The sequence below is a fragment of the Lampris incognitus genome, chromosome 2, assembly GCF_029633865.1.
Source record: "Lampris incognitus isolate fLamInc1 chromosome 2, fLamInc1.hap2, whole genome shotgun sequence".
In the NCBI taxonomy this organism is placed as follows: Eukaryota; Metazoa; Chordata; class Actinopteri; order Lampriformes; family Lampridae; genus Lampris; species Lampris incognitus.
In genome coordinates this window covers 56,240,090-56,384,268 of record NC_079212.1, presented here as the reverse complement: position 1 = coordinate 56,384,268, position 144,179 = coordinate 56,240,090, and the positions used below count along the sequence as shown (strand labels likewise).

At 46.2% G+C, this 144,179-nt stretch overlaps 2 protein-coding genes across 4 annotated transcripts; one reads left to right on the top strand and one right to left on the bottom strand.

Annotated features, from left to right (window-relative positions):
- The first annotated feature begins 54,639 nt into the window (after positions 1-54,639).
- Positions 54,640-56,136, top strand: rassf11 (Ras association domain family member 11). Its single transcript, XM_056300085.1, has 2 exons — positions 54,640-54,742; positions 54,821-56,136. The coding sequence occupies exons 1-2, from the start codon at positions 54,640-54,642 to the stop codon at positions 56,134-56,136; spliced, it is 1,419 nt and encodes a 472-aa protein (XP_056156060.1).
- A 113-nt stretch (positions 56,137-56,249) lies between these two features.
- Positions 56,250-101,085, bottom strand: csde1 (cold shock domain containing E1, RNA-binding). 3 transcript variants are annotated; one of them, XM_056273475.1, is made up of 21 exons: positions 101,017-101,085; positions 96,558-97,193; positions 94,943-95,190; positions 92,604-92,802; positions 92,212-92,378; positions 91,517-91,603; positions 87,244-87,341; positions 86,693-86,774; positions 86,476-86,604; positions 85,818-85,943; positions 85,517-85,732; positions 70,941-71,081; positions 70,676-70,840; positions 62,630-62,737; positions 61,679-61,857; positions 61,407-61,519; positions 61,138-61,257; positions 60,829-61,007; positions 60,565-60,728; positions 60,191-60,323; positions 56,250-57,685 (listed from the first exon to the last, which is right to left on the bottom strand). In XM_056273475.1, exons 3-21 carry the CDS (start codon positions 95,066-95,068, stop codon positions 57,638-57,640), a joined length of 2,580 nt encoding a protein of 859 aa, XP_056129450.1. In that variant the 5' UTR covers positions 95,069-95,190; positions 96,558-97,193; positions 101,017-101,085; the 3' UTR covers positions 56,250-57,637. The 3 variants fall into 3 exon arrangements, with proteins under 3 accessions (XP_056129450.1, XP_056129451.1, XP_056129452.1); XM_056273476.1 differs by having other exon boundaries at positions 92,269-92,378; XM_056273477.1 differs by lacking the exon at positions 94,943-95,190.
- Between the last annotated feature and the right edge of the window lie 43,094 nt (positions 101,086-144,179).

Sequence of the window (144,179 nt, the reverse complement as noted above, 5' to 3'; positions counted from 1 at the left end):
ACAGATGATGTGGACTCGGTGATGAGCGTGACATGATGTGGACTCAGTGATGAGTGTGATAGATGATGTGGACTCGGTGATGAGTGTGACAGATGATGTGGACTCGGTGATGAGTGTGACAGATGATGTGGACACAGTCATGAGTGTGAGAGATGATGGGGACTCAGTGATGAGTGTGATAGGGGATGTGGACTCGGTGATGAGCGTGACATGATGTGGAGTCAGTGATGAGTGTGGTAGATGATGTGGACTTGGTGATGAGTGTGAGAGATGATGTGGACTCCATGATGAGTGTGACAGATGATGTGGACTCGGTGATGAGTGTGACAGATGATGTGGACTCGGTGATGAGTGTGACAGATGATGTGGACTCGGTGATGAGTGTGAGAGATGATGTGGACTCAGTGATGAGTGTGAGAGATGTGGACTCAGTGATGAGTGTGATAGATGATGTGGACTTGGTGATGAGGTTGACAGATGATGTGTACTCGGTGATGAGCGTGACATGATGTGGACTCGGTGATGAGTGTGATAGATGATGTGGACTCAGTGATGAGTGTGAGAGATGATGTGGACTCAGTGATGAGTGTGAGAGATGATGTGGACTCAGTGATGAGCCTGATAGATGATGTGGACTAAGTGATGACTGTGACAGATGATGTGGACTCGGTGATGAGTGTGAGAGATGATCTGGACTCATTGATGAGTGTGAGAGATGATGTGGACTCAGTGATGAGTGTGACAGATGATGTGGACTCGGTGATGAGTGTGACAGATGATGTGGACTCGATGGCGAGTGTGACAGATGATGTTTTACACAGTCATGAGTGTGAGAGATGATGGGGACTCAGTGATGAGTGTGATAGGGGATGTGGACTCGGTGATGAGCGTGACAGATGATGTGGAATCAGTCATGAATGTGAGAGATGATGTGGACTCAGTGATGAGTGTGAGAGATGTGGACTCAGTGATGAGTGTGATAGGGGATGTGGACTCGGTGATGAGCGTGACATGATGTGGACTCAGTGATGAGTGTGATAGATGATGTGGACTTGGTGATGAGTTTGAGAGATGATGTGGACTCGGTGATGAGTGTGAGAGATGATGTGGACTCAGTGATGATTGTGACAGAGGATGTGGACTCTGTGATGAGCGTGACAGATGATGTGGACTTGGTGATGAGTGTGATAGGGGATGTGGACTCAGTGATGAGTGTGACAGATGATGTGGACTCGATGGTGAGTGTGACAGATGATGTGGACTCAATGATGAGTGTGACAGATGATGTGGACTCGGTGATGAGTGTGACAGATGATGTGGACTCGGTGATGAGTGTGATAGGGGATGTGGACTCGGTGATGAGCGTGACATGATGTGGAGTCGGTGATGAGTGTGGTAGATGATGTGGACTTGGTGATAAGTGTGAGAGATGATGTGGACTCAATGATGAGTGTGACAGATGATGTGGACTCAATGATGAGTGTGACAGATGATGTGGACTCGGTGATGAGTGTGACAGATGATGTGGACTCGGTGATGAGTGTGACAGATGATGTGGACTCGGTGATGAGTGTGAGAGATGATGTGGACTCAGTGATGAGTGTGAGAGATGTGGACTCAGTGATGAGTGTGATAGATGATGTGGACTTGGTGATGAGTGTGACAAATGATGTGGACTCGGTGATGAGTATGAGAGATGATGTGGACTCGGTGATGAGCGTGACAGATGATGTGGACTCAGTGATGAGTGTGAGAGATGATGTGGACTCAGTGATGAGTGTGACAGATGATGTGGACTCAGTGATGAGCGTGACAGATGATGTGGACTCGGTGATGAGTGTGACAGATGATGTGGACTCAGTGATGAGTGTGAGAGGGGATGTGGACTCGGTGATGAGTGTGAGAGATGATGTGGACTCAGTGATGTGTGTGATAGGGGATGTGGACTCGGTGATGAGTTTGACAGATGATGTGGACACGGTGATGAGTGTGACAAATGATGTGGACTCGGTGATGAGTGTGACAGATGATGTGGACTCGGTGATGAGCGTGACAGATGATGTGGACTCAGTGATGAGTGTGAGAGATGATTTGGACTCAGTGATGAATGTGACAGATGATGTGGACTCAGTGATGAGCGTGACAGATGATGTGGACTCGGTGATGAGTGTGACAGATGATGTGGACTTGGTGATGAGTGTGACAGATGATGTGGACTCGATGATGAGTGTGACAGATAATATGGACTCGGTGATGAGTGTGAGAGATTATCTGGACTCAGCGATGAGTGAAAGAGATGATGTGGACTCAGTGATGAGTGTGAGAGATGATGTGGACTGGATGATGAGTGTGATAGGGGATGTGGACTCGGTGATTAGTGTGACAGATGATGTGGACTCGGTGATGAGCGTGACATGATGTGGACTCAGTGATGAGTGTGATAGATGATGTGGACTCGGTGATGAGTGTGACAGATGATGTGGACTCGGTGATGAGTGTGACAGATGATGTGGACACAGTCATGAGTGTGAGAGATGATGGGGACTCAGTGATGAGTGTGATAGGGGATGTGGACTCGGTGATGAGCGTGACATGATGTGGAGTCAGTGATGAGTGTGGTAGATGATGTGGACTTGGTGATGAGTGTGACAGATGATATGGACTCCATGATGAGTGTGACAGATGATGTGGACTCGGTGATGAGTGTGACAGATGATGTGGACTCGGTGATGAGTGTGACAGATGATGTGGACTCGGTGATGAGTGTGAGAGATGATGTGGACTCAGTGATGAGTGTGAGAGATGTGGACTCAGTGATGAGTGTGATAGATGATGTGGACTTGGTGATGAGTGTGACAGATGATGTGTACTCGGTGATGAGCGTGACATGATGTGGACTCGGTGATGAGTGTGATAGGGGATGTGGACTCGGTGATGAGCGTGACATGATGTGGACTCAGTGATGAGTGTGATAGATGATGTGGACTCAGTGATGAGTGTGAGAGATGATGTGGACTCAGTGATGAGTGTGAGAGATGATGTGGACTCAGTGATGAGCCTGATAGATGATGTGGACTAAGTGATGACTGTGACAGATGATGTGGACTCGGTGATGAGTGTGAGAGATGATCTGGACTCATTGATGAGTGTGAGAGATTATGTGGACTCAGTGATATGCCTGATAGATGATGTGGACTAAGTGATGACTGTGACAGATGATGTGGACTCGGTGATGAGTGTGAGAGATGATCTGGACTCATTGATGAGTGTGAGAGATGATGTGGACTCAGTGATGAGTGTGACAGATGATGTGGACTCGGTGATGAGTGTGACAGATGATGTGGACTCGGTGATGAGCGTGACGGATGATGTGGACTCAGTGATGAGCGTGACAGATGATGTGTACTTGGTGATGAGTGTGATAGGGGATGTGGACTCGGTGATGAGTGTGAAGGATGATGTGGATACGGTGATGAGTTTGACAGATGATGTGGACTCAGTCATGAGTGCGATAGGGGATGTGGACTCAGTGATGAGTGTGAGAGATGTGGACTCAGTGATGAGTGTGATAGGGGATGTGGACTCGGTGATGAGCGTGACATGATGTGGACTCAGTGATGAGTGTGATAGATGATGTGGACTTGGTGATGAGTGTGAGAGATGATGTGTACTCGGTGATGAGTGTGAGAGATTATGTGGACTCAGTGATGAGTGTGAGAGATGTGGACTCAGTGATGAGTGTGATAGGGGATGTGGACTCGGTGATGAGCGTGACATGATGTGGACTCAATGATGAGTGTGATAGATGATGTGGACTTGGTGATGAGTGTGAGAGATGATGTGGACTCGGTGATGAGTGTGAGAGATGATGTGGACTCAGTGATGAGTGTGAGAGATGATGTGGACTCAGTGATGAGTGTGACAGAGGATGTGGACTCTGTGATGAGCGTGACAGATGATGTGGACTCGGTGATGAGTGTGAGAGATGATGTGGACTCAGTGATGAGTGTGAGAGATGTGGACTCAGTGATGAGTGTGAGAGATGATGTGGACTTGGTGATGAGTGTGACAGATGATGTGTACTCGGTGATGAGCGTGACATGATGTGGACTCGGTGATGAGTGTGATAGGGGATGTGGACTCGGTGATGAGCGTGACATGATGTGGACTCAGTGATGAGTGTGATAGATGATGTGGACTCAGTGATGAGTGTGAGAGATGATGCGGACTCGGTGATGAGTGTGAGAGATGATGTGGACTCAGTGATAAGCCTGATAGATGATGTGGACTAAGTGATGACTGTGACAGATGATGTGGACTCGGTGATGAGTGTGAGAGATGATCTGGACTCATTGATGAGTGTGAGAGATGATGTGGACTCAGTGATGAGTGTGACAGATGATGTGGACTCGGTGATGAGTGTGACAGATGATGTGGACTCGGTGATGAGCGTGACGGATGATGTGGACTCAGTGATGAGCGTGACAGATGATGTGTACTTGGTGATGAGTGTGATAGGGGATGTGGACTCGGTGATGAGTGTGAAGGATGATGTGGATACGGTGATGAGTGTGACAGATGATGTGGACTCAGTCATGAGTGTGAGAGATGATGTGGACTCAGTGATGAGTGTGAGAGATGTGGACTCAGTGATGAGTGTGATAGGGGATGTGGACTCGGTGATGAGCGTGACATGATGTGGAGTCAGTGATGAGTGTGGTAGATGATGTGGACTTGGTGATGAGTGTGAGAGATGATGTGGACTCCATGATGAGTGTGACAGATGATGTGGACTCGGTGATGAGTGTGACAGATGATGTGGACTCGGTGATGAGTGTGACAGATGATGTGGACTCGGTGATGAGTGTGAGAGATGATGTGGACTCAGTGATGAGTGTGAGAGATGTGGACTCAGTGATGAGTGTGATAGATGATGTGGACTTGGTGATGAGTGTGACAGATGATGTGTACTCGGTGATGAGCGTGACATGATGTGGACTCGGTGATGAGTGTGATAGGGGATGTGGACTCGGTGATGAGCGTGACATGATGTGGACTCAGTGATGAGTGTGATAGATGATGTGGACTCAGTGATGAGTGTGAGAGATGATGTGGACTCAGTGATGAGTGTGAGAGATGATGTGGACTCAGTGATGAGCCTGATAGATGATGTGGACTAAGTGATGACTGTGACAGATGATGTGGACTCGGTGATGAGTGTGAGAGATGATCTGGACTCATTGATGAGTGTGAGAGATGATGTGGACTCAGTGATGAGTGTGACAGATGATGTGGACTCGGTGATGAGTGTGACAGATGATGTGGACTCGATGGTGAGTGTGACAGATGATGTTTTACACAGTCATGAGTGTGAGAGATGATGGGGACTCAGTGATGAGTGTGATAGGGGATGTGGACTCGGTGATGAGCGTGACAGATGATGTGGAATCAGTCATGAATGTGAGAGATGATGTGGACTCAGTGATGAGTGTGAGAGATGTGGACTCAGTGATGAGTGTGATAGGGGATGTGGACTCGGTGATGAGCGTGACATGATGTGGACTCAGTGATGAGTGTGATAGATGATGTGGACTTGGTGATGAGTTTGAGAGATGATGTGGACTCGGTGATGAGTGTGAGAGATGATGTGGACTCAGTGATGATTGTGACAGAGGATGTGGACTCTGTGATGAGCGTGACAGATGATGTGGACTTGGTGATGAGTGTGATAGGGGATGTGGACTCGATGGTGAGTGTGACAGATGATGTGGACTCAATGATGAGTGTGACAGATGATGTGGACTCGGTGATGAGTGTGACAGATGATGTGGACTCGGTGATGAGTGTGATAGGGGATGTGGACTCGGTGATGAGCGTGACATGATGTGGAGTCGGTGATGAGTGTGGTAGATGATGTGGACTTGGTGATAAGTGTGAGAGATGATGTGGACTCAATGATGAGTGTGACAGATGATGTGGACTCAATGATGAGTGTGACAGATGATGTGGACTCGGTGATGAGTGTGACAGATGATGTGGACTCGGTGATGAGTGTGACAGATGATGTGGACTCGGTGATGAGTGTGAGAGATGATGTGGACTCAGTGATGAGTGTGAGAGATGTGGACTCAGTGATGAGTGTGATAGATGATGTGGACTTGGTGATGAGTGTGACAAATGATGTGGACTCGGTGATGAGTATGAGAGATGATGTGGACTCGGTGATGAGCGTGACAGATGATGTGGACTCAGTGATGAGTGTGAGAGATGATGTGGACTCAGTGATGAGTGTGACAGATGATGTGGACTCAGTGATGAGCGTGACAGATGATGTGGACTCGGTGATGAGTGTGACAGATGATGTGGACTCAGTGATGAGTGTGAGAGGGGATGTGGACTCGGTGATGAGTGTGACAGATGATGTGGACTCAGTGATGTGTGTGATAGGGGATGTGGACTCGGTGATGAGTTTGACAGATGATGTGGACACGGTGATGAGTGTGACAAATGATGTGGACTCGGTGATGAGTGTGACAGATGATGTGGACTCAGTGATGAGTGTGAGAGATGATTTGGACTCAGTGATGAATGTGACAGATGATGTGGACTCAGTGATGAGCGTGACAGATGATGTGGACTCGGTGATGAGTGTGACAGATGATGTGGACTCGGTGATGAGTGTGACAGATGATGTGGACTCGGTGATGAGTGTGACAGATAATGTGGACTCGGTGATGAGTGTGAGAGATTATCTGGACTCAGCGATGAGTGAAAGAGATGATGTGGACTCAGTGATGAGTGTGAGAGATGATGTGGACTCGATGATGAGTGTGATAGGGGATGTGGACTCGGTGATTAGTGTGACAGATGATGTGGACTCGGTGATGAGCGTGACATGATGTGGACTCAGTGATGAGTGTGATAGATGATGTGGACTCGGTGATGAGTGTGACAGATGATGTGGACTCGGTGATGAGTGTGACAGATGATGTGGACACAGTCATGAGTGTGAGAGATGATGGGGACTCAGTGATGAGTGTGATAGGGGATGTGGACTCGGTGATGAGCGTGACATGATGTGGAGTCAGTGATGAGTGTGGTAGATGATGTGGACTTGGTGATGAGTGTGACAGATGATGTGGACTCCATGATGAGTGTGACAGATGATGTGGACTCGGTGATGAGTGTTACAGATGATGTGGACTCGGTGATGAGTGTGACAGATGATGTGGACTCGGTGATGAGTGTGAGAGATGATGTGGACTCAGTGATGAGTGTGAGAGATGTGGACTCAGTGATGAGTGTGATAGATGATTTGGACTTGGTGATGAGTGTGACAGATGATGTGTACTCGGTGATGAGCGTGACATGATGTGGACTCGGTGATGAGTGTGATAGGGGATGTGGACTCGGTGATGAGCGTGACATGATGTGGACTCAGTGATGAGTGTGATAGATGATGTGGACTCAGTGATGAGTGTGAGAGATGATGTGGACTCAGTGATGAGTGTGAGAGATGATGTGGACTCAGTGATGAGCCTGATAGATGATGTGGACTAAGTGATGACTGTGACAGATGATGTGGACTCGGTGATGAGTGTGAGAGATGATCTGGACTCATTGATGAGTGTGAGAGATGATGTGGACTCAGTGATAAGCCTGATAGATGATGTGGACTAAGTGATGACTGTGACAGATGATGTGGACTCGGTGATGAGTGTGAGAGATGATCTGGACTCATTGATGAGTGTGAGAGATGATGTGGACTCAGTGATGAGTGTGACAGATGATGTGGACTCGGTGATGAGTGTGACAGATGATGTGGACTCGGTGATGAGCGTGACGGATGATGTGGACTCAGGGATGAGCGTGACAGATGTTGTGTACTTGGTGATGAGTGTGATAGGGGATGTGGACTCGGTGATGAGTGTGAAGGATGATGTGGATACGGTGATGAGTGTGACAGATGATGTGGACTCAGTCATGAGTGTGAGAGATGATGTGGACTCAGTGATGAGTGTGAGAGATGTGGACTCAGTGATGAGTGTGATAGGGGATGTGGACTCGGTGATGAGCGTGACATGATGTGGAGTCAGTGATGAGTGTGGTAGATGATGTGGACTTGGTGATGAGTGTGAGAGATGATGTGGACTCCATGATGAGTGTGACAGATGATGTGGACTCGGTGATGAGTGTGACAGATGATGTGGACTCGGTGATGAGTGTGACAGATGATGTGGACTCGGTGATGAGTGTGAGAGATGATGTGGACTCAGTGATGAGTGTGAGAGATGTGGACTCAGTGATGAGTGTGATAGATGATGTGGACTTGGTGATGAGTGTGACAGATGATGTGTACTCGGTGATGAGCGTGACATGATGTGGACTCGGTGATGAGTGTGATAGGGGATGTGGACTCGGTGATGAGCGTGACATGATGTGGACTCAGTGATGAGTGTGATAGATGATGTGGACTCAGTGATGAGTGTGAGAGATGATGTGGACTCAGTGATGAGTGTGAGAGATGATGTGGACTCAGTGATGAGCCTGATAGATGATGTGGACTAAGTGATGACTGTGACAGATGATGTGGACTCGGTGATGAGTGTGAGAGATGATCTGGACTCATTGATGAGTGTGAGAGATGATGTGGACTCAGTGATGAGTGTGACAGATGATGTGGACTCGGTGATGAGTGTGACAGATGATGTGGACTCGATGGTGAGTGTGACAGATGATGTTTTACACAGTCATGAGTGTGAGAGATGATGGGGACTCAGTGATGAGTGTGATAGGGGATGTGGACTCGGTGATGAGCGTGACAGATGATGTGGAATCAGTCATGAATGTGAGAGATGATGTGGACTCAGTGATGAGTGTGAGAGATGTGGACTCAGTGATGAGTGTGATAGGGGATGTGGACTCGGTGATGAGCGTGACATGATGTGGACTCAGTGATGAGTGTGATAGATGATGTGGACTTGGTGATGAGTTTGAGAGATGATGTGGACTCGGTGATGAGTGTGAGAGATGATGTGGACTCAGTGATGATTGTGACAGAGGATGTGGACTCTGTGATGAGCGTGACAGATGATGTGGACTTGGTGATGAGTGTGATAGGGGATGTGGACTCGATGGTGAGTGTGACAGATGATGTGGACTCAATGATGAGTGTGACAGATGATGTGGACTCGGTGATGAGTGTGACAGATGATGTGGACTCGGTGATGAGTGTGATAGGGGATGTGGACTCGGTGATGAGCGTGACATGATGTGGAGTCGGTGATGAGTGTGGTAGATGATGTGGACTTGGTGATAAGTGTGAGAGATGATGTGGACTCAATGATGAGTGTGACAGATGATGTGGACTCAATGATGAGTGTGACAGATGATGTGGACTCGGTGATGAGTGTGACAGATGATGTGGACTCGGTGATGAGTGTGACAGATGATGTGGACTCGGTGATGAGTGTGAGAGATGATGTGGACTCAGTGATGAGTGTGAGAGATGTGGACTCAGTGATGAGTGTGATAGATGATGTGGACTTGGTGATGAGTGTGACAAATGATGTGGACTCGGTGATGAGTATGAGAGATGATGTGGACTCGGTGATGAGCGTGACAGATGATGTGGACTCAGTGATGAGTGTGAGAGATGATGTGGACTCAGTGATGAGTGTGACAGATGATGTGGACTCAGTGATGAGCGTGACAGATGATGTGGACTCGGTGATGAGTGTGACAGATGATGTGGACTCAGTGATGAGTGTGAGAGGGGATGTGGACTCGGTGATGAGTGTGACAGATGATGTGGACTCAGTGATGTGTGTGATAGGGGATGTGGACTCGGTGATGAGTTTGACAGATGATGTGGACACGGTGATGAGTGTGACAAATGATGTGGACTCGGTGATGAGTGTGACAGATGATGTGGACTCAGTGATGAGTGTGAGAGATGATTTGGACTCAGTGATGAATGTGACAGATGATGTGGACTCAGTGATGAGCGTGACAGATGATGTGGACTCGGTGATGAGTGTGACAGATGATGTGGACTCGGTGATGAGTGTGACAGATGATGTGGACTCGGTGATGAGTGTGACAGATAATGTGGACTCGGTGATGAGTGTGAGAGATTATCTGGACTCAGCGATGAGTGAAAGAGATGATGTGGACTCAGTGATGAGTGTGAGAGATGATGTGGACTCGATGATGAGTGTGATAGGGGATGTGGACTCGGTGATTAGTGTGACAGATGATGTGGACTCGGTGATGAGCGTGACATGATGTGGACTCAGTGATGAGTGTGATAGATGATGTGGACTCGGTGATGAGTGTGACAGATGATGTGGACTCGGTGATGAGTGTGACAGATGATGTGGACACAGTCATGAGTGTGAGAGATGATGGGGACTCAGTGATGAGTGTGATAGGGGATGTGGACTCGGTGATGAGCGTGACATGATGTGGAGTCAGTGATGAGTGTGGTAGATGATGTGGACTTGGTGATGAGTGTGACAGATGATGTGGACTCCATGATGAGTGTGACAGATGATGTGGACTCGGTGATGAGTGTTACAGATGATGTGGACTCGGTGATGAGTGTGACAGATGATGTGGACTCGGTGATGAGTGTGAGAGATGATGTGGACTCAGTGATGAGTGTGAGAGATGTGGACTCAGTGATGAGTGTGATAGATGATTTGGACTTGGTGATGAGTGTGACAGATGATGTGTACTCGGTGATGAGCGTGACATGATGTGGACTCGGTGATGAGTGTGATAGGGGATGTGGACTCGGTGATGAGCGTGACATGATGTGGACTCAGTGATGAGTGTGATAGATGATGTGGACTCAGTGATGAGTGTGAGAGATGATGTGGACTCAGTGATGAGTGTGAGAGATGATGTGGACTCAGTGATGAGCCTGATAGATGATGTGGACTAAGTGATGACTGTGACAGATGATGTGGACTCGGTGATGAGTGTGAGAGATGATCTGGACTCATTGATGAGTGTGAGAGATGATGTGGACTCAGTGATAAGCCTGATAGATGATGTGGACTAAGTGATGACTGTGACAGATGATGTGGACTCGGTGATGAGTGTGAGAGATGATCTGGACTCATTGATGAGTGTGAGAGATGATGTGGACTCAGTGATGAGTGTGACAGATGATGTGGACTCGGTGATGAGTGTGACAGATGATGTGGACTCGGTGATGAGCGTGACGGATGATGTGGACTCAGGGATGAGCGTGACAGATGTTGTGTACTTGGTGATGAGTGTGATAGGGGATGTGGACTCGGTGATGAGTGTGAAGGATGATGTGGATACGGTGATGAGTTTGACAGATGATGTGGACTCAGTCATGAGTGCGATAGGGGATGTGGACTCAGTGATGAGTGTGAGAGATGTGGACTCAGTGATGAGTGTGATAGGGGATGTGGACTCGGTGATGAGCGTGACATGATGTGGACTCAGTGATGAGTGTGATAGATGATGTGGACTTGGTGATGAGTGTGAGAGATGATGTGTACTCGGTGATGAGTGTGAGAGATTATGTGGACTCAGTGATGAGTGTGAGAGATGTGGACTCAGTGATGAGTGTGATAGGGGATGTGGACTCGGTGATGAGCGTGACATGATGTGGACTCAATGATGAGTGTGATAGATGATGTGGACTTGGTGATGAGTGTGAGAGATGATGTGGACTCGGTGATGAGTGTGAGAGATGATGTGGACTCAGTGATGAGTGTGAGAGATGATGTGGACTCAGTGATGAGTGTGACAGAGGATGTGGACTCTGTGATGAGCGTGACAGATGATGTGGACTCGGTGATGAGTGTGAGAGATGATGTGGACTCAGTGATGAGTGTGAGAGATGTGGACTCAGTGATGAGTGTGAGAGATGATGTGGACTTGGTGATGAGTGTGACAGATGATGTGTACTCGGTGATGAGCGTGACATGATGTGGACTCGGTGATGAGTGTGATAGGGGATGTGGACTCGGTGATGAGCGTGACATGATGTGGACTCAGTGATGAGTGTGATAGATGATGTGGACTCAGTGATGAGTGTGAGAGATGATGCGGACTCAGTGATGAGTGTGAGAGATGATGTGGACTCAGTGATAAGCCTGATAGATGATGTGGACTAAGTGATGACTGTGACAGATGATGTGGACTCGGTGATGAGTGTGAGAGATGATCTGGACTCATTGATGAGTGTGAGAGATGATGTGGACTCAGTGATGAGTGTGACAGATGATGTGGACTCGGTGATGAGTGTGACAGATGATGTGGACTCGGTGATGAGCGTGACGGATGATGTGGACTCAGTGATGAGCGTGACAGATGATGTGTACTTGGTGATGAGTGTGATAGGGGATGTGGACTCGGTGATGAGTGTGAAGGATGATGTGGATACGGTGATGAGTGTGACAGATGATGTGGACTCAGTCATGAGTGCGATAGGGGATGTGGACTCAGTGATGAGTGTGAGAGATGTGGACACAGTGATGAGTGTGATAGGGGATGTGGACTCGGTGATGAGCGTGACATGATGTGGACTCAGTGATGAGTGTGATAGATGATGTGGACTTGGTGATGAGTGTGAGAGATGATGTGTACTCGGTGATGAGTGTGAGAGATTATGTGGACTCAGTGATGAGTGTGAGAGATGTGGACTCAGTGATGAGTGTGATAGGGGATGTGGACTCGGTGATGAGCGTGACATGATGTGGACTCAATGATGAGTGTGATAGATGATGTGGACTTGGTGATGAGTGTGAGAGATGATGTGGACTCGGTGATGAGTGTGAGAGATGATGTGGACTCAGTGATGAGTGTGAGAGATGATGTGGACTCAGTGATGAGTGTGACAGAGGATGTAGACTCTGTGATGAGCGTGACAGATGATGTGGACTTGGTGATGAGTGTGATAGGGGATGTGGACTCAGTGATGAGTGTGACAGATGATGTGGACTCGATGGTGAGTGTGACAGATGATGTGGACTCAATGATGAGTGTGACAGATGATGTGGACTCGGTGATGAGTGTGACAGATGATGTGGACTCGGTGATGAGTGTGATAGGGGATGTGGACTCGGTGATGAGCGTGACATGATGTGGAGTCAGTGATTAGTGTGGTAGATGATGTGGACTTGGTGATGAGTGTGAGAGATGATGTGGACTCAATGATGAGTGTGACAGATGATGTGGACTCAATGATGAGTGTGACAGATGATATGGACTCGGTGATGAGTGTGACAGATGATGTGGACTCGGTGATGAGTGTGACAGATGATGTGGACTCGGTGATGAGTGTGAGAGATGATGTGGACTCAGTGATGAGTGGGAGAGATATGGACTCAGTGATGAGTGTGATAGATGATGTGGACTTCGTGATGAGTGTGACAAATGATGTGGACTCGGTGATGAGTGTGACAGATGATGTGGACTCGGTGATGAGCGTGACAGATGATGTGGACTCAGTGATGAGTGTGAGAGATGATGTGGACTCAGTGATGAGTGTGACAGATGATGTGGACTCAGTGATGAGCGTGACAGATGATGTGGACTCGGTGATGAGTGTGACAGATGATGTGGACTCAGTGATGACTGTGAGAGGGGATGTGGACTCGGTGATGAGTGTGACAGATGATGTGGACTCAGTGATGTGTGTGATAGGGGATGTGGACTCGGTGATGAGTTTGACAGATGATGTGGACTCGGTGATGAGTGTGACAAATGATGTGGACTCGGTGATGAGTGTGACAGATGATGTGGACTCGGTGATGAGCGTGACAGATGATGTGGACTCAGTGATGAGTGTGAGAGATGATGTGGACTCAGTGATGAGTGTGACAGATGATGTGGACTCAGTGATGAGCGTGACAGATGACATGGACTCGGTGATGAGTGTGACAGATGATGTGGACTCGGTGATGAGTGTGACAGATGATGTGGACTCGGTGATGAGTGTGACAGATAATGTGGACTCGGTGATGAGTGTGAGAGATGATCTGGACTCAGCGATGAGTGTGAGAGATGATGTAGACTCAGTGATGAGTGTGAGAGATGATGTGGACTCGATGATGAGTGTGATAGGGGATGTGGACTCGGTGATTAGTGTGACAGATGATGTGGACTCGGTGATGAGCGTGACATGATGTGGACTCAGTGATGAGTGTGATAGATGATGTGGACTCGGTGATGAGTGTGACAGATGATGTGGACTCGGTGATGAGTGTGACAGATGATGTGGACACAGTCATGAGTGTGAGAGATGATGGGGACTCAGTGATGAGTGTGATAGGGGATGTGGACTCGGTGATGAGCGTGACATGATGTGGAGTCAGTGATGAGTGTGGTAGATGATGTGGACTTGGTGATGAGTGTGAGAGATGATGTGGACTCCATGATGAGTGTGACAGATGATGTGGACTCGGTGATGAGTGTGACAGATGAAGTGGACTCGGTGATGAGTGTGACAGATGATGTGGACTCGGTGATGAGTGTGAGAGATGATGTGGACTCAGTGATGAGTGTGAGAGATGTGGACTCAGTGATGAGTATGATAGATGATGTGGACTTGGTGATGAGTGTGACAGATGATGTGTACTCGGTGATGAGCGTGACATGATGTGGACTCGGTGATGAGTGTGATAGGGGATGTGGACTCGGTGATGAGCGTGACATGATGTGGACTCAGTGATGAGTGTGATAGATGATGTGGACTCAGTGATGAGTGTGAGAGATGATGTGGACTCAGTGATGAGTGTGAGAGATGATGTGGTCTCAGAGATGAGCCTGATAGATGATGTGGACTAAGTGATGACTGTGACAGATGATGTGGACTCGGTGATAAGTGTGAGAGATGATCTGGACTCATTGATGAGTGTGAGAGATGATGTGGACTCAGTGATGAGTGTGACAGATGATGTGGACTCGGTGATGAGTGTGACAGATGATGTGGACTCGATGGTGAGTGTGACAGATGATGTGGACACAGTCATGAGTGTGAGAGATGATGGGGACTCAGTGATGAGTGTGATAGGGGATGTGGACTCGGTGATGAGCGTGACATGATGTGGAGTCAGTGATGAGTGTGGTAGATGATGTGGACTTGGTGATGAGTGTGAGAGATGATGTGGACTCCATGATGAGTGTGACAGATGATGTGGACTCGGTGATGAGTGTGACAGATGATGTGGACTCGGTGATGAGTGTGACAGATGATGTGGACTCGGTGATGAGTGTGAGAGATGATGTGGACTCAGTGATGAGTGTGAGAGATGTGGACTCAGTGATGAGTGTGAGAGATGATGTGGACTTGGTGATGAGTGTGACAGATGATGTGTACTCGGTGATGAGCGTGACATGATGTGGACTCGGTGATGAGTGTGATAGGGGATGTGGACTCGGTGATGAGCGTGACATGATGTGGACTCAGTGATGAGTGTGATAGATGATGTGGACTCAGTGATGAGTGTGAGAGATGATGCGGACTCAGTGATGAGTGTGAGAGATGATGTGGACTCAGTGATGAGCCTGATAGATGATGTGGACTAAGTGATGACTGTGACAGATGATGTGGACTCGGTGATGAGTGTGAGAGATGATCTGGACTCATTGATGAGTGTGAGAGATGATGTGGACTCAGTGATGAGTGTGACAGATGATGTGGACTCGGTGATGAGTGTGACAGATGATGTGGACTCGGTGATGAGCGTGACAGATAATGTGGACTCAGTCATGAGTGTGAGAGATGATGTGGACACAGTGATGAGTGCGATAGGGGATGTGGACTCAGTGATGAGTGTGAGAGATGTGGACTCAGTGATGAGTGTGATAGGGGATGTGGACTCGGTGATGAGCGTGACATGATGTGGACTCAGTGATGAGTGTGATAGATGATGTGGACTTGGTGATGAGTGTGAGAGATGATGTGTACTCGGTGATGAGTGTGAGAGATTATGTGGACTCAGTGATGAGCGTGACAGATGATGTGGACTCAGTGATGAGCGTGACAGATGATGTGGACTCGGTGATGAGTGTGACAGATGATGTGGTCTCGGTGATGAGAGTGACAGATTATGTGGACTCAGTGATGAGCGTGAGAGATGATGTGGACTCAGTGATGTGTGTGATAGGGGATGTGGACTCGGTGATGAGGGTGACAGATGATTTGGACTCGGTTATGAGTGTGACAGATGATGTGGACTCGGTGATGAGTGTGACAGATGATGTGGACTCGGTGATGAGAGTGACAGATGATGTGGACTCAATGATGATTGTGAGAGATGATGTGGACTCAGTGATGAGTGTGACAGTTGATGTGGACTCAGTGATGAGCGTGACTGATGATGTGGACTCAGTGATGAGTGTGATAGGGTATGTGGACGCGGTGACGAGTGTGACAGATGATGTGGACTCGGTGATGAGAGTGACAGATGATGTGGACTCAGTGATGAGTGTGACAGATGGTGTGGACTCGGTGATGACTGTGATAGGGGATGTGGACTCGGTGATGAGTGTGATAGGGGATGTGGACTCGGTGATGAGTGTGACAGATGATGTGGATTCAGTCATGAGTGTGAGAGATGATATGGACTCAGTGATGAGTGTGAGAGATGTGGACTCAGTGATGAGTGTGATAGGGGATGTGGACTCGGTGATGAGCGTGACATGATGTGGACTCAGTGATGAGTGTGATAGATGATGTGGACTTGGTGATGAGTGTGAGAGATGATGTGGACTCGGTGATGAGTGTGAGAGATGATGTGGACTCAGTGATGAGCGTGGCAGATGATGTGGACTCCGTGATGAGCGTGACAGATGATATGGACTCGGTGATGAGTGTGAGAGATGATGTGGACTCAGTGATGAGTGTGAGAGATGATGTGGACTCAGTGATGAGTGTGACAGATGATGTGGACTCGGTGATGAGTGTGAGAGATGATGTGGACTCGGTGATGAGTGTGAGAGATGATGTGGACTCAGTGATGAGTGTGACAGATGATGTGGACTCGATGATGAGTGTGACAGATGATGTGGACTCAGTGAGGAGCGTGACAGATGACGTGGACTCGGTGATGAGCGTGACAGATGATGTGGACTCAGTGATGAGTGTGACAAATGATGTGGACTCACTGATGAGTGTGACAGATGATGTGGACTCGGTGATGAGTGTGACAGATGATGTGGACTCAGTGATGAGCGTGACAGATGATGTGGACTTGGTGATGAGTGTGATAGGGGATGTGGACTCAGTGATGAGTGTGACAGATGATGTGGACTCGATGATGAGTGTGACAGATGATGTGGACTCAGTGATGAGCGTGATAGATGATGTGGACTCAGTGATGAGCGTGACAGATGATGTGGACTCGGTGATGAGTGTGACAGATGATGTGGACTCGGTGATGAGAGTGACAGATTATGTGGACTCAGTGATGAGCGTGACAGATGATGTGGACTCAGTGATGTGTGTGATAGGGGATGTGGACTCGGTGATGAGCGTGACAGATGATGTGGACTCGGTGATGAGAGTGACAGATGATGTGGACTCGGTGATGAGAGTGACAGATGATGTGGACTCAGCGATGAGCGTGACCGATGATGTGGACTTGGTGATGAGTGTGATAGGGTATGTGGACGCGGTGACGAGATTGACAGATGATGTGGACTCGGTGATGAGAGTGACAGATGATGTGGACTCAGTGATGAGTGTGACAGATGGTGTGGACTCGGTGATGAGTGTGATAGGGGATGTGGACTCGGTGATGAGTGTGATAGGGGATGTGGACTCGGTGATGAGTGTGACATATGATGTGGAATCAGTCATGAGTGTGAGAGATGATGTGGACTCGGTGATGAGTGTGAGAGATGTGGACTCAGTGATGAGTGTGATAGGGGATGTGGACTCGGTGATGAGCGTGACATGATGTGGACTCAGTGATGAGTGTGATAGATGATGTGGACTTGGTGATGAGTGTGAGAGATGATGTGGACTCGGTGATGAGTGTGAGAGATGATGTGGACTCAGTGATGAGTGTGAGAGATGATGTGGACTCAGTGATGAGTGTGACAGAGGATGTGGACTCTGTGATGAGCGTGACAGATGATGTGGACTTGGTGATGAGTGTGATAGGGGATGTGGACTCAGTGATGAGTTTGACAGATGATGTGGACTCGATGATGAGTGTGACAGATGATGTGGACTTGGTGATGAGTGTGATAGGGGATGTGGACTCGGTGATGAGTGTGACAGATAATGTGGACTCGGTGATAAGTGTGAGAGATGATCTGGACTCAGCGATGAGTGTGAGAGATGATGTGGACTCAGTGATGAGCGTGACAGATGATGTGGACTTGGTGATGAGTGTGATAGGGTTTGTGGACTCGGTGATGAGTGTGACAGATGATGTGGACTCGGTGATGAGCGTGACAGATGATGTGGACTCGGTGATGAGTGTGACAGATGGTGTGGACTCGGTGATGAGTGTGATAGGGGATGTGGACTCGGTGATGAGTGTGATAGGTGATGTGGACTCGGTGATGAGTGTGACAGATGATGTGGACTCGGTGATGAGTGTGAGAGATGATGTGGACTCGGTGATGAGTGTGAGAGATGATGTGGACTCAGTGATGAGTGTGACAGATGATGTGGACTCGATGATGAGTGTGACAGATGATGTGGACTCAGTGAGGAGCGTCACAGATGACGTGGACTCGGTGATGAGCGTGACAGATGATGTGGACTCAGTGATGAGTGTGATAAATGATGTGGACTCACTGATGAGTGTGACAGATGATGTGGACTCGGTGATGAGTGTGACAGATGATGTGGACTCAGTGATGAGCGTGACAGATGATGTGGACTTGGTGATGAGTGTGATAGGGGATGTGGACTCAGTGATGAGTGTGACAGATGATGTGGAGTCGATGATGAGTGTGACAGATGATGTGGACTCAGTGATGAGCGTGATAGATGATGTGGACTCAGTGATGAGCGTGACAGATGATGTGGACTCGGTGATGAGTGTGACAGATGATGTGGACTCGGTGATGAGAGTGACAGATTATGTGGACTCAGTGATGAGCGTGACAGATGATGTGGACTCAGTGATGTGTGTGATAGGGGATGTGGACTCGGTGATGAGCGTGACAGATGATGTGGACTCGGTGATGAGTGTGACAGATGATGTGGACTCGGTGATGAGAGTGACAGATGATGTGGACTCAGTGATGAGTGTGACAGATGATGTGGACTCAGTGATGAGCGTGACCGATGATGTGGACTTGGTGATGAGTGTGATAGGGTATGTGGACGCGGTGACGAGATTGACAGATGATGTGGACTCGGTGATGAGAGTGACAGATGATGTGGACTCAGTGATGAGTGTGACAGATGGTGTGGACTCGGTGATGAGTGTGATAGGGGATGTGGACTCGGTGATGAGTGTGATAGGGGATGTGGACTTGGTGATGAGTGTGACATATGATGTGGAATCAGTTATGAGTGTGAGAGATGATGTGGACTCAGTGATGAGTGTGAGAGATGTGGACTCAGTGATGAGTGTGATAGGGGATGTGGACTCGGTGATGAGCGTGACATGATGTGGACTCAGTGATGAGTGTGATAGATGATGTGGACTTGGTGATGAGAGTGAGAGATGATGTGGACTCGGTGATGAGTGTGAGAGATGATGTGGACTCAGTGATGAGTGTGAGAGATGATGTGGACTCAGTGATGAGTGTGACAGAGGATGTGGACTCTGTGATGAGCGTGACAGATGATGTGGACTTGGTGATGAGTGTGATAGGGGATGTGGACTCAGTGATGAGTGTGACAGATGATGTGGACTCGATGATGAGTGTGACAGATGATGTGGACTCAGTGATGAGCGTGACAGATGATGTGGACTCAGTGATGAGCGTGACAGATGATGTGGACTCGGTGATGAGTGTGACAGATGATGTGGACTCGATGGTGAGTGTGACAGATGATGTGGACTCAGTGATGAGTGTGACAGATGATGTGGACTCGGTGATGAGTGTGACAGATGATGTGGACTCGATGGTGAGTGTGACAGATGATGTGGACACAGTCATGAGTGTGAGAGATGATGGGGACTCAGTGATGAGTGTGATAGGGGATGTGGACTCGGTGATGAGCGTGACATGATGTGGAGTCAGTGATGAGTGTGGTAGATGATGTGGACTCCATGATGAGTGTGACAGATGATGTGGACTCGGTGATGAGTGTGACAGATGATGTGGACTCGGTGATGAGTGTGACAGATGATGTGGACTCGGTGATGAGTGTGAGAGATGATGTGGACTCAGTGATGAGTGTGAGAGATGTGGACTCAGTGATGAGTGTGAGAGATGATGTGGACTTGGTGATGAGTGTGACAGATGATGTGTACTCGGTGATGAGCGTGACATGATGTGGACTCGGTGATGAGTGTGATAGGGGATGTGGACTCGGTGATGAGCGTGACATGATGTGGACTCAGTGATGAGTGTGATAGATGATGTGGACTCAGTGATGAGTGTGAGAGATGATGCGGACTCAGTGATGAGTGTGAGAGATGATGTGGACTCAGTGATGAGCCTGATAGATGATGTGGACTAAGTGATGACTGTGACAGATGATGTGGACTCGGTGATGAGTGTGAGAGATGATCTGGACTCATTGATGAGTGTGAGAGATGATGTGGACTCAGTGATGAGTGTGACAGATGATGTGGACTCGGTGATGAGTGTGACAGATGATGTGGACTCGGTGATGAGTGTGAGAGATGATCTGGACTCATTGATGAGTGTGAGAGATGATGTGGACTCAGTGATGAGTGTGACAGATGATGTGGACTCGGTGATGAGTGTGACAGATGATGTGGACTCGGTGATGAGCGTGACAGATAATGTGGACTCAGTCATGAGTGTGAGAGATGATGTGGACACAGTGATGAGTGCGATAGGGGATGTGGACTCAGTGATGAGTGTGAGAGATGTGGACTCAGTGATGAGTGTGATAGGGGATGTGGACTCGGTGATGAGCGTGACATGATGTGGACTCAGTGATGAGTGTGATAGATGATGTGGACTTGGTGATGAGTGTGAGAGATGATGTGTACTCGGTGATGAGTGTGAGAGATTATGTGGACTCAGTGATGAGCGTGACAGATGATGTGGACTCAGTGATGAGCGTGACAGATGATGTGGACTCGGTGATGAGTGTGACAGATGATGTGGTCTCGGTGATGAGAGTGACAGATTATGTGGACTCAGTGATGAGCGTGAGAGATGATGTGGACTCAGTGATGTGTGTGATAGGGGATGTGGACTCGGTGATGAGGGTGACAGATGATTTGGACTCGGTGATGAGTGTGACAGATGATGTGGACTCGGTGATGAGTGTGACAGATGATGTGGACTCGGTGATGAGAGTGACAGATGATGTGGACTCAATGATGATTGTGAGAGATGATGTGGACTCAGTGATGAGTGTGACAGTTGATGTGGACTCAGTGATGAGCGTGACTGATGATGTGGACTCAGTGATGAGTGTGATAGGGTATGTGGACGCGGTGACGAGTGTGACAGATGATGTGGACTCGGTGATGAGAGTGACAGATGATGTGGACTCAGTGATGAGTGTGACAGATGGTGTGGACTCGGTGATGACTGTGATAGGGGATGTGGACTCGGTGATGAGTGTGATAGGGGATGTGGACTCGGTGATGAGTGTGACAGATGATGTGGATTCAGTCATGAGTGTGAGAGATGATATGGACTCAGTGATGAGTGTGAGAGATGTGGACTCAGTGATGAGTGTGATAGGGGATGTGGACTCGGTGATGAGCGTGACATGATGTGGACTCAGTGATGAGTGTGATAGATGATGTGGACTTGGTGATGAGTGTGAGAGATGATGTGGACTCGGTGATGAGTGTGAGAGATGATGTGGACTCAGTGATGAGCGTGGCAGATGATGTGGACTCGGTGATGAGCGTGACAGATGATGTGGACTCGGTGATGAGTGTGAGAGATGATGTGGACTCAGTGATGAGTGTGAGAGATGATGTGGACTCAGTGATGAGTGTGACAGATGATGTGGACTCGGTGATGAGTGTGAGAGATGATGTGGACTCGGTGATGAGTGTGAGAGATGATGTGGACTCAGTGATGAGTGTGACAGATGATGTGGACTCGATGATGAGTGTGACAGATGATGTGGACTCAGTGAGGAGCGTGACAGATGACGTGGACTCGGTGATGAGCGTGACAGATGATGTGGACTCAGTGATGAGTGTGACAAATGATGTGGACTCACTGATGAGTGTGACAGATGATGTGGACTCGGTGATGAGTGTGACAGATGATGTGGACTCAGTGATGAGCGTGACAGATGATGTGGACTTGGTGATGAGTGTGATAGGGGATGTGGACTCAGTGATGAGTGTGACAGATGATGTGGACTCGATGATGAGTGTGACAGATGATGTGGACTCAGTGATGAGCGTGATAGATGATGTGGACTCAGTGATGAGCGTGACAGATGATGTGGACTCGGTGATGAGTGTGACAGATGATGTGGACTCGGTGATGAGAGTGACAGATTATGTGGACTCAGTGATGAGCGTGACAGATGATGTGGACTCAGTGATGTGTGTGATAGGGGATGTGGACTCGGTGATGAGCGTGACAGATGATGTGGACTCGGTGATGAGAGTGACAGATGATGTGGACTCGGTGATGAGAGTGACAGATGATGTGGACTCAGCGATGAGCGTGACCGATGATGTGGACTTGGTGATGAGTGTGATAGGGTATGTGGACGCGGTGACGAGATTGACAGATGATGTGGACTCGGTGATGAGAGTGACAGATGATGTGGACTCAGTGATGAGTGTGACAGATGGTGTGGACTCGGTGATGAGTGTGATAGGGGATGTGGACTCGGTGATGAGTGTGATAGGGGATGTGGACTCGGTGATGAGTGTGACATATGATGTGGAATCAGTCATGAGTGTGAGAGATGATGTGGACTCAGTGATGAGTGTGAGAGATGTGGACTCAGTGATGAGTGTGATAGGGGATGTGGACTCGGTGATGAGCGTGACATGATGTGGACTCAGTGATGAGTGTGATAGATGATGTGGACTTGGTGATGAGTGTGAGAGATGATGTGGACTCGGTGATGAGTGTGAGAGATGATGTGGACTCAGTGATGAGTGTGAGAGATGATGTGGACTCAGTGATGAGTGTGACAGAGGATGTGGACTCTGTGATGAGCGTGACAGATGATGTGGACTTGGTGATGAGTGTGATAGGGGATGTGGACTCAGTGATGAGTTTGACAGATGATGTGGACTCGATGATGAGTGTGACAGATGATGTGGACTCAGTGATGAGCGTGACAGATGATGTGGACTCAGTGATGAGCGTGACAGATGATGTGGACTCGATGGTGAGTGTGACAGATGATGTGGAATCAGTGATGAGTGTGACAGATGATGTGGACTCGGTGATGAGTGTGACAGATGATGTGGACTCGATGGTGAGTGTGACAGATGATGTGGACACAGTCATGAGTGTGAGAGATGATGGGGACTCAGTGATGAGTGTGATAGGGGATGTGGACTCGGTGATGAGCGTGACATGATGTGGAGTCAGTGATGAGTGTGGTAGATGATGTGGACTTGGTGATGAGTGTGAGAGATGATGTGGACTCCATGATGAGTGTGACAGATGATGTGGACTCGGTGATGAGTGTGACAGATGATGTGGACTCGGTGATGAGTGTGACAGATGATGTGGACTCGGTGATGAGTGTGAGAGATGATGTGGACTCAGTGATGAGTGTGAGAGATGTGGACTCAGTGATGAGTGTGAGAGATGATGTGGACTTGGTGATGAGTGTGACAGATGATGTGTACTCGGTGATGAGCGTGACATGATGTGGACTCGGTGATGAGTGTGATAGGGGATGTGGACTCGGTGATGAGCGTGACATGATGTGGACTCAGTGATGAGTGTGATAGATGATGTGGACTCAGTGATGAGTGTGAGAGATGATGCGGACTCAGTGATGAGTGTGAGAGATGATGTGGACTCAGTGATGAGCCTGATAGATGATGTGGACTAAGTGATGACTGTGACAGATGATGTGGACTCGGAGATGAGTGTGAGAGATGATCTGGACTCATTGATGAGTGTGAGAGATGATGTGGACTCAGTGATGAGTGTGACAGATGATGTGGACTCGGTGATGAGTGTGACAGATGATGTGGACTCGGTGATGAGCGTGACAGATGATGTGGACTCAGTCATGAGTGTGAGAGATGATGTGGACACAGTGATGAGTGCGATAGGGGATGTGGACTCAGTGATGAGTGTGAGAGATGTGGACTCAGTGATGAGTGTGATAGGGGATGTGGACTCGGTGATGAGCGTGACATGATGTGGACTCAGTGATGAGTGTGATAGATGATGTGGACTTGGTGATGAGTGTGAGAGATGATGTGTACTCGGTGATGAGTGTGAGAGATTATGTGGACTCAGTGATGAGCGTGACAGATGATGTGGACTCAGTGATGAGCGTGACATATGATGTGGACTCGGTGATGAGTGTGACAGATGATGTGGACTCGGTGATGAGAGTGACAGATTATGTGGACTCAGTGATGAGCGTGAGAGATGATGTGGACTCAGTGATGTGTGTGATAGGGGATGTGGACTCGGTGATGAGGGTGACAGATGATTTGGACTCGGTGATGAGTGTGACAGATGATGTGGACTCGGTGATGAGTGTGACAGATGATGTGGACTCGGTGATGAGAGTGACAGATGATGTGGACTCAGTGATGAGTGTGAGAGATGATGTGGACTCAGTGATGAGTGTGACAGTTGATGTGGACTCAGTGATGAGCGTGACTGATGATGTGGACTCAGTGATGAGTGTGATAGGGTATGTGGACGCGGTGACGAGTGTGACAGATGATGTGGACTCGGTGATGAGAGTGACAGATGATGTGGACTCAGTGATGAGTGTGACAGATGGTGTGGACTCGGTGATGAGTGTGATAGGGGATGTGGACTCGGTGATGAGTGTGATAGGGGATGTGGACTCGGTGATGAGTGTGACAGATGATGTGGATTCAGTCATGAGTGTGAGAGATGATGTGGACTCAGTGATGAGTGTGAGAGATGTGGACTCAGTGATGAGTGTGATAGGGGATGTGGACTCGGTGATGAGCGTGACATGATGTGGACTCAGTGATGAGTGTTATAGATGATGTGGACTTGGTGATGAGTGTGAGAGATGATGTGGACTCGGTGATGAGTGTGAGAGATGATGTGGACTCAGTGATGAGCGTGGCAGATGATGTGGACTCGGTGATGAGCGTGACAGATGATGTGGACTCGGTGATGAGTGTGAGAGATGATGTGGACTCAGTGATGAGTGTGAGAGATGATGTGGACTCAGTGATGAGTGTGACAGATGATGTGGACTCGGTGATGAGTGTGACAGATGATGTGGACTCAGTGATGTGTGTGACAGAGGATGTGGACTCTGTGATGAGTGTGACAGATGATGTGGACTCAGTGATGTGTGTGACAGAGGATGTGGACTCTGTGATGAGCGTGACAGATGATGTGGACTTGGTGATGAGTGTGATAGGGTTTGTGGACTCGGTGATGAGTGTGACAGATGATGTGGACTCGGTGATGAGCGTGACAGATGATGTGGACTCGGTGATGAGTGTGACAGATGGTGTGGACTCGGTGATGAGTGTGATAGGGGATGTGGACTCGGTGATGAGTGTGATAGGTGATGTGGACTCGGTGATGAGTGTGACAGATGATGTGGACTCGGTGATGAGTGTGACAGATGATGTGGACTCGGTGATGAGTGTGACAGATGATGTGGACTCGGTGATGAGTGTGATAGGGGATGTGGACTCGGTGATGAGTGTGACATATGATGTGGAATCAGTCATGAGTGTGAGAGATGATGTGGACTCAGTGATGAGTGTGAGAGATGTGGACTCAGTGATGAGTGTGATAGGGGATGTGGACTCGGTGATGAGCGTGACATGATGTGGACTCAGTGATGAGTGTGATAGATGATGTGGACTTGGTGATGAGTGTGAGAGATGATGTGGACTCAGTGATGAGTGTGTGAGATGATGTGGACTCAGTGATGAGTGTGACAGAGGATGTGGACTCTGTGATGATTGTGACAGATGATGTGGACTTGGTGATGAGTGTGATAGGGGATGTGGACTCGGTGATGAGTGTGACAGATAATGTGGACTCGGTGATAAGTGTGAGAGATGATCTGGACTCAGCGATGAGTGTGAGAGATGATGTGGACTCAGTGATGAGCGTGACAGATGATGTGGACTTGGTGATGAGTGTGATAGGGTTTGTGGACTCGGTGATGAGTGTGACAGATGATGTGGACTCGGTGATGAGCGTGACAGATGATGTGGACTCGGTGATGAGTGTGACAGATGGTGTGGACTCGGTGATGAGTGTGATAGGGGATGTGGACTCGGTGATGAGTGTGATAGGTGATGTGGACTCGGTGATGAGTGTGACAGATGATGTGGACTCGGTGATGAGTGTGAGAGATGATGTGGACTCGGTGATGAGTGTGAGAGATGATGTGGACTCAGTGATGAGTGTGACAGATGATGTGGACTCGATGATGAGTGTGACAGATGATGTGGACTCAGTGAGGAGCGTCACAGATGACGTGGACTCGGTGATGAGCGTGACAGATGATGTGGACTCAGTGATGAGTGTGATAAATGATGTGGACTCACTGATGAGTGTGACAGATGATGTGGACTCGGTGATGAGTGTGACAGATGATGTGGACTCAGTGATGAGCGTGACAGATGATGTGGACTTGGTGATGAGTGTGATAGGGGATGTGGACTCAGTGATGAGTGTGACAGATGATGTGGAGTCGATGATGAGTGTGACAGATGATGTGGACTCAGTGATGAGCGTGATAGATGATGTGGACTCAGTGATGAGCGTGACAGATGATGTGGACTCGGTGATGAGTGTGACAGATGATGTGGACTCGGTGATGAGAGTGACAGATTATGTGGACTCAGTGATGAGCGTGACAGATGATGTGGACTCAGTGATGTGTGTGATAGGGGATGTGGACTCGGTGATGAGCGTGACAGATGATGTGGACTCGGTGATGAGTGTGACAGATGATGTGGACTCGGTGATGAGAGTGACAGATGATGTGGACTCAGTGATGAGTGTGACAGATGATGTGGACTCAGTGATGAGCGTGACCGATGATGTGGACTTGGTGATGAGTGTGATAGGGTATGTGGACGCGGTGACGAGATTGACAGATGATGTGGACTCGGTGATGAGAGTGACAGATGATGTGGACTCAGTGATGAGTGTGACAGATGGTGTGGACTCGGTGATGAGTGTGATAGGGGATGTGGACTCGGTGATGAGTGTGATAGGGGATGTGGACTTGGTGATGAGTGTGACATATGATGTGGAATCAGTTATGAGTGTGAGAGATGATGTGGACTCAGTGATGAGTGTGAGAGATGTGGACTCAGTGATGAGTGTGATAGGGGATGTGGACTCGGTGATGAGCGTGACATGATGTGGACTCAGTGATGAGTGTGATAGATGATGTGGACTTGGTGATGAGAGTGAGAGATGATGTGGACTCGGTGATGAGTGTGAGAGATGATGTGGACTCAGTGATGAGTGTGAGAGATGATGTGGACTCAGTGATGAGTGTGACAGAGGATGTGGACTCTGTGATGAGCGTGACAGATGATGTGGACTTGGTGATGAGTGTGATAGGGGATGTGGACTCAGTGATGAGTGTGACAGATGATGTGGACTCGATGATGAGTGTGACAGATGATGTGGACTCAGTGATGAGCGTGACAGATGATGTGGACTCAGTGATGAGCGTGACAGATGATGTGGACTCGGTGATGAGTGTGACAGATGATGTGGACTCGATGGTGAGTGTGACAGATGATGTGGACTCAGTGATGAGTGTGACAGATGATGTGGACTCGGTGATGAGTGTGACAGATGATGTGGACTCGATGGTGAGTGTGACAGATGATGTGGACACAGTCATGAGTGTGAGAGATGATGGGGACTCAGTGATGAGTGTGATAGGGGATGTGGACTCGGTGATGAGCGTGACATGATGTGGAGTCAGTGATGAGTGTGGTAGATGATGTGGACTCCATGATGAGTGTGACAGATGATGTGGACTCGGTGATGAGTGTGACAGATGATGTGGACTCGGTGATGAGTGTGACAGATGATGTGGACTCGGTGATGAGTGTGAGAGATGATGTGGACTCAGTGATGAGTGTGAGAGATGTGGACTCAGTGATGAGTGTGAGAGATGATGTGGACTTGGTGATGAGTGTGACAGATGATGTGTACTCGGTGATGAGCGTGACATGATGTGGACTCGGTGATGAGTGTGATAGGGGATGTGGACTCGGTGATGAGCGTGACATGATGTGGACTCAGTGATGAGTGTGATAGATGATGTGGACTCAGTGATGAGTGTGAGAGATGATGCGGACTCAGTGATGAGTGTGAGAGATGATGTGGACTCAGTGATGAGCCTGATAGATGATGTGGACTAAGTGATGACTGTGACAGATGATGTGGACTCGGTGATGAGTGTGAGAGATGATCTGGACTCATTGATGAGTGTGAGAGATGATGTGGACTCAGTGATGAGTGTGACAGATGATGTGGACTCGGTGATGAGTGTGACAGATGATGTGGACTCGGTGATGAGCGTGACAGATGATGTGGACTCAGTCATGAGTGTGAGAGATGATGTGGACACAGTGATGAGTGCGATAGGGGATGTGGACTCAGTGATGAGTGTGAGAGATGTGGACTCAGTGATGAGTGTGATAGGGGATGTGGACTCGGTGATGAGCGTGACATGATGTGGACTCAGTGATGAGTGTGATAGATGATGTGGACTTGGTGATGAGTGTGAGAGATGATGTGTACTCGGTGATGAGTGTGAGAGATTATGTGGACTCAGTGATGAGCGTGACAGATGATGTGGACTCAGTGATGAGCGTGACAGATGATGTGGACTCGGTGATGAGTGTGACAGATGATGTGGACTCGGTGATGAGAGTGACAGATTATGTGGACTCAGTGATGAGCGTGAGAGATGATGTGGACTCAGTGATGTGTGTGATAGGGGATGTGGACTCGGTGATGAGGGTGACAGATGATTTGGACTCGGTGATGAGTGTGACAGATGATGTGGACTCGGTGATGAGTGTGACAGATGATGTGGACTCGGTGATGAGAGTGACAGATGATGTGGACTCAGTGATGAGTGTGAGAGATGATGTGGACTCAGTGATGAGTGTGATAGGGTATGTGGACGCGGTGACGAGTGTGACAGATGATGTGGACTCGGTGATGAGAGTGACAGATGATGTGGACTCAGTGATGAGTGTGACAGATGGTGTGGACTCGGTGATGAGTGTGATAGGGGATGTGGACTCGGTGATGAGTGTGATAGGGGATGTGGACTCGGTGATGAGTGTGACAGATGATGTGGATTCAGTCATGAGTGTGAGAGATGATGTGGACTCAGTGATGAGTGTGAGAGATGTGGACTCAGTGATGAGTGTGATAGGGGATGTGGACTCGGTGATGAGCGTGACATGATGTGGACTCAGTGATGAGTGTGATAGATGATGTGGACTTGGTGATGAGTGTGAGAGATGATGTGGACTCGGTGATGAGTGTGAGAGATGATGTGGACTCAGTGATGAGCGTGGCAGATGATGTGGACTCGGTGATGAGCGTGACAGATGATGTGGACTCGGTGATGAGTGTGAGAGATGATGTGGACTCAGTGATGAGTGTGAGAGATGATGTGGACTCAGTGATGAGTGTGACAGATGATGTGGACTCGGTGATGAGTGTGACAGATGATGTGGACTCAGTGATGAGCGTGACAGATGATGTGGACTCAGTGATGAGTGTGAGAGATGATGTGGACTCAGTGATGTGTGTGACAGAGGATGTGGACTCTGTGATGAGCGTGACAGATGATGTGGACTTGGTGATGAGTGTGTTAGGGTTTTTTTGGACTCGGTGATGAGTGTGACAGATGATGTGGACTCGGTGATGAGCGTGACAGATGATGTGGACTCGGTGATGAGTGTGACAGATGGTGTGGACTCGGTGATGAGTGTGACAGGGGATGTGGACTCGGTGATGAGTGTGATAGGGGATGTGGACTCGGTGATGAGTGTGACAGATGATGTGGACTCGGTGATGAGTGTGAGAGATGATGTGGACTCGGTGATGAGTGTGAGAGATGATGTGGACTCAGTGATGAGTGTGACAGATGATGTGGACTCGATGATGAGTGTGACAGATGATGTGGACTCAGTGAGGAGCGTGACAGATGACGTGGACTCGGTGATGAGCGTGACAGATGATGTGGACTCAGTGATGAGTGTGACAAATGATGTGGACTCACTGATGAGTGTGACAGATGATGTGGACTCGGTGATGAGTGTGACAGATGATGTGGACTCAGTGATGAGCGTGACAGATGATGTGGACTTGGTGATGAGTGTGATAGGGGATGTGGACTCAGTGATGAGTGTGACAGATGATGTGGACTCGATGATGAGTGTGACAGATGATGTGGACTCAGTGATGTGTGTGATAGGGGATGTGGACTCGGTGATGAGCGTGACAGATGATGTGGACTCGGTGATGAGAGTGACAGATGATGTGGACTCGGTGATGAGAGTGACAGATGATGTGGACTCAGCGATGAGCGTGACCGATGATGTGGACTTGGTGATGAGTGTGATAGGGTATGTGGACGCGGTGACGAGATTGACAGATGATGTGGACTCGGTGATGAGAGTGACAGATGATGTGGACTCAGTGATGAGTGTGACAGATGGTGTGGACTCGGTGATGAGTGTGATAGGGGATGTGGACTCGGTGATGAGTGTGATAGGGGATGTGGACTCGGTGATGAGTGTGACATATGATGTGGAATCAGTCATGAGTGTGAGAGATGATGTGGACTCAGTGATGAGTGTGAGAGATGTGGACTCAGTGATGAGTGTGATAGGGGATGTGGACTCGGTGATGAGCGTGACATGATGTGGACTCAGTGATGAGTGTGATAGATGATGTGGACTTGGTGATGAGTGTGAGAGATGATGTGGACTCGGTGATGAGTGTGAGAGATGATGTGGACTCGGTGATGAGCGTGACAGATGATGTGGACTCAGTGATGAGTGTGACAGAGGATGTGGACTCTGTGATGAGCGTGACAGATGATGTGGACTTGGTGATGAGTGTGATAGGGGATGTGGACTCAGTGATGAGTTTGACAGATGATGTGGACTCGATGATGAGTGTGACAGATGATGTGGACTCAGTGATGAGCGTGACAGATGATGTGGACTCAGTGATGAGCGTGACAGATGATGTGGACTCGGTGATGAGTGTGACAGATGATGTGGACTCGATGGTGAGTGTGACAGATGATGTGGACTCAGTGATGAGTGTGACAGATGATGTGGACTCGGTGATGAGTGTGACAGATGATGTGGACTCGATGGTGAGTGTGACAGATGATGTGGACACAGTCATGAGTGTGAGAGATGATGGGGACTCAGTGATGAGTGTGATAGGGGATGTGGACTCGGTGATGAGCGTGACATGATGTGGAGTCAGTGATGAGTGTGGTAGATGATGTGGACTTGGTGATGAGTGTGAGAGATGATGTGGACTCCATGATGAGTGTGACAGATGATGTGGACTCGGTGATGAGTGTGACAGATGATGTGGACTCGGTGATGAGTGTGACAGATGATGTGGACTCGGTGATGAGTGTGAGAGATGATGTGGACTCAGTGATGAGTGTGAGAGATGTGGACTCAGTGATGAGTGTGAGAGATGATGTGGACTTGGTGATGAGTGTGACAGATGATGTGTACTCGGTGATGAGCGTGACATGATGTGGACTCGGTGATGAGTGTGATAGGGGATGTGGACTCGGTGATGAGCGTGACATGATGTGGACTCAGTGATGAGTGTGATAGATGATGTGGACTCAGTGATGAGTGTGAGAGATGATGCGGACTCAGTGATGAGTGTGAGAGATGATGTGGACTCAGTGATGAGCCTGATAGATGATGTGGACTAAGTGATGACTGTGACAGATGATGTGGACTCGGTGATGAGTGTGAGAGATGATCTGGACTCATTGATGAGTGTGAGAGATGATGTGGACTCAGTGATGAGTGTGACAGATGATGTGGACTCGGTGATGAGTGTGACAGATGATGTGGACTCGGTGATGAGCGTGACAGATGATGTGGACTCAGTCATGAGTGTGAGAGATGATGTGGACACAGTGATGAGTGCGTTAGGGGATGTGGACTCAGTGATGAGTGTGAGAGATGTGGACTCAGTGATGAGTGTGATAGGGGATGTGGACTCGGTGATGAGCGTGACATGATGTGGACTCAGTGATGAGTGTGATAGATGATGTGGACTTGGTGATGAGTGTGAGAGATGATGTGTACTCGGTGATGAGTGTGAGAGATTATGTGGACTCAGTGATGAGCGTGACAGATGATGTGGACTCAGTGATGAGCGTGACAGATGATGTGGACTCGGTGATGAGTGTGACAGATGATGTGGACTCGGTGATGAGAGTGACAGATTATGTGGACTCAGTGATGAGCGTGAGAGATGATGTGGACTCAGTGATGTGTGTGATAGGGGATGTGGACTCGGTGATGAGGGTGACAGATGATTTGGACTCGGTGATGAGTGTGACAGATGATGTGGACTCGGTGATGAGTGTGACAGATGATGTGGACTCGGTGATGAGAGTGACAGATGATGTGGACTCAGTGATGAGTGTGAGAGATGATGTGGACTCAGTGATGAGTGTGACAGTTGATGTGGACTCAGTGATGAGCGTGACTGATGATGTGGACTCAGTGATGAGTGTGATAGGGTATGTGGACGCGGTGACGAGTGTGACAGATGATGTGGACTCGGTGATGAGAGTGACAGATGATGTGGACTCAGTGATGAGTGTGACAGATGGTGTGGACTCGGTGATGAGTGTGATAGGGGATGTGGACTCGGTGATGAGTGTGATGAGGGATGTGGACTCGGTGATGAGAGTGACAGATGATGTGGAGTCAGTCATGAGTGTGAGAGATGATGTGGACTCAGTGATGAGTGTGAGAGATGTGGACTCAGTGATGAGTGTGATAGGGGATGTGGACTCGGTGATGAGCGTGACATGATGTGGACTCAGTGATGAGTGTTATAGATGATGTGGACTTGGTGATGAGTGTGAGAGATGATGTGGACTCGGTGATGAGTGTGAGAGATGATGTGGACTCAGTGATGAGCGTGGCAGATGATGTGGACTCGGTGATGAGCGTGACAGATGATGTGGACTCGGTGATGAGTGTGAGAGATGATGTGGACTCAGTGATGAGTGTGAGAGATGATGTGGACTCAGTGATGAGTGTGACAGATGATGTGGACTCGGTGATGAGTGTGACAGATGATGTGGACTCAGTGATGTGTGTGACAGAGGATGTGGACTCTGTGATGAGTGTGACAGATGATGTGGACTCAGTGATGTGTGTGACAGAGGATGTGGACTCTGTGATGAGCGTGACAGATGATGTGGACTTGGTGATGAGTGTGATAGGGTTTGTGGACTCGGTGATGAGTGTGACAGATGATGTGGACTCGGTGATGAGCGTGACAGATGATGTGGACTCGGTGATGAGTGTGACAGATGGTGTGGACTCGGTGATGAGTGTGATAGGGGATGTGGACTCGGTGATGAGTGTGATAGGTGATGTGGACTCGGTGATGAGTGTGACAGATGATGTGGACTCGGTGATGAGTGTGACAGATGATGTGGACTCGGTGATGAGTGTGACAGATGATGTGGACTCGGTGATGAGTGTGATAGGGGATGTGGACTCGGTGATGAGTGTGACATATGATGTGGAATCAGTCATGAGTGTGAGAGATGATGTGGACTCAGTGATGAGTGTGAGAGATGTGGACTCAGTGATGAGTGTGATAGGGGATGTGGACTCGGTGATGAGCGTGACATGATGTGGACTCAGTGATGAGTGTGATAGATGATGTGGACTTGGTGATGAGTGTGAGAGATGATGTGGACTCGGTGATGAGTGTGAGAGATGATGTGGACTCAGTGATGAGTGTGTGAGATGATGTGGACTCAGTGATGAGTGTGACAGAGGATGTGGACTCTGTGATGATTGTGACAGATGATGTGGACTTGGTGATGAGTGTGATAGGGGATGTGAACTCGGTGATGAGTGTGACAGATAATGTGGACTCGGTGATAAGTGTGAGAGATGATCTGGACTCAGCGATGAGTGTGAGAGATGATGTGGACTCAGTGATGAGCGTGACAGATGATGTGGACTTGGTGATGAGTGTGATAGGGTTTGTGGACTCGGTGATGAGTGTGACAGATGATGTGGACTCGGTGATGAGCGTGACAGATGATGTGGACTCGGTGATGAGTGTGACAGATGGTGTGGACTCGGTGATGAGTGTGATAGGGGATGTGGACTCGGTGATGAGTGTGATAGGTGATGTGGACTCGGTGATGAGTGTGACAGATGATGTGGACTCGGTGATGAGTGTGAGAGATGATGTGGACTCGGTGATGAGTGTGAGAGATGATGTGGACTCAGTGATGAGTGTGACAGATGATGTGGACTCGATGATGAGTGTGACAGATGATGTGGACTCAGTGAGGAGCGTCACAGATGACGTGGACTCGGTGATGAGCGTGACAGATGATGTGGACTCAGTGATGAGTGTGATAAATGATGTGGACTCACTGATGAGTGTGACAGATGATGTGGACTCGGTGATGAGTGTGACAGATGATGTGGACTCAGTGATGAGCGTGACAGATGATGTGGACTTGGTGATGAGTGTGATAGGGGATGTGGACTCAGTGATGAGTGTGACAGATGATGTGGAGTCGATGATGAGTGTGACAGATGATGTGGACTCAGTGATGAGCGTGATAGATGATGTTGACTCAGTGATGAGCGTGACAGATGATGTGGACTCGGTGATGAGTGTGACAGATGATGTGGACTCGGTGATGAGTGTGAGAGATGATGTGGACTCAGTGATGAGTGTGTGAGATGATGTGGACTCAGTGATGAGTGTGACAGAGGATGTGGACTCTGTGATGATTGTGACAGATGATGTGGACTTGGTGATGAGTGTGATAGGGGATGTGAACTCGGTGATGAGTGTGACAGATAATGTGGACTCGGTGATAAGTGTGAGAGATGATCTGGACTCAGCGATGAGTGTGAGAGATGATGTGGACTCAGTGATGAGCGTGACAGATGATGTGGACTTGGTGATGAGTGTGATAGGGTTTGTGGACTCGGTGACGAGTGTGACAGATGATGTGGACTCGGTGATGAGAGTGACAGATGATGTGGACTCGGTGATGAGTGTGACAGATGATGTGGACTCGGTGATGAGTGTGAGAGATGATGTGGACTCAGTGATGAGTGTGAGAGATGTGGACTCAGTGATGAGTGTGAGAGATGATGTGGACTTGGTGATGAGTGTGACAGATGATGTGTACTCGGTGATGAGCGTGACATGATGTGGACTCGGTGATGAGTGTGATAGGGGATGTGGACTCGGTGATGAGCGTGACATGATGTGGACTCAGTGATGAGTGTGATAGATGATGTGGACTCAGTGATGAGTGTGAGAGATGATGCGGACTCAGTGATGAGTGTGAGAGATGATGTGGACTCAGTGATGAGCCTGATAGATGATGTGGACTAAGTGATGACTGTGACAGATGATGTGGACTCGGTGATGAGTGTGAGAGATGATCTGGACTCATTGATGAGTGTGAGAGATGATGTGGACTCAGTGATGAGTGTGACAGATGATGTGGACTCGGTGATGAGTGTGACAGATGATGTGGACTCGGTGATGAGCGTGACAGATGATGTGGACTCAGTCATGAGTGTGAGAGATGATGTGGACACAGTGATGAGTGCGTTAGGGGATGTGGACTCAGTGATGAGTGTGAGAGATGTGGACTCAGTGATGAGTGTGATAGGGGATGTGGACTCGGTGATGAGCGTGACATGATGTGGACTCAGTGATGAGTGTGATAGATGATGTGGACTTGGTGATGAGTGTGAGAGATGATGTGTACTCGGTGATGAGTGTGAGAGATTATGTGGACTCAGTGATGAGCGTGACAGATGATGTGGACTCAGTGATGAGCGTGACAGATGATGTGGACTCGGTGATGAGTGTGACAGATGATGTGGACTCGGTGATGAGAGTGACAGATTATGTGGACTCAGTGATGAGCGTGAGAGATGATGTGGACTCAGTGATGTGTGTGATAGGGGATGTGGACTCGGTGATGAGGGTGACAGATGATTTGGACTCGGTGATGAGTGTGACAGATGATGTGGACTCGGTGATGAGTGTGACAGATGATGTGGACTCGGTGATGAGAGTGACAGATGATGTGGACTCAGTGATGAGTGTGAGAGATGATGTGGACTCAGTGATGAGTGTGACCGTTGATGTGGACTCAGTGATGAGCGTGACTGATGATGTGGACTCAGTGATGAGTGTGATAGGGTATGTGGACGCGGTGACGAGTGTGACAGATGATGTGGACTCGGTGATGAGAGTGACAGATGATGTGGACTCAGTGATGAGTGTGACAGATGGTGTGGACTCGGTGATGAGTGTGATAGGGGATGTGGACTCGGTGATGAGTGTGATGAGGGATGTGGACTCGGTGATGAGAGTGACAGATGATGTGGAGTCAGTCATGAGTGTGAGAGATGATGTGGACTCAGTGATGAGTGTGAGAGATGTGGACTCAGTGATGAGTGTGATAGGGGATGTGGACTCGGTGATGAGCGTGACATGATGTGGACTCAGTGATGAGTGTTATAGATGATGTGGACTTGGTGATGAGTGTGAGAGATGATGTGGACTCGGTGATGAGTGTGAGAGATGATGTGGACTCAGTGATGAGCGTGGCAGATGATGTGGACTCGGTGATGAGCGTGACAGATGATGTGGACTCGGTGATGAGTGTGAGAGATGATGTGGACTCAGTGATGAGTGTGAGAGATGATGTGGACTCAGTGATGAGTGTGACAGATGATGTGGACTCGGTGATGAGTGTGACAGATGATGTGGACTCAGTGATGTGTGTGACAGAGGATGTGGACTCTGTGATGAGTGTGACAGATGATGTGGACTCAGTGATGTGTGTGACAGAGGATGTGGACTCTGTGATGAGCGTGACAGATGATGTGGACTTGGTGATGAGTGTGATAGGGTTTGTGGACTCGGTGATGAGTGTGACAGATGATGTGGACTCGGTGATGAGCGTGACAGATGATGTGGACTCGGTGATGAGTGTGACAGATGGTGTGGACTCGGTGATGAGTGTGATAGGGGATGTGGACTCGGTGATGAGTGTGATAGGTGATGTGGACTCGGTGATGAGTGTGACAGATGATGTGGACTCGGTGATGAGTGTGACAGATGATGTGGACTCGGTGATGAGTGTGACAGATGATGTGGACTCGGTGATGAGTGTGATAGGGGATGTGGACTCGGTGATGAGTGTGACATATGATGTGGAATCAGTCATGAGTGTGAGAGATGATGTGGACTCAGTGATGAGTGTGAGAGATGTGGACTCAGTGATGAGTGTGATAGGGGATGTGGACTCGGTGATGAGCGTGACATGATGTGGACTCAGTGATGAGTGTGATAGATGATGTGGACTTGGTGATGAGTGTGAGAGATGATGTGGACTCGGTGATGAGTGTGAGAGATGATGTGGACTCAGTGATGAGTGTGTGAGATGATGTGGACTCAGTGATGAGTGTGACAGAGGATGTGGACTCTGTGATGATTGTGACAGATGATGTGGACTTGGTGATGAGTGTGATAGGGGATGTGAACTCGGTGATGAGTGTGACAGATAATGTGGACTCGGTGATAAGTGTGAGAGATGATCTGGACTCAGCGATGAGTGTGAGAGATGATGTGGACTCAGTGATGAGCGTGACAGATGATGTGGACTTGGTGATGAGTGTGATAGGGTTTGTGGACTCGGTGATGAGTGTGACAGATGATGTGGACTCGGTGATGAGCGTGACAGATGATGTGGACTCGGTGATGAGTGTGACAGATGGTGTGGACTCGGTGATGAGTGTGATAGGGGATGTGGACTCGGTGATGAGTGTGATAGGTGATGTGGACTCGGTGATGAGTGTGACAGATGATGTGGACTCGGTGATGAGTGTGAGAGATGATGTGGACTCGGTGATGAGTGTGAGAGATGATGTGGACTCAGTGATGAGTGTGACAGATGATGTGGACTCGATGATGAGTGTGACAGATGATGTGGACTCAGTGAGGAGCGTCACAGATGACGTGGACTCGGTGATGAGCGTGACAGATGATGTGGACTCAGTGATGAGTGTGATAAATGATGTGGACTCACTGATGAGTGTGACAGATGATGTGGACTCGGTGATGAGTGTGACAGATGATGTGGACTCAGTGATGAGCGTGACAGATGATGTGGACTTGGTGATGAGTGTGATAGGGGATGTGGACTCAGTGATGAGTGTGACAGATGATGTGGAGTCGATGATGAGTGTGACAGATGATGTGGACTCAGTGATGAGCGTGATAGATGATGTTGACTCAGTGATGAGCGTGACAGATGATGTGGACTCGGTGATGAGTGTGACAGATGATGTGGACTCGGTGATGAGAGTGACAGATTATGTGGACTCAGTGATGAGCGTGACAGATGATGTGGACTCAGTGATGTGTTTGATAGGGGATGTGGACTCGGTGATGAGCGTGACAGATGATGTGGACTCGGTGATGAGTGTGACAGATGATGTGGACTCGGTGATGAGAGTGACAGATGATGTGGACTCAGTGATGAGTGTGACAGATGATGTGGACTCAGTGATGAGCGTGACCGATGATGTGGACTTGGTGATGAGTGTGATAGGGTATGTGGACGCGGTGACGAGATTGACAGATGATGTGGACTCGGTGATGAGAGTGACAGATGATGTGGACTCAGTGATGAGTGTGACAGATGGTGTGGACTCGGTGATGAGTGTGATAGGGGATGTGGACTCGGTGATGAGTGTGATAGGGGATGTGGACTTGGTGATGAGTGTGACATATGATGTGGAATCAGTTATGAGTGTGAGAGATGATGTGGACTCAGTGATGAGTGTGAGAGATGTGGACTCAGTGATGAGTGTGATAGGGGATGTGGACTCGGTGATGAGCGTGACATGATGTGGACTCAGTGATGAGTGTGATAGATGATGTGGACTTGGTGATGAGAGTGAGAGATGATGTGGACTCGGTGATGAGTGTGAGAGATGATGTGGACTCAGTGATGAGTGTGAGAGATGATGTGGACTCAGTGATGAGTGTGACAGAGGATGTGGACTCTGTGATGAGCGTGACAGATGATGTGGACTTGGTGATGAGTGTGATAGGGGATGTGGACTCAGTGATGAGTGTGACAGATGATGTGGACTCGATGATGAGTGTGACAGATGATGTGGACTCAGTGATGAGCGTGACAGATGATGTGGACTCAGTGATGAGCGTGACAGATGATGTGGACTCGGTGATGAGTGTGACAGATGATGTGGACTCGATGGTGAGTGTGACAGATGATGTGGACTCAGTGATGAGTGTGACAGATGATGTGGACTCGGTGATGAGTGTGACAGATGATGTGGACTCGATGGTGAGTGTGACAGATGATGTGGACACAGTCATGAGTGTGAGAGATGATGGGGACTCAGTGATGAGTGTGATAGGGGATGTGGACTCGGTGATGAGCGTGACATGATGTGGAGTCAGTGATGAGTGTGGTAGATGATGTGGACTCCATGATGAGTGTGACAGATGATGTGGACTCGGTGATGAGTGTGACAGATGATGTGGACTCGGTGATGAGTGTGACAGATGATGTGGACTCGGTGATGAGTGTGAGAGATGATGTGGACTCAGTGATGAGTGTGAGAGATGTGGACTCAGTGATGAGTGTGAGAGATGATGTGGACTTGGTGATGAGTGTGACAGATGATGTGTACTCGGTGATGAGCGTGACATGATGTGGACTCGGTGATGAGTGTGATAGGGGATGTGGACTCGGTGATGAGCGTGACATGATGTGGACTCAGTGATGAGTGTGATAGATGATGTGGACTCAGTGATGAGTGTGAGAGATGATGCGGACTCAGTGATGAGTGTGAGAGATGATGTGGACTCAGTGATGAGCCTGATAGATGATGTGGACTAAGTGATGACTGTGACAGATGATGTGGACTCGGTGATGAGTGTGAGAGATGATCTGGACTCATTGATGAGTGTGAGAGATGATGTGGACTCAGTGATGAGTGTGACAGATGATGTGGACTCGGTGATGAGTGTGACAGATGATGTGGACTCGGTGATGAGCGTGACAGATGATGTGGACTCAGTCATGAGTGTGAGAGATGATGTGGACACAGTGATGAGTGCGTTAGGGGATGTGGACTCAGTGATGAGTGTGAGAGATGTGGACTCAGTGATGAGTGTGATAGGGGATGTGGACTCGGTGATGAGCGTGACATGATGTGGACTCAGTGATGAGTGTGATAGATGATGTGGACTTGGTGATGAGTGTGAGAGATGATGTGTACTCGGTGATGAGTGTGAGAGATTATGTGGACTCAGTGATGAGCGTGACAGATGATGTGGACTCAGTGATGAGCGTGACAGATGATGTGGACTCGGTGATGAGTGTGACAGATGATGTGGACTCGGTGATGAGAGTGACAGATTATGTGGACTCAGTGATGAGCGTGAGAGATGATGTGGACTCAGTGATGTGTGTGATAGGGGATGTGGACTCGGTGATGAGGGTGACAGATGATTTGGACTCGGTGATGAGTGTGACAGATGATGTGGACTCGGTGATGAGTGTGACAGATGATGTGGACTCGGTGATGAGAGTGACAGATGATGTGGACTCAGTGATGAGTGTGAGAGATGATGTGGACTCAGTGATGAGTGTGATAGGGTATGTGGACGCGGTGACGAGTGTGACAGATGATGTGGACTCGGTGATGAGAGTGACAGATGATGTGGACTCAGTGATGAGTGTGACAGATGGTGTGGACTCGGTGATGAGTGTGATAGGGGATGTGGACTCGGTGATGAGTGTGATAGGGGATGTGGACTCGGTGATGAGTGTGACAGATGATGTGGATTCAGTCATGAGTGTGAGAGATGATGTGGACTCAGTGATGAGTGTGAGAGATGTGGACTCAGTGATGAGTGTGATAGGGGATGTGGACTCGGTGATGAGCGTGACATGATGTGGACTCAGTGATGAGTGTGATAGATGATGTGGACTTGGTGATGAGTGTGAGAGATGATGTGGACTCGGTGATGAGTGTGAGAGATGATGTGGACTCAGTGATGAGCGTGGCAGATGATGTGGACTCGGTGATGAGCGTGACAGATGATGTGGACTCGGTGATGAGTGTGAGAGATGATGTGGACTCAGTGATGAGTGTGAGAGATGATGTGGACTCAGTGATGAGTGTGACAGATGATGTGGACTCGGTGATGAGTGTGACAGATGATGTGGACTCAGTGATGAGCGTGACAGATGATGTGGACTCAGTGATGAGTGTGAGAGATGATGTGGACTCAGTGATGTGTGTGACAGAGGATGTGGACTCTGTGATGAGCGTGACAGATGATGTGGACTTGGTGATGAGTGTGTTAGGGTTTTTTTGGACTCGGTGATGAGTGTGACAGATGATGTGGACTCGGTGATGAGCGTGACAGATGATGTGGACTCGGTGATGAGTGTGACAGATGGTGTGGACTCGGTGATGAGTGTGACAGGGGATGTGGACTCGGTGATGAGTGTGATAGGGGATGTGGACTCGGTGATGAGTGTGACAGATGATGTGGACTCGGTGATGAGTGTGAGAGATGATGTGGACTCGGTGATGAGTGTGAGAGATGATGTGGACTCAGTGATGAGTGTGACAGATGATGTGGACTCGATGATGAGTGTGACAGATGATGTGGACTCAGTGAGGAGCGTGACAGATGACGTGGACTCGGTGATGAGCGTGACAGATGATGTGGACTCAGTGATGAGTGTGACAAATGATGTGGACTCACTGATGAGTGTGACAGATGATGTGGACTCGGTGATGAGTGTGACAGATGATGTGGACTCAGTGATGAGCGTGACAGATGATTTGGACTTGGTGATGAGTGTGATAGGGGATGTGGACTCAGTGATGAGTGTGACAGATGATGTGGACTCGATGATGAGTGTGACAGATGATGTGGACTCAGTGATGAGCGTGATAGATGATGTGGACTCAGTGATGAGCGTGACAGATGATGTGGACTCGGTGATGAGTGTGACAGATGATGTGGACTCGGTGATGAGAGTGACAGATTATGTAGACTCAGTGATGAGCGTGACAGATGATGTGGACTCAGTGATGTGTGTGATAGGGGATGTGGACTCGGTGATGAGCGTGACAGATGATGTGGACTCGGTGATGAGTGTGACAGATGATGTGGACTCGGTGATGAGAGTGACAGATGATGTGGACTCAGTGATGAGTGTGACAGATGATGTGGACTCAGTGATGAGCGTGACCGATGATGTGGACTTGGTGATGAGTGTGATAGGGTATGTGGACGCGGTGACGAGATTGACAGATGATGTGGACTCGGTGATGAGTGTGACAGATGATGTGGACTCAGTGAGGAGCGTGACAGATGACGTGGACTCGGTGATGAGCGTGACAGATGATGTGGACTCAGTGATGAGTGTGACAAATGATGTGGACTCACTGATGAGTGTGACAGATGATGTGGACTCGGTGATGAGTGTGACAGATGATGTGGACTCAGTGATGAGCGTGACAGATGATGTGGACTTGGTGATGAGTGTGATAGGGGATGTGGACTCAGTGATGAGTGTGACAGATGATGTGGACTCGATGATGAGTGTGACAGATGATGTGGACTCAGTGATGAGCGTGATAGATGATGTGGACTCAGTGATGAGCGTGACAGATGATGTGGACTCGGTGATGAGTGTGACAGATGATGTGGACTCGGTGATGAGAGTGACAGATTATGTGGACTCAGTGATGAGCGTGACAGATGATGTGGACTCAGTGATGTGTGTGATAGGGGATGTGGACTCGGTGATGAGCGTGACAGATGATGTGGACTCGGTGATGAGTGTGACAGATGATGTGGACTCGGTGATGAGAGTGACAGATGATGTGGACTCAGTGATGAGTGTGACAGATGATGTGGACTCAGTGATGAGCGTGGCAGATGATGTGGACTCGGTGATGAGCGTGACAGATGATGTGGACTCGGTGATGAGTGTGAGAGATGATGTGGACTCAGTGATGAGTGTGAGAGATGATGTGGACTCAGTGATGAGTGTGACAGATGATGTGGACTCGGTGATGAGTGTGACAGATGATGTGGACTCAGTGATGAGCGTGACAGATGATGTGGACTCAGTGATGAGTGTGAGAGATGATGTGGACTCAGTGATGTGTGTGACAGAGGATGTGGACTCTGTGATGAGCGTGACAGATGATGTGGACTTGGTGATGAGTGTGATAGGGTTTGTGGACTCGGTGATGAGTGTGACAGATGATGTGGACTCGGTGATGAGCGTGACAGATGATGTGGACTCGGTGATGAGTGTGACAGATGGTGTGGACTCGGTGATGAGTGTGATAGGGGATGTGGACTCGGTGATGAGTGTGATAGGGGATGTGGACTCGGTGATGAGTGTGACAGATGATGTGGACTCGGTGATGAGTGTGAGAGATGATGTGGACTCGGTGATGAGTGTGAGAGATGATGTGGACTCAGTGATGAGTGTGACAGATGATGTGGACTCGATGATGAGTGTGACAGATGATGTGGACCCAGTGAGGAGCGTGACAGATGACGTGGACTCGGTGATGAGCGTGACAGATGATGTGGACTCAGTGATGCGTGTGACAAATGATGTGGACTCACTGATGAGTGTGACAGATGATGTGGACTCGGTGATGAGTGTGACAGATGATGTGGACTCAGTGATGAGCGTGACAGATGATGTGGACTTGGTGATGAGTGTGATAGGGGATGTGGACTCAGTGATGAGTGTGACAGATGATGTGGACTCGATGATGAGTGTGACAGATGATGTGGACTCAGTGATGAGCGTGATAGATGATGTGGACTCAGTGATGAGCGTGACAGATGATGTGGACTCGGTGATGAGTGTGACAGATGATGTGGACTCGGTGATGAGAGTGACAGATTATGTGGACTCAGTGATGAGCGTGACAGTTGATGTGGACTCAGTGATGTGTGTGATAGGGGATGTGGACTCGGTGATGAGCGTGACAGATGATGTGGACTCGGTGATGAGTGTGACAGATGATGTGGACTCGGTGATGAGAGTGACAGATGATGTGGACTCAGTGATGAGTGTGACAGATGATGTGGACTCAGTGATGAGCGTGACCGATGATGTGGACTTGGTGATGAGTGTGAGAGATGATGTGGACTCAGTGATGAGTGTGACAGATGATGTGGACTCGATGATGAGTGTGACAGATGATGTGGACTCAGTGAGGAGCGTGACAGATGACGTGGACTCGGTGATGAGCGTGACAGATGATGTGGACTCAGTGATGAGTGTGACAAATGATGTGGACTCACTGATGAGTGTGACAGATGATGTGGACTCGATGATGAGTGTGACAGATGATGTGGACTCAGTGATGAGCGTGATAGATGATGTGGACTCAGTGATGAGCGTGACAGATGATGTGGACTCGGTGATGAGTGTGACAGATGATGTGGACTCGGTGATGAGAGTGACAGATTATGTGGACTCAGTGATGAGCGTGACAGATGATGTGGACTCAGTGAGGAGCGTGACAGATGACGTGGACTCAGTGATGAGTGTGACAAATGATGTGGACTCACTGATGAGTGTGACAGATGATGTGGACTCGGTGATGAGTGTGACAGATGATGTGGACTCAGTGATGAGCGTGACAGATGATGTGGACTTGGTGATGAGTGTGATAGGGGATGTGGACTCAGTGATGAGTGTGACAGATGATGTGGACTCGATGATGAGTGTGACAGATGATGTGGACTCAGTGATGAGCGTGATAGATGATGTGGACTCAGTGATGAGCGTGACAGATGATGTGGACTCGGTGATGAGTGTGACAGATGATGTGGACTCGGTGATGAGAGTGACAGATTATGTGGACTCAGTGATGAGCGTGACAGATGATGTGGACTCAGTGATGTGTGTGATAGGGGATGTGGACTCGGTGATGAGCGTGACAGATGATGTGGACTCGGTGATGAGTGTGACAGATGATGTGGACTCGGTGATGAGAGTGACAGATGATGTGGACTCAGTGATGAGTGTGACAGATGATGTGGACTCAGTGATGAGCGTGACCGATGATGTGGACTTGGTGATGAGTGTGATAGGGTATGTGGACGCGGTGACGAGATTGACAGATGATGTGGACTCGGTGATGAGAGTGACAGATGATGTGGACTCAGTGATGAGTGTGACAGATGGTGTGGACTCGGTGATGAGTGTGATAGGGGATGTGGACTCGGTGATGAGTGTGATAGGGGATGTGGACTCGGTGATGAGTGTGACATATGATGTGGAATCAGTCATGAGTGTGAGAGATGATGTGGACTCAGTGATGAGTGTGAGAGATGTGGACTCAGTGATGAGTGTGATAGGGGATGTGGACTCGGTGATGAGCGTGACATGATGTGGACTCAGTGATGAGTGTGATAGATGATGTGGACTTGGTGATGAGTGTGAGAGATGATGTGGACTCGGTGATGAGTGTGAGAGATGATGTGGACTCAGTGATGAGTGTGAGAGATGATGTGGACTCAGTGATGAGTGTGACAGAGGATGTGGACTCTGTGATGAGCGTGACAGATGATGTGGACTTGGTGATGAGTGTGATAGGGGATGTGGACTCAGTGATGAGTGTGACAGATGATGTGGACTCGATGATGAGTGTGACAGATGATGTGGACTCAGTGATGAGCGTGACAGATGATGTGGACTCAGTGATGAGCGTGACAGATGATGTGGACTCGGTGATGAGTGTGACAGATGATGTGGACTCGATGGTGAGTGTGACAGATGATGTGGACTCAGTGATGAGTGTGACAGATGATGTGGACTCGGTGATGAGTGTGACAGATGATGTGGACTCGATGGTGAGTGTGACAGATGATGTGGACACAGTCATGAGTGTGAGAGATGATGGGGACTCAGTGATGAGTGTGATAGGGGATGTGGACTCGGTGATGAGCGTGACATGATGTGGAGTCAGTGATGAGTGTGGTAGATGATGTGGACTTGGTGATGAGTGTGAGAGATGATGTGGACTCCATGATGAGTGTGACAGATGATGTGGACTCGGTGATGAGTGTGACAGATGATGTGGACTCGGTGATGAGTGTGACAGATGATGTGGACTCGGTGATGAGTGTGAGAGATGATGTGGACTCAGTGATGAGTGTGAGAGATGTGGACTCAGTGATGAGTGTGAGAGATGATGTGGACTTGGTGATGAGTGTGACAGATGATGTGTACTCGGTGATGAGCGTGACATGATGTGGACTCGGTGATGAGTGTGATAGGGGATGTGGACTCGGTGATGAGCGTGACATGATGTGGACTCAGTGATGAGTGTGATAGATGATGTGGACTCAGTGATGAGTGTGAGAGATGATGCGGACTCAGTGATGAGTGTGAGAGATGATGTGGACTCAGTGATGAGCCTGATAGATGATGTGGACTAAGTGATGACTGTGACAGATGATGTGGACTCGGTGATGAGTGTGAGAGATGATCTGGACTCATTGATGAGTGTGAGAGATGATGTGGACTCAGTGATGAGTGTGACAGATGATGTGGACTCGGTGATGAGTGTGACAGATGATGTGGACTCGGTGATGAGCGTGACAGATGATGTGGACACAGTGATGAGTGCGATAGGGGATGTGGACTCAGTGATGAGTGTGAGAGATGTGGACTCAGTGATGAGTGTGATAGGGGATGTGGACTCGGTGATGAGCGTGACATGATGTGGACTCAGTGATGAGTGTGATAGATGATGTGGACTTGGTGATGAGTGTGAGAGATGATGTGTACTCGGTGATGAGTGTGAGAGATTATGTGGACTCAGTGATGAGCGTGACAGATGATGTGGACTCAGTGATGAGCGTGACAGATGATGTGGACTCGGTGATGAGTGTGACAGATGATGTGGACTCGGTGATGAGAGTGACAGATTATGTGGACTCAGTGATGAGCGTGAGAGATGATGTGGACTCAGTGATGTGTGTGATAGGGGATGTGGACTCGGTGATGAGGGTGACAGATGATTTGGACTCGGTGATGAGTGTGACAGATGATGTGGACTCGGTGATGAGTGTGACAGATGATGTGGACTCGGTGATGAGAGTGACAGATGATGTGGACTCAGTGATGAGTGTGGGAGATGATGTGGACTCAGTGATGAGTGTGACAGTTGATGTGGACTCAGTGATGAGCGTGACTGATGATGTGGACTCAGTGATGAGTGTGATAGGGTATGTGGACGCGGTGACGAGTGTGACAGATGATGTGGACTCGGTGATGAGAGTGACAGATGATGTGGACTCAGTGATGAGTGTGACAGATGGTGTGGACTCGGTGATGAGTGTGATAGGGGATGTGGACTCGGTGATGAGTGTGATAGGGGATGTGGACTCGGTGATGAGTGTGACAGATGATGTGGATTCAGTCATGAGTGTGAGAGATGATGTGGACTCAGTGATGAGTGTGAGAGATGTGGACTCAGTGATGAGTGTGATAGGGGATGTGGACTCGGTGATGAGCGTGACATGATGTGGACTCAGTGATGAGTGTGATAGATGATGTGGACTTGGTGATGAGTGTGAGAGATGATGTGGACTCGGTGATGAGTGTGAGAGATGATGTGGACTCAGTGATGAGCGTGGCAGATGATGTGGACTCGGTGATGAGCGTGACAGATGATGTGGACTCGGTGATGAGTGTGAGAGATGATGTGGACTCAGTGATGAGTGTGAGAGATGATGTGGACTCAGTGATGAGTGTGACAGATGATGTGGACTCGGTGATGAGTGTGACAGATGATGTGGACTCAGTGATGAGCGTGACAGATGATGTGGACTCAGTGATGAGTGTGAGAGATGATGTGGACTCAGTGATGTGTGTGACAGAGGATGTGGACTCTGTGATGAGCGTGACAGATGATGTGGACTTGGTGATGAGTGTGATAGGGTTTGTGGACTCGGTGATGAGTGTGACAGATGATGTGGACTCGGTGATGAGCGTGACAGATGATGTGGACTCGGTGATGAGTGTGACAGATGGTGTGGACTCGGTGATGAGTGTGATAGGGGATGTGGACTCGGTGATGAGTGTGATAGGGGATGTGGACTCGGTGATGAGTGTGACAGATGATGTGGACTCGGTGATGAGTGTGAGAGATGATGTGGACTCGGTGATGAGTGTGAGAGATGATGTGGACTCAGTGATGAGTGTGACAGATGATGTGGACTCGATGATGAGTGTGACAGATGATGTGGACTCAGTGAGGAGCGTGACAGATGACGTGGACTCGGTGATGAGCGTGACAGATGATGTGGACTCAGTGATGAGTGTGACAAATGATGTGGACTCACTGATGAGTGTGACAGATGATGTGGACTCGGTGATGAGTGTGACAGATGATGTGGACTCAGTGATGAGCGTGACAGATGATGTGGACTTGGTGATGAGTGTGATAGGGGATGTGGACTCAGTGATGAGTGTGACAGATGATGTGGACTCGATGATGAGTGTGACAGATGATGTGGACTCAGTGATGAGCGTGATAGATGATGTGGACTCAGTGATGAGCGTGACAGATGATGTGGACTCGGTGATGAGTGTGACAGATGATGTGGACTCGGTGATGAGAGTGACAGATTATGTGGACTCAGTGATGAGCGTGACAGATGATGTGGACTCAGTGATGTGTGTGATAGGGGATGTGGACTCGGTGATGAGCGTGACAGATAATGTGGACTCGGTGATGAGTGTGACAGATGATGTGGACTCGGTGATGAGAGTGACAGATGATGTGGACTCAGTGATGAGTGTGACAGATGATGTGGACTCAGTGATGAGCGTGACCGATGATGTGGACTTGGTGATGAGTGTGATAGGGTATGTGGACGCGGTGACGAGATTGACAGATGATGTGGACTCGGTGATGAGAGTGACAGATGATGTGGACTCAGTGATGAGTGTGACAGATGGTGTGGACTCGGTGATGAGTGTGATAGGGGATGTGGACTCGGTGATGAGTGTGATAGGGGATGTGGACTCGGTGATGAGTGTGACATATGATGTGGAATCAGTCATGAGTGTGAGAGATGATGTGGACTCAGTGATGAGTGTGAGAGATGTGGACTCAGTGATGAGTGTGATAGGGGATGTGGACTCGGTGATGAGCGTGACATGATGTGGACTCAGTGATGAGTGTGATAGATGATGTGGACTTGGTGATGAGTGTGAGAGATGATGTGGACTCGGTGATGAGTGTGAGAGATGATGTGGACTCAGTGATGAGTGTGAGAGATGATGTGGACTCAGTGATGAGTGTGACAGAGGATGTGGACTCTGTGATGAGCGTGACAGATGATGTGGACTTGGTGATGAGTGTGATAGGGGATGTGGACTCAGTGATGAGTGTGACAGATGATGTGGACTCGATGATGAGTGTGACAGATGATGTGGACTCAGTGATGAGCGTGACAGATGATGTGGACTCAGTGATGAGCGTGACAGATGATGTGGACTCGGTGATGAGTGTGACAGATGATGTGGACTCGGTGATGAGAGTGACAGATGATGTGGACTCGGTGATGAGCGTGACAGATGATGTGGACTCGGTGATGAGTGTGAGAGATGATGTGGACTCGGTGATGAGTGTGACAGATGATGTGGACTCAGTGATGAGTGTGACAGATGATGTGGAGTCGGTGATGAGTGTGACAGATGATGTGGACTCAGTGATGAGCGTGACAGATGATGTGGACTCAGTGATGAGTGTGAGAGATGATGTGGACTCAGTGATGAGTGTGACAGAGGATGTGGACTCTGTGATGAGCGTGACAGATGATGTGGACTTGGTGATGAGTGTGATAGGGTTTGTGGACTCGGTGATGAGTGTGACAGATGATGTGGACTCGGTGATGAGCGTGACAGATGATGTGGACTCGGAGATGAGTGTGACAGATGGTGTGGACTCGGTGATGAGTGTGATAGGGGATGTGGACTCGGTGATGAGTGTGATAGGGGATGTGGACTCGGTGATGAGTGTGACAGATGATGTGGACTCGGCGATGAGTGTGAGAGATGATGTGGACTCGGTGATGAGTGTGACAGATGATGTGGACTCAGTGATGAGTGTGACAGATGATGTGGACTCGATGATGAGTGTGACAGATGATGTGGACTCGGTGATGAGCGTGACAGATGACGTGGACTCGGTGATGAGCGTGACAGATGATGTGGACTCAGTGATGAGTGTGACAGATGATGTGGACTCGGTGATGAGTGTGACAGATGATGTGGACTCGGTGATGAGTGTGACAGATGATGTGGACTCGGTGATGAGTGTGACAGATGATGTGGAATCAGTCATGAGTGTGAGAGATGATGTGGACTCAGTGATGAGTGTGAGAGATGTGGACTCAGTGATGAGTGTGATAGGGGATGTGGACTCGGTGATGAGCGTGACATGATGTGGACTCAGTGATGAGTGTGATAGATGATGTGGACTTGGTGATGAGTGTGAGAGATGATGTGGACTCGGTGATGAGTGTGAGAGATGATGTGGACTCAGTGATGAGTGTGAGAGATGATGTGGACTCAGTGATGAGTGTGACAGAGGATGTGGACTCTGTGATGAGCGTGACAGATGATGTGGACTTGGTGATGAGTGTGACAGATGATGTGGACTCGATGATGAGTGTGACAGATGATGTGGACTCAGTGATGAGCGTGACAGATGATGTGGACTCAGTGATGAGCGTGACAGATGATGTGGACTCGGTGATGAGCGTGACAGATGATGTGGACTCGGTGATGAGAGTGACAAATGATGTGGACTCGGTGATGAGCGTGACAGATGATGTGGACTCGGTGATGAGCGTGAGAGATGATGTGGACTCAGTGATGAGTGTGAGAGATGATGTGGACTCAGTGATGAGTGTGACAGATGATGTGGAGTCGGTGATGAGTGTGACAGATGATGTGGACTCAGTGATGAGCGTGACAGATGATGTGGACTCAGTGATGAGTGTGAGAGATGATGTGGACTCAGTGATGAGTGTGACAGAGGATGTGGACTCTGTGATGAGCGTGACAGATGATGTGGACTTGGTGATGAGTGTGATAGGGTTTGTGGACTCGGTGATGAGTGTGACAGATGATGTGGACTCGGTGATGAGCGTGACAGATGATGTGGACTCGGTGATGAGTGTGACAGATGGTGTGGACTCGGTGATGAGTGTGATAGGGGATGTGGACTCGGTGATGAGTGTGATAGGGGATGTGGACTCGGTGATGAGTGTGACAGATGATGTGGACTCGGTGATGAGTGTGAGAGATGATGTGGACTCAGTGATGAGTGTGACAGATGATGTGGACTCGATGATGGGTGTGACAGATGATGTGGACTCGGTGATGAGCGTGACAGATGACGTGGACTCGGTGATGAGCGTGACAGATGACGTGGACTCGGTGATGAGCGTGACAGATGATGTGGACTCAGTGATGAGTGTGACAGATGATGTGGACTCGGTGATGAGTGTGACAGATGATGTGGACTCGGTGATGAGTGTGACAGATGATGTGGACTCGGTGATGAGCGTGACAGATGATGTGGACTCGGTGATGAGCGTGACAGATGATGTGGACTTGGTGATGAGTGTGATAGGGGATGTGGACTCGGTGATGAGTGTGACAGATGATGTGGACTCGGTGATGAGTGTGACGGATGATGTGGACTCGGTGATGAGTGTGACGGATGATGTGGACTCGGTGATGAGTGTGACAGATGATGTGGACTCAGTGATGAGCGTGACAGATGATGTGGACTTGGTGACGAGTGTGATAGGGGATGTGGACTCGGTGATGAGTGTGACAGATGATGTGGACTCGGTGATGAGTGTGACAGATGATGTGGACTCGGTGATGAGTGTGACAGATGATGTGGACTCGGTGATGAGTGTGACAGATGATGTGGACTCGGTGATGAGTGTGACAGATGATGTGGACTCAGTGATGAGTGTGACAGATGATGTGGACTCAGTGATGAGTATGAGAGATGATGTGGACTCAGTGATGAGTGTGACAGATGATGTGGACTCGGTGATGAGTGTGACAGATGATGTGGACTCAGTGATGAGTGTGACAGATGATGAGGACTCAGTGATGAGTGTGATAGATGATATGGACTCAGTGATGAGTGTGATAGGCCAGTTCTCCTCCAGCCCGTGTTCTTGATGACTCTCAACATGACGGACACGTCACATGAACGCACAAATGGAAGTGGAGTGCCAAGAGGTAGGCCTAGAGTGAGTGTGTATGTGTGTGTGTGTGTGTGTGTGTGTGTGTGTGTGTGTGTGTGTGTGTGTGTGTGTGTAAAAATCTCAATTTGTGTGAAATTCTACTAGGTTTGTCTCTATTGCAATGATGCAGCTGTTGCAGAAAATCCCTTTCAGTCTAAAGAGGTAAACAGTAAGTGGGTTAGTTATAATAAACTATATAATAAACTTTAAATAATAAACTATAAATCACTTTTCAAAACAAAGTGCTTTACAATGAAAACAAAATATTCAAAGTACGATATCAGAATTAACTTAAGCTTAGAAAATAATTGTAAAACACAAATGGACCAAAACACAAGATTAAAAATAAGAAACATGAAATTAAAACAAAATCAGAGGAGTCAGTCAGGCAGCTCAGGTAAAATCAGGATAAAGTGAGGAAGAGTGACTCAGACAGCCTCATCTCCTCGGGCAGGTGGTTCCAGAGCCAGAGGCAACGCCCCCTTCAAGTGTGCCAGAGCCATAGGCCACGCCCCCTTCCGGCTTTAGTCAGGACTCAGCAGAGAGAAGGCCTCTGCCCAAGCAGCTCAAACTACACATAGGTTCATGGGATTAAACGATCTAAAATATAATCTGGAGCCAGGTCATTAATAAGATCTTAAAACCAGTCCTTAAACAGTAAAAGAAGAAAACTTTAATCACTGCAGTTATGCAGTTAGTAAGGAGAAACATAATGAAAACATAGTGTAGGGTTCTGAACATGTACTAATACTTGAGTAGTTTAGGTCCTTGTTTACTTACATTCCTAAACCAACAGTGTCAGTGGAAGTTATACCCACAGCTGTTGCCTCTGAGGTACACTACAGTTAATTCTTATCGGAAAGGAATTTCAGTGAATTTGATTTTTTTATAAAATTATTTAGACACCTGTGCTGATGATTTCTCCACCTGCAGCAGCGGTCGCATGTACAACAATGATATTTCAGCACTCATAACTGAGTTGGAACTACTGAAATGAAGCAGTTTGTTCGGTTACCAATTAATTAAATCCAAATATGTCAGTATGGACTTAAACATCTATGTAGGTCAGCACGCTTGGATCAGTTTGTCCATTCTCTACGAGGGTTATCACTCTGTATCTGGGGTGGGAAGTCCTCAAGAAGTAAATGCCTGTTGGAATTTAAATTGTTCTTAATTGCTCCACTTTAGGCCTGTTGCACTTTTTTTTTTTTTGTTGGAAGGGGTAGGGTGGGGGGACACTTATGACTGACCATTTGAGCAGAGAGACAGCTTCCAGCATTCAGGACATTCTTCATTCAGGACATTAAGGTAGGTCTTTTAAAACATAATTTGTACACACCATTTAGATGTGAAATATTTTTTTGCAGCCATTCTTTGATGGTGACACACAACTGACCTGTTAAAAACATTGTTATACGCAGTGAACTGCCATGTAGAGTTGGCTTCACTGTATTAAAGCGATACTTGTTTGTACGCACTACTAGGACATCAGTTTACTACACCGAAGTCATAATAACAAAGTTGTTTACTTCCAACCAAGAAAGTGAGCAGATTACATCTGATGTTACTTTGAATAATTTGGCTGTCTCAACCACTTTCCGTAGCACAAACGCATATACTCCCAGACAACATTTACAGCACAGCCACACAATGGAAGTGAAGGTATCTGTGGACGGCGTCCCACGCATAGTCTGTGGAGTAACCGAGAAGACAACTTGTCAAGAAGTAGTCATTGCACTGGCTCAAGCGCTTGGTATGTATTACTGCTGTTTGAACGTAGTCGAGAAATGTTTCCACACAACAAAGCTTAACACGAAATTCCCCTTTTCAGGTCGGCCAGGGCGTTACACGCTAAGGGAGAATTTCAAAGACTTTGAACAGTACATGAGGCCAAACGAATGCCTTCTGGAGTCAGTAGAGAAGTACGGCCAGCAGGCCAGGGATGTTGAACTTACTCTTCTTCACAATGGACCCTCTCTGTGGGATGAAATGAGTGCCGCAAAAGGAGGAAGATACCAGTCTCTCACACACATGAGAATTAATGATGCAAAGGCCAGAATGCCAACGGGCAGTCGCTCACGTTTGCATCGGCAGAGCTTGCCACCACTTGCTTGTTTGCAAGAAGCCGAGAAACCAACAGAGGAAATGAAAAGACCCAAAAGAAAATCTCTGACCCTCATGGAGGAAGCATGGGGATGGCTGCAAAGTCTGGGTAAGGGCAGACATCAACATCCAGCTTGTAGTAAACAAAGCAGTAAGACGTTCAATAAAAGGTACAGCAGCTCTATGAATGTTTTAGGGACTCTTCCCGACAATACCTCAGCCCCAGTTAGTTTGTTGAGCAAAATCAGAGGTCGGAAGACTGGAAATTTCAAATTGGATCATCAAACGTCCCACTGTATGGGAAGTCCAGGCAAGGAGAAGGAAAGCAAACAATCCAAGAAAAACCGAAGCGCGGGAACTACTGAGGCCCTGTCAAATTCAAGCAAAACCGAGGAGACCGAAAATGAGCAGAAAAAGCTGAGAGAAACCATCATGTGCCAGATGGTTTATCTGCAAGATCTGCAGACCCGGACAACATTTGTAGATGAACAGATCAAGGAGCTTGAGGAACACCTGAGGTCCAGAAAAGCTGAACGAGAAGGCCAGCAGAAAGTTTTTGATGAGATCGAACAGCTCCAGTTTTGGGAAATGGAACTAAAGGAAGAGGAAGGTTATGAGCAAGATCTGCAGGCTCAGTTCTTGGAGATAAAAGAGAAGGTTGCAGAGTGCAAGGCCAACTTGAAGGGATATAAATCTAAAATGCAGATGTTGAATCTCTCTTGGGCTCAAAATGCTGATAAAGGGAAACCAGAAACGGTTCCAAGAAAAGGTTCCACGAATACTGTAGCGGAAGTGACCATTTCATATAGAGCCCTTAAACCCAGATCTTACCCTGTCAGAGACGCAACTACTGACAGAGAGCTCCTACCCAGGAGGGACCTCAGTCCCCTGCTCGCTCCCAATCTGACGAAGGATCAAGATCCCACTGAGTCCAGGGAACAGTGGGCACAGTGGTCTGAAGTCCATTTCTCTAAAACAGAGACGAAAGAGAAGGTGATGCATCGCTCTGAACTCACAATATATCTGGGTAGTACTAAAGTTTAGATGATGGCAGAGCAAAGAAACGATTCAAGTTGTCACAACATTATCCACGCCTCGATGTAAAACTGCTTTGTGAAGTGACATGTTGATGTTTCCTCCAAAATAAAGACGAGACATTTGTGAGTTTCATAAAATTTTAATTCAATCATTTCATTCAAGACCATTAACAAAATTACATAGAACTTCTGAATGCAGTTCCTCTGAAACCCCATGATCTCAGGAGTTGAAACTGTGACTATAACATGTGCATGGAGGCACGGCAGGTCACCCAGCAGTGTCTCCAAAGCACAATTCATAGATATCCTGATTTTTATGCTTTTTCAAACTTTGTCTAATAATTTTGTCACCTTTCCCCTTCTTAAGTAACATTTGTTTGTTATTTTTAAGTTTTAACTTTCCACTAAGAAAAAAAAGCACACATTACATACAGTATATTTCAACCCACAGGTACTTGGGATGCATACCAGTATTATTTCTACTATAAAAGAAGCCACCCTAAGATTGTTCTGAATATTTTGGCGGTTGACTGGGGACAGAATTATTTCAGTTTTGTTTTGCTTTTATTTTTTTTAATTTTTTTTTAGGCACCTTAAATTTTATCTATCAACAGAACAAGCTTTAATTGAAAAAAGCAAAAATGTGCTAGAAAAAAATATTTAAAATAACTGCTGAATATAAGATGCCAAAAAGGAATTCTGCACCTGGGAAAATTTCTTAATGGAGCATGTGAATACACACAAAAAAAAAAAAAAAGAAAAAAAAAAAAGTAAAGGCTCCAAACTGGTGGAAGTAATCCCCTTCGATTCACTACTTTGACATTCATACATACTACACTTTAACTTCAGCTCTTGAATAAAGCATTTTAAAACTGCTCAAAAAACCGAGCAGAGAAGTAGCCTCAGTTTAAGCTTGCACATATGAGAAATATGATCCTCCTTATGGAGGGAACTTAGCTTTGCTTTGTGCACGTTGTAGGAAAGCATACGCTAGTGGAAACCGGACAGTGAAACCATTAAGTTTCCAGATAAAAAGGAGCAAAACTATCATGAGGGGGAGTTGCTCAGTACTTGCCAACAATCACGGTCATACACCCACGCAAACTACGACAGTCTGCAGGTGCAGAATTCCAGACAGAGCAGAGTGAAAAAAGACAGACAGCCACACAACAGTCACTCAGATTTAGAGGTGCAAATACCTCAATTATTCACTAACCAAACAGACACAAATTTCTGGAGATTCCCATGTTTACTGCAGTGCACCCTGGATCAAGTACATCATACACAGGAGGTAGGGAACTATGGAATGAGAAGGCTCCCTTACAGATGTACAGAGGAACAATTAGTTACACATGCCGGTTACTGTATGTGTGCACATGTTAATATGAATGACTGTGTGCAAGCATGTGTCAAAACAAAAATTCCATCTCCCCTGATGTTACAGACGTTAGGACTGCGTTCCTTAATCTAGGCCCACCTACAGCGGACGGGGTGGAGGAGTCTGTAACTCAGTCAATGACACCAGGCTGACGAGTCTTTCGCTCCACATTGAAACCCTGCGCAGAAAAGAACACTTCTGTAAGACGGTTTCATTTGCAGTGTACTTACGTTACAATTAGGTATCATTTCATATCAGCCCGGAGTCATCGTTTATAGAGAAAATATGTCTCATGACATTTGAACTCATGTTAAAATGTGTATATCATTATGTTGCATATTGAACAGCAACAAAGGACAGCACTTTAATTAAAACACCTCAAAAACAAAGTTTGCAATATCATGCAAAAATATGTTAAAGGTACACACAGTAAAATTTCCTCTCCAGCGACTCATATTCAGTGACCAGTAGAAAATGCAAAGTTGGCAAATTTGTCCCCATCCCCTTGACCAATGATGGCCAGAAAATGATACAACTAAGTAGACACGGGTACCGCAACCCGCTATTAAACGGGCACCGGTGCTAAAACTATTAAAACCATAGTATTGATTTTGATATACTTTATTGATCTCTGTGGGGAAATCATGCTCTGCATTTAACTCATCCTAGCAGTGTAACTTGGGAGCAGTAGGCAGCTGCAGTGCCCGGGGACCACCCCCAGTTGGTCTTGCCATGCCTCGGTCAGGGGCACAGACAGGATTACTAACCCTAACATGCATGTCTTTTTTTTGATGGTGGGAGAAACCGGAGCACCCGGAGAAAACCCCATGCAGACACAGGGAGAACATTCAAACTCCACAGAGGACGACCTGGGATGACCCCCGAGGTTACACAACCCTGGGGTTCGAACCTAGGACCTTCTTGTTGTGAGGTGACAGTGCTGACCACTGGGCCACGGTGCCGCCCGAGCTCTGATAAGGTCTGACGTGAACGGTTCTGCTATCGGTATATGAGAACTTAAGAAAATAAACTTCCTATTTATTTAGACTACATAAACATCATCTAGCACCTTTTACCTCACAACGGTGTTTCTTTTATCTCACAACTGTTTCTTTTACCTAACGACTCTTTTATCTCCCAACTGTTTCTTTTACCTCACAACTCCGTTTCTTTTACCTAACAACTCTGTTTCTTTTACCTCACAACTGTTTCTTTAATCTCACAACTGTTTCTTTTACCTCACAACTGTTTCTTTTACCTCACAACTCTTTCTTTTATCTCACAACTCTTTTATCTTGCAACTGTTTCTTTTACCCCACAACTCTGTTTCTTTTATCTCACAACTGTTTCTTTTACCTCACAACTCTTTCTTTTATCTCCCAACTGTTTCTTTTACCTCACAACACTTTCTTTTATCTCACGATTCTTTTATCTCCCAACTGTTTCTTTTACCTCACAACTCTGTTTCTTTTACCTCACAACTCCGTTTCTGATTTGCAACAAGATCAAGACGTTTGTGTATGATGCATTTTTGCTATTCCCAATCTCTCAGAGCCCGTTGTATGTGTGAGCCGAGGGGTGGGGCCAGCTCCCTGATGCCCACACACACCCACACAACTAAAACGTCAGAAGTCTGGTCATACATCACTAGTCGATGCTGACAAGGCTCGTTGCCACAAGTGCAACAAGTGTTTTGCATGTGAGGGCAGGAACAAGGCCTTTACACGCAAAAGACGTGTTGCACTTGTGGCAACGGTGAAACACAAGCAATCTTTCCAAACATCCAGTGAAAGTGCATCAAATACAGGTGAGAAATGCAATTTTGGACTGCCTAGCTCGTAGGTCATCTGTCGTTGGCCATCCACCTCAGGTATGTTATGCATGCTAGCAGCCTACAGCCCACACGGAGCTAAACAAAATTATACACACACGGTTAATGATGAAAAGTAACACTCTGTCCAGACATGAGAAAATAAAACCATGTTAATTGTTCTTAATTTGTTTTTTCTCTTAAAAAAAACAACAAAAAAAACCCCAGTAAGAGTACCACTGAAGTACCGGATCAATAAGCAGTATCAGTAAGAGTACCATTAAAATCTTAACAATACTCATCCCTACAAATAACTCTAATAAAATCCCACATTTCCGCAAGCTACCCCAACACAGAGCTCCCACAGAAATGTCAAGTGAAGAGGCAATTACTTTGTAAAACACATTTAACTTGTACATTTAATGATGAAGCTGTTTACCACACTTTGGCATTACTTTTCATGCCTTTGTAGTCTAAGTTTCTGCCCCCACTTCTGGAGCAGTATTTACCATGTAACCTTTGAGTTCTTAAGAACTGTGCTGCAAAGCAGACTCCTTCATGTTGAAACCTGTAGGAAGATGGTTGCATAGGGAGCTGCGGTTTTGTGGAAGACTGAGTTCTACAAGGTGGGGAGTCCTGTACTGGTTTGTTTACCAGTACAGCACAATACAGATTCCAGGCTGGAAAACATGTTTTGAAAGCAAGAAATCTCAGCACCTGGCAAAGCTATCATTTTGGTGTAGAGCAACAATGCTTTTCATGCCCCCCCTCCCAACCACCACTCACGCTGGCCATTTTTTGCTTAAAGTCAAAATTTTACTGTGGTACCTTTAATATCACTTAATACTGAGGCAATGACACATTGTTGTATACCTTTGAGTTGTCAGGACCACGGGGCTGTCTTACGATGACCAGACGGGGGGCACTGGCATCATCCAGGGTGATGCTCTTCAGTCGGTTCACCAGTCGATCAGGGCGTGGGGTCACCACTTGCTTAGGCCCTTCACTATGAGGGCAGGAGCACAAGGTGGTGAACAATTTATTAGGGTTGCAACGGGAGAATAGAAAGTTTCACTGTGACTTTGAAGGCAGGAATCTCAAGTACTACAATAACTCTGCCCAAAAATAAGCATATAAATATTTAAGTCTGGCAACCCTACTAAAGCGTGCAAGTATTTTCATCCACCATGATCATAATGTCTACAAGATTCTAGAAGGTCAGTGCCGTGGTCCTCTGGTGTATTTACCTGACTCTTCGTACATTGCAGGCACTACATTTCCCTGTACGCTGGTTGAGAATAACAGAGAATTCCACTTCATCTCCCGTTTGGAGCTCCAGGCCATCTTGCACCTCTTTTACATGGAAGAACAGTTTCTTGCTCTCACCTACTTCATATGTGATGAAACCAAACTGGGGGGCAGCAAAAATAACATCAGTACAATCTTAAGAGACTTTTCTAATTCTACTGTCATCTACTACAATTGAAAAGGAACACTCAACTGATAACTACCTGGTCTTTCACACATTCCACCAAAGCTCTACGCTGGGGCACCACATTACAAGCCATCTTCTGTCCAGTTTGGGCTATGCTACAGATCTGGAACTTCACCAGCTCTCCTTTCTGGAGACAGTCAGCTTTGTTTGCCATGCTCATGATACCAAATGGATAACTCTGACCTTTAGCTGTACCTGAAAAAAAAAAAAAAGACAAAAAAAAAAGACAGCAGGAATTTTGATTTGAGAGAAAACAGATTTTCTACAGGAAGTTGATCTGCTCATTAAGGCCTCTTGTACCCTTTCTGCAGAACGTGACACTTACTTTCCTCTGTTACCTCAATTAGCCCTTGGTACTCTGTTTGGGAGGGATCTACACTGCGCAGAGGACGGACCACCTTCCCCAGCATGACTACCGCGCCAACATCTTCCGCCACAGTATTCACTAAAAAGTTAAATCACACACAATCAGTATTCACAAGAGCCCAAAACCAAGTGAGAATTTTGCTCAGTCACTGCCTGTTGACACAGCTGAGTGTAAACAGACAAGCCATTCCAGGTATCATGATATATGTAAATAGAAATGCTCCCTACCTGCAGCCACCTTAGTAACTTTCTCAGCACTGACTTTGTTGCCCTTGCCCTTAGAGAGGGTGTACTCCACAGTATCACCTAGCTCCAAGTTCTCCAAGTCTCCACAAAGCTCACTGTAACATACATTGGAAAAAGACAGTTGTTGTTACCGAAGACATTTACAGGATACAGAGGAATATATTGCCTTAAGGATATATGAATGCCCACAAAATAAATAAATAAATATGGTGAACGGACAGTCACTTGTGAGCCAACCTGCCATCTATTTTTACCTGTAGTGGAAGAAAATCTCTTGGTCGTGATTGGCTGTCTCAATGAAACCAAAGTTGTCTTTCAGCGTGGCAACAAATCCCTGCAGCCTCTTGCTATTAGTGGTGTTACGGTTGAGGATTTTGATGGCCACTGCACTCTGCTGACCAGTTCTCTTTACTTCGTTAATGGAGAACTCCACCTGCAGGGCAAACCACGATTGACACGAGACATCGTTCGAGTAAAAATTAATTAAATAAATAAAACTAGTGTGTTATGACATCCTACAGAAACAACTACACTCGGAGGTCTGCTTAAAACCTGTCCATGTTTGTCAGTTGTCATTCCTGTCAGGACACTATTTAATATAAAGATGTGTCTTCTTTCTCCACATCAATGGTCCCCAACCACCGGGCCACGGACCAGAACCAGGCCGCAAAGCATTTGCTATCGGGCTGCGAGGAAATGATGTAATTCAGCAAAAAAAAAAAAACAAAGTTACCTGAATAATTAACATAACATTAACACATTGGGTGTTTCTTTGGAAGAGGTCGGGGAAATAAACGGTCTAACAATGATGATGATAACGCACACAGCAGAGGCCACAACTGCAAAAAAAAAAAAAAAGCTTCCTTCAAAAGTAAATACAAAGAGCTGTACCTAAAACATGGCTTTATTGTGACCAATGATTCACATGTCATGACCGTCTTGTTGTAGGGAAACAAGCCCAGGGCTCCCACTCAGTCAGTGATACTGGTGAGTTGCAATGTTTTTATATGTTCCTGGGAGGAAAATATGCACCGTGTGTTTAATATCCAAACATTACTCATGTAATGATGCTACTAACTTGTAACTGCCCTACCCTGCCGACCAGTCCGCAAGAACAGTCAACACTAAATCGGTCCACTGTGCAAGAAAGGTTGGGGATCCCTGCTCCGCATGATCTAATACAAACAGGAGAATATGTTGGATACCTTATCTCCAGTCTGTGGGTGGCAGCTTCCCTCTAGGTCCTTGCTGTGGTATGACACAGTCAGCTTCACTCCACAGTCTTCGTACGCAATCACGCCCTCCTCTGCTTCCTGAAGAAGGTAGAACAGGTTGGGAGGAAAACAAGACAACTTAGCAATTGTGGTGCCAAAGTTTAGCACTCATCACCTATCCACCCTGTGCATACCTGTAGTCCACTGACTTCCTGTTTCTACTGCAGTGGTCATATCAGTTTCCGGTTTGTTGGCGTGTGCTATTGACAGTGGCATATTTTTGGCGACGCCTGCAAGATTTACCATGAATAAATGTCAACGACACGCACACAACTGTCCACACACTTTCACATGCACCTACCAGCAAACGGATGAAATGTTTCAATTACGTCCTCAATTCTGTCCGTCCGTCCGCTCATCCTCATAATGGTGGACGTAACTTCATATGTACAACTTGATACGTTTCAACTGTTTGCTGGTAGGTGCAGGTGAAAGTGTGTGGACAGTTGTGCATGTCGTTGACATTTATCTATGGTAAATCTTGCAGGCATCGCCAAAAACATGCCATTGTCACTAGCACACGCCAACAAACAGGAAACTGGTGTGACCTCTGCAGTAGAAACCGGAAGTCAGTGGACTACAGGTATGCACAGAGCCGAAAAGTCCTGTTTCAGACCCTGATTAGGTGGCTTTGTGCTTTGAAAGCCTTAATCCCATGAAATTACTTCTCTCAGGTCAAATCGTCCTGCATGCAAGGTTTTACTGGCGACTTTTTGTCCCATTTATGTAAATCAAGTGTTTCTCAAGACAAAAACAACAACGTAACATCCCAACAGCAGGGACGCATAAGACAGAGATGTCACCTGAAACGCTGAAGTCAAATGTTCAGAAAGATTTTATGAAGCATGTGCAAAGGATATTATGTGCTTTCTGGTTCATTTTAACTTAAAAAAAAATCAAATCAATGCGTAATGGTTAGATATTGGAATGACATTTCCCTGCTTTGCCTTTTTCAAAACACACAAATCACTTTTACAGAACTTGTCAATAGGACTGCACCCTGTATTGACTGTTTTAAAATGAGTCCATGAACTCTGTAATATATTAATGATCATAAAGACAAGTCAGAAAGATGAACACTGTTCTCTCTTCACACATTAAAATGGGAATCTATAGAATACGTGTGAATCTTTAGAGTACATGTGAATCTATAGAATAAGTGTGACTCTATAGAATACATGTGAATCTATAGAATGTGTTTGAATCTATAGAGTAAGCATGACTATAGAATACGTGTGAATCTATAGAATTCGTGTGAATCTCTAGAATACGTGACAATAGAATTCGTGTGAATCTATAGAATAAGTGTGACTATAGGATACGTGAATCTATAGAACACGTGTGATTTTATCTCCATGAAAAATGTGCAAATCAGAGGAACATGTGGTCTGAATCTAGTTACAAAATACCCGCTTACATGAACAATGTGTGTACAGCAGTGGCACTCACTCATTTTCTTAGGAGAGCCACTTATGAGTAAGACCATTCCTCAAAGAGCCACAGAGCTTGCAAAACATTTCGCAAATACAAAGCTACACACATAGGCTATACGTCTACCCCTATCCCACGCTGTTACATAGCCTATGTTCTTTGACGTAGCTTCAGTATGCTGCCATCTGCTGGATAATTAATTTCAATGTTGCTAACACAGGACACAAACGGAACCTATAGAAGTTATAGCTATGTTCTTATTGTTATCAGTGGATCTGTATGAGGCGCAAAACAGTCTCGTGAGCTGCATAAAGAGTAACACTGGTGTAGAGTTTAAACACACTTCAGTTTGTGTTCACGTCTGCATGAGGGAAGGATCATTTGCAGAACATGAAGATTTTGTCACCCTTTGTCTAGCACTTTACCCCCCCCCCCCCACACGCAGGCTCCAGAACTTTGTCTGGCTCTTTACCCCCCCCCCCCCTCCAATGCAGGCTCCAGGACTGTACTAGTTAAAGGACAAGTCAAAAACATGAGGCCATTATTGGCCCAGTTTTCAGTCTTTCAGTCAGGATGGATTTCTGTGTGACACATGCGGGTTGTTAAACATCATGCAGGAGTGGGGAAAACATACTTGTATGTAAAGAACACTTTCCACGCCTCCACAGCTTGCTTGTAAAATGTGCTAGCTTTAAAGGGACGTTTACTTTGCTAAAATTGCAGTTAAGTAGAAGACCGAGACCAGTTGGTGACAGAATATACCCGACAGCCTAGCTGGACTGGATTGTGGGTCACTGGATCATTGTTGTCAGCAGCTGCAGTCTAAAATCTCACTGAGCCTGATATTAGAGCAACAACACAACTGGAAAGCCGCACAACATTACAATTTTGCCAGCGATTCATTTCGGAGTCCAAGTTAACCGATGTGCCCGCACAAGCGCGCAAGAGTCAATTTCTGGTGCTTGCAAATACCAACAGAAAACAGTTAAACCGCGTCAGACGGTTTTGACAACAGATCACATCCAGCCCCTACTCTCCCCTGCTGCCCAGCTGAGAAACAGTACAGTTTCTTGTTCATTTGTGTGGGTTGATTTTAAGTCAAAAACTGAACATCTGCTACATTTGTTGCCCCTTAGCAGAGTGACACAGTGTACTGACCACGTACAGACCAACAGAGTGATACAGTGTATTGACCACGTACAGACCAACACAGAGTGATACAGTGTACTGACCACGTACAGACCAACAGAGTGATAGTGTGCCGACTACGTACAGACCAACACAGACTGATACAGTGTACTGACCACGTACAGACCAACAGAGTGATAGTGTACTGACCACATACAGACCAACAGAGTGATACAGTGTACTGACCACATACAGACCAAGAGTGATAGTGTACTGACCACGTACAGACCAAGAGTGATACAGTGTGCTGACCACGTACAGACCAACAGAATGATACAGTGTGCTGACCACGTACTGACCAACAGAGTGCCACAGTATGCTGACCACGTACAGACCAACAGAGTGATATAGTGTACTGACCAGGTACAGACCAACACAGAGTGATACAGTGTACTGACCACGTACAGACCAACACAGAGTGATAGTGTATTGACCACGTATAGACCAACACAGTGATACAGTGTACTGAACACGTATAGACCAACACAGAGTGATACAGTGTACTGACCAAATACAGACCAACAGAGTGGTATTTTCAACAGGCTACAATACTACTTGATGTTCTAAAGGAATATTTTATTCCAGATGTTCCAACAGCATCCTTGTATGTCTAAATCAATATAAAACATAGCCTATAGGGGGCGTCCGGGTAGCATAGTGGTCTAGGGTATCGCCAGTTCAAATCCCTGTGTTACGTCCGGCTTGGTTGGGCGTCCCTACAGACACAATTGGCCGTGTCTACGGGTGGGAAGCTGCGGGTGGGGTGGGGGGGGACAGCCTCTCTCTTCAGTATATTATTCAGATGCCGAATTTCCTCCCCAGTTGTACTTGGCCAATTACCCCACTCTTCTGAGCCGTCCCAGTCGCTGCTCCACCCCTTCTGCTGATCCAGGGAGGGCTGCAGACTACCACATGCCTCCTCCGATACATGTGGAGTCACCAGCCGCTTCTTTTCACCTGACAGTGAGGAGTTTCACCAGGGGGACGTAGCGCGTAGGAGGATCATGCTATTCCCCCCAGTTCCCCCTCCCCCCTGAATAGGTGTCCCGACCGACCAGAGGGGGCGCTAGTGCAGCGACCAGGACACATACTCATATCCGGCTTCCCACCCGCAGACACGGCCAATTGTGTCTATAGGGATGCCCGACCAAGCCGCGATCCCCGTGTTGGTAGGCAACGGAATAGACCGCTACACTACCAGGACGCACCTCAGATATCTAATTTTATTGTTACTATACAACAACGCAATTTTTTTTAACAAGAAAAACTTGACCGTGTGTCTGCTCTGTGACCGTGTGTCTGCTCTGTGACCGTGTGTCTGCACTGCCGTGTGTCTGCTCTGTGACTGTGTGTCTGCACTGCGACCGTGTCTGCACTGCCGTGTGTCTGCTCTGCGACCGTGTCTGCACTGCGACCACGTGTCTGCACTGCGACCGTGTGTCTGCTCTGCAACCGTGTGTCTGCTCTGTGACCGTGTCTGCACCGCAAACGTGTGTCTGCACTGCCGTGTCTGCTCTGCGACCGTGTGTCTGCACTGCCGTGTGTCTGCTCTGTGAACGTGTGTCTGCACTGCCATGTGTCTGCTCTGCGACCGTGGGTCTGCTCTGCAGCTTCCGTTCCACCTCTGCTGTGACTGGACTGAATCAGAATCGTTCAAGCCAGACCAAAATCAGTCACCAGATTTAACTTATTTCTAAAAACCTTGAAGACAGCATCATAAAACATTCAGCAACAATTTATTGAAAATGACTAACAACCTCATCCATAACTATTATCAAACTGTCTCAAGAACCATGGGAGTTGTCGAGAGCCGACCTCTGAGTGACAAGTACAGGCAGAGGTTGGCAATAAGGGTGGGCGGTATTTCATATTCTGATGATTTGCTCTGATAGGCTGTATATTTATGGGTGCGTCTGATGACATGAGGATCAGAAAAAAGATCAGCTGAGAGATGCTGAACTAGAGAGGGTACTTTGAAAAGGAAAATGCAAAAAAAGGCATTTTACCTTTCATCTTTGTATTGCTTTTGAGTAGAAAGACAGTACAAAATCCATGACAAGTAGTAAGTGATGTTACAAAATTAACCATCATCAGTGAGGAAGAGAGGGAACGGGAAATCCTTGTTTATTTCTCCCAAGTTGCCAAACTATTTTCCTTGAACACCAACTATCATGAGCTTATAGAAAACTCATGGCACACACTCAGGGTCTTTGGTCTTTAATGATGTGTAGGGCTGTCACAGTCATTACATAATCGCCTGATCGTGATTATTTGACCTGACCGCGGTCATTTTGCATAATGGTTAGAATCGTTTCCATTCAAATGTATAAGAACAGCTGGATGAAGCTAAAAGAAATGTCATGTTTCATCACTACTCCCACCTCGTTTTCCAATGTTTGTTGTTTGACCGGCGCTCTTTTAATGATGTCATCTTGTGGCACCCCTGGCACAAGTGGTGAATTAGCGCCAACAAGCTGTTTATCTTAAGACGATTATTCTCTAATATTCTACAATATTGGACGACTGCATTTCAAAGAGTGTGTGTTGACATCAACATCGTGGACGTAGTTGCAGAGCCAGACAGATGAAAAAGGGGAGCACAATAACTTGGAGGAGACCGTTTGTCGGATTTGCAGCAAAAAGGAGGCGGTCAAAAGCGCGAATACCACACATTTAAAAACCATCTACGGATCCACCACCCCACCCAATTCGCCGACCTTGGAAAGACAGCCACCGCCGCAGCTCCATCCCGGCAACTGACTGTTCCCAAAGCGTTCGGACGAGTGTCTAACTAAAGACATGACAGTATCAGATGGTGCACGTTAACAGACAGTGTAATACTGTATACAGCCAAAGAAATGCAGCCATTCAATACGGCTGAAAAAACAGCATTTAAAGAAATGCTACAAAAGTTTGCCAAGTCCAACTGGGGAGAAAGGGGGGGGGGGGGCAAAAAAAGACAAACCATTAATCGCCATTATTTGTATGACAATTAATCGGCAACTAAAATGTCGTGATCGTGACAGCCATAGTGATGTGACAGTATAAGAACATTTGGTTGCCTAAGAAAAGTGTTTGAAGAGCTTGTCACCATTGTGTTGTGTTGTGGTTTATTAAGTATGTACATTAGTACAACTCTATCCGATTGTTCATATGCGTAAAAGCAACTGAAAAAAAAAACCACACCCTCTAATCAGTCTGTGAAAGAAATTATTATTATTTTATTTTATTATTTTTATTTTTATTATCTTCTTTAACCCTGCTTTGAATTGTATTACTTGTTATAGGGACGGGGTTATGGGGGGGTAGGGTGAAAATGTTTGCTGTACTGTGCTATTACTTGTTTTGATGTAATTTGCAAAAAAAATTCAATAAATATATTGCTTTAAAAAAAAAAGTATGAACATTAGTGGCACAGAAACTTCCGGTTTCACATGCTTATGAAACGCTGATAATGTTGCAACTCCGTCTGACAACACAGTCACCGTTTTCATTGAACAAATGATCCACTTCAACTGTAAACAGATTACAGACACCGGCCAGCAGGAGGCATCAGTTAACACGCTAAAACTCAATTTTAAACTATTTCAATGATGTAAGACTCATCAAGACCTTGTTGTTGGGTCTTGCTTTGTGAAGGCGGTTCGTTTCTGGAAGGGTCTGTAATGTGACTGCTAAGCTACATGTTATTTTGGCCCCAAAACGGTCACGTTTGTTCTTATCCAAGATTTAAGACTCCCGACATGCGCAGTTTAAAAAAAAAAGAAAAATGGGCATCTGGTGAGCGTAGTGGTCTATTCTGTTGCCTATCAACACAGAGATCGCCGGTTGAAATCCCCATGTTACCTCCAGCTTGGTCAGGCATCCCTACAGACACAACTGGCTGTGTCTGCGGGTGGGAAGCCGGATGTGGGTATGTGTCCTGGTCGCTGAACTAGTGCCTCCTCTGGTCAGTTGGGGTGCCAGTTCAGGGGGAGGGGGAACTCGGGGGAATGGTGTGATCCTCCCATGTGCTACGTCCCCCTGGTGAAACTCCTCACTGTCAGGTGAAAAGAAGCAGCTGGCGACTCCACATGTATCGGAGGAGGCATGTGGAAGTCTGCTGCCCTCCCTGGATCAGCAGAGGGGATGGGGCAACGGCCAGTCGGCGTGAAAGAGTGGGGTAACTGGCCAAATTCAATTGGGGAGAAAAGGTGGGGGGAGGGGGGGACGAAAAATCCTTGACCTTGTTGACCTTGTTGTTGGGTCTTGCTTTGTGAAGGCGGTTCATTTCTGGAAGGGTCTGTAATGTGACTGCTAAGCTACATGTTATTTTGGCCCCAAAACGGTCACGTTTGTTCTTATCCAAGATTTAAGACTCCCGACATGCGCAGTTTAAAAAAAAAGAAAAATGGGCATCTGGTGAGCGTAGTGGTCTATTCTGTTGCCTATCAACACGGAGATCGCCGGTTGAAATCCCCGTGTTACCTCCAGCTTGGTCAGGCATCCCTACAGACACAACTGGCTGTGTCTGCGGGTGGGAAGCCGGATGTGGGTATGTGTCCTGGTCGCTGAACTAGTGCCTCCTCTGGTCAGTTGGGGTGCCAGTTCAGGGGGAGGGGGAACTCGGGGGAATGGTGTGATCCTCCCATGTGCTACGTCCCCCTGGTGAAACTCCTCACTGTCAGGTGAAAAGAAGCAGCTGGCGACTCCACATGTATCGGAGGAGGCATGTGGAAGTCTGCTGCCCTCCCTGGATCAGCAGAGGGGATGGGGCAACGGCCAGTCGGCGTGAAAGAGTGGGGTAACTGGCCAAATTCAATTGGGGAGAAAAGGTGGGGGGAGGGGGGGACGAAAAATCAGAATATTCACATGTATGAAAATATTGGGGGGAAAAAAATCCAGGAATCTTAATTGGGTTTTGAATAAGTTGATTAAGACATCCCGATTTTGGAAATCAGATAAAGGCATTAACATGGCAATTCAATAATCCAGTATTAGCCAAATCACAGTAAGATCGACGTATTAGTGTGCACATAAACTCACACATTAACTCAATCAGATGGCGTCATGCAAAAAAAGATCCTACCTTGTCTCTTTTCTAATGAAGATAAGGAGCACGAAGGGGTGAAAGTTTGGAGGAAAAAGCAAAAGGAACATTAGGACTAATATCACACCCCCCCCCAAAAAATAAAATAAGAAAAAACACATGGAGGATGCTGACTGCAGAGCTGCTCTAGGTTTATGCACAGCGATCCTTTGGCAATATACTAGAAAGACGAGAGAAAGGTCAAGGGAACGGGAAGGTAGGAAGCATCATTCGGATATGGAACGCAGGAGGATAAGGAATGTTTGCTAGATTGTGGTGAGCTATGGTACCTTCTCCTTGCCCTTGCTGGGACTGGCATTCTTGGAGGTGGCTCCCACAACTTCCTTTTCTACCACACCCACAAATCGCTGCTCAGACTGGGTATGGAAAGACACAGTGCCCTTGGGCAGCTTCTTGATACGCACTGCATGGTTCCTCTGAGCTGACAGCATGTCCTTGAAGAAGGGGAGACATCTTTGTTCAAATATTCCTCAAAAGATTTTATCAATCAGCAGCGCTAAACAAGAATTTCATTAACATTGAAAAATAACTTACAGGCACCACTGTGAACTCCACTTCATCTGAGATATGCAGCTGGCTCTCCTCCAAGACTTCACTGAAGTGAAAGAACATCCTTGCCTCCCGATCTACACACTTTATGAAGCCAAAGCCATCTCGCATTGCAGCGATCACACCCTGGATGTAACCACACAACAGGACATATTAAGTGATACAAGGTTAAGGTCAATAGTCTACAGATCACACCAAGAACGAGTAGGTACCCCCCACACACCCGATACAAAAAGGAAAATCCGGTATCAGAATGTCTGTCAGGTTTGTCAGAAAAGACAAGCGGTGGTTGTAAACTTGCTTGCTGTACCCATCATCCTATCACGTGAACTGACATTAGGATTCAGTTGAGATCTCAGTAGTGCATCAAAAGAAGGACATTTGTCAGTAACCATTTGTCGCACCCGCTTAAAAGACTTCACACCATGATGCAATAAGACAGTGTAACTAAAACCCAACTTTTCCCTGAATGACTGAGTGTGCCAAGTGCTCAGATGGGCCCTGGCTGGCAGTGTAGAAATTATAAAAAAAAACAAAAACTTTACAGGAATAGCCAAAGACATGGGAAAATAAAAAAATTAAGCAAGAAAAGCCCAGGTTTATACCAATTTGTTTTTATTTCATCTCGTGTGTTTTTAGTGTCAGCTCCTTTGTCCGATCAAATTTTTTGGTTCCGTTTTAAAGTCAGGCTATACTGGGAGAAGTATGCTGAATATGGAGCTGCCAGGGAAGAGGGGAAGAGGAAGGCCAAAGAGGAGGTTTATGGATGCGATGAGGGAGGACATGCAGGTGTGACAGAGGAAGATGCAGAGGATAGGGAGAGATGGAAATGGATGATCCGCTGTGGCGCCCCCTAACGGGAGCGGCTGAAATTAGTAGTAGTACAAATTTTTTCCTGCATAGAGGAATTTTTGGCACCCCCCCAAAGACGTTTTAGCCAGCGCCAAAGGAAAATCACCAGTGCCAAAACGATAAGAATTGAGAATAAAAATAGCAATTCAAATCCTGTCCAGAAGTGTTTCATAGCTTGTTTCACGTTCAGCCCCTCTTTCTTGCAATTTCCGTGGTTGGGGCAATAGTAATCGAGTTAATAGACAGGTTATCAGGATCTTAAACATTTCGGCTTCATATCTATGGGTCCATTTCATGTCATGTCGGTGATTTCCGCGATTGTGAAGAGCGAGCTCAGAGTTACAGCGGCACATGAGCTCAGTGACAGCGAAGCTTGTTGAAGCTGGCAGCCGGCACATAGACAGCAGAGCGTTTTTGAAGACAGCCTTCAAGTCGGATCACCTGAGAGGTTAGTTTCCAGTGAAATTCAGCTTATTTTCTATATTGATGAGTATATTCATAGATACCTATTTTGTTCCGGACTGCCGGTCACTGACTGTGTGCTAGAGTTACGACAGACTGAAATCACACCCACCAGATGCTCGTCGTTTCAACAGGCGCACATTAATTAATTTCAGCTTGTTTTCAATTTATAAATATCATGAGTAATGTTAGGCTATAAAATATGTATACATGTATAACCATCCCGTTCTTAACAATAAGAATTTGTGTATTATTGTATTGTCTGTATTGTTGTTGTGGAGAAAAGAGAAGGGGTTGTTGAAAAACGGTTGAGAAGAGGGAGAAAAAAATGTTTTATGGTAAACTGATGTAAAAGACTGAATAGTTTGTATTTGGGCAGCCTGCTGTGTCTACATTAGTCTTAGAGTTGAATGTTTTATATTCCTTACAGTAACACGCCGTAAATGTTAGCTAGCTAGTTTCTTTTCGAGTTAACAGCTGTTCACATTAGCTACAGTCAGTTACGTTGTATCGATTACCTGCTGCAAACTAATGTTACGTTAGCTAGCTATTGAAAGACTGATGGGCGGCCAAGAAGACACTTTGGTCGTACTGTACTTGCCTTTGCCCACCCACTTTATTTCATTTATCTATAGCGAAGTGATAACGTTGCTGTATTATTTTCTCCACTTTCCTGTCATCCATTCAACTGTGCTGATTAGCCCTTGTCAACTCAGCCAGCTAGCTAGCTAGTCATCATCAACAGAACTAGCCACGTTGCCAGGCAACCACCACTTCTCACCAACCACAGGACTGAGGCGAGAGTAAAAGGAGGACTGAGATATCTTGGTTTTAGTTTAGCTATTGGCCAGTAAATTAGCATATTAACTATAGTTATTATTTTCATACCTTTCGACTATGGTGACTTACTGTACATGAAGGCACCAGCCCATTGTGTCCATATGTTAGACACTGTGTATCATGGAGCATTATGGTTTGTTACAAACTGTAGAGCTCTCACTCATCACTGTGTCCTTTATTCCAAAGTCAATTGGCCTGCACTATCAACACGACGACTTAGTCACTGCTATGTTTTTATCTACAAGGCCATTCTGGGTACCCTCCCCTGTTATTTATCTAGCTTTCCGTCCATAAAACATGGCACTTATGGATTACGGTCTCAGGACACCTTACAAATGACTGTTCCTAAAGTTCAGACTGAGCTGGGCAAGAAGGCCTTTACGTTTTCTGCACCATCTGCCTGGAATAGCCCGCAAAATAGACTTAAACTCCAGGACTTGGTTACTCTATCCGAATTTAAAGGTATGGCTAAGTCTATGGAAATTGAGTCTGTTGGAAATTATAAATGTTTCAATTGATAACAGGTTTGTATCTTTTCCCTTCATTTTTATGCTATTTTGCACTTTGAGCTATGCTGTTGTCTTCATGTGAGTGTGTGCTGAAACTGGTATACTGCTGCCATTCTTGGCCAGGTCTCTCTTGTAAAAGAGATTTTAATCTCAATGGGACTAATCTGTTTAAATAAAGGTAAATGAAATGAAATGAAAATCTAGGCATTTATAAGTCCTCCGTTATGGGACAGTGCTAGGGAGGTGAAGAATACTGTATCTACCCATTCTGTTAGCTACGCGAATAGTGAAGCCAACACAGTTTCAACAGGAGCGGAACTTTGCGTCCATTCTCGGGCCGTGAGACGGACAGACACCCCTCACCCTCAAACCCACACCCCTCACCCTCAAACCCACTCCCCTCTCCCTCAACCCCACTCCCCTCAACCCCAATCCCCTCTCCCCCAACCCAACTCCCCATTGTGAATTATCTTTGCCCACCTCAACCTCGCTCCCTTAACCCCACTCCTCTCCCTCAAATCCCTCTCCCTGAACCCCACTACCCTCTCCCCCTTACAATGTTGTAATAAAATGATTTTTTTTAGGAGTCACGCGACGCGGAGTTTGAGAATGGCTGCTTGAAGACCGTCTCCGACCAGCGTGGCTTTTAAAATACATTTTAAATTATAGTTGAACGACGCCATAGTTAATATTTGCTGAGCTAAAACAAAAGTTACAGCCGAAGAAATGTCAGGAAAAGAAAAGAAACACCAAGGAAAGAACGCAACGTCAAAAAGAGCAGACTCTCCTGATCGACCTAGCAGCGACAAGCGTGGTGGGTTGGCTGACGCGACTGCTAACATCACAGACGAGCCTACTGCTAGCAACGTGGCCACTGATATCAAGAATATATACAACCTCCTGAAAAACATGTCCACTGGGCACAACAACAAGCTTGATGAAATCCAACGAACCATCACCTCCATGAAGTCCAAACTGACTGCCATTAACACACGCATGTCCGACGTCGAAGGTCGGCTAGGCTTCCTGGAGGATAGCGAAAAGGCCCGGAAAAAGGACCCGCCTTCCACCCGGGCCGGACTTGAGCAACTCCGGCTGCGGGTGGATGATCTAGACTCCCGAGGCCGCCGCAACAACCTTGTGTTCATAGGCTTTCCCGAGTCCTGTGAGGGTAAAGCGGCTCTCTCATTTCTAACCGAGGTGATCCCGGATATCTTGGGTCTGGACTTTCCCAAAGGTTTGGAACCGGACAGAGCCCATCGTGCACTAGCCCCACGGAGAACAGACGACCAACCACCGAGGGCCATTGTGGCTAGGTTCCTGCGCTTTCAGGACCGTGACCGGATCATGCAAGCAAGCCGAAACAAGGGTAAACTGGAATGGAGAGGGCATCGCATCATGATCTTCCCCGACTATGCAAAGGCGGTGAATGATAAACGCAGACAATTCAAGCAATGCAAGGAGATGCTCCATGAACGCCGAGTTGCATTTTCCCTGCGTTTTCCGGCAGTGTTGGTCATCAACCCTAAGGGTCAGGGAGGACAGCGACATGAGTTCAAGGACCCGAGAAAAGCCCTAGAGTACATCAAGACCCTGTGACTGACTTAACTTGAGCCCACACACTTGACCACTGATCCATATGGGCCATAGACTTCTGAACATCGTTCCTCACTGCCCATAGCCTACATGGCGCAGCCAATAGGCTAACTTTAGAAAATAACTTTTTTCCCCTAAATCAAGCCTTGGGCAGGATTGCCAATCTCTCAAAGACGTAACGTACAAGTAACGTCCAAGCTCATTTGAAACGTCTGTTCTACTTTACAATGAGCTGGCCTGTGTTTATCTGACTAAGTCAGGGTTTATTTTATTAGCCTATACTTTAGTATTCATTTCTTCACTTAGGCTAAAGCCGTATTAGGCTATTGTTTTCTGTTCTCCATTTGTTGGACGTGAATTTTGATTTTAGCTTTAAGTGTTGTAAGGCAATCGTCTGATCACATGGGGGTGTGTATGAGTGCATGTGAAGGAGTTGGTTGCAGGCAGAGCATAACGTTAACTCGCCTGACAGCCTAACAGTTTTGTTACGTCAGTGCACTCTGCTCGAGGTTGAAAACAGGCTTTGCATACTTGCATAGTGTTGGTAACATTAACATGTTTGCTCATGGTTAATTGTGTTAAAATTAGGCTACCATTTCGCTCTTTAGTTCATGAGCGTTGACGTCGTTCAATCATCTGCAATAGTTGAAAGCCATGCCGGTTTGGTCTGAGAGCAGCATATTTCTACGAGTCGCGGACCATTCTGTTTTGTTTTAGAGCTAAGCAGTGATAGACTGCATGGCAGAGTTTACACAACTCACAGTTGTTCATGTGTTTGTTTCTTTGAATGCCCACGCTATGTTTTTCTTGTTTTTTGTGTGAGTCTACTAAGGCAGATAGGGGTATAAAAAAACATATTGCACACGCACAGTATGCAGTCACATAAGGGAGTGTGCTACTTGAGCCTAAATGTTAAGGGTCTACATTCGCTGGTTAAGAGGAAAAAAGTTTTGTCTTATCTGAAATCTAAACACTGTGATGTAGGGTTTCTCCAGGAAACGCATTTATTAGATCAGGAGGCAAGAAAACTACGTACTGGGTGGGTGGGATATGTGTCTGTAGCATGTGGATCTAGCCACAATAGGGGGGTGGCTATACTGATTAATAAGCATCTCCAATATAAATGCATTAAGGAGACCACAGATGATTCAGGGAGGATCTTAGTAGTTCTAGCTGAAATACAGGGCCACTCAGTTATTCTAGCTAATGCCTACGTGCCCAACATTGAAGACCCATCCTTTATTGGTAGGTTGGAGTGTATTTTGGGGGAGATGGGAGACCACCCAGTCATCATGGGGGTAGATTTTAATCAGGTGTGGGATCCTGTTCTGGATCGTCAGCCGTCAAGGCCCCAACCCCGTAGGTCAGTGAGTGTATTGAAGGATATGTGCAAGGATCTGGGCCTGGTAGATGTATGGCGCCTACATAATCCAACTTCCAGAGAATATACATACTACTCCCCACCTCATGGCACACTCTCTAGGCTTGATTACCTCTTTATCTCAGACTCCATTGTATCCTCTGCAACATCCTCTAGTATTGGTAGTATTCACATTTCAGACCACGCTCACGTAATGGTCAGCATTCTCCCCTTTAACAAGTTGAATAGGACTTCAAGATGGAGGATGAATTCAAGCCTTCTTCTGGATGCTGGCTTCAGAGAATCCTTAAGAGCCCAAATAAACCTCTATAAGGAAACTAATCTACTAACATCCCCATCAATGGGAACAGCATGGGAAGCCATGAAAGCCTTCCTAAGAGGACATGTCAATCAACATGCCTCTTTTAAGAAAAAACGGAATATGGCTAAACAAATTGAATTAGAAAAACAAATTGAGACAGCTGAGACCGCCTATATACAAAACATGATGCCTACTAATTTAACCTCACTTACATGTCTTAAATATCAATTTAAGTCCATTCTCACTGAGAAAGCAGTTTGCCCTATTCAGAGCCAGGCAAAAACAATTTGAAGAGGGAGACAAAGCAGGGAGAATGCTGGCCAGATACATAAAGCAGAAGGAGACAATGAGCGCCATACCAGCGATTAGAGATCAGGGGGGGACCCTATTATCAGACTCCTCAGATATCAATGCAGAGTTTAGACAATTTTACGCCAGCCTGTATACTTCTGCATTGCAGGCGAACAGTGAGGAAATCCGAACCTTCCTTGGTAGTCTGAACCTCCCCACTCTGTCTGATGAGCAGTGTGAGTTATTAGATGAGCCCATCACTGTTGAGGAGATAGTAGAGGTCATTAGAAGCCTACCATCAGGTAAAGCTCCTGGCCTTAACGGCTTCACAGCTGAATTCTACAAGTGCTATGCACTGGAGTTAGCCCCCATGTTATTAGATATGTACACAGAGGCGTTTCAAAATGGCTCCCTTCCCCCCTCCCTGATGGAGGCAGTTATTACTGTAATTTTAAAAAATGGTAAAGATCCAGTAGATTGTAAAAGCTATAGGCCCATCTCATTGCTTGGCTATGATGAAAAGGTGCTATCGAAACTGCTAGCCAACAGACTCAACAAAGTCATCACTACCCTGATCCACCCTGATGAGGTGGGCTTTATCCCCAAACGTAGCTATGCTGACAACATCAGACGCCTGATAGACATTATGTGGGCCACTCGTGATGCGAACTCCCCCTCAGCGGCCATATCTCTGGATGCAGAAAAGGCGTTCGACAGGGTTGAGTGGCTTTACCTATTCCTCACCCTGGAGTCATTTGGTTTTAGCAATACATTCATCACCTGGATACAACTCCTGTACACACATCCCAAAGTTGCTGTGCAAACTAATGGCCTGATCTCACCCTGGTTTGAGCTAGGTAGGGGGACCAGGCAGGGCGGCGGCATCTCTCCGGGCCCATTTGCACTTGCTCTGGAACTACTGGCGGCGGCCATTCGATTAGAACCAACATTCCCAGGGATACAAATTGGTCAATCAATACACAAGCTGATGCTTTACGCGGATGACATCCTAGTTCTAGTCTCAGACGCTGAGCGCTCCCTTCCTGCACTGCTTACAATTATAGACAGATTCTCTCATTTATCAGCTTACAAAGTTAATTGGCAAAAATCAGAAGCCCTCCCCTTAACCTCGTAGTGCCCCAAGACCTTGTTCCAGGGAGGGTAATTCTCCTGGCCCAGCAAGGGCATTAAATACCTGGGTGTGACTTTCCCCCCTAAATTAGATGATCTAGTGAAGGTCAGCATCGAACCTCTACTGAGTCAATTTAGTGCAGACATTGAAAGATGGACTCCTCTTTACGTGTCACTATGGGGGAAAGCTAATGTTTTGAAAATGACCTGTACACCGAAGTTCAATTACATTCTGCAAGCACTCCCAGTGAGAATCCCGCTTAAATATTTCAAACAATTTGACAAGCTATGTAGCAGATTCCTCTGGGATGGTAAATGCCCCCGACTTAATTTGAAAAAACTACAAAGGCCAGTGGACCAGGGTGGGCTGGGTATCCCAAACTTACTGTTATACTACCAAGCATTTGGTCTCAGGCATCTTGCCCACTGGACTTTACCTCCCGAGCGCGCCCCCCCCCCTCCCCCTGGTTTGGCATCGAAAGTACACTTTGTGATGCTCTCCCTCCCCTCCATCTTATAACCGCTGCACTGCCTACGGAAGCTATGACCCATCTGATAGTTGTCAACACTCAATGGATTTGGAAACAAATCTCAATTAGACTCAAATTCAATCCCCACCCGAATTTAGCAGCCAGTATCTGGTTGAATCCCAAGTTGAAGATTGAAAAAAAAAAACATTTATTTGGACACAATGGGCGGGAAAAGGAATATTGGTTATAGGAGATTTATATGATGAAGGGGTACGATGAAATCATTCACGGCGCTTGTGCAACAGTATGGCCTCCCCCAACAGCAGTTCTGGAGATATCTTCAACTAAGATACCTCTTGTGTCAAACTTTTGGGTCTATCTCCACAACCCCGCCTAGTTCAGATGTACTGTCGGATACACTACCGTTCAAAAGTTTGGGATCACCCAAACAATTTCGTGTTTTCCATGAAAAGTCACACTTATTCACCACCATATGTTGTGAAATGAATAGAAAATAGAGTCAAGACATTGACAAGGTTAGAAATAATGATTTGTATTTGAAATAAGATTTTTTTTACATCAAACTTTGCTTTCGTCAAAGAATCCTCCATTTGCAGCAATTACAGCATTGCAGACCTTTGGCATTCTAGCTGTTAATTTGTTGAGGTAATCTGGAGAAATTGCACCCCACGCTTCCAGAAGCAGCTCCCACAAGTTGGATTGGTTGGATGGGCACTTCTTTGAGCAGATTGAGTTTCTGGAGCATCACATTTGTGGGGTCAATTAAACGCTCAAAATGGCCAGAAAAAGAGAACTTTCATCTGAAACTCGACAGTCTATTCTTGTTCTTAGAAATGAAGGCTATTCCATGCGAGAAATTGCTAAGAAATTGAAGATTTCCTACACCGGTGTGTACTACTCCCTTCAGAGGACAGCACAAACAGGCTCTAACAGGTACTATTTAATGAAGATGCCAGTTGGGGACCTGTGAGGCGTCTGTTTCTCAAACTAGAGACTCTAATGTACTTATCTTCTTGCTCAGTTGTGCAACGCGGCCTCCCACTTCTTTTTCTACTCTGGTTAGAGCCTGTTTGTGCTGTCCTCTGAAGGGAGTAGTACACACCGGTGTAGGAAATCTTCAATTTCTTAGCAATTTCTCGCATGGAATAGCCTTCATTTCTAAGAACAAGAATAGACTGTCGAGTTTCAGATGAAAGTTCTCTTTTTCTGGCCATTTTGAGCGTTTAATTGACCCCACAAATGTGATGCTCCAGAAACTCAATCTGCTCAAAGAAGTGCCCATCCAACCAATCCAACTTGTGGGAGCTGCTTCTGGAAGCGTGGGGTGCAATTTCTCCAGATTACCTCAACAAATTAACAGCTAGAATGCCAAAGGTCTGCAATGCTGTAATTGCTGCAAATGGAGGATTCTTTGACGAAAGCAAAGTTTGATGTAAAAAAAATCTTATTTCAAATACAAATCATTATTTCTAACCTTGTCAATGTCTTGACTCTATTTTCTATTCATTTCACAACATATGGTGGTGAATAAGTGTGACTTTTCATGGAAAACACAAAATTGTTTGGGTGATCCCAAACTTTTGAACGGTAGTGTATAGTTGAGGTGTTTGGCACAGGCCATGAAGCTTCAAAATATTACTTGTTGTTGACTAAACACTCTGATGGTTTGGGATCCAATTTAAAGTTAATCTGGGAGATTGGTCTTAATCTTACCTTTACCAGTAAGGAGTGGGAAAACATTTTAAGGAATTATAAGAAAACATCACGGGAACTCAGGACAAGATTAGTACAGTTCAAAATAATTAACAGGGTATACTGGACCCCCCTCAAGGTTATACAGGACAAAACTAAAGACACAGCCCTGACTGCTGGAGGTGTGGGGAGGGCCCGGGTACGCTTATCTACATGCTGTGGTCTTGCTGTGTTGCACAAGAATTCTGGACAGCTATATATGAGAATATCAAACTTATACTAACAACAGACATCACATTTCCTCCAAGCCTCTTTGTTCTGGGAGACCCTACTCCTTTAAAAGCCCTTCCACGAGCATGGGCAGAGTGGGTCCAGACAGCCCTGATGTTGGGTAGAAAGCTCATGGTAACAGAGTGGAGGTCGGCCACCCTAACTCACACCAATGTATGGTTCTCCCATCTGGGAATTGTGGCAGCACACGAGCGACTCTCCTTTAGACTCATCAACCAGGTGGAGAAATACGAGGCCAAGTGGACGCACTATATTTCCTTCATTAAAAGCCCCGTGTAATCTGTGACAACTAATCTATATCTTAACATCTATTTATAGACTACTCTCTATCTGCCAACTATGTTTTTATTTGTTTGTTTTTTTTTTGTTTTTTTTTCTCTCTGCTGTTCCTATTGTCTTGTATACTGTTAAGACTCGTCTTATGATCACCCTTAATCCAAATGTGTCTGTCTCTTGATATTGTCTAGTAGGCCCTGTTAAATTGTTCCTTCCATCTCTAATCCATGTGTGATGTCATGGCCTGTATTTGTGTTAAAGGAAAATAAAAACTACTGATCATAAAAAAAAGAAAAAAAAAAATTTTTTTAACCAGTTTGTTAATAGAAGTTTCATTTCATTTACTCAAGCATAATAGACATTTTTGTTTATCAAATGGTCAGAAATAATGGGAAAAGGCATAGATCTCTGTCAAATAAGGCAACACAGACTCATTGACTTTACTGTTGCGCATAGTTGCGACATGGACCGATCATGCTTACTGTTGTACATAGTCACCACTAGGGCTGAAATGATTCATCGAGTAATTCGAATAATTCGATTACAAAAATTCACCTTGCCTCGACGCTTCATTTAGTGAAACTACTGTTCACTGGTCACCATATTCAGAATGGACAATTATTACTGTTGCACAACATGCTCGCACTACGTGTACGTGACGTCTAGCTGTTTTGATAGTTGGCGTGATGGAGAGTACAGGAGGAGATGCTCAAGAGATGGGCCCAAAGAAGAGACCAAAATCTCCAAAGTGTGGGACCATTTCAACTTAAAGCCGAAAACACTGCGCAATGTGTACACTGCAAAACCAAACCAGCATACCATAAGAGCACATCGTCAATGCTGCAGCACCTTAACCGAAAGCAACCCATCTATGCATCCAGTTGTCAGGGCGGAACCGACACAAGGTGGCATTTAACTTCATCTTTTTAGCGCAAATGAACGTGATTGCTAGTGGAGATGAACGCTAGTGAAGAACATAGTTGTGGCTCTATGTATTCGCTAGTTATGAACACAAATCAATATGGAAGCTAGTTCTGTTGTGTTCCCTACTTTATGTAGCTTAGTTTAGCTCAGGGAAAACTTGTTTTGAACGCCATTCATATAGCCCATAGCTGCCAACTTTCAAGGCTGACTTGGAGTGAGATTAACGAAGATTGAAAAAAAACTCATCTAAATAGGAGCATTTGTTTGGTGTGAGATGGAGGTTTTTTTTATATACTAGCATGTCTCACGCTGAATGCACGAGAGTTGGTAGCTATAAACTAGAACATGCACCTCTCTCTCTCTCTCTATCTCTCTCTCTCTCTCTCTCTCACACACACACACACACACACACACACACACACACACACACACACACACACACACACACACACACACACCATATCTACCTCATTCAGGAGATAGGAGCCTGTCAGAACTTTTTTTGCCAACTACAAATGCAACACTGCCTTCCAAGAAGAGTTTAATTTTTTATTATATGTATACCTTTTGTTTACATTTGCCTATACTGTTTTTTTATGTGTTTTTAGATTTTTTTTTTTACAAAACCAGATGGCACTTAAATGCATCAGTTGCACAAAGGAAAATTAGTTTCTCGTCCAAGAGAAAAGATCCTGACAAAGCTTTTTATTTGCCTCCTACACATGCAAGAAGACAGACAGTGAAGGCTATTTTGATTTGTGCATTAGTTGCATGTCTATCTTTTGTTTACATTTGGCATTACTGTTATTTCCTATAAAATGTTGTCTATAAGATGTAATAACATGTATGTTTTTAAAAAGGAAACCAAGTAGTAGTTCATTGTAAGAGACCTAGCTTCTTTCCTTTTGAATATTTGCCATTGCTCTTTAATAAGTCACAAGTGTTTTTTATCTGATTGCTCCATTAATCGATGGCATAATCAATAGAATACTCGACTACTACATTAATCGATAGCTGAGCCCTAGTCACCCCCCAAAGGCCCATTCTAAGCCAGGAAACCCCCTGTAAGCAGTAGCTAAAAGTCAGGCTACTCAACATCATCACTGCTGGACCAGTAGGATCCACAGTAAAAATACTGACAACGAATTGAGATTTTAGAGGTCCGGTTTTCTGCATCTCTGCAAGACATTGTTAATAAGGAACTCCGTCAGAGGCGTCTTCGTCTACCAACGCAGAAGCATTCTGGCCCTTAAAAACCATTCTTTGGCACTAACAGCTGCAATTCGTAACATTTCTCCATAAATAACTCATTATTTTATCCATCTAGCCCATGGACGCAGGTTACACAATATTTTCCTTTATCTACCCCCCCCTTTTCTCCCCAATTATATCCGGCCAATTACCCCGCTCTTCCGAGTCCTCCCAGTTACTGCTCCACCCCCTCTGCCGATCCAAGGAGGGCTGCAGACTACCACATGCCTCCTCCGATACATGTGGAGTCTCCAGCCGCTTCTTTTCACCTGACAGTGAGAAGTTTCGCCAGGGGGATGTAACGCGTGGGGGGAATCACGCTATTCCCCCCAGTCCCCCCCCCCCACCCTAACAGGCGCCTCGACGGACCAGAGGAAGCGCTAGTGTAGCGACCAGGACAGATATCCACCACATCGGCTTCCCACCCGCAGACACAGCCAATTGTGTCTGTAGGGACGCCTGACCAAGCCGGAGGTAACACAGGGATTCGAACCGGCGATCCCCATGTTGACAGGCAACAGAATAGACCGCCATGCTACGCAGATGCCAGGTTACAAAATATAACTGTCATCTACAGAATGGTTGGAGATGCTCGCCAGTCTCCATACAAGGCCACTGAACTTTTTTTTGACTGGGTAGGACAAACACTAATACAGTGGCCGACACATACGGGTAGGACAAACACTAATACAGTGGCCAACATGTACGGGTAGGACAAACACTAATACACTGGCCAACATGTACGGGTAGGACAAACACTAATACACTGGCCAACACGTACGGGTAGGACAAACATTACTACAGTGGCCAACACTAATGGGTAGAACAATCACTAATACAGTGGCAAACACGTACGGGTAGGACAATCACTAATACACTGGCCAACATGTACGGGTAGGACAAACACTAATACACTGGCCAACATGTACGGGTAGGACAAACACTAATACACTGGCCAACACTAATGGGTAGAACAATCACTAATACAGTGGCCAACATATACGGGTAGGACAAACATTACTACAGTGGCCAACACGTATGGGTAGGACAAACACTAATACACTGGCCAACACGTATGGGCAGGACAAACACTAATACACTGGCCAACACGTATGGGCAGGACAAACACTAATACACTGGCCAACATGTACGGGTAGAACAATCACTAATACAGTGGCAAACACGTACGGGTAGGACAAACACCAATACACTGGCCAACTTGTACGGGCAGGACAAACACTAATACACTGGCCAACTTGTACGGGCAGGACAAACACTAATACACTGGCCAACATGTATGGGCAGGACAAACACTAATACAATGGCCAACATGTACGGGTACGACAAACACTAATACACTGGCCAACACGTATGGGCAGGACAAACACTAATACACTGGCCAACACGTATGGGCAGGACAAACACTAATACACTGGCCAACATGTACAGGTACGACAAACACTAATACACTGGCCAACACGTGTGGGCAGGACAAACACTAATGCACTGGCCAACATGTATGGGCAGGACAAACACTAATACAATGGCCAACATGTACGGGTACGACAAACACTAATACACTGGCCAACACGTACGGGTAGGACAAACATTACTACGGTGGCCAACACGTACGGGTAGGACAAACACTAATACACTGGCCAACATGTATGGGTAGGACAAACACTAATACACACGTACGGGTAGGACAAACACTAATACACTGGTCAACACGTACGTGTTAAAAACAAGTGCAGCAGAAAAAAGGGTTGAAACATGACGGCAATGTTTCTATCAGACAGACGATCAATACAACTGTAACACAATGTGGCAACATAGTTTGATGAAGTTTAGACTGCATGTGTTAGCTGTGGTTCAAGGAATGCGTTTTCACAAGGGTGCAGCCCACAAGGTCTGTTTTTCTTTGGCGCCTACCTCCAGTTATGTCGCAACACTATTCAACTGTAATATTGATCATTCGTCCAATAAAAATCGCCCATACGTCATATTTCAAATGGATTAAATCACGCAACGTCTTCTAGAGATTGCAGTTTTAAGCACTAACCAACATGTGTGAGGGAATGGCTTGAGAACTGTAGATGAGCCCAGCAGAAATGTGGTGCACTGCACTGAGGAGCATCTATGCTCAATCCTAAGAGTACTGTTTCACAATCATAGTCTCATGATGAAAACTCAATTAAAAAAACAAAAAAACAAAAAACAAAAAAAAGAAAGAAAAAATAAACGGAACAGCTTGCTCCTTCCGCATTCCTCACCATCTCCCGGGTCTCCTTGGTGAAGCTGAAGGTGTCTGAGCAGATGTCGATGTTAGTGGCTCTTTCCAGTTTGTCTCTGCGGTCAGTAGAAATATTGAATTGGACATGGTCTCCTTCCAGGAGGGTCACTTTGGACTTTGTATCCTTCTCCCCAAAAAGTAGTTCCTTGTCATTGAAGCCAATCCTGGCACTGATACGACCTGGCAGTGGGTCATTCTGCAAAGGTGGGAGGGTGGGTTTGAATTTTAAGAAGTTGGAGCTCCACAGATGGAGATTTCTAGCCCTTCAGTAAATGACTTGCCTGATTTTTGGTGGGAACTTTGGGGATGACCTTGGTGACTGTGCCTTCAAACTGTTCGATGCTGATGTCCTCGAAGATGACCGTCCCTTGGGGGAGAAGCCTCACATCTGTAGCCACCTCCTTACCCTTATGGGGGAAGAGAAGGCAATATTCTTAAGTCATAGAGACGGAAAAAAAAATTAAACGGTGGTATGTGTTAATGTACTTAAATCCTGTGGAGCAATGTCCACGACAACTACAAATCAAAGCAAGCAAGAAACTATATCAAATATACAAGCAGATAAATAGATAGCAATACAAAGCACACTTTCCAACATCTGCCATTGTCTAACACCCCCTCAAGTAGCTATCCTTTGCTCCACAGGTTGCTGATGACTGCAAGTGTTAAAGTCTTCTGGGGAAGAGGCAGCGATTCTCTTCTTGTCAAAAAACGAGGAAAAAGTGGGAGGCAGTGCCACTTTGTTTCAATCAGTAACATTAAGCAAGCCCTGTGGATATGCATGATCATTTCGAGAAATCCAAAATGTTACACATAGCACATTTAATCTAGCTTTTGAGCAATTCAATGGGGCAAAACTAACACAGCCATTATAACACCTGCCATGCTTTTTAGCTTGTAAAAAGAGTCAACTCACTTAAATGGTCTAAGGACACCTACATTTCTGTCTTTGATGGTGAACTCCACATCATCTCCAGCCTGCAAAGCCTCAAGATCACCCTTGAACTCACTGTAGTGAAAGAAGATCTCTTTCACCACATCAGCTCTCTCGATGAAACCAAAGGCCTCCTAACAGACAACACACGATTCAACAAACCAGGTACAGCACAACCCATTGGTAACATAAACGACAGCAGGACTGAGAGCTGGTCCTCACCTTAGTCGCACAAACCACACCCTGGCACCTCATTTGCTTTTTCTTCACTAGGTGGATGTTATGTGCACTGACTGCACCAGTGCTGAAAAACAAAACAATGTTAAGATATCATGAAATCCACCCATCATCCGCACCGCTTATCCTGCTCTCAGGGCCGCGGGGATGCTGGAGCCTATCCCAGCAGTCATTGGGCAGCAGGCGGGGAGACACCCTGGACAGGCCGCCAGGCCATCACACAGAGCTGATACACACACACACACACACACAAACCTAGGGACAATTTAGTACGGCCGATTCACCTGACCTACATGTCTTTGGACTGAGGGAGGAAACCGGAGCCCCCGGAGGAAACCCACGCAGACATGGGGAGAACATGCAAACTCCACACAGAGGACGACCCCCAAGGTTGGACTACCCCGGGGCTCGAACCCAGAACCTTCCTGCTGTGAGGCAACCGCGCTAACCACTGCATCACCATGCTGCCCCATATCATGAAACCATTTCAACCAATTATTAAAAAGTAATAGAGACATGATGAGTTAAGCACTTACTGCTTGTTGGTCTCCATGTAAAAGCTGACTTTGTCCCCTGTGTCCAGGTGAATATTGCCCTCCACATCTTCAGGAGTGTAGGTAAGGTAGAACACTTCCTATGGGAATTCATAAAATACACTATCAAGCTTTGTAAAGAAAGCAAAAGGCACATCCATTTATTTTATACCAGTTCCGATTTAGGACAGGTAACACAAGACAGTTGTATACATCACAACATCATGCGATCAATACCAGCCTACACAAGACCAAGCAGAGACCAGATAAATTAGTCTTGAGTCTCAACATAGTCCTGACAGTGAGTGCACTCTCATTCAATATCAAACATTTTGGATTCAGCTTACCAGTCCTGCTACAATGAAAGGTTTTTTTTTCCCTCCCCAATTGTATCCGGCCAACTACCGCACTCTTCCGAGCCGTCCCGGTCGCTGCTCCACCCACCCCCTCTGCTGATCCGGGGACGGCTGGTGACTCCACATGCCTCCTCCGATACATGTGGAGTCACCAGCCGCTTGTTTTCACCTGACAGTGAGGGGTTTCACCAGGGGGACGTAGCGCGGTGGAAGGATCACATTATTCCCCCCAGTTCCCCCTCCCCCCTGAACAGGCATCCCGACTGACCAGAGGAGGCGCTAGTGCAGTGACCAGGACACATCCCCACATCCAGTTTTAGTCAGGACCGAATTTGGGAAAAACCCTTCTGAAAATGAGGTGGTAGGCATTTTGGGGTAAAAGTGTTTTCTTGGTTGTTCCTATAGCATTTTTTTGTGCTGAATCCATTTCTGCCGGATGCCAAGCTGTACAAGTTACAGTTTTGTCATAATTATTGATTAATTAGCATAATTATTGGTTAATCGCCCAAAATCAGAAATGGCTATAATTTTCCTATTTGTTAATATTTAATATATGATTGTGTTTCATCATTGTAAAGGGGACCTTCTAGGCTTTCATTTAAGCCCATGGTTGTATCTTTCTGACAAACAGGTCACATGACCTCTTTAAACCATAAATTACACACATTTTCCCACAATTTTCGCCTAAACTATATAGTTTCTTTTATCCCTGTGGGATCAAGGGATATCAGGGACCCAAAATTCAACAACTTCAATACTTAATGGCCTCTGTGGATTCAGGAAATGTATAATATACCCATACTATTTCTTTGTGAGAGGTTATTGTGAGCCTTAAAGTAGCAGTAACAGGCCCATGCCCATTCACCTCCATCCATTCTTTGGACTAGCATTACATAAAAACTACCAAACCAATTTTCACCAAACTTTGTGGAGGTGTGTATCATGGTCCACCTTGGACCCAGATCAAAGTCAGGAGTGGCTAGGCTGTATCGGCAAAAAGAGAGGAGGCATTATTGGAATCACAAAGACATCTTCAGCTCTCAGCCGGTGGGCTCTGTCTTTCAAACTCCGAAGTGATCTTGCCCATAACACCAGGGTGGCCTTGGGTCTGGGAACCGGTGACAACTGCATCCACAATGAAACCACAAAAGGCAGAATGAAACGGGACTCTAAAGATGAAGATTCTTTGCTCACTGTGTTGCAGAGATTTTAAAGATGAAGATTCTTTGCTCACTGTGTTGCAGAGTTTTGGTCTCTTTTCCACTAACCCGCCCCAGACACTGCAAAACATTGCGAACAACGACTTGGCTACACAGGATATCGAAGATGACCTGTTGAACGCTCCACAGAAAGGGCAAGATCAGTTGGATGCTTTTGTCAAGGAGAGGCTGATGCCATCTAAGGAGAGAAGAGTGGGCTTCAGGGACAAACCGATACAGAGCAAGTATTTGACTTTTTCCTCACTGTTGCAGGTAAAACAGTCAGATCCCAAAACTGGAAAGGCAAAAACTGTCAAGGCAGACAGGAACATCCTACAGCGTCTCATCACAGCCTATGAAGCAGGACGTACAGTCAACCTGAACAACATAATGATGCATGAACTGTTTGTTGTACCTCTGTCTTTGGCAGAGGTTAACGGGCAGTTTTGTTCAGGTTCAAAGGCAATATTTGCTAAGATCTTGACAGCTGACATACCATGTCCCAATCACCTCAAACCCAGAGATCTACAGTATGAACCAATGCTAGTCATTGATGGACAAGCTGTAATCATTTCCATTGGAAAACCACAAGAAGCCAAAACCTTTGGAGACCTGGCAGACACCTTTGTTGAATCTGTTCTTCAAAGTGGCACACAGTTCCAGCGAATTGATGTCCTGTTCGATCGCTACCATAAGCACTCAATCAAAGCCGGAACACGGAAACGGCACGGGAAAGGCTCAGTGGCAATCAGAAGACCAGTTACAAACAGAGATTTACCACTTCCTGCAAAGTGGGAGAACTTCATTGCTCACAAAGACAACAAGGCAGACCTTCCTCGCTTTCTCTCCCAACAGCTGATTCTGAGGGAACCAGCAAACAAAACCATAGTTGCTGCAGGTGGTTTCAGCGATGAAGGGAGGGTCGAAGTTTCTGACCCAACCCTTGATACAGACAGCTTGGAAGCTAACCATGAAGAAGCAGATACAAGAATTGTTCTTCACTGCATTAGAAGCAGAGCGGCAACCATTGTTGTGTCTGCAAGAGACACCGACGTCTTGATTCTGCTGATCGCCTACTTCCACAGAATGCCATGCCAACAAATCTGGATGAAAGCAGGGACAGCAAAGGACAGAAAGTACATCCCCATTCATGCAGTTGTGGAAAAGCTGCAGATTGAAGAACAGGTCCTTGAGCTGCTTCCAGGTTTCCATGCACTGACTGGGAGTGACTCAACATCATACATTGCAGGACACACGAAGAAGACCTGCTGGAATGTGTTTGGACAGCACAGCCATCTACTCAAGGGGCTTGGTGAAGGTCCTGAGCTTAGTGACTCCACCATCCACGATGCAGAAGTGTTCTTGTGCAAATTATATGGTGCAATGAACACAAACAACATCAATGAAGTCCGCTTGGGCATGTTTGTCAAGGGCATGACCATAGAGAGACTGCCACCTACCAGAGATGCTCTGAACTTTCACATTCAGCGTGTGCACTTCCAGACTTTGGTCTGGCGCCAGGCCCACTTGCAGTACCCGGTGCTGCCACCCCCTGAAAATATGGGATGGAAGATGAAGGAAAATGTGCTTGTTCCTGAACTCATGTCACTGCCTGCAGTTCCAGATGCCTGTAAGCAGCTAGTGACCTGTGGCTGCACAACTGGATGCAAGACAGCCCAATGCAGCTGCAAGCCAACCCATGCACTGCATCTTGTCGGTGGCGAAAAGTCAAGTGACCTTTGCATGAATATGTAATGCACTGAAGAAAATAAAAAATGTGATCACAAAAAAATGAATATGTAATGCACTGTTGTTTTGATCGATCATTACTATCCATATTTGGAATTAGTGGCCATGTTCAGTGATTTTATTGATTAATAAATGGATGAAAAATGTTTACCTGGCCTATGATTATAATTGCATTAGTATTAGTAATATTATCATTATATCTAGACAATTGGTGTGGTAGTTTTTACGCAATGCTGGTCCAAAGAATGAATGGAGGTGAATGGGCCGGAGCTGGTGACTTCTTATTTAAGGCTCACAATAACCTCTCACAAAGAAATAGTATGGGTATATTATACATTTCCTGAATCCTCAGAGTCCATTAAGTATTGAGGTTGTTGGGTTTTGGGTCCCTGATGTCCCTTGATCCCACAGGAATAAAAGAAACTATATAGTGTAGGTGAAAATTGTGGGAAAATGTGTGTAATTTATGGTTTAAAGAGGGCATGTGACCTCTGTGTTTGTCAGTAAGATACAACCATGGGCTTAAATGAAAGCCTAGAAGGTCCCCTTTACAATGATACCAAACAACCATATATAGAATATTAACAAATAGGAAATTTATAGCCATTTCTAATTTTGGGCGATTAATCAATAATTATTCTAATTAATCAATAATTATGACTAAACTGTAACTTGTACAGCTTGGCATCCGGCAGAAATGGATTCAGCACAAAAAAATACTATAGGAACAACCAAGAAAACACTTTTACCCCAAAATGCCTACAGGGTTCCAGAATTCTGAAGTTACAGCCCTGACTATTTCCCACCCGCAGACACAGCCAATTGTGTCTGTAGGGACGCCCGACCAAGCCGGAGGTAACACAGGGATTCGAACCTCCGCTCCCCGTGTTGGTAGGCAACGGACTAGACCGCCACGCTACCCAGACCCCCCTACTACAATGAAAGTTATCGATGCTAATTGACAGTTCTTACCCCATTTCTCTCATAACAAACACTGCCAGTAGGGACCTGGCCGGGAGCCGACTTTCCGTCGAGGTGCGTCGGGATTGCTGAGACAACCTTAACATCAAAAAAAAAAAAAAAAAGAAAGAAAGAAAAAAGCAATAGACAAAGTTAAGAGGAGTCAGTGCAGTAATTCAGAAAGATATAGCCAGATTCTAACTCTAGAATGACACCAGTCACTGAAATTGTACACCCTAATCCAAGTAAGCACTGTGGGCACATGAGTAAATGACCAACTTGAAGTTATTTTCTCAGTGATGTGTACAACTGGTTTGAGATTTGGTGTTCCTACAACTACAGAACAAGATGTGTTGTACTGCACTCTTGAAGGTCAAACAGCTGGGAAAGTATGCTTACACACACACACACACACACACACAAGACTTTACATTCCCCACTCACTTTAAGTTAATAAACGAACAGATGAACTATGAACCTATGGTCCAATAACTAGGCCATATAGAAAAACATCTACAACAACATTCAAGTCTATTCACAATCTTGACGCACACAGCATATGCTATGGTATTTCTTTCAACAGATCAAATCAGAACAGAACTGGCATATGCTCAGTCCACATAAGGTTTAAACAAGATGAAAAGCCCCTAAAATATTGGGGTGACAAAACCAAGAAGAGAATCAAAAATAAAATAGTGTTCCTTAACTGGATGAATAAAACCATGCAGCACAGTAAAAGGAGAGGCGTGCGAGGCTGGCCCCACCTGGCCCGAGATGCGCTCCTCTGGCAGGATCTCTGGCTTGATCTTTAGCAGTTTCACTGCTATGGGCTTGCCAGTACGCCTGTCTGAGGACACTTCAAACTCAACATCATCTTGAGATGATGAGGAGGAAGAGAGAGGAAGAGAGAAACAAGCTCTCCAGTTAGGTTAGTATGAGATGACAACACAACAGCAAATCTGGTTTATGCATTGCAGCTGCCACTGTAGGTTTAAGTGCTTCTGGTTTTCCAGGCCTAGTTATATGGCTCAAGTACTACAGTACAGTCTACACAGCGGTCGACAGCTCCTAACAGATACAAGCCTCAGTTGGACCTCACCTCCTATTTTCAGCTCCTGCAAGTTGCCATTGTACTGCGAGCAATGGAAGAAGAGACGTGCTTGTCGTTCTGAACACTGAATGAAGCCATAGGAGGTCAGCAGCTTCTCCACCACACCCGTTTCCCTGATGCCAGGCCCCGTACCATTGGCATAAGAAGTGTGCCCATTGTTATGGAGCATGCCTGGATCAAAACTCATCTGGGCACAGGGACAACAAAGTATTAAGACAAATCAGAATGTATACTAAATGTAGTTTGAGGGGGGGGACAAATTTAAAATAAAAATAGATATTAAAATATCTATTTAGACCAAATGCACTTCAAAAAAAAAAAGAGTAAAGTTTGTCTATTTGAACTTGCAGGTGAACACATAATATTGTACCATGCCAGGATGACGTTTCAGTTACTAAGACCATCCACTCCTAGTGAAATAGCCATCTTAAAGGGGGATTATGCATTGCGTCAATTTAAACTCACCTTTACCGTTACATATCTGAGTTCAGAAATACAGTTGGTTAAAAAGTATAGGCGTATTGTCACGCAATTCCCTCTTTTTAGTATCAAAGGGGAAAAAAACTTCCAATCAAACCTTGAACAATTTAACTTGATGCTGACAAAAAACAAAACAAAACAACCCTCAAACCTTACTCTTCGGAGTCATTAGGGTCTAAATAAGCAGAGCTCACGCCACAACACCTTTGAGAAACCATGCTGTTAGGATTACGCCAAAGGATACTGCAGTCGGGCAGAAGGCCAGTTAGTCAGTATGGACACAACCCAGCATGCCCACTTACTGATCTCTGATACAAGGGAGTCCGCCTGTGTTTTTTACTTCCTGCATGACATGACACCGAGGAGGAGCGGGGGATAGGCACAGGCCCGGTGGAGGTACAGGGAGCAGCGTTCCGTAACACGGAACGTTCAGGGTGGCCTCGCTCCATGTCTGACATTGGGGCCAAAACTTGCAGATGCTGTTGGCAGGGTGCAACAGCTTTCAAAAAGTGAATGTTTGCAGAACCAATTCAAAGAAAAGGGTTATAATATATTGAGATCTTTCAGCACCCAGTGGTCGACTGCCCAGTTTAAAAAAAAAAAATCCTAATTGTAATACAAATGGGGAGAGACCATTGGACCGGAACCTACTAATCTTGGGGACCACTGGACCGGAACCTATTAATCTTGAAGGAACTTTCCAAGTAGCATTAAGTATTTCCACATGAGACTGAAGAAGCCTGCCACAAACTAACACAGCATCGTACACAAACACTTCCTAGTGTCACATGAGCAGTGTTCTGTGCTACGATGTAAACCACACACCCTAACCTACAGCTCAAACCATTACCCTGAATACGTGAGGGGGAATATTGTCACCAAACACGAAGGAGAAAGCCCAGAAGCAGCTGAACAACGTGGGGTCGACTTCCAAGAGCGGAACCAAAACAAACTCATATTTGCAGTCGAAGACTAGATGAAGACTAGTTGGTGGGACTTTGTTAAAAAAAATAAAATAACTGAAAACGTAAAGCTTCCAATTTGAAAATCCAAAAAGAACAGACTGTTTCTGCAGCTGTGGTACATGGCAAGTTGAAATGGTGAAGGTGTGATGTTGCTGGTATTATTAGCCAAGGTCAAATAAGGAGAAACTATAAGAGAGTTGTAGGAAATGCAGATGGCAGATTAAGTAGGAGTGCATCTACGGTAGACAGCATGTTGGTGATGGGTGGCAGGTTATGAAGGATCCCAGAGCAGCCTCATGTTAGGTCCTGTACTGGACTGACACTTAGCTACTCTAACCAAACACAACTCGTGTTTGGGTCCACTACCCCTTCATGTACTCTAACACAGGACCGCAAAAGGATAGAGTATGAGGGCTAACATACAAAAACATTCAATTTGGGATGCCCATATAAAAATTACTCTTAAAGAAATTAACAAACAGATGCAAATACTTTAGTTTTTATAACAAGCAGTGGAGGGGCATTATGAAATTGAGACTACATCTTTCAGTTCATTTTTTCAGCCCAAATTCAAGTTTTAGCATTGTCTTGATAAAGTGAAGTGCTGTAACAATAGCAACATGGAAATGCAGACTGAGGTATTTCGATTGCTACTTTACATGGTATCTGGGCCAAAAAAAATAAAAAATAAAATTGGCTGTTCCAGGACTTTTGTTTGCAGATCCTTGTGAGAACACCCTTCACCCTGCAACACTGCACCTGAGCAGAGGCTAGTCTTGGAGCCGAGAGTGGATGGAGGAGGCCAGGCCAGTCATAGCAGAAAGATACAGGGCAAGGTGGATGGGTGTTCGATGGGGGGCACGAAGGAAAGGTGGAACTTACGGATCGGCCATACGGTGACAGGCTGAGTCCGACGGGGGAGGTGCTGCTCAGGTCAGCGCTAACGAACGCAGTGGGTGGCGACGCAGGCAAGGTAAACTCGACAAAGCCTTTCCAAGGGCTGCCCATATTTTCCTATCAACTCGGACCAAACTTGAGCCCTTGTACTTGATAACTTGTTTGCTTGAACTTTTGCTTGACTTTTTAAATAACGTTTTTAAATAACCACCCAATGATACACCGCTGGATGTCTGAAAGGGGGAAGAAAGGGACAAAAATAATGGGTAAGGCAGACAAGTCAGCCAGTGTGCCAAGTGTCACGATCACAGGGAAAGAAATGTGGGCTTTTTTGAAAGGGGAAAATAAAGCAACAAGAGGCAGAACAGAACTTAAGACAACAAGGTAGGAAATCAGGTGAGTTGGGTGTGGGCTGGCTGTTAAACGCCACTGGAAAAGAGTGAAATGACAACTTTTGATCTTTTAGAGATGGCGATCATTCAGTTTGAGGAATGCCCAGGTGACCTACAGCAATTAACATGACTTTAGTAGCACAAGCCAATGGCAGGGTCACAATCTCATCTTGTGAACTCAAGGTCAGTCATAATCTGCCCCGACAGACTCTGAGCAGTTGCATTAATTTTAAATTTAAGGACCCAAAACCCATTCAAATAAGGCCACAAATCCAAATCATTTGGAAAAAAAAATCTTGTTAAAAATAATGGAAGTACCCAGGATTCCTATAGAAAAGCATTTAGTTAAGCAAAGATGACCAGACATTGAGAAACTACTTGTCTTCAGTAATTAGATATAATCTGTCTGCAACCCCCCCTTTCTCCGCAACTGTTCTTGGCCAATTACCCCACTCTTCCGAGCCGTCCCGGTCGCTGCTCCACCCCCTCTGCCGATCCAGGGAGGGCTGCAGACTACCACATGCCTCCTCCCATAATCACCAGCTGCTTCTTTCCACCTGTCAGTGAGGAGTTTCACTAGGGGGACGTAGCACATGGGAGGATCACGCTATTCCCCCCAGTTCTCCCTCCCCCCTGAACAGGCACCCTGACCGACCAGAGGAGGGAGACACTAGTGCAGCAACCAGGACATATACCCACATCCGACTTCCCACCCGCAGACATGGCCAATTGTGTCTATAGGGACGCCCAACCGAGCCGGAAGTAACACAGGGATTCGAACTAGCAATCCTCATGTTGGCAGGCAACAGAATAGACTGCTACGCTACCCAGACGCCCTCAAGTTGATCAGATTTAACAGCATTCCCCAATCTGTGTTTGCACATCTGAGTATTTGCTCAATTTACATAGGTCAAATTCACAATTTACCATTTCACACCATGAATTGCACCCAACCTACCCTTACTCCTAGAAATGATTCTCTTCATTGCAGGCCAATATTAGTTTTACAGATATTCTACAATTCCATAGGGAAGGAGGGGTGAGGGGAAAAAGACCTTGACAAAGGCCCTCTGAAGATCCTGAAAGTACTACAAAAAAAAAGAAAGAAAAGAAAAAAAAGAGTCCAAACCTTATGTCAAGATGTGTGATCACAGCTCTACACAACAGTTGACATAATGCCCTTGTGTGACCAAACACCTTAGACCTACCTTTAACTAGTGTCTTGAAATGTGCAGTTGATGGGATCTCAATGACTGCTGTTGCCGATCTCTTCACGCATACAGTGGCACGCACATACACTTATTTGTTACAGGTTTGTGGCACAAGTTCTAGATGGTTGCATAAAGCAAAAAAGAAAAAGAAAAAAAGGGGAGAAATCTAGCACTCAAAAGGCAAATTCAGGTGCTATAACACTTAAGGAAAAGAAAAAAAACAACAGAGGGAAGAGAAAGGAGGGAGGGAGAAATTAACTAGCAGATAGCAGCCTACTCCGCACTCTGGGGTGAGTTGATGAGGAGGGCTAGGAGCAGCGTTGGGACATGTGCTTTGTTTAAGCTGTTGAGTAGGCACAAACTTCTGGTTTCAGATCATTTATCGTCTTCTCAGCATTTGATTGAGTTTGGAATTCTCTTCCAGGAGTTTCAGCAGGGAAGCTGTTGTTCTTCTTTGGTTGTTTCAGCGGTCGGTTGCGTCTTGAGTTCAAATTATTGGAAATGATCTTTTTCCTACGTACTCTTGGGTTGCAGCTTCTTCCTTGTTTTGGGCTAATTATCTTTAGTTGTCGTCGTGATCTGAACTTGAAGCAGTTGCAGTTGGTAAAATTTTTTATTCCGTTTCACTTCATACTGTTGAGAAAAGTGAAGAGTTATTAGGCCAGGCTGAACAGAAATAATGGCTTCAACGTCACCAATTGATTGAAAAGCTTTGCAATTTAACAAAACCAGCAAAGGGCTGTACGACAGTAAGCTAACAAATTAAATGACAGCACGGGGCTAGTGGTAGCAACTGACAACAACATTATCATGTGTGTGACTTGAGAGCTAAACACCCCTGCCTGTAGTGGGCCAGCACCTTAAAGAGAAAGGGTCACCATTTCTTACCCCAACCTCATTAAAAACCTTATCGGGCATTACCTAACATAGAATAGATTAAAAGACCTAAAATAAATAAACAAAAACACTCCCCTCCATAATCGTAGGCAAAGTTTATTTTCTTATACAGTTCCATTCAAACGTTAGTCACAAAAGATACTTTTTATCAAGTTAAAACGACTTCCCTTGCTCCATCCGCGCTGCTTTACTCTCTGCAAGTATGCGGCTAAAGCTAACGCTAACGCTAATGCTAATGCTATGAGGCTTTGGGCTACACGACTTGCAGATCTCAAAAGAGTGAAAGTTTACAGATGACTGGGATGCATTTTGTCAACTACAAAAATTCCAAATTGGATTTTGGTGGTCCGTCCTATTAAACATAGTCTTCAGTTTTAAATAAAAGCCAGGTAACTGTGCTGTAAGCTTCGGTTTACGAATAAGCAGGGCTGCGCGCGCCACACAGCGTGTCAGGACCGCCGTCGCGACGTGCGTGCGCAGCAGTCGCGTGGCGGGATACTGTACCACGCCGCGAAGGCCCACCGACTGCGACGCCGCATGCTGCCGCCGCAGCTTTCTGCTGCTCGACACCAAAGGAAAACGTGCACAGTTCTGACGTGTCATGACTAATGTACAAGATAAGGCTCGGATAGGCTTTACTCCGCTTTCGTGTTTGGCACTTTGCCGTCGCTCGCTCCGTTTGGGCAAATGACAATAACGCCGCCGCCGCCGCGCTCGCCTGCTTGTCGGCTAGTGCGCAGGCTGCAGCGGACCCCCCGGGGTTGCCGAGTCATAAAAACTACCATTCTGATTAATAACGGAGGGGTTGCAGGTGGGTGAAATAATACACCATTAATGAGTTAAGTATTAAATCAATTCTCTAAAATGTGAACATATTTTCAGCTTCGTTTTTTGTCAGGCACGAATTAACAGACTGGACTCTCATTGCGCCAATTGCAGCGTCCATGTCTTGAGCAGCAATGGAGGCAAACATGATGCGAGAGAAAATTAAAAATGGATAATTAAAAAAAAGCGGGCAAAGAAGTTATGGCTGGCAGTGATTTGGTGAAATGCTTAACCATGACGAGTCAAGTGCTGGGTGTCACATGCAACAGCTGCGCTGTAGGACTCATCATAGCCACAAAACGGGCACCTCTCAACCTGGTGCAGTATGTTACCGTGCCATGGCGTTCAGAGGTGTAACGGTAATGCGTGATCGGGTGTGGGTCTAAACCAGAGACAATGATTCGTTCGGGTGGATGAGTTATTATGTGCACATGCAGATTCGGATGACGTCAGAGCTGATCTACGTGTCACTATTCTCGGCCACTGCTCCATCTCCTCTTCCCGTACGAATGGAAAAAAGGAATCGCTACTTTTCACAATTCCCCAACAACTCCCCTACAAAATCACCCCAATCAGGACTCATTCTTTCCCAACAGCTATTCCAGTCATCTGGGGGGTGAAAATTCCTGTTTTCCCCCTTCCATATCGTAATACATCGCACAAAAAACATCGCAATGTTGACCCCCCCATATCATGCAGCCCTAATGAACATGTATATATATATATCATATAGAATGTGAAGGGTTTTTTTAGACTTAAACAATTATTGCACTTAATCGTGTTGAAGCCCAGTGAGAACATTCAGCAAAGTGATGTTTCTCTCAATACAGAAGTGATCAGCAAAGTGTTTGTCGGCACAATTCTGAATGATACCCAATGTTTAAACAAGGTCTGGGTTTTAAAAAAGTGCACCTTTCCTTTAAGGTTTTCAGTAAACATCAGACTCCTTGCCCCGAGACTGGCTAGCATAAAAATAGTTTCTCAGCTGCCACCGGACATAGCCCACAATGCCAGGCAGCTGACTAGATGCAGCAGCAAAGCACCGTGGACTGAGAAGTGCTTGTGCATAGCTCGAACCTTGGCCATGCTGATATTTATGGTGCGCTTTCTAACTGGGGACGTCCGTATACCAGAGCATGTGCATTGTTACCTCTTCACACAACAGCTACACAAACTCAAAAGGGAAGTGGAAAGAAATGGCGAATGCTTATTTCTATCAGTAATATAGAACACACACTCCAACTATATGACGATGTGTTGTTGACCTAAATACAGAGGTTTGAAAACAAGCTGGCTTACCAAGGACACGGGTTACCTATTCTGCTGTTGAGTGTGTTGCAATGAATCCTACCCCACGTGTGGCCCAGAGGATTCAAAAATACAAGCGTAAATTCTTAGCAGTGGAGGGGGTATTTTCTTTCATTCCTGCTTTCAGCATTCGGGCTGAAATGAAGATTCACAAGTGTTGGGACGGCATCTCCAATTAGCCAACAGTCCCCTTTTGAATAGGATTTTTCTTTTTTTTGGGGGGGGGGATTGTGTATATGTGTCAGAGGTAAGCAGTAGAATTACTTGCTATGTGTACTGGGGGGGGGGGGGGGCTGACGACATGATGGAGTATTTGCGCCTGCCTGTGACGCAGAGAGAAAAACAATGTCCACCCACATGAGCAACAAGAGCGATTGGCTGTTTCAGAATGTGGACGTTAAATTACAGCTTTGGTCGGTAATAATTACACAAAAAGTTGCAACACGTTAAGCATTCGCAGTCACGACTAGAAGGCAATAAAACTGCTTTGCACCGCGCTCCCCGGCCGGGGCCTGACTGCCATGTGAATTCCCGGCAGCCCAGCATCCTCATCTGTAGTCTGCGGCAACGGCCTGAGCCAACACGTTGCACGGAGTCCCGTTCAACAACGCCAGCAAAACTCCACGGCAAAGAGCCACACACACACACACACACACACCCGGCCGGCACCGGGGGTTACAACCAAAGTCCCGTAAAGTAAGCGGCCGGCTGCCGGCTAGCAGCTAAAGTGTGGTGGGCTTTCATGCTGGAAGCTCGCTTAGTCCAACTAGAGATAAAGCCGAGTCACATCCAGAGAAGAATCGGCCTGCCACGGACGATTACTTTCAAAGCAAGAAGGCCAACATTTGCTTGGCAAAGCCATGACAGCCGACAGCTCGTCGGGCCAGACAACGTGGTGGGTGGGATGAGTTCACTCTGGGTTGGGCGGCTTGTCGGAGCGGAGCCGAGCCGAGCGCTTCTCTCCGGGCCGGACGGAGCGGCGTTAAACAGGGCAACAAAGAAACTGCGACAGACGCCGAGAACTCATATTCGCCATTTACGGCCATTTCGCACGTCACTTTATTTTCGACGGGCCATTTCGCGTCAGCGCACTTGGGCTTTGGCCCAGGCAAACGCCGAGACACACGACCGCCGTGCTTCTTTCTAGCGGCCGGGGATCGCGAGCTAGGCCGTGCAGCCCGCACGCTGGCTAATTAGCAGAAAGTGCTCTGGTGCGCGTGCTGGTAATTTATGTGAGGGAAACAGCGCGTCCCCCACCCAGGCCCGAGCCGAGCCGAGCCGAGAGCCGAGGAGTCGGCGTCGGATCCCCCCCCCCCTCGAGGGGATCTGGTCCGCGGTCGATACGCGCTATAACAATACTACATCAAACAAGTAACGGAAACAGTGCCCGTGTGGTTTAATTCCACGAGAAATAACCAAAACTCACCCCAACAGCTTTCAGCACTGTCACCAGCGCCGCCAGAAGCAGCACGGCACATTACGTAGTGACCAGCAGGGCAACTATCGCGAGATTTCTCAGCGCTCGCTCGCAGTAAGCGGATCAGCCGGTGACGTACCCGGTTGCAGGAAATGTTTTCGAGGTCCTCCCGCAACATTCTTCTTATGAAGAATTTCTTGATACATTCAGAATACCTATAAAACCAAAGGAGTACGCTATTGTTTTCGATGCTGCACCAGAAAGTGTCCTTATACCTCTACCAAACTCTAGTGCGGTAGACATACCTTTTCATTTTGAAGATTGTGTGGAAAACATTTATTTTGGCGAATCCAATATATCAAAAGAGAAGCGCTCTAACAGAACTTAGTGGCGTCACTGCCCCATCTTCTAGACGTGTTTGGTCCTCATTATGTAATGATATACGGTGGAAGGAAGCATGGACAATTTGTGATAAATACTGTACCAATAACAAGTTTAAGGAGGCGTCTTTCAAAATACTGCATAGAATTCATCCGGTAAAGCTTCTGTTAGAAAGATTCAAACTATATATTGATCAGAAGTGTGATTTTTGTGGACTAGTAAAAGAGAGTATTATCCATCTATTCTTCCAATACAAGAATGTTCTGGATCGATGTAGACAGGCTTCTAAAAAAGTGACTTAAGACGAATACTGAAATAGATATGTTTGATGCAATGCTATATTTTAGTAAAAATAAGATTGGAGGTAACATTCTGTTTATCATGCAATTAGTTATGTTTTGGAAAATTCCATATTCATAAGAAAAAATTGTCAGGAACCAAGCCAAATTTCCTGTACTTTATTCATGAATTTAAACAATATAGCACCGTTTTATTTAATCTTAAAAACAAAAAAAAGCTATTAAGACTTTTAAGTTACTATGCCAATTTAATATACTGCCTGTAACACAAACTCTAGCATTGTAAAATGTAATCTTTTTTTCTATTGTCTGTCTTTGTTTGGACCGTTGTATATGAAAATGTGTTCAATAAAGAACGGAGAAAAAAAGAGGTCCTGATACAAAGGCTGATGGGTAATTTGGGAACGTTCAGCGCAGCAACGGTCCAAAGAAATGGTGTCACAACGGGTGCCTTACAAAGTTTTTCGCGCATTCCTTTACAAATACTGACTGGTACGTTTTGCAAACGGAGATTAGTCCCTTTAAGTCTCTCCCCGGTGTTTGCCAGTGGGACGGCGCCCCCCCCCCCTACTCGGCCCCCGGTCTTCATTCCAACCGTTTCTGAGAAAACGCGTTTCCGTTTTGGGGCTGCATTCAACAACTAAACGTTTGAGGTGTAGCGATAATTACACCTCCCTCCCCCATACAGACAGAGATATTTACAAAACACACATATATTGATTTCTGATTAGATCTCTGTATTTTTATGTTATTATTATGTAACCGGTTATTTTCTTGCCCGGTGCGGGACTCGATACGGTTTTACTGCACCACAAGGCGACGTCACTAACCGCTCGGCTAAAGGGTCAGAGCCGTTAGTTAGGGACTAACGGGTCTTATTAGTAGTTTACAATTATTTTCCATTATTTTTACTGTTTTGTGAAATACTAAAAACATTTGCAATAGCCCAGTCTGAGTTGTACCATTTGCTAACTTGTTATTGCTATGGCCAGATTTTGTTTGCATAATAAATGAATTTAAAAAGGATAGATTAGATTGATTATGATGGCGCTAATTACTAATTTGTTATTAGGTTGTCCAATTTAAAATTTACCGATGGATACAGAGTGTCATCTGACATTTTTCAGTATACAAAATTCAGTGTGCAAAACACACGCAACTACTACTACTACTTCCGGCTGCTCCCGTTAGGGGTCGCCACAGCGGATCATCCGTTTCCATTTCTTCCTGTCTTCTGCGTCTTCCTCTGTCACACCAGCCACCTGCATGTCTTCCCTCACCACATCCATAAACCTCCTCTTTGGCCTTCCTCTTCCCTGGCAGCTCCATATTCAGCATCCTTCTCCCAATATACTCGGCATCTCTCCTCCACACATGTCCAAGCCATCTCAATCTTGCCTCTCTTGCTTTGTCCCCAAACCGTCCAACCTGAGCGGTCCCTCTAATATAATCGCTCCTAATCCTGTCCTTCTTCGTTACTCCCAGTGAAAATCTTAGCATCTTCAACTCTGCCACCTCCAGCTCCGCCTCCTGTCTTTTCGTCTGTGCCACTGTCTCCAAACCATATAACATAGCTGGTCTCACAACCATCTTGTAAACTTTCCCTTTAACTCTTGCTGATACCCTTCTGTCGCAAATCACTCCTGACACACTTCTCCACCCACTCCAACCTGCCTGCACTCTCTTTTTCACCTCTCTACTGCACTCCCTGTTACTTTGGACAGTTGACCCCAAGTATTTAAACTCAAATGCCTTTGTCACCTCCACTCCTTGCATCCTGACCATTCCACTGTCCTCTCTCTCATTCACGCATAGGTATTCCGTCTTGCTCCTACTGACTTTCATTCCTCTTCTCTCCAGTGCATACCTCCACCTCTCCAGGCTCTCCTCAACCTGCACCCTACTCTCGCTACAGATCACAATGTCATCCGCGAACATCATCGTCCATGGAGACTCCTGCCTGATCTTGTCCGTCAACCTGTCCATCACCATTGCAAACAAGAAAGGGCTAAGAGCCGATCCTTGATGTAATCCCACCTCCACCTTGAACCCATCTGTCATTCCAACCGCACACCTCACCATTGTCACACTTCCCTCATACGTATCCTGCACCACTCCTACATACTTCTCTGCAACTCCTGACTTCCTCATACAATACCACACCTCCTCTCTCGGCACTCTGTCATAAGCTTTCTCTAAATCTACAAAGACACAATGCAACTCTTTCTGGCCTTCTCTATACTTCTCAATCAACATTCTCAAAGCAAACATCGCATCTGTGGTGCTCTTTCGTGGCATGAAACCATACTGCTGCTCGCTGATCGTCACCTCTCCTCTTAACCTAGCTTCTATTACTCTTTCCCAAATCTTCATGCTGTGGCTGATCAACTTTATACCTCTGTAGTTGTTACAGTTCTGCACATCGCCCTTGTTCTTGAAAATCGGTACCAGTATGCTTCTTCTCCACTCCTCAGGCATCCTCTCACTTTCCAGGATTGTGTTAAACAATCTAGTTAAAAACTCCACTGCCATCTCTCCTAAACATCTCCATGCCTCCACAGGTATGTCATCAGGACCAACTGCCTTTCCATTCTTCATCCTCTTCATAGCTGCCCTCACTTCCTCCTTGCTAATCCGCTGAACTTCCTGATTCACTATCCCTACATCATCCAACCTTCTCTCTCTCTCATTTTCTTCATTCATCAGCCCCTCAAAGTATTCCTTCCACCTTCTTAGCACACTCTCCTCACTTGTCAGCACATTTCCATCTCTATCCTTGATCGCCCTAACTTGCTGCAGCTTGGTCCCTCTGTCTAGCCAATCGGTACAAGTCCTTTTCTCCTTCCTTAGTGTCTAATCTGTCATACAACTCACCATATGCCTTTTCCTTTGCCTTTGCCACCTCTCTCTTTGCTTTACGCTGCATCTCCTTGTACTCCTGTCTACTTTCTTCATCTCTCTGACTATCCCACTTCTTCTTTGCCAACCTTTTCCTCTGTATAATTTGCTGTACTTCCTCATTCCACCACCAAGTCTCCTTGTCTTCCTTCCTCTGTCCTGATGACACACCAAGTACCTTCCTAGCTGTCTCCCTAACTATTTCTGCAGTGGTTTTCCAGCCATCTGGCAACTCTTCACTACCACCCAGTGCCTGTCTTAACTCCTGCCTGAACTCCACACAACAGTCTTCTTCCTTCTTCAACTTCCACCATTTGATCTTCGGCTGTGTCTTCACTCGCTTCCTCTTCTTGGTCTCCAAAGTCATCCTACAGACCACCATCCGATGCTGCCTAGCTACGCTCTCCCCTGTCACCACCTTGCAGTCTCCAATCCCTTTTAGATGGCGCCTTCTACATAAGATATAGTCCACCTGTGTGCACTTTCCTCCACTCTTGTACGTCACCCTGTGTTCCTCCCTCTTCTTGAAATATGTATTCACCACAGCCATTTCCATCCTTTTTGCAAAATCGACCACCATCTGTCCTTCCACATTTCTCTTCTTGACTCCATACCTTCCCATCACCTCCTCATCACCTCTGTTCCCTTCACCAACATGTCCATTGAAGTCCGCTCCAATCACCACTCTCTCCTCCTTGGGTACCCTCTCCACCATGTCGTCCAACTCATTCCAGAATTCTTCTTTTTCATCCATCTCACACCCAACTTGCGGGGCATATGTGCTGATAACATTCAGCAATAAACCTTCAATTTCCAGCTTCATACTCATCACTCTGTCTGACACTCTCTTCACCTCCAGCACGCTCTTGACATACTCTTCCTTCAGAATTACCCCTACCCCATTTCTCCTCCCATTCACACCATGGTAGAAGAGTTTGAACCCACCTCCGATACTCCTGGCCTTACTCCCCTTCCACCTGGTCTCTTGCACACACAGTATGCCTACCTTTCTTCTTTCCATCATGTCAGCCAGCTCTCTCCCTTTACCAGTCATAGTGCCAACATTCAAAGTTCCAACTCTCACCTCCACATGCCTACCCTTCCTCCTCTCTAGCTGCCTCTGGACATGCTTTCCCCCTCTCCTTCTCCTTCGCCCAACAGTAGCATAGTTTCCACCGACACCCTGCTGGTTAACAGTACCGGTGGCGGTTGTTGGTAACCCGGGCCTCGACCGATCCGGTATGTAAGTCTTATTTATGATCCGCATATTTAATTTGGCAAAGATTTTACGCCGGATGCCCTTCCTGACGCAACCCTCCCCATTTGTCCGGGCTTGGGACCGGCACTAAGGATGCACTGGCTTGTGCATCCTCAGTGGCTGGGTTGCAAAACACACGCAACTGACACACACAAAATAATCGCTGACTTATCGCAGGTGTGGGACATGAACATAATGACATCTTGCAGGATAAACCGTTTGACATGTGGTGTTCATGACAACAGCAGAACCTCAGCTGACACCACAAGCTGAAGCTCTGCTCGTAACACTGAACCATACTGCCAGTTTGTATTGTAAGGCAGTGGATTGTGTTCATTTCTCCCAGTGGTCCCTGCTCTGTAAACCCCCTGAGAGTTCACCAGCACTGGCGATCCTCCGTCGTTAAGGCCCCCACATCACACGGTGACTCAGCTCCTCAAGTCCGGAGTGGAGATGCGGAGGGGCACGAGAAGGTGCTTGGGGTTGACTAAGGGAGCAAACACTGGAGGCCTGCCCCGCTGCCTAAACTCACCCCCCCCCTTAAATTTCAGATCTAAATTCGGGGGGGAGGCTTATACGTGTGTGTGATTCAATTGTGTGTGTGTGTGTGTGTGTGTGTGTCGGTCTTTCAGACTTGGGCCGTTTCCAAGGGCAACGCGACGCCGGGCGCCATCTTCCAAGAACCAGAGGCATTGTTTACGTTTGCATAAACGTTACCTAGCTAACGTTAACGCTATGGATCATTAATCGTTCATATCATAGCGACCATAGCTCTCTCAAATCGTATCCAAGTACAACGTTAGCCAACGTTATCATCGTCCATCTAACGCAGTTAAACAACCAGTTTAACAGCTCTGTGCCTGTGAGACTGTACGGCGACGTTAGCTACGTAACGTTAGCTACGTAACGTTAGCTAACGTTATGTGTGTGTGAGAGAAAGGAAAGCTTACCTTTGTGAAAATACAAAGAACACACCAACATTGCCCCCGAAATGTATTTGAACGTGATCGATTTGCGTCTCACTGCTGCAACCCAGGCCGTCCTGCGCCTCTTGGTTAAGTCCTCTGTGTTCTTTCCTTCGTTTCTCTTCCGAGAAGGGAAAGAACAGAAGCGTAGCCCATTCTCGAGTTTAATCGGTCTTTCGGGCTTGGACCGTTTCCAAGGGCAACGCGACGCCGGGCGCCATCTTCCAAGGATCAGAGGCATTGTGACATCACAACCAAAAGGCCGATATCTTAGCACAAAAAGTAAGGAAATGTGTGTTTGGTAGATTATTTCTTTGTTGTAACAATGCTTCTTGGCAATACATATTATATCAGGCAGCTGATGCTCAGCACCTGGGGTACCAGAAGCTCAACACAAGAGTCAATAGCAACAGCAAAATAAGCTGTTTGGCATTGGCAGAGAAGATTTGGCAAATTTTTCATAGGCGCAACCCACATACTCAGCTCTGCTGCTCCTCCCACAAATGCACGTTCCTTATAAATGCGGCCCCATTTTTGTGCTAAGTATATATATATATATATATATATATATATATATATATATATATATATATATATATATATATATATATATATTGTAACGTGCATGGATAAGAAGACACGCTGGCCGCTGACTGGCGGGTCTGACCCTTTAGTTGAGCGGTTAGCGATGTCTCCTGCGGTGCGGGCGCTACGGGTTCGCTTCCCGGCCGCGGCAGTTTCTGTGGTTGCGTTGTCCCTCGAATTCGCTACATTTGGGCGATACGGGTTCGCTTCCCGGCCGCGGCAGTTCCTGTAGTTGCGTTGTCCCCCGAATTCGCTACATTGGTGTCAGAAGTGGGATGGAGCGACCGTAAGGCCATCGGAAGCGTAGGCGCCCTGAGGCGTGAAAGAGCTGATATGCTTAAGCGCGGGGACGCGCTTCCCGAAGGAGGGGGGTAGTGTAACGTGCATGGATAAGAAGACACGCTGGCTCGCGGGTCTGACCCTTTAGTCTAATGGTTAGCGATGTCTCCTGCGGTGCGGGCGATACAGGTTCGCGTCCCGGCCGCGGCAGTTTCTGTGGTTGCGTTGTCCCCTGAATTCGCTACAATATATATATACACTCACCCACTTTATTGGGCACACCTGTCCAACTGCTCGTTAACGCAAATTTTCTAATCAGCCAATCACATGGCAGCAACTCAATGCATTTAGGCATGTAGACATGGTCAAGACGATCTGCTGCAGTTCAAACCGAGCATCAGAATTGGGAAGAAAGGTGATTTAAGTGACTTTGAACGTGGCATGGTTGTTGGTGCTAGACGGGCTGGTCTGAGTATTTCAGAAACTGCTGATCTACTGGGATTTTCACGCACAACCATCTCTAGGGTTTACAGAGAATGGTCCGAAAAAGAGAAAATATCCAGTGAGCGGCAGTTCTGTGGGCGAAAATGCCTTGTTGATGCCAGAGGTCAGAGGAGAATGGCCAGACTGGTTCGAGCTGATAGAAAGGCAACAGTAACTCAAATAACCACTCATTACAACCGAGGTATGCAGAAGAGCATCTCTGAACGCACAACACGTCTAACCTTGAGGCAGATGGGCTACAGCAGCAGAAGACCACACCGGGTGCCACTCCTGTCAGCTAAGAACAGGAAACTGAGGCTACAATTCGCACAGGCTCACCAAAATTGGACAATAGAAGATTGGAAAAACGTTGCCTGGTCTGATGAGTCTCGATTTCTGCTGCGACATTCGGATGGTAGGGTCAGAATTTGGCGTCAACAACATGAAGGCATGGATCCATCCTGCCTTGTATCAACGGTTCAGGCTGGTGGTGGTGGTGTAATGGTGTGGGGGATATTTTCTTGGCACACTTTGGGCCCCTTAGTACCAATTGAGCATCGTGTCAACGCCACAGCCTACCTGAGTATTGTTGCTGACCATGTCCATCCCTTTATGACCACAGTGTTCCCATCTTCTGATGGCTACTTCCAGCAGGATGACGCGCCATGTCATAAAGCTCGAATCATCTCAGACTGGTTTCTTGAACATGACAATGAGTTCACTGTACTCAAATGGCCTCCACAGTCACCAGATCTCAATCCGATAGAGCACCTTTGGGATGTGGTGGACCGGGAGATTCGCATCATGGATGTGCAGCCGACAAATCTGCAGCAACTGCGTGATGCTATCATGTTAATATGGACCAAACTCTCTGAGGAATGTTTCCAGTACCTTGTTGAATCTATGCCACGAAGGATTAAGGCAGTTCTGAAGGCAAAAGGGGGTCCAACCCGGTACTAGCAAGGTGTACCTAATAAAGTGGCCAGTGAGTGTATATATAAATATATATATATATATATATATATATATATATATATATATATATATTGTGGCAGGAATGAGGAAAAACACAGGAGACCAAGGCGAGTTTGATGTTTATTCCTCAACTCCAAAAACCAACTGCAGCAGGAACAACCCTGCACCGGCGAGCCCGGGAACGTAAACCACGCCCCCAGCTCACAGTCCTGCTGGGTGAGAGGCATAGCCCCTAGTGTCCGCCATTATATATATACACACACACACACACACACACACACATATATATATATATATATATATATATATATATATATATATATATAAAACTTTGTTAAAAGAAACACTCAATGGTAGGGATAGTGCTCAACAAATAAGGAGCAAAATAATCCAGTTAGTCAAGTAAATTCTCTATAAGACAGCTGATGATTGCTTATAGCATGAAACAGGCTTGTACTTTCCTAAACATCTCCATGCCTCCACAGGTATGTCATCAGGACCAACTGCCTTCCCACTCTTCATCCTCTTCATATCTGCCCTCACTTCCTCCACTGCACTTCCCGATTCACTATCCCCACACCATCCAACCTTCTCTCTCTCTCATTTTCTTCATTCATCAGCCCCTCAAAGTACTCCTTCCACCTTCTCAGCACACTCTCCTCGCTTGTCAGCACATTTCCATCTCTATCCTTGATCACCCTAACCTGCTGCACATCCTTCTCATTTCTGTCTAGCCAATCGGTACAAGTCTTTTTCTCCTTCCTTAGTGTCTAACCTCATATAACTTGCTTACGCCTTTTCCACCACTCTCTTCACTCTACACTGCATCTCCTTGTACCGCTGTCTACTTTCTTCATCTCTGACTATCCCACTTTTTCTTTGCCAACCTCTTCCTCTGTATACTTTGCTGTACTTCCTCATTCCACCACCAAGTCTCCTTGTCTTCCTTCCTCTGTCCTGATGACACACCAAGTACCTTCCTAGCTGTCTCCCTCACTATTTCTGCAGTGGTTGCCCAGTAATCTGGCAACTCTTCACTACCACCCAGTGCCTGTCTTAGCTCCTCCCAGAACTCCATACAACAGTCTTCCTTCTCCAACTTCCACCATTTGATCTTCAGCTCTGCCTTCACTCGCTTCCTCTTCTTAGTCTCCAAAGTCATCCTACAGACCACCATCTGCTGCTGCCTAGCTACATTCTCCTGTCACCACCTTGCAATCCCTTTCAGATCGCGCCTTCTACAAGAGATATAGTCCACCTGTGTTCACTTTCCGGCACTCTTGTACGTCACCCTGTGTTCCTCCTTCTTCTTGAAATATGTATTCACCACAGCCATTTTCATCCTTTTCACAAAATCCACCACCATCTGTCCTTCCACATTCCTCTCCTTGACACCATACCTATCCATCACCCCCTCATCACCTCTGTTCCCATCACCAACATGCCCACTAAAGTTCACTCCAGTCACCACTCTCTCCCCCTTGGGTACCCTCTCCACCACTTCATCCAACTCACTCCAGTATTCTTCTTTCTCTTCCATCTCACATCTAACTTGCGGGGCATATGCGCTGATAAAATTCATCAATACACCTTCGATTTTCAGCTTCATATTCATCACTCTGTCTGACACTCTCTTCACCTCCAGCACACTCTTGACGTACTCCTCCTTCAGAATTACCCCTACCCCATTACTCCTCCCATTCCCACCATGGTAGAAGAGTTTGAACCTCCCTCTGACGCTCCTGCCTCACTCCCTTTCCACCTGGTCTGTTGCACACACACAAGCCCCCCCAGGTTTTGAAGTCCGTTTTTTAAAGTGTGTCCCCCTTTTAAATGACGATTTGCAATTCTAAACTAATCTAAGAAAATAATTAACCAAACTGAATCCCTAACGTTGTTAAAAGCACCACTTTAGAGCATAGTTTCTTCCGAGTGGACTAGCCCTACTTCCTTCCTCAATCAAACGGCGCGTCAAGTCACGCATAGCTTACTGTAACGGAGCCAGCTAGCCAGCTGGTGATGGCTAAAGTAAACCACCATGAAATCAATCTCAAAATGGGTCGAAAGGAGCAAGATGCTCGAAAGAGAAAGCAAGCTGCAGCCTCACTTTCTCAAAACATTGGACAGATGTTCAGAAAAAAAGTCAAACGGTAAGTTTATTAACTAGTTAGCTAGCTGGGATAGCTAAGCTATGCAGGCATTAGCTAGCTAGCTATGAACGTTAGCTGTGAACATATTTTGGAGGGATGATTTTTGGTTTCCTGTGTGGCAAACGTAAATCAGTTTAGACTGATTTTTTGTAAATCAGTTTAGATCGGTAACTTTTTAGCATAAGTAAATGGGGTTTTACATTGCAAAAATTAGCATGGCGGCTAAGCGGAGATTTCTGACTGAGTTGATGAAATCGATCAATTCATTTATGACACTGTGGCGGGACATATAGCTAGCTACCTTATGTAGAGAGATATTGGCCCCAGATCAGTTTACAACTGGTTTTGTTTAATGAAAAAGTACAGGATAGCTTCAAGTTCTTCCATTGTGCTGTGTTGCTGTGTTTTTGTCTCGTGATGGGTCAGGGGTTGGGTGACACAATGCGTGCCATCCTATGCCGTACCGTAGCGTACTGTATAGTATATATACAAAGCGTATTTCAATGAATGAAACAATTGAATGTACTGCTTGTAGGCTATCTCTCGCCAATACAATGCTTGTTTTCTATACTAAATCAAGTTTTCCGCTGTCAATCACAGGGATAAATTAGATTTGTTTTGTGCATGATTTTGTTGTTGACTGTAAAATTAGCATGCACTAATGGTGGTGGATAGCTGCGTATACCTCCACTACACCACTGACCAAGATCTATCTATATGTTTACAGATAGGGAAGCAGGTCAGGGTGATCCACAATAACACAGGGAAGGTCAGAGGGATGCAGAACCCCTCAAAGAAGATCAGGGTGATCCCCAACCCCAGGAGGGTCCACAACACTTTGGGGCATGTCAGGATGATGAGATGTTCAGTGACCTAGGATTTTTTATTCAGGCCACAAAACCAGTTGAGGAAATCTTAGAGAATGTGAATAGGATGTCTGAGGGCCAGAAATACCATTTGCTCAGGAACTACGTAGGCCATCAAATCACTTCATTTTCCCAACACAATTCCTTGGTGGCTGCAACAGGGCATTCAAGCTCAGGTGGTTGGAGGAATATGGCTGGTGGTCGGTGTACAGTTCTAAGCTTGATGGTGCCTTCTGTGTGTGCTGTGCCCTGTTTGTGAATGCCAAGGAGAGGAAGCAGATGGGATTGATGGTCAATGCGCCATTCACACAATGGCAGAAGGAAACATTGGTAATTGGCAACCATTCAACAAGACCATCTCACTTAGCTGCAGCTGAAAATGCTAGATTGTTTCTCCAGTCGGTCGACAAACCTGAGACCCAAATATCGGTCCTGATGGATAGTAGGAAGGAAGCCAACATCAAAGAATACAGGCACATACTCAAGTCTGTAGCAGAGGCTGTACTTTACTGTGGTCGCCAGTGTATTGCACTTAGAAGTACAACTGAGCAGCAGCATTCTACTGGCAACCCTGGAAACTTCTTGGCCCTGATGAATCTACTTGCAAACCATAATGAGATGCTGAAGCAGCACATGGCAAAGCCAAAGCTCAGCAATGCCACCTACCTCTCACCCCAAACCCAAAATGAGATGATTGACATGATAGGAAAGCGAATGATTCAGGCTCAGATTGTGGAAGAGGTCAAAAATGCACAGATCTATGCAGTCATGGCGGATGAGGTGACATCCCATAATGTAGAGCTGATGCCGATGTATGTAAGATTTGTGGACAAAGACTTAAATATCAGGGAAGAATTGCTAGAGATTTGTTCTCTGCCACGAATCACAGGCCGCCACATTGCAACCGCAATTAAGGATGCGCTGAGTCACCTAAGCACAGAGATTGGAGATTGTTGAGGACAGGGTTATGACAGTGCCAGCAACATGAGCAGCGAAAATGTTGCATGCTCCGGTGCTCTTCCAGTTGTGCGTAACATGATTGACAGGATGAAGTCTGTCATCATATTCTTTACCTACAGCCTAAAGAGGGAACACCTACTCAGGGAGGTTGTAAATAAGGATGCACACTCTGCTGGAAAGAGGAAACCCCTCATTGATATATGTCGCACAAGATGGGCAGAAAGACACGATGCCTACAGCCACTTTTATAGTGCCTTCGTCTTCATTGTTAAGGCTATAGAAGTCATGGCACTTGGTCTCCATACAGAAGAGTACAGCCAAGATGTCACCACTGGATGGGAGGGCAAGTACAAACAGAGGCCTATGGTCTCTTGTCTGGGTTCCAAAACTTCGGTTTCATCCTGACCTTCCTCACAGTCTACCAAGTTTTATCCCACCTTGCAGGCATAACAGTGAAGCTGCAAAGAACCTCAGTTGACACTGACGAGGCATTTAGCATGGTAGATGAGGTGAAGAATATCTACAAGGAGCTACGTGAGACAATTGAGGATAACGTCAACCAGCTCTACGAGCAAGCAATCAGGATGGCTGCCCAGGTCAATGTGCAGCCTATCAGTCAACCAATGTCTGCTGGAAGGCAGACACACAGGGAAAATGCACCTGCTGAAAGCGTGCAGGACTACTATCGTCACAACTTCCTAGACCATGTAATCTGGAGTTCGAATACAGATTTAGTCCACTATCTGTAACAGCATCAAGGCTCCTGGGCCTAATTCCGTCTGTACAGTGCCACTCAGATGTAACAGTGGACATCTCTGAAGCAGTTCACTTTTACAAAGATGACTTACCTTCACCAGAACTGATTGACCAGGAACCCAAAAGCTGGAAACTGAAGTGGCAAAACTAGTCATCAGAAAAAAGGCCAACTTCATGTGCTGACACGATCAAAGCATATGATGCGCTGGTACCCAAACATTTTCAAGCTTCTCAAAATAGCTTATACTCTGCCAGTCACCTCCTGTGAGTGTGAACGGTCAGCCAGCACTCTCCAGAGACTGAACCCATTCATGCGTAGCAGCAGGAAAAACGACCGCTTGTCATTACATTACATTACATTATAGTCATTTAGCCGATGCTTTTATCCAAAGCGACTTACAATAAGTGCATCATTTAACGTAGGAAATCAGGAGAACTACTAGTCATCAGAGGTCATAAGTGCATCTTCTATCTAAACAAGCATCTAAGAGCAAACCAGTGCTAAAGTAAAAGTGCAAGAAAGATATTTTTTTTAAATGAGTGACTACAATAAGTGTTAAGAGCAAGTAACAGGGTAGTAGTTCTTGAAGAGGTGAGTTTTCAACCTGCGCCGAAAGATGGGCAGCGACTCCGCTGTCCTGACATCAATGGGGAGTTAATTCCACCACTGTGGGGCCAGGACAGAAAAGACCGTGACGGGGTACATCAGCAGCAGGGGCCTCTGAGCAACAGGGCAACCAGGCGTCCCGAGGCAGCAGAGCAAAGTGGTCGGGCAGGGGTGTAGGGCTTGACCATGGCCTGGAGATAGGAAGGAGCTGTTCCTTTCACTGCCCTGTAGGCTAGCACCAGAGTCTTAAACTGGATGCGAGCAGCTACTGGGAGCAAGTGTAGGGACATGAGAAGGGGAGTTGTGTGGGAGAACTTAGGGAGGTTGAACACCAGATGAGCTGCAGCTTTCTGAACAAGCTCCACAGGTCTGATGGCTGACGCTGGGGTGCCAGCAAGAAGGAACTTACCATAGTCCAGAGCCTGGATGAGCAGAGCCTGGATGAGCACCTGTGCTGTCTTGTCGGTGAGGAATGGGCGAATCCTGCTGATGTTATAGAGGAGAAATCTGCAGGAGCGAGCAACCGATGCAACGTTTGCAGCAAACGACAGTTGGTCATCCAGGGTCACACTCAGATTCCTCGCAGTCCGAGTTGGCATCACCACTGTGTTGTCAATGGTGATGGCCAGGTCTCACAGTGTGGGCTTGTCATCCCTGGCCCTCATCCACACACTATGATATGGCAGTGGACCTGGATGAAGCTGTCAACACATTCTCCAAACTGCACCCAAGGAAATTAGCACTGACCAGTGTTCTCATTCCATAAGAGTCAAGACAAAGACATGGACAGCAACAAGAGAGGCATTGACAGAGAGTAGAAGAGAGACAAGTGGGGATGATGAGAGGAGATGAGAGACACCAACAGATAATACAAGGTGAGGAGGAGCAAAATAGAGGGAGGACAGAGACAGACAAATACATGGACAGCAAAAAGACAGGGGAGGCAATGACAGAGATCACAAAAAAGGCAGAGGAGAGGAGAGAGAGAGAGAGAGTGACTGTCCAGAAGAGAGAGACAGCAACATGAGAGGAGAGGAGAAAAGACATTAGCAGACATGGTACATGAGAGGAGAGACACTAGGAGAGAGGAGAGGAGAGAGACAGCAACAGAGAATACAAGGAGAGGAGGAGCAAAACAGAGCAAATAGAGAGGAGAGGCATTGACACGGAGGACAAAAAAAATCTAGAGGAGAGGAGAGAGAGACTGTCAGGAAGAGAGAGACAGCAATATGAGAGGAGAGGAGGAAAGACATTAACAGACATGGAACAAGAGAGGAGAGACACTAGGAAAGAGGAGAGGAGAGACAGCAACAGAGAAAGTGAATGGAGAGGAAAGAGACAGACTTGACATGCAGCAGAAGAGAGAGAGAAACAAAATGATAAAGGAGAGAGGAGAGACAAAAGAGAGGAGTGGCGAAAGAGCAAAGAGATTTGTAAGATGTATTTATTTAAGGGACAGTGCCTGTTAAGGAACCTTTATAATAAAATGTAACATGCCAGATTTAGCCACAAGACTCATTTTCATCTGTTGTCCATTGGCAGGTTGATGTCACAGAGGGGAATATGAGAAGAGAGGAAAGAGAGACCAGACCATTACAGAGACAATAGTAGGCTGAGTAGTTGGACTGATAAGTGTGTGTGTGCGCACGCGCGTGTGTGTGTCTGTGTGATTTTGGTAAGCAATGAATTTGAGTTATTAAATATGTCAATATCTGGAGCTATCCAAAGGAATTGAATCAAGTGCAACTGGACTTGGTTATATATCCGTGAAGACGTTTCGCCTCTCATCCAAGAGGCTTCATCAGTTCGTGCCTTTCTGACTAGACCAAGCTAGTCTGACTGGCTGGTGATGAGACTCAGATATTTAGCCTCTTTGGAGTCGTTATCAGAGCTATTGATGTCAATGGCTCTTTTGTGCCAAAACTGATTCATCCCAAAGACCGTGTACCACACACCCCGAAAAGCAATCTGGTGTATGCTGTACAATGCAATGAGGACTGCACTGACCTATACATAGGAGAAACCATACAACCACTACACAAACGGATGGCCCAACACAGAAGGCCAAACTCCTCAGGACAAGACTCAGCAGTCTATCTACACCTAAAGGAGAAGACACACTCCTTTGAGGACAGCAACGTACACATTTTGGACAGAGAAGATAGATGGTTTGAAAAAGGGGTGAAGGAAACCATCTATGTGAAACTGGAAAAACCATCCCTCAACAGAGGAGGAGGTCTGCGACACCACCTATCTCCCACTTACAATGCCATCCTTTCATCTCTACCCAGGAGACTCAAAAGCGTAGCCTCCAAGAACAACAGTCGGTCACTAACGGCTCCAACGACTCATGACCCCTGAATGGAGCACTAACGAAGTCGAAACTAACACCCCGGAACACAAAAGAGCCATTGACATCAATAGCTCTGATAATGACTCGAAAGAGGCTAAATATCTGAGTTTCATCACCAGCCAGTCAGACTAGCTTGGTCTAGTCAGAAAGGCACGAACTGAGGAAGCCTCTTGGATGGGAGGCGAAACGTCTTCACGGATATATAACCAAGTCCAGTTGCACTCGATTCAGTTCCTTTGGATAACTATGACCTGGATGAATGAGAGCCTTCGCAGACAATATCTGGAGCTGTTGAGTGGTGTAGGTCATTGGGCAATAGCCTGCATTATATTCCATTATATTTTGAATTGACACCCTGGCGCCCGCAATTTGTGTTTTCCTTTAAATATAAAGGCATTTCCACCATAAATTGATGCAGAAAGGGCACAAATCGATGCAGAAAAATTCACCAGAACCCCCCACTTAATGTGTCCCCCGAATTGAAAAAAAAATAATCAAAAGATCCACTTTTTCAGAAAAAATAACCACCCCTTCCACCAGGCTGGCTATGGGCCTGACACAGTATACCTACCTTTCTTCTTTCTATCATGTCAGCCAGCTCTCAGCTCTCTCCCTTTACCAGTCATAGTGCCAACATTCAAAGTTCCAACTCTCACCTCCACACTCCTACCCTTCCTCCTCTCCCGCTGCCTCTGGACATGCCTTCTCCCTCTCATTCTCCTTCGCCTAACAGTAGCATAGTTTCCATCGGCACCGACATCATGCTTGTGACCAGCCATATTACGAAACTCGAAAGTATCTTCTTCTGACATTATAAACTAGCAGCAGTATTGGCAGAACCAAGAAAGAAAGAAAAAACACTTTAAACTCAAGGCACACTATAAACAGCAATGTGCAGTTCAACAATATGAGCCTCTCACAGCAGAGCATAAAAAATAGAGCCTAAAAAGCCTTAAAATTATATAGTGTGACAGTGGCTCCTCAGACTAATGAGCAGTCCTTCAGCTGGAAAACTTTTACAAATTCAAGACATTCCCCGAGCCGTAGTGCGTGAAGGCCACAGAGAGGAGCCGCTCGGACGTCAGCTGATCGTCGGTGCAACGGGTCGGACAGCGCTGTAGCTCGCTACTTCCGGGCTTAACATGAACCAAGAGCGTCTCGTATATACAACACTTAACCTAGAGCGCCCTCTTGTGACCAGAATAAACGTTAACACTAACACCAGAAACATTACTAAACATGTTACAAAGCATGGACATTACAACCCTCCTTTCCTTACATTTTTTTAAACAATAACTATTGTAGCAAATCCGGGGGGGGGGCAACCACACCACAGGAACTGGTGCAGGCGACATCGCCAACCGCTCGATTAAACGGTCACACCCGTTAGCCAAGGACCAACGTGTCTGCTTATCCCCGCACGTTACACTATCCCCCTTCTTCGGGAAGCGCGTCCTCGCGCTTAAGCGTATCCGCTCTCTCACGCCTCTGGGCGCACGCGCTTCCGATGACCTCACGGTCTCACTAGCCCACTTCTTTTTCTTTTTCTTTGGAAAACTTTATTTTCCAATTTTCAAGTTTTTTTGGAACAGGTATACGAGGCACATGAACAACAACAACAACAACAACAACAAGAAACACGTAGGAATCCCCCCTCCCCCCCAAGGCTCAAAAAAAAGAAAAAGAAAGAAAGAAAGAAAAAAGGACTATGCAGGGATTTCTTATTCCAATTCCACATAATAACCATATTTTTGAAGACGATATAAAGTGGTACACATACATCTATAAGTATTGTCGTTACAACCAGGTAAACAAAAACTACATTCAATAAAAGGGAAACCCTTCAGTAAAGTCTATGAAAGGACTCCAGGTCAAAGTCAAGTTTTTGCGGGTTTTACATATTTTATATCGGAGCTTTTCTAAAGGTAGAAAGGACATTACCTCCCTCAGCCACTGCAAAAACGATGGAGCTTTACTCCACTTCCGGTTAAATAGGATCAGTCTGCGTGCTAGTAATGAGGCAAATGCTAGAGCATGTGCCTGCAAAGTTGTGACCTTACAGTTAGGGGGTGGTATGCCAAAGATGGCTGTGTGAAAATCAGGGTTTATGGTCTGTTTACAGATATGTGAGAATACATTAAATATCTGTCCCCAGTAAGTGCTGAGGGAGGGGCATGCCCAGGACATGTGTCCCACCGAGGCTGGACTACGGCTGCACCTCGGACAGCCGGGGTCTGTGGTGGGAAAGGTTCTGGCAAGCTTGTCCCCCGAGTAGTGAAGACAGTGAAGCACCTTAAACTGAATTAACCCATGTCGTATACACAATGAGGACGTATGTATACGAGTTAAGCTGTCCTGCCATGCCTCTTCAGAAAGCTCTACACCCAAATGTCTCCCCCATGCAGTTTTTGTTTTGTTCCAGGATATCTGTTTCAATCAGTGTGTAAATTATAGAGACCCGTTCTTTCCCAAAGGGATCCATCTCTAGAATACCATCTAATTGGCTCCTGGGTGGCAGATACGGAAATGAGGGACACTTTCTTGGCAAAACTACGGATTTGAAGGTATCTAAAAAAATGGGATGTGGGTATTGAAGTAATACTTGGGGTAGTATTGGTCGAGGATCAATGACCACACCGGGTTATAGAACTCAGGTTTAATCGTGGCTCAGTAGGCAGGACGTAATAACCATACACGGTAGTGGTGTAACCATATAACAGTTCGGGTAGTAGATAACACCTAGTGTAGTTCCAGTGGATATACATGGCGTTATATCACTACATCCCCCCTGTTTAGTTTTCAATTTTTTCATTACACAGAGGTTGCCTTCTCTCTTTTTTTTTTAGACAACACACTCAGAATTGTCCATCTCAAAAAACAATAAACATATTCAGAGCCCTCCTTTTGTGTGTGATTGTCTCTACTCATAGTCCTTGTAGTGAGCTGGTTTGGAAACAGCTCTTCCATATCTTGTGCGTACTGTCTTGTGTGTGTCACAGGTTGCCAAAGAATGAGATGCTTGTCTGTTTGATTGTGCACTTGTCACTGTTGAACACAATACCTGTCTTGGCTGCTCTCTCCATCAGGTTGGTCAGGTTCCTGTCATGCTCCTCTTCGCTTGCTCCGTAGACTGCGATATCATCGGCTATGCTGACGACACCGTCGAGCCCCTCCAGGATTTGGTCCATCTTTGCCTGGAAGAGATCTTGAGAGACACTGAGACCAAATGGCAAACGTTTCCAGCAGTATCTACCAAATGGAGTTCGGAATGTGGTTAGCCGTTGTGACTCTTCCTCTAGGTGTATTGACCAATATCCAGCTTTTGCGTCAAGTTTGCTGAATATTTTTGCATTTGCAAACTTCGGGTTCAGTTCCTCCACAGTAGGAATCTTGTGTGGGCATCTCCTAAGGCTGGCATTAAGCTTTTGGGGGTCTAAGCATATGCGAAGGGAACCGTCTTTCTTTGTGCTGTATGCCAGACTCGAGCACCAGTCTGTGTGCTGTTCTACTTTTCTTAACACATCTTGTTCGACTAGGTTATTCAGTTCATCTTTCAGTTTGTCTTTGATGTGAATGCTGCACTTACGTGGTGGGTCTATGAATGGTTCAGCATCCTTTTTCAGGAAGAGCTTGGCCTTTCCACTGAAGTTGCCAATTTTGTCAAACTGGTCTGGGTATGCTCTCTTTAGGTCTGCACTGTTAGATATGGTCATTTTGGGTTTTGTCTGTCTTGTGTTAACTTTTTTCTGGTTTGCATGTCCTTTCTCGGTCACTGCATCTACATTGACAGTCACTAGGTTTAACAGTTCACATGTTGGCAGCCCAACTATGGCTGGCCCTGGTACGTCTACAACATAGAACTTTGCATTGATCCATTTGGATTCTTTGTACTGGCATGGAATGTCAATGGTGCCTAGGCAGGGGATGGCGTGACCACTGTATGCAGATAGCCTCCTGTTGGCTTTTTTTCAGTCGTTTCTGGGTGCATGCATTTTCACCGTACATCTGCTTGAAGGTACGCAATGGGAGTGTGTTGCCTGACGCACCTGTGTCTATCTTCAGACGCAGTGTGTATCCACGACCAGGTAGGTCAGGTGGTGTCACCTTCAGGACTGTGTACGCCTCCTCTCTGGCCGGCTTGCTGTCTATGCTATCCATGCACTTTTCACTGATAGTTATGGAGTGGGACTGTTTCTGGTAAGTACTTTCGTTCTCACTGTCTGTTTCACTGCTACTCTCTACAGCATGTATGCGAGTCCTGCTCTGTTGCTTTTTGTCTATATAGGTTTTGCGCTTGTGCTGTTTGTCTTGTGGTGTGTGGGACTTACTTCCCCCGCTCCTGCTCTGGCTGGAGTGTTCCTGGCACTCTCGTTTGGCCTTCCTGCAGCACCGCTCCCAGTGACCTTTTGCACCACACGCATTGGATTCATCATCATATGCAGGACATTGACGTGGTTTGTGGCTTCTCCCACAGTTACGACATATGCGGTCCCTGTCCACACAGCGTGCATTCTCTCATTGTGTGACAGGCTAAGTTTGTCTAACTGTTCATTGCCTGCTGTCAGGGCTTCATATTTTCGTCCCTCGGCCAGAACCTCTGCTAAGGAATATCCTTTTGGTTTGCTGTATAGATCATTCCTCAGGGCATCATGGGGAGTGCTCGCAATAATAAGCTCAATCATACGCTCGTTAAGCTCTTCGTCTGAAAACTGACATTTCTGTGCTAGTGTTCTGGCTCTGGTCACAAAATCATCAATATTCTCATCTGGTTTCTGTCTGTGTTGCATCAGTTGCAGTCTATGGATTCTGAAATTTACGTTCAACTTTAGCTGTTTTTCAAAGAAGTCCCATAGTTTGGCAGGCTTTTTCTTTTCATCATCGGTGAGACCACTGGCGTTCAGTCTTTTTAATCCTTCATCTCCGATTCCACGACATATTTTCCTCGCTTGTTTAGCTGCGCCCTTTATTTCTTCATCTTCTAAATACAGAGTCATTTTCTGTTTATACAGTGAAATTGCCTCACCCAGGTCCGGGTCGGACCAATTCATCGTCGGTAGATGCGATGCCATGACCTCTCCTGTTACTAGCTAGCTAGTTAGCTTTGCGGCTAGCTCAGCTCCGGCGCACTCTTGCTTGAATGATGACAGAAATTATCCACGGACAATTTTATCAGTCTATCTTCATTCTTCATAGAGAGTACTTTACCGCTGCCCCCATGAAGTAATACTTGGGGTAGTATTGGTCGAGGATCAATGACCACACCGGGTTATAGAACTCAGGTTTAATCGTGGCTCAGTAGGCAGACGTAATAACCATACATGGTAGTGGTGTAACCATAATAACAGTCCGGGTAGTACATAACACCTAGTGTAGTTCCAGTGGATATACATAGCATTATATCACTACAGGTGTGTTATGGTCTTTGGTAAGTGTTTCAAATGAGGTGAATGTTCCATCTTTAAATAGATCACAGAAAAACACCAGTCCATTTCTATGCCAATGTTGAAATGCGTTATCTAACACAGATGACGAGAAGAATTGATTATTTGCTACTGGAAAAAGACCGCTAGCATGCTTTAATCCAAAATGCCTCCTAAACTGGAGCCATATCCTAAGTGAAGCTTTCACCACCGGGTTTGTTATTTGTATGTTACGATTATGTGGTAGTTGGGAGGTGAATATCGGTAAAGGATTGGATACAAGCTCCATGTGAACCCAATCTGCACCCTGTTGATTCTCATATGTAAATGCCCAATGTAAAAGTTTTACAATGTTCACAGCCCAGTAGTAACAAATAAAGTTAGGCAAGCCTAATCCCCCCCCCCCGTCTCCTTAGGGACCTCCAAGTATATTTTCTTCATCCTGGGGTTTGAATTGTTCCAGATGAATGATGAAATTAATCTTATCTAATTGTTGAAAAGTTGTCTTAGGTATGACTATGGGAATTATTTGAAAATGACAGAGAAATCTGGGTAAGACTGTCATTGTAACTATATTAATGAGGCCCGCTAATTAAATTGGTAGTGTTGACCACTTTTTAAAATCTTGTTTTGTTCGTTCTATTAGTGTTTTTTTTTTATAAATTTATTTCTGATTTTTCTCCCAATTTAGTGGCCAATCGATCCCTATTTTAATTCAAACACCCACCCTCGTACTGCATGCGTTCGCCAACTGCGCCTCTCTGGCCGGCAGTCTCAAAGGAGTCGCCTCGCCACTTCCGTGACAAGGCGACTCCAGGCCGAACCAGTGCTTTTTCCGACACACACAGAGACGCATTCACGTGACGAACACAAGCCGACTCCGCCCCCCTCCCCAAGACAGCGTTGCCAATTACTGCTGCTTCATCGAGTCCGGCCATAGTCGGATCTGACGAGACCGGGGCGCGAACCCCAGTCCCCAGTGGGCAACTGCATCAACACAAAGCCGATGCTTAGACCGCTACACCACCGCGGACCTGTTCTATTAGTGTTTTTAAGTTATGTTTATATAACCTCCCCATTATATGAGTGACTTTCATTCCTAAATATGTAAATACATTGTGTTCAAGTTTAAATGGAAAGCTAGAGTAGTCTCTATCAGTGTGGTTAATCGGAAAAAGCAAGCTCTTTGATAGTGTATCTTATAACCTGACAGGCGACCAAAGTTATCCAGGGTAAGTAATAGTCTTGGTATAGATTCTATTGGGTTGGATATATATAACATTATGCAATTTACCACCTCGTGAGATACCTTTAATGCCATCCTCTGCCCTAAGAGCTATAGCGAGTGGCTCAATTGCCAAATTGAACAGGTAAGGAGAGAGGCTGCAGCCCTGTCTGCAGCCCCTATGGAGTGAAAAATAATCAGAAATAATATTATTCATCCGCACTGCGGCTGTCGGTGAGCAATTCAATATTTTAACCCATGCTAGGAATGAGGAACCAAAGCCAAACCTTTCTAGAACAGCAAATAGATATTGCCATTTGATGCGGTCAAATGCCTTCTCAGCATCTAAAGAAATCACTACTTCTGTCTGTTCTACGGAATGTGGTGTGTACAGTACATTAAATAGGCGGCGCATGTTATAGAATGACTGCCTGTCTGGTATAAAACCAGTTTGATCAGGGTTAACAACCGTTGGAACAACAGTTTCAATACGGGTGGCCAAGATTTTTGTAAGGATTTTGTAGTCGCAATTCAACAAGCTTACAGGGCGGCAGGAGCCACACATTAGGGGATCTTTTTCTTTTTTAAGTAACACTGATATGATTGCCTGCATCATAGTTTGGGGCAATTTCTGTTGGTTAAAAATTTGCTGATACAACAGGTTAAGTATTGGTGCCAGGTTGGTAGCAAATTCTTTACACATTTCAATTGTGAAACCATCCGGACCCGGTGCTTTGTTGCTCTGCATGGATTTAATTGCTTGTATCACTTCCTGTGTTGATATCTCTCTGTCTATCTGTGCTCTGTCTGCAAGGGCAATTTTTGGTATGGTTAGACCGTCTAAAAAAGTGAAAATATGCGACAAGTCGCTGGGCGGTTGTGAACTATAAAGGGTAATATAAAATTGTTTAAACTGGTTATTGATGTTGCCAGGGTCGGTAGTCTTCACCCCAGCTGCTGTGCAAATTTTAGAAATAGTGTTAGCGGCTGTGGACTGTCTAACCTGATGGGCTAATAGTTTTCCAGCTTTCTCTCCATGCTCATAAAATGTCTGTTTTGATTTAAAGAATAATTGTTCTGTTTGTTTAATGGAGAGATTGTCGAATTCTGTTTTTAATAATAATTTTTTCTTATAAATGTAGCCGGGTGGTAAATCTGTTAAATATGTTAAATGATTTTCCACTTAAATTTAGTATAGTTTAACTGTTAATATATGTAATTGTTACACTGTCAAGCCATGTAAAATGTCATTTGATGTATTTAAATTGTGAGGCAGATTGTGAGTGTATTTTTATAGTTTTGGTTGTCATTGCATGTTTTGACCAGTAAGTGGCAGTGGCGGACTTTTATTGTAACTCCGTGCAAGTTATCCAAGTGCATCTTGGGTATTCTTTCTTTTTTTCTTGTGTGGAGCGCCTGAAGATTGCGGTGTGACGAGGCTCTGACTCCGTAGTAAGTAAGGGTAAATATCTTGTGAAATATACCTGTAACATTATTCCAAACAATATTGTATGTCGGTAATTTGACAAGATGGTTTGATTTAGACGCTACTGGAGTTGATGTTCGGTGATTTTGGGCGCGAGCCGTCGACCGCTGTTCGCCATTGCAGGCATGACAAGGTAATGTTGGCGTGAATAAAGCCACACCATGCCATTGCATTTGGGATGTAAAGGTTTTATATGCATTTTAATTCTGTTTAAAGGTAACTGACAGAGTGAGAAGTTGCGCGATCTTCAGGAAGTTCCACATGTCTTTGTTAAACCCTGTTTAACGTACATAGTCCACTGCCGTATTTTGCACCGTATTTTGTATTTATTATTTCCCTTTTTAAAATCTTTTCTGTTAAACTTGCCACATCTGTGAACATTTATGAGCTGTTTGCTCGAAAGACACAGGAATGTATGCACTCAGTAAAACGATCTGCATTCGAAGGTTCAAACAATAAAATTAAAGCTACAAGAACCCCGGAAGTAATTGTGTCCTGTGTGGTATCTAATTCCACGGGCTACATAATTTTGGTACCAGGAGTGGGGTGTAGCTAAAACATTTTTTTTAAAAATTGGCAACAGAGTGGCTTATTTTTACTTAAAAAAAAATACGGCAGTGGTGAAGATTGCTGGTGACGTCCGTTGGTGTTGAGTCTGAAGCCATCCTGCTGTGGAGGTGGTGACCAGCGAGAGACGACGTGAGGGCATCTAAGAGGTTCTGGTGCTTCCTGTTTCACACGACTCATCCGTACCAGCGCAGAGGACTCCAGCGCTAACTTCAGCTACAAAGACCAAGATCCAGCAAGGCTCCAAGTTAAAGACTGTCCTTGTAGTATCCTTGAACCAGGTTTTGAACTAAATATCCTCATTTATACTGGACTGAGTAAAGATTAATATAGCATTATGTCTAGTGATTCTGGTGATGAAGGGAGTTCACGTAATGATAATGGCCACACCTCAGGTGGCATAATGGGTATAGGTGAAGGTGCTACAAAAGAAATGCAGACCACCATGCAAGAGCTTGCCAGACTGCGAGATGAGCTCACCAGGTTAAATGGTGAAGCAAGGGCTCAGAGAGCAAGTGATAACAGTGCACCCACACGTTCATACATCTACTTTCCAAGAGAACGCCAGATCCAAGCATTTAGTGGGGAGTGTGGTACAGACAGGAGATCTGTCGAAGAGTTTATTGAAGAGGTTGAAAGGGTTTTAAGATACAGAGAGCAAACAACAGAAGAACAATGTGACTATATACTATCTCTATTGCATGGCCCTGCATTGGAAGAGGTGCGACTATGCATGAGGGGTCAGTCAGTGGGGCCCAGTGATTTATACTCTTACCTGAGCAATGCATTTGGGGAAAAGCGCAGTTCCACACAGCTTTTGCAGACCTTTTACAACCGTAACCAAACTGATGGAGAAGACCTCCGTGACTACTCCCATGCACCATCCCAGATTTTGAGCTCTGTAGTGAAACAGTCCACAGATGTAATACCTAATGAGAAAACTGTGCTCAGAGACCGGTTTATTGAGGGTTTAAGAGAAGCAGCACTCAGGCGTGAACTCAGGAAAATGGTTAGGGACAAACCAGAGAGCAGTCTTCTAGATGTGAGGAACGAGGCCCTCCTGTGGGAGATGGAGGACAGCAGGTCTCATCGTCCCAGGGTCATAAAGAGCAACCAAGTTACATCAGAGGTTCCGGAAACCCAGTGCTCTATTATTAAAACAAACAATGACCAAGGTATTGCATTAAATGATGTTCGGAGAGCAGTAGCCCATCAAGAAAAACAGCTAGCAGAGTTAGGCAAAACACTCGCTGATCTAGCCTTTGCTGTAGGTGAACTGAGTAAGCGCAGCACTCAACAGACATTCCTAGAGCCCAAGCCACGACCTAGACCCCAGCCAAAGTTCACACCAGATGGTCAGCCTATCTGTTTCAAGTGTAGAGGCATAGGTCACATTGCAAGAAAATGCTCACAGGCCAGAGGGGGTCAAGGGGACGCAACACCTAGTTCTTATGTAGTGCAGGAAAACTCGCACCCTCAGTTGTCATGAGCCACACAACTCGAGGGGAGGAAGCTGGCTCACCAAAAGAGACTCCAGACAGAAGCAGGATCTTAGAGCGTGCAGTCGGAGAATGTAAAACTGTTGAGGTGAAACTACGAGGTGTTACAGTGTCCTGCTTACTTGACACTGGTAGCCAGGTCAGTACAATTTCTGAGAGTTTTTTCAGGGAACACCTGTCAGTGAAAGGTGAAGACATTCACCCGGCATTTGAGTGGTTAAAGATCACTGCAGCTAATGGATTAGACATACCCTATATGGGCTATGTGGAGCTTGATGTAGAAGCCATGGGTCTGACTATCCCAGAGCGAGGTTTTCTGATAGTTAAAGATTCTGAACACTCTTCCTCTGTTCCAGGTCTAATAGGGATGAACATTGTCAAAAAATGCAGAGAGCTAGTACACACTGAGTTTGGCACCACACTGCAGGAGAGGTTTGACTCAAACTGGAGAGAGGCTTTTAATCATCTTCATGCAGTACATGCAACAGACAGACTCTCTTTCGCTAGGGTAGCTGGTAAGGATGTAGTCCATATACCTGCTTCATCTGCTGCTACAGTTATGGCTAGGGGACTCAGGACCGTGAGTGAGGATGGTTCTTTTTTGTTGCTGGAGTCTGTGGGTGTCCCCGTTCCTGGAGGTTTGGTTGTTGTGCCTACTTTGGTTTCATCGGGCAATCACATTTTTCCAGTCCGAGTCATGAACATGTCTGATGAAGATATCTGGCTAGGGCCACGGACTAGGCTAGGGGTTTTGACTCAGGTAGACTGTGTGAAAAGTGATGAGCTTTGTGAGGTACAGTTCCAGAGAATCTCAGCAGATACTGAACAAGTGAGTATCAGTGAACACCCCGAAACACCGAAAGATGTGCAGGAAATTCTCGGCAAGCTCAATTTTTGTGGTAGCCCAGAACAGCAAGCACAGCTGACTTTGTTACTGGAGAAGTACTCTTTTGTGTTTGCAACAGAAGATGAAGATCTAGGCCACACTGACAAAGTACAACATGAGATCCATCTGACAGATGACATACCTGTAACACAGCCATACAGACGAATCCCACCCACACAGTAGAGTGAAGTCAGGGAACATATTGGCAAGCTGCTTAAAAAAGGGGTCATTCAAGAAAGCTCTAGTGCTTATGCTTCGCCCATAGTACTAGTGAGAAAGGCAGATGGTAGTCTGAGGCTATGTGTCGATTACAGGAAACTCAACTCAAAGACAAGACGTGATGCATTCCCGCTCCCGAGAATTGATGAGAGTTTTGATGCGCTGAGAGGGGCAAAGTTCTTTTCGACCATAGATCTGGCGAGTGGATACCACCAGGTAGCTATGCATGAGAGAGATCGGACTAAGACTGCATTTACTACACCGTTTGGTCTGTATGAGTACGTGAGAATGCCTTTTGGTGTTTGTAACGGTCCAGCTACATTTCAGAGACTTATGCAAGTTACTATGAATGATCTCATTTTTCAGATACTCCTGGTCTACCTAGATGACATCTTGGTTTTTTCAGAGACATTTGAGCAGCATTTGGAGAGACTTAAGACTGTGTTTAAGAGACTGGCAGAGACGGGCCTTAAGGTGAAGTTGCAGAAGTGTGCTTTTCTACAACAGTCAGTAAAGTTTTTGGGTCATCAGGTGTCAGCAGAAGGTATAGGAACTGACCCCTCCAAGGTCTCTGCTGTTAAGAACTGGAAGGTCCCAACCACTGCCAAAGAGCTGCAGTCGTTCTTGGGTTTCTGTAGTTACTACAGGAGATTCATTCGAGGCTTCTCACAGATTGCCGGGCCACTGCATGACCTAGTCAACAAATGTTCAGGTGTGAAAAAAACGGAAAGTAGGTCACCAGTTTTGTAATATGTGGACACCAGAGTGTGACTCTTCCTTTGAGCAGTTAAAGGAAAAACTTACCTCTGCTCCCATTTTGGGTTTTGCCGATTTCACACAACCATTTGTAGTTGAGACAGATGCTAGTCAGCATGGATTAGGCGCTGTATTGTGTCAGCAGCAAGGTGACACCAGACGTGTCCTAGCATATGCTAGCCGCAGACTACGCCAGGCTGAGAAGAATGACCGAAATTATAGTAGCATGAAGTTGGAGTTGCTTGCCTTAAAATGGGCAGTTGCTGAAAAATTCAGGGGTTACTTGCTTGGTTCAAAGTTTGTTGTCCTGACTGATAACAATCCCCTCTGCCACCTCAAGACAGCCAAGTTAGGTGCTATAGAGCAGAGGTGGGTAGCGCAACTGTCTGTTTTTGATTTCGAGGTTAAGTACCGTCCTGGTTGCAGTAATGCCGCCGCAGATGCTCTCTCTAGGCAGGAGTTTGCAGGGGAGCCTGAAACAGACCCTGACTCGGATTTTGACGACTGTATCACTGTGTGTAACCTGATTGAGCGAGGAACAGTTCTGGATCCTGGTCTTGTCTCTAGAGGTCTGGAGTGTTACAAAGTGAGACAGATCCGTGCTGGGGAGTCGAGGTCTGGTGAGACAGGCACTAAACAGGGCAACAGCCCCACACTGCCAGGTTATACCAGAGAGGAGCTGGTAGGTTTTCAGGCCGGTGACCCCACCCTAAAAGAGTTTAGGGCATTTTGGGATCGGGGGAGGAGGCCATGTCCCAGAGAGAGAGCAGCCCTGTCTAGTCAAGTGAAAAGATTGTTGAAACAATGGAGATGCATACAACAACGAGAAGGGTTGTTGTACAGGGTTATCACAGACCCACGTCATGGAGAAGTGTGGCAGTTACTCGTGCCTAGTTGTTTGAGGGACCAAGTTCTAGAAAATGTACATAACAACATGGGACATCAGGGCATAGAGCGCACTGTAAACTTGCTAAGAGGGAGGTGTTTTTGGGTAGGGCTATGCGAGGATGTGGAAAGCTGGGTTAAAAACTGCGAGCGGTGCATTTTGACCAAGATGCCTCAGCCAAAAATCCATGCTCCAGTTCAGGCATTCCTGGCCTCCTGACCTCTAGAAGTGGTGGCTGTTGATTTTACAGTGTTGGAGGCAGCTTCAGATGGCCGTGAAAATGTCCTTGTTGTGACCGATGTGTTTACAAAGTTCACACAAGCGTATGCTACCAAAGACCAGAAGGCTGACACTACAGCTAAAGTTTTGCTCAGGGAGTGGTTCATGAAATATGGGGTCCCAGAGAGACTGCACTCAGACCAAGGTCGAAATTTCGAGAGTGAAATTATAGCAGAGCTGTGCAAACTCTATGGGGTTAAAAAGACACGGACAACTCCCTACAGGCCACAGGGAAACGGTCAGTGTGAAAGATACAATCGCACACTCCATGACTTGTTAAGGACACTCCCACCAGAGAAAAAAAAGCGTTGGCCAGAGCATCTGTCTGAAGTAGTATATGCCTATAATGTCACTCCTCATTCCACCACAGGGTACTCGCCTTATTATTTGCTTTTCGGGGTACAGCCACATCTCCCAGTAGATGCTTTATTAGGGCGTGAGTGTGTGTCAGACAGGAAACAGGATTGGTTGTTCATCAGGAGAGACTCCGACAGGCACATGAGAGAGCCAGAGAGTACTCAGAGCAGAAGGCAGCTGAGAGGATCTCACTGCAAAATGAGAAGGTGTATTGTCCTCCTGTGGACATTGGTCAGTTGGTTTTCCTACGTCACAGACCCCCAGGTAGACATAAGATTCAGGACACATGGACCTCAACAGTCTACAAGGTAGTTGACATCCAGGGTACCACACACACTGTTGAACCTTTTGAGGGAGGTCCCATTAAAAGAGTTCATAGGTCAGAGTTGCGACCTTGTGCGAAACCAGTTCCCAAACCAAGAACTAGAACTAGGTTACAGACCACTACACAGCCTGTAGCTGAGGATGAGCCTGAGTCACCTGAGGCTGATTTTGTTATTGTTGAGGAAGTCATCCCTCGCCGGCTTGTGCAAGTACCTAACCTGCCTCTTGCAGCAGAAAGTGTTAGTTTACCTGTGACAGCACCCACAGATGAGAGTGACGGTGAAGGACCTGAGGAAGGTTATTCAGATATGAGAAATTGTGGCACAGAAACAGAATGTGTTAATGATGTGCATCCAAACGTTAGCGACAGTGACTTGCCCATTATTGAAAACAGGGACAGGCCCGCACTAACAGAGGATGCTGGTGGAGCAGGACGTAGAACCTATGCACCTAAACCTGCCATTAGGAAAAGCAAGCGGGAAATGGCTGGATCTCATTCAAACCCATTTCATCTGCCAAAGTCAGCCTGTAATGCGGTCTCAGTCAGCACAGACATGGTCTCTAAGGTTTTGACAAGCCTGGGTGCTGCTCTCTTTGAAAAGGCCTTGCATGGAGTATTTGAGTCAGTTCATGTTTCGTAGTCACCGAGGACGTTGACTATATTTGCAGGGGAGTATGTAGCCGGGTGGTAAATCTGTTAAATATGTTAAATGATTTTCCACTTAAATTTAGTATAGTTTAACTGTTAATATATGTAATTGTTACACTGTCAAGCCATGTAAAATGTCATTTGATGTATTTAAATTGTGAGGCAGATTGTGAGTGTATTTTTATAGTTTTGGTTGTCATTGCATGTTTTGACCAGTAAGTGGCAGTGGCGGACTTTTATTGTAACTCCGTGCAAGTTATCCAAGTGCATCTTGGGTATTCTTTCTTTTTTTCTTGTGTGGAGCGCCTGAAGATTGCGGTGTGACGAGGCTCTGACTCCGTAGTAAGTAAGGGTAAATATCTTGTGAAATATACCTGTAACATTATTCCAAACAATATTGTATGTCGGTAATTTGACAAGATGGTTTGATTTAGACGCTACTGGAGTTGATGTTCGGTGATTTTGGGCGCGAGCCGTCGACCGCTGTTCGCCATTGCAGGCATGACAAGGTAATGTTGGCGTGAATAAAGCCACACCATGCCATTGCATTTGGGATGTAAAGGTTTTATATGCATTTTAATTCTGTTTAAAGGTAACTGACAGAGTGAGAAGTTGCGCGATCTTCAGGAAGTTCCACATGTCTTTGTTAAACCCTGTTTAACGTACATAGTCCACTGCCGTATTTTGCACCGTATTTTGTATTTATTATTTCCCTTTTTAAAATCTTTTCTGTTAACCTTGCCACATCTGTGAACATTTATGAGCTGTTTGCTCGAAAGACACAGGAATGTATGCACTCAGTAAAACGATCTGCATTCGAAGGTTCAAACAATAAAATTAAAGCTACAAGAACCCCGGAAGTAATTGTGTCCTGTGTGGTATCTAATTCCACGGGCTACATAAAGTTCAGGTGTTGGGGAATCAGCATATGAACGGTCCACTTCCGCTATACTATGGGACAGTTCTGTTAGACGTTGTTTATGTTTCTTTTTCTCATGTGCTGTGTATGAGATAATTTGGCCTCTAAGGTAGGCTTTGAGAGCCTCCCAAACAATAGTTAGTGGCATATCCGGAGTATGTGTTACGGCTCGCCCACCCCGCGCCGTGGCCCGCCCACCCCGCGCCGGCAGCCAATCAGCTCGTCAGGGCCGGGCTTAAGTTTGGTGGCCTCCCACACGCCTGCTGTCAGTTCGTGTTGTAACCTCCTCACAGTAGCGGCTACTCACCCCTCACGGTCATTTTCTCTCCGAACTCACCCCAGCCCTTGGTTTATGTTTTAGTATCCTATTTAGTATCCTGCCGTGTTCCTGTTTGGATTACCCGCGAGTTTTTCCCCTTGGACTTTCCGTTTTTCTTGTCGCTCATTGCCTCCCTGTGTTTGACTATTTGTACGCGTAAGGAATAAAGTACGCCAGTTTTCGGCTAACCCCATCTCTGTCTGGTGTCGTGCACTTGGGGTCTTCCACAAACCCTAACAGTATGGTTGAATTCCATAAAGATATCTATCTGCTGGGAGAGAAAATGTTTAAAGGAGTCCCTGGACAGTAATAGAGGATCAAATCGCCAGGTGCGTTGGGGTTTAGGGCAGTCTACGAAACCTACATCTAGATGTACAGGACTATGATCCGAAATAGCAATACTATTATATTGGCTCCCCCTAACCATAGGAAGGACCCTACTATCCAGGAGAAAAAAATCAATCCTTGAGTAAGAATGGTGCACTGGGGAAAAAAGGAGTATTGTTCAGTAGTTGGGTTGTTTCTTCTCCAGGGATCAAAAAGAGAGTAGGATTCCATAAATGAATGGATAACAGCACCTGCCTTGGAAACTTTACTATTAGGTCCTGGGTTTGATCTGTCCAGATATGGATGTAATACACAATTAAAATCTCCCCCCAATACTAATCGGTAATTATTTAAGTCTGGGAGGGCTGCTATGAAACTAGAAAAAAAATTGGGTCATCCCAGTTTGGTCCATATACATTTGCTAGTGCCACACGTGTACCATAGAGGTTACCCGTCACTATCGCATACCTTCCTTTGGGGTCAGAAATAGTCAGTAGTGGAACGAGTGGGATACCCTTCCTGATCAAGATGGCCGTGCCCCGCGTTCCATTCTCATTCCTGGGGCAGAACATTTGTCCTATCCAAGCTTTCTTTAGTTTTGTGTGTTCACTTGACCGAAGGTGAGTTTCCTGTAAGAACATGACATCAGCTCTCAAAGATTTTAAATATACAAAAACCCTACTACGCTTTACTGGATTGTGAATTCCCTTTATATTCCAGCTCAAAAAACGACGATAACCTGTATTTTGAGCGTCAAACATTTTTTCTAAAAATGAAAAGAGAAAAGAAAAGAAAAAGTCCCTGCCTACTAACTACAAAACAAAAACAGAGCCTTGAGGACCCAGGCTGATCTACTAATTCCCTAGAGATCGCATCCCCCATTTCTAGTATAACATGGCAAATAACCATATAAAAACCCTCCAACAAGCCCTAACCAGGGCGAATAGTGGTCTTGTTAAGATTATATTAAATCAAAAAGTATTTATATACTTAAGAACTATATATCAACGCCCATATTAAAAATTTTTAAAAAAGGAAGGAAAATATATCAACCCCCATATAACAGCAGTTATAATACAGTTCCTTTGTAGGTAAGTGACACTGAGCTGCGTGTCGCCCTAGCAGTCTCTGTGTCACCCTAGCAGGCTGTGTCACCCTAGCAGTCTCTGTGTCGCCCTAGCAGGCTCTGTGTCACCCTAGCAGTCTCTGTGTCACCCTAGCAGGCTCTGTGTCGCCCTAGCAGGCTCTGTGTCACCCTAGCAGTCTCTGTGTCACCCTAGCAGGCTCTGTGTCACCCAAGCAGGCTCTGTGTCGCCCTAGCAGTCTCTGTGTCGCCCTAGCAGTCTCTGTGTTACCCTAGCAGGCTCTGGCAAGTCACCAAGGCACTGTTACGGGTCTCATAATAATTAGCATCCGTACACACATATACATGCACACACACGATAGTAATAAAACAGAAAAATAGCTTTTTAAATGGGCAGCAGGTATGAAACATTCGTATCAAATGAAAAAGGCAACGTTATCTGTGAGTCTCAAATTACAAAAGTTAAAGTAAATAGATAAAGTTAAACCGTAACGTTACCCTGTTGTCTTAGCATCTTAGCTAGTTGCTTCCGCTAGCTGTTGGCACTTAGCAGCTAATATCAATTAGCCGCCAATACCAGTTAGCCACCAATATACTGGAGTGTATCAACATCTTACTGTACATGGTCCTGAGGCTTTAGATTCTCCCTGATATAACCCATCGCCTTAGATGGCTCTTCCATCCAACCGCTTTTCTTGGCCGGACGATGAAGTGATACGAAGCACCGCCGGGAACCGGATCCCGAACTTGACGCCCTGGCAGCCCCGGAGGAGCCGCTTAGCTTCGGAGAAGGCCGCTCTCTTCTTCGCCACCGCCGCGGTGTAATCCGGGAAGATGCTCCGTCTCTTGCCGTGCAGGCTCAACGGAGCTGAACAGGCAGCTTTGCGGAAAACCTCCTCTCTCCCTCCCTCCCTCTCTCTCTGAGAAATAGTGAAACTTCACCACGATGATCCTGGGGGGGGGGGGGGGGGGGCTCTCCTTCGTTGGTCGAGTGCCGCAGGCCGCGGTGAGCCCGGTCTAGGGTCGGGGTGAAGCTGAGGCCTAGTAACTCCTGCAGTAGTTTAGCGATGGTAATAGTAGGCTGCTGGCCTCCTCCGCTGGTCTCCAATCCCTCCTTTATCCCGACAATGCGTGCATTACACCGGCGTTGTCGTCCCTCCAGACCGTCTACCTTCTGACGTAGCACAGCGACTTCAGGTGTTAGCTGGCCGATGTCCTCCTCCATTTTCGTGGTCTTGTCTGAATATGTGTTCAGGCCGTCCTCCACATCTTTCAGACGGGTCTCTTGTTTCGCCATGCCGGCCTTTATAGAGTCTATTTTTGCATTCAGATCCTCTGTGATTGAATCGATCCATGCCAAGATCTTGCTCTCACTGCTCGCGATGGCAGCCATCACCCCAGATAGGTCTGTAGACTCCCCGTCCGGGGCTTTCACAGAGCCCGAGGCTTTAGCGGCCTGGTCACTGCTGGGTTTGTTTTTGCCCATCACGTCTTCTAGATGATCGATATGCAAGTACAGGGTTGTGAGTCCGGTGTGCTAGCGGTTAAGTATCGTGTGTGTTAAACCTAATTATCTGTGTTTGATCTGAAAAGTTAAAATATTAATGAAAAGTTCGCTCTGATCAGGAGCTCAATCTAAAGATGTCCTCACATGTTACTGCTAACCCCACCATCCCACTTCTGACACCAATGTAGCAAATTCGAGGGGGCAACCACAGGAACTGCCGCGGCCGGGATGCCAACCCATATCGCCCGCACCGCAAGCGACAACATTAACCAGTCGACTAAAGGGTCCGACCCGTCAGCCAGCGGCCAACGCGTCTACTTATCCATGCACGTTACACTATTAACCAGTCCAACTCAAACTTTCTCTTGCATTATACCATTAGTCAGTTCACTTTAAGGTATGATTGAGGTATGACGGAGGTCTTCTGTTTGCCCTGACTAGGTATCTCTGAACAGGTGACTGTGGCCCAGGGGGCTTAGGGACTAAGGGCTCTGGGATTTGTTCAGGGTGGACTTTGGTCCAGTCCATGCCTTTCAAACCACATTGCTGAGAGTGGTGATTTTCAGCCATTGGGAGGATCTTTTTTTGAATAAATTTATTTCTGATTTTTTTGTTCCCTTTTTCTCTCAATTTAGTGGCCAATCGATCCCTATTTTAGTTCAAACACCCACCCTCGTACTGCATGCGTTCGCCAACTGCATCTCTCCGGCCGGCAGTCTCGAAGGAGACGCCTTGCCACTTTAGTGACAGGGCAAATCCAAGCCGAACCACTGTTTTTTCCCGACACACACAGAGACGCATTCACGTGACGAACACAAGCCGACTCCGCCCCCCTCCCGAAGATAGCGTTGTCAATTATTGCTGCTTCGTCGAGTCCGGCCATAGTCGGATCTGACAAGACCGGGGCGCGAACCCCAGTCCCCTGTGGGCAACTGCATCAACACAAAGCCGATGCTTAGACCGCTACACCACCGTGGACCCCTACTGGGAGGATCTTGAAGAGGGATGAGTTTCTGGTGATGACATGGTCATTGTGTTTGGCTGTCACCATGGAGCCTTTGATGGCGATGACCCTGTATGGGCGAGGATTGCAAACAGGGGATAGATTCCCTTCCTTCTTTTGACGACACAGGACCCTGTCGCCTACTTTCACAGCCAAAGGAGCAGTATGACGCATCCTGTCAGTATTGTTTCATTATGTTCTTTGCCACTGCATCTGCTTGTCGTAGCTTTGCATCAGCCTGAGACTGGGAGGGAAGAGGAGATTCAGGCAGCTTGATTCTGAGGGGCCTACTGAACAGCACATCTGCAGGCGCCATTCCAGTTGAGCAGTGAGGCGTGGCACGGTAGTTGCAGAGGAATGCGTACAGAGTCTGTCTCCATGGGCGACCTTCAACGTGGGCAGCACGTATGGTCTTTTTAAGGGTACGCATGAAGCATTCAGCCTCAGCATTGGCCTGAGGCCACATCGGAGTTATCTTCCTATGCCCAAAACCTAAGTATGTAGCAAAGTCTGCATATTCCAAGCTTTGGAAGGGCGGGCCATTGTCAGTTATGACCCCCAGTGGAATTTCCAGTGTAGAGAATATTTTGTCGAGTTTAGGGATCATGGCTCTGGCTGACGTGGACTGCAGAATCTTTACCTCTGGATACCTGGAGTATTCATCGATGATCACCAAAAAGTAATCACCAGAAGGGAATGGACCACAGAAGTCCACACCAACTTTTTCCCATGGTGACGATGGTAGCTCTGACATGCGGAGAGGTTCTTGCGTGTGATTCGGTACAACAGCCTGGCATGGGATGCAGCCGGCTATCATGGTTTCTACTTGTCTGTCAATGCCAGAGAACCAGACTTAGTTTTGACCACCCCCTGATGGCCTTCGTGTGCCAGTGACAAGGCCCTGATTTGTAACGAATGAGGGACAATGATCCTCGTGCCTTGTAGCACAGTGTCATCCATAGCGGTCACAGTTAGTCCATCTTTGATTTTCTTGAATGACATTAGAGCAGCAAAATCCACTCCGTCAGCAACATCTTGCTTTTTGGACAGTGACTCCCATGACCCTTCTTTGATGAGTCGAATGACTTCACACAGAGTGGAGTCAGTTTTGGTCGCCTCTTGAATTTTACTTAGTGTCATTGCCTTAGGGACAGTATTTTCCGTAACAAAGTTGACATATTCTTCCGCTTGTCTTTCATTGTCTGAAATGTCATGAGAGATGTGATAGTCGTGCAGGGTGGTGTGACATATAGTCTGCTGGGTTGTCCTTACCAGACTTGTAGCGGTCTGTGTAGTTTTAAGGCTGCAGACGTAGACTCCAGCGTTCTATACCGGCAGGTGGCTTGGATTTGGGGTTGTTGAAATCCATTGCAATGGTTTGTGATCACTGATAAGTGTAAAGGGTGCTCTGTCAAGGCATATGTGAAAATGTTTACAGCCCCACACAATCGCAAGTGCTTCCCGTTCTGTTTGTGAGTATTTTTTTCAATGGGGGACAGCACTCTACTTGCATAGCTTATCACTCTAGTTGGTTAATTTGGGCCATTCCTTTGTGCCAACACAGCCCCAAGACCTACTGGACTTGCGTCAACTACCAGTTCATTTAGTCTGTATGGGTCAAAGTAGGTCATCACAGCATTACTTGTTAAGACTTCGTTTCATCTCATCGAGAGACCTCTTGTGCTCTTCCGCCCAGGTCCAATGGACAGTCTTTTTTGTAAGTTCTCTCAGAGGCTGGGTTATTGTGGCAATATCCTTGATGAAACGGGCACTGTAATTTGCCATGCCCACTGCGGACCTCACTGGCATTAGTCGGAGCAGCAGCGTCGTGAAGCGCCTGAACCTCCTTGGGATCCAGGGAGAATCCTCCATCTGAGAATGTGTATCCAAAGAAGTCCAGAGTGGTTTGTGCGTATGAGCACTTGGTCTTGTTGAGAGTTAGGTTCTTCTCCCGCAGTCGCTGAAACGTTTCTCCAAGAGCTTGGTCACGGGCAGCTCTTGTTTTCCCAAACACTAATATGTCATCACTTAGGTTGATTACTCCTGGGATGCCATCCAGGGCTTGTTGAATGGCATTTTGGAACACCTCTGCAGCCGATGAAACACCAAAGCTCAGTCTTTTGTAACATCGCAGCTCTACATGGGTGGAGAATGTTGTGATATATTGAGAGGATGACTCTAGTTCTAGCTGATGATACCCACTGTTCAAATCTAGCTTTGAGAAGAACCTGGCTCCATTGAGTGAATGTATCACATCATCTACTGTAGGTGGGAGATGTTGTTCTCGTTCGATGGCCTTATTTGGTATCCTCATGTCCACACAAATGCACACTGCTTCCGGGTCTTTTGGTTTTGGAACAGGAACGATTGGAGAGACCCAGGGAGTGGGACCATCCACCTTCTCGATAATGTCAAGGTCCTCTAGACGTTGCAGTTCAGCCTAAATTCGCTTACTGACATGAAAAGGTACTCTTCTGTGAGGTTGTGTGACGGCAGGGACATCTCTCTTTATGTGCAACTTGACTATCCCCTGAAAGAGGTCAGCATACTCAGTGAGATCATCCACTGCCCTCACTTTTGTCTGGTTTGAAGTTCTTGTGGGCTGCTCTGGCTGTTGTGGAGATGTGTGAAGAACATTGGTGATTTTGATTAGTCTCAGTTGACTGGCATTGTCATAGCCCAGTAGACTGCCATTACTTCCTTGTATCACATGGAATGTCGCATTTGTGATGCACAATTTGGATTCGTCCAGTGAGGTGAATTTTCCTAGAGCATGCAGTGGTGTGCGTGAACCATAAGGAAATATGGGAACCGTGCAGTTGGTGAGTGAGGGCTTCTGTCTCAGTCTCTGGTAAGTTGTTTCATCGATGATATTCACAGTTGCCCCTGTATCAAGCATCACTTTTATATTGCAGTCACTAACCTTTATAGTTGCATGTGGGAGATTTGCTTTTGATTGGGAGACTGTACAGATACTCCTCAGAAGATTCTGTGGCTGCGTTGCTTGTTTCTTGAGATGTGATGCCACTGTTTCCACTGGTGTGTACATAATGCACTTCATGTCGACCTCTGATGCCCCCTTGTGACCGCTTAGAGTGACAGCATTTTGCGAAATGTCCTTGTTTTCCACACGCGCTGTATGTTTTCCCCCGTGCCGGGCACGGCATCTCATCACGGTGGGGAAGATACCAGAGCAGTTGTAGCATCTTTTCTTTACAGCTCCCCTCCTCACATCTACTGCCAGAACATCTTCCCTACTTTGAACTGCACGTTGTTGTGTTTGCTCCATTCCCGATGCTTGAATCTCCTCAAGTGCCATGGTTCTACCGAGTGAGAGGAGTTCGGTAAACGTCATCGCTGATTTCTGTAGCGCGTGACCCCGCAGTTTATGACAAGTGCATGTTTGAGTGATCATAGATTTGATCTCTCAACATCAGGAAAGTCGCAAGTTGCTGCTAATTGCCGCAGCCTGGTGTGATAGGAGTCGAGTGTTTCCCCTGCTAGTTGCTTGGCTTGTCTGAATTTGTAGGTCTCGTAGGCTACGTTGATTTTAGGGGGGGAAATACTCACTCAGTTTGTCTTTTGCTCGTTTATAGTCCTTTGCTTCCCCGGTTTCAGTGAGCGCATCAAAGATGTCCTGTACGCCTTCCCCTGCATAATGTAGAAGCATCGCATGCTTTCTTGTGTCATCCTTTACATCCAGAGCAACTACGACGTTTTCAAAGCGTTGTAGCCCCTTCTTCCAACAGACAGCTGAGTTCTGTTCGTCACTTATAACAATGGCAGGGAATGAAGGCAATGCAGCAGCCATTTTAGTGGGGAAAAAATTGAATCCTCGTCGCCAATGTAAAGTTTTGAAATAAAAACTCAAATATCATGAAGCTGCGTTTTGGAATCTTTAGTGTAACATTTGCATAACGACAACGGTACATCTGCTAGTGCATCTGCTAGCCATAGCTACTAACACTGTTTTTCTAGCTCGGCTACTTCCGAGCTTAACGTGATCCAAGAGCGTCTCACATATACAACACTTAACATAGAGCGCCCCCTTGTGACCAGAAAAAACATTAAAACGTACACCAGAAACATTACTAAACATGATACAAAGCATGGACATTACAGTTTGAAGAATTGGCCCAGACCAGGATATCTTTGGAGGCAATCTCCGTTTGTTCTGATAAAGTTAAAATAACAAGAATCGACTTCCGGTTTGGCGAGTGGCGGAGTAGGCAGCAAGTCGGAAAAGCTCTGTTACCATTTGACATTTATTTGATACCTGCTGTATTATTTACCCATATAAACATGGAAGAACTCGCTTCTAAGACTGGCTTTTGACTTGACGTCCTTTATATCAAGTTCAACATGGGCAAAACAACCACAGCCAAAGACAAAAAAGCAGAACGTGAGGGGAATGGTAGTCAACATGGCGGGTTAGCTTCTGAGCTAACTAACAACGAATCCAGGTATGACGACGGCAGCAACACAGCGGTAACTTTGGCTGATATACAGGAACTACTCTCCGGCATGGAGGAGCGAAATATCACAAACATGGCAGCACAAATTTCATCCATCCATGCTACTATTGCCAGACACGATCAGATAATTCAGGCCATTGAAACTTCAATGAATGACTTGCAGGGGAGAATAATTGCACTAGAATCTATAACAGGTCATCTTGTGAAGGAGAATGAACAACTGAAACTGAAGCTTGACGACCTCGAGAACAGGGCCAGGAGGTGCAATATTCGTATAACAGGCATACCAGAGAGAGCTGAAGGCACCCAACCAACTTGTTTCACTGAATCCTGTCTCAGAGAAATATTTGGTGCCTGTTGAGCTGGGGTGCGCAATCTTCTCCTTGCGTATGGAGGATAAGCAAAGCTTGACTGTTTTCTCTTTAGCCGTTAATGTTAGGCATATTTATTCAGGCAAATACAGCAGGTCTTAGCTCTGTACTACCGACTCATACAACACACACTGTCGCACACTTACAACACACACTGTCACACACTGAGAACGTGGCGACGTCACATCCGAATGGACCGTAATACAATGAGTAAGGGCTTCATCAAATAATGACACTTAACACCCCCACTCGCTCTTAGCTCACTGGATTACCTGGAAAACAAAACAACAAAAATAAGACTTCTTCTTTACCTTGACAATGAGAATACACTCTTTGCACTTCTAAGTGCCAAACATGTCTTGAGCAAACCTCTTTAGCTTTAGCTTGGTGGCTGGCTTTGTCATTACATCAGCGACCATTTGTTCAGTAGGACAGTATTCCAAGATTACCTTTCCATTATTTACAGTTTCGCTTATGAAGTGGTACTTAATATCAGTGTGCTTGCACCTCTGCCTGTTTACTGGGTTTCTGGCTAGGGCTATAGTACCTTGGTTGTCTTCGCACACCTTTGTTTGTGCATATTGGTATTTGTCTATACCGCTGAGTAGCTGTTCTAGGTAGATACTTTCCTGTATGGCTGACGCTAAGGACATGTACTCTGCTTCGCAAATAGATAGTGCTCTTGTCGGTTGTTTTCTTGTCTTCCATGAGGTCAAAGAGCTGCCTTCATTTAGACTGACACAATAGCCTGATGTACTGCGTCTGTCTGTTACATCTGATGCCCAGTCAGCATCACTGTACACTCTTAGACCTAGTCTCTCTGTGTCATTTCTCTTGAAGCATAACTCCTGTTCTGCTGTACCTTTGAGGTATCTGAATACGTGTTTTACAGAGTTCCAGTGTTCTTCTGTTGGTTCAGAAAAGTGCTGAGATAGTTTACTGACAACGAAACTTATATCTGGCCGAGTGCATGTGGACAAGTAAATTAAACTTCCCACTGCCTCTCTGTACTTTCTTGGCTCTTTCATTTTTTCAGCATTTTCTGAGTACTCAAGTTTTGGCTCACATGGAGTCTCTGTGGACCTGCAATCCTGCATTTCAAATCTCTCCAGTATTTTGCTCACATATCTCTTCTATGACATTTTAACTTGACCTTCTGCTTGCTCAAAATATATCCCCAAGAAATGTTTCAACATTCCTAGGTCTTTCATTTTGAACCTTTCCGTGAGCATCCCCTTTACACTTTTCAGTACACCCTTGTTGCTAACTACTATGATCAGATCGTCAACCCATATTACCAAGATTACTTTTTCGTTATGTTTTTCTCTTGTATACACACAGTGATCAGCGGGATTCTGTACAAAACCATTTTCACTCAAACATGTATGTAACATAGTATTCCAGTTTCTGCCTGACTGCTTTAGGCCATAGAAAGACTTCTGCAACTAGCATACTAGCTTTTCACACGTTTCTGACTTTTTCCTCATAACCACCTGGTTGCTCTATAATAGATTTCACAGTCAATTGGTGTATGCAAATAGGGTGTCTTAACGTCCACCTGGTGTAAGACTAGGTTCTCTGTAGCCTTTAGCTACGAATCCTGCCTTGTACTTATCAGATCCATCAATGTCACACTTGAGTGTGTAGACCCATCTACCCCCCACTGCCTGTTTACCTGGTGGCAACTGGGTGAGGCTGAAGGTCTCATTCCCCTCCTGTGATCCCATCTCCTCATTCATGGCATTTTTCCACTGCCTTGATTTGGTTGACGCCATGGCGTCGTGGTAGGTTTGAGGAATGTCGCATAATGCTCTATAACAAGAGTCCATGCATGTTTGCAGTTTGTCCTCTGTATCCTCAGTCTCGAATTCCTGTAGGTAATCTGGTCTCCTCGGGTAAAGTCCCAGAAACTCCATTCTGAACACCCTGACCTGGTACATTTTCCACATTTTCATCAACAAAATTTTCTTCACTGTCATTGACCCTGGGATGTACGGATGTACATCCCAGGGTCAATGACAGTCACCATATTCTATGTATGACTCAGGTGTTTGTGTTTCCTTTTCTTTGGCTGTCTTGGTTGTGAACTTCACCAACCTGTGCTTTTGGACACTCTCTGTGTCTGGATAGTGCACTAGATAAGCTGGGCTGTTTTTATCGTAGCCAACGAAAACACCTTAATTGTACCTACAGTCTAGCTTTTTTTCCCTCTTGCTTGTAAGCAAAACAGATTGATCCAAATTTCTGCAGTTTGGATATGTTTGGCTTCTTGCCTGGGAACAGCTCGTATGGCGTTTTCTTTGTGCGCCTGCTGTAGCACCTGTTCCTCACATAAGCTGCTGTCTGCATAGCGTAGTTCCATCACTTATCTAGTAACTCGCTTTCTATCGGTAAGCATCTGCTCATATCATAGAGAGTTCGCCAACATCTCTCTGCTGTGCCATTTTGGTGGGGTGATTAGGGTGCAGACGTCTCGTGTCTAATCCTATTCTTGGTTAACAGTGCCTGGAAGACTCGGCTTGTAAACTCAGTGCCGTCATCTGAACGGATACAATTGACTTCTCCGTAGGGTGCTGTGTCTGCTAAGAACCTTTCTGTGGCTTGCACTATATAACTCTTGGACCTTAGAAAATACACCAACACGGTACCTGAGTAGTCCTCTGTAAAAGACTGTGCATATCTGTACCCTTTTATGCTTGGTGTTGGCATGGGACCGGCTAAGTCAGTGTGGACTGGTTCTAAGGGTTTCTTAGCCTTTCTGTCTGGCTCCCTACTTCTCGTCTGGGTGAATTTGCCCTG

Excerpts from the sequence above, each read along its gene's own strand:
- rassf11 (XM_056300085.1), top strand. The coding sequence starts at position 54,640 with ATGGAAGTGAAGGTATCTGTGGACGGCGTCCCACGCATAGTCTGTGGA. Across the intron at positions 54,743-54,820 it reads TGCACTGGCTCAAGCGCTTG|GTCGGCCAGGGCGTTACACG; the intron begins GTATGTATTACT and ends TCCCCTTTTCAG.
- csde1 (XM_056273475.1), bottom strand. The coding sequence starts at position 95,068 with ATGGGCAGCCCTTGGAAAGGCTTTGTCGAGTTTACCTTGCCTGCGTCG. Across the intron at positions 92,379-92,603 it reads GCAGGAGCTGAAAATAGGAG|ATGATGTTGAGTTTGAAGTG; the intron begins GTGAGGTCCAAC and ends CATCATCTCAAG. Across the intron at positions 61,520-61,678 it reads GAGATTTTCTTCCACTACAG|TGAGCTTTGTGGAGACTTGG; the intron begins GTAAAAATAGAT and ends TGTATGTTACAG.